At 44.7% G+C, this 108,435-nt stretch overlaps 3 protein-coding genes across 7 annotated transcripts; 2 read left to right on the top strand and 1 right to left on the bottom strand.

Annotated features, from left to right (window-relative positions):
• Positions 1–9,469: 9,469 nt before the first annotated feature.
• On the top strand, positions 9,470–26,785 carry LOC108918289 (putative fidgetin-like protein 2). Its single transcript, XM_018725410.2, has 3 exons — positions 9,470–9,511; positions 10,960–11,104; positions 24,765–26,785. The coding sequence occupies exons 2-3, from the start codon at positions 11,080–11,082 to the stop codon at positions 26,783–26,785; spliced, it is 2,046 nt and encodes a 681-aa protein (XP_018580926.2). The 5' UTR covers positions 9,470–9,511; positions 10,960–11,079.
• A 17,216-nt stretch (positions 26,786–44,001) lies between these two features.
• slc4a8 (solute carrier family 4 member 8) lies at positions 44,002–75,458 on the bottom strand. Of its 2 annotated transcripts, XM_018725874.2 has the most exons (25): positions 75,189–75,458; positions 63,281–63,362; positions 60,616–60,765; positions 59,549–59,684; positions 59,213–59,373; positions 57,855–58,043; positions 57,264–57,352; positions 55,737–55,894; positions 53,636–53,723; positions 53,339–53,485; positions 53,154–53,254; positions 52,726–52,900; positions 52,039–52,172; positions 51,636–51,881; positions 51,052–51,157; positions 50,528–50,689; positions 49,821–49,934; positions 49,498–49,659; positions 48,758–49,009; positions 48,373–48,441; positions 47,723–47,896; positions 47,048–47,179; positions 46,444–46,562; positions 45,556–45,661; positions 44,002–44,551 (listed from the first exon to the last, which is right to left on the bottom strand). In XM_018725874.2, the coding sequence occupies exons 1-25, from the start codon at positions 75,231–75,233 to the stop codon at positions 44,546–44,548; spliced, it is 3,303 nt and encodes a 1,100-aa protein (XP_018581390.1). In that variant the 5' UTR covers positions 75,234–75,458; the 3' UTR covers positions 44,002–44,545. The 2 variants fall into 2 exon arrangements, with proteins under 2 accessions (XP_018581390.1, XP_018581388.1); XM_018725872.2 differs by lacking the exon at positions 45,556–45,661.
• A 3,828-nt stretch (positions 75,459–79,286) lies between these two features.
• Positions 79,287–108,218, top strand: LOC108918572 (signal transducer and activator of transcription 6-like). Of its 4 annotated transcripts, XM_029247900.1 has the most exons (22): positions 79,287–79,341; positions 79,535–79,648; positions 90,900–91,031; positions 91,387–91,531; positions 92,051–92,134; positions 95,207–95,426; positions 96,036–96,142; positions 96,937–97,085; positions 98,088–98,222; positions 100,197–100,373; positions 100,513–100,600; positions 100,878–101,000; positions 101,575–101,667; positions 102,856–103,059; positions 103,309–103,403; positions 105,698–105,831; positions 106,180–106,329; positions 106,647–106,710; positions 106,905–107,015; positions 107,106–107,153; positions 107,410–107,511; positions 107,723–108,218. In XM_029247900.1, the coding sequence occupies exons 3-22, from the start codon at positions 90,913–90,915 to the stop codon at positions 107,808–107,810; spliced, it is 2,436 nt and encodes an 811-aa protein (XP_029103733.1). In that variant the 5' UTR covers positions 79,287–79,341; positions 79,535–79,648; positions 90,900–90,912; the 3' UTR covers positions 107,811–108,218. The 4 variants fall into 4 exon arrangements, with proteins under 4 accessions (XP_029103733.1, XP_029103732.1, XP_029103731.1 ...); XM_029247899.1 differs by lacking the exon at positions 79,287–79,341 and having other exon boundaries at positions 79,348–79,648; XM_029247898.1 differs by lacking the exons at positions 79,287–79,341; positions 79,535–79,648 and adding an exon at positions 79,710–79,828.
• Positions 108,219–108,435: the final 217 nt, after the last annotated feature.

The following is a 108,435-nucleotide window of genomic DNA, read 5'->3' as shown; positions in this document are numbered from 1 at the left end:
CTGGCACATAATTAATCATTGTCATAAAACAGTCACCAGGAGAGAAAGAGGATTGGCGAATATATATTTGTCAGCAATTACTCTAACCCCCATCAATAGGGCCGGGCGATTGTGCTCTACTCACTGCGGAATAATGAGGCAGTCAAACGGCAACGCCTTAGGGTGGAGCTTGCTTCTCTATTGTCCCCGAAAAACAAAAACATCATTGGGTGTGTGTCTAGCCCCTTCGCCCACTCCCCACACAACGTGCAACTGGTCTCTCGTTGAGTTTCAGGGATGGAAGGAGGGAAAAGGGCTAACGAGGAGGATGAAGCCCAAGCTTCACTTATTTGTTTGCTTTTACATTCATTCATTTAGACACTGTTCTCCAAAGCGATGTACAACTCCAAGAACGATACAGAAAGTGCGTTACGCCAACAGGAGAGATTTCGATAAAATGTCAGTTTGTCACATGCCACCATGTAAATAAACTAGTATACGTTACATGAGGAGCTGCATATAGGGTTTCTTGTTTAATTGTTAAACAGATAACATACTACACATTTATCAGGCACATAGGACTTGAGGGGAGAAGTGAGTCCGAAAGAGGTGAGTTTCGAGACCCTTCAATAGAGACTGAGATTCAGTAGATCTTAGCAAGTGATCTGGTCTTGTAGGTTTCTGGGAACTAAACAACAGGTCAAGCACAACTTGTCCAGCAGCATTCTGAATCAATCGGAGAGGTCTGATGGCGGAGAGGAGAGAGTTGCAGTAGTCCAGGCAAGATATCGCCGTGGCCTTGCTTGTTGTGAGACACAACATGCAGCACATGAGTTTCTTTTTGGGTTAGTGTTGGTTGATGGTGTAAAATACCACAGTCGGTTGAACTATGTATTTATCTCAAAATCTACTTCCTCCCATTCTTTATTTTTGTTACATTTACACTTACATTTAAATGTAATCATTTAGCAGACGCTGTTCCCCAAAGCGACGTACATCTCGTAGAAAATACAACGTGTACAGCTGTGACTTAAGAGGGACTTGAGTGGTGGATGTTGCTGAATTACACACTCGCGTGTTAAACCTGTTCGGTGTCACCAACAGGCATGGGGTGTACAACTGGAAATCATTTAGAGAGCTGTGCAATTTACCCTCAGACGCCCACAACCGGCAACACTAACTGACGGCTTGAGATACACCAGCGACTGAAAAGAGAAAGAGCGTGTGTGTGTTCGTTCTTCAGAGAGATGCGTGTACCGTGTGTCTCGTTAACATATATTAATATCGTCAATTTGCACATCTTTGCTGAGACCCTCTGCCTGTGTGAGAAGAGCTGTGTGTTTTCTTAGATCATGAGTGTCTGCGGCTCAGTCTATGTAAAGGCCCCGCGTCCGTGTCTTTGCTCGGACTCCGTGCTCTTGCGTGGATGTCCGCGACTCTCTGAGACGGTCTGTGAACTGCCGCTGCTGTGCCACATCCCTATAGACGGGATGGATTATTAATGGCTGATGGGAGCACTTAAACTCGATTACAGGGGGATTATTTGGGATGCGGAGACGTGGACACATGTCAGGACAATTGAGTTAGAGCTTGAGGCCAAAGGAAAGCGTCCTTCACGGGAGGCTGTGCTGGGCCATTCATGATGAGCGGCTGCTGCCTTTCTTGGGAATAAATAAGTCCGAAGTTGTCCACACTGTTCGCCGGGACAGTACGTTTTATTTTGTAAATATTCCTCTCCCCAACTGGGGGAGCTATATCCCCTTTTGAGAATTTGCGCTTATTTGTCCCACTTCACAGGGGGCGTGGTGGTGCAGTGGGCTGGATCGGGTCCTGCTCTCCAGTGGGTCTGGGGTTCGAGTCCCGCTTGGGATGCCTTGCAATGGACTGGCATCCCATCCTGGGTGTGTCCCCTCCCCCTCCGGCCTCATGCCCTGTGTTTCTGGGTAGGCTCCGGTTCCCCGCGACCCCGTATGGGACAAGCAGTTCAGAAAGTGTGTGTGTGTCCCAGTTCACATCAGACCAGTGTGGTGCAGGAACTGAGCTTTTATTAGAAGAAATAATGTCAAATGTGAATCAATCAACAGATAAACACAGAGAAACTGACACCTGTTATGCCGTATGAGCTAAAGTTTTTTCTTTTTTTGCTCTCAGATGTTCTTTTGGTGGCTTTAACAGATGATGTCTTCATGCAAACTTATCTTTCCGGCAATGCTCTTTGTGTTTGTTCATGAAGTTCCAAGAACCAGAAAAGAGAACCTCCTGCTGCTCTCTAAGTAAACATACTACACTTTAAAATGTTCACAGACTGTTTTCTGGACATCTGATCTTCTCCTACTCACTTGTAATACGTGACTCAATCAGCACATTTGCAACAAAAAGCTTTAAAACTATGCACTAAGGGTGAAAGCTCATTTACATTTATTCATTTAGCAGAAGTTCTTCTCCAAAGCTACTTCCAATGAACTCTATGTAGTGTTATCAGCCCACATACCTTATTCACCGTGGTGACTTACACTGCTAGATACACTACTTACACTGGGTCACTCATCCATACATCAGTGGAACACACTCTCTCTGTGTCACTCACACACTGGGTGAACCTGAATTGCATGTCTTTCGACTGTGGGAGGAAACCAGAGCACCTGGAAGACTTACACTGCTAGATACACTACTTACGCTGGGTCACTCATCCATACATCAGTGAAACACACTCTCTCTGGGTGAATCTGAACAGCATGTCTTTGGAGTGTGGGAGGAAACCAGAGCACCCAGAGGAAACCCATGCAGACATGGGGAGAACATGCAAATTCCACTATCGATTACCCAGGTGCTGCAAGACAGCAGCGCTACTCACTACACCACCATGCCGCCTAGCTGAGGGGGGGAAAGCCCTTTAATGTGATGAGATATGGGCTCATCAGCAATGTGAGTAGCAGCCTGGTGGACTAGCTGTTTGTTCATTTTTGTCTCTTGTTGACTAACAGGGGGGTGCGGTGGCGCAGTGGGTTGGACCACAGTCCTGCTCTCCGGTGGGTCTGGGGTTCAAGTCCTGCTTGGGGTGCCTTGTGGCGGACTGGCATCCTGTCCTGGGTGTGTCCCCTCCTCCTCCGGCCTTACGCCCTGTGTTGCCGGGTAGGCTCCGGTTCCCCGTGACCCCGTACGGGACAAGCGGTTCTGAAAATGTGTGTGTGTGTGTGTGTGTGTGTGTGTGTGTGTGTGTGTGTGTGTGTGTGTGTGTGTTGACTAACAGAGTCTACAGAGTCCACATTGAGTATAACATACTGTTGGTTGCATAGTAAAAAATCACGCTGAAAGCGATTAATGCAGGGCCAAAATGTTGTTATGTAGAAAATGTATTATGAATATGTACATCATAAAAGGATTCATTCGTTCCTTTCCACTTTATGCACCGATGTTCATCGCTCGAGTGGATGCATAAAACTCAGGATAGACGAATCCTGATAACCTTCCTAAAATTTAATTTTTTAAATTGTTTTTATTTTTAAAAAGGTACACAAACATTTACATGCAATATAAGAGTAGCGGCTGTGTAAAGGGTTATCCGGGCATGATCATAAAGTCACGGTGCGTGAACATTTGCACCATACATGGGCTTCAGAGTTAAAATCACTGATTTTATTTTGTATAAAATGGTACAGCGATGGACTAACATACTTTTGAGTTGCAGACAGGAGCCATTTCAAAGCTCGCTGTCCTTAAATGTAAGACTAACATCCACCTCCTGTACTTACCAGGGCAGCACTTTAAAAGTTCTTTAATAAAGCCACTGTAAAGGACAACACTAAGGTGGTACCTGTCAGATTATATTCATAACGTAAAAGAATTAAGAATTGCCATCTACCAAGGAATAATTCCATTTATTATGGTAGACTATGTCCTCTGTATGCTGTCCATGCATTTTATTCTAATCAAAATTTTCAATGTATAAAGTCACATGGTGAATGGAATTTCCTTATACTCCTTCCCCAAACTAAGGATGACACACACGCACGCACAGAGGCAGCACACACACACGTGGGTGTCAGTGCAGTAGAGCAAAGCTGCTCTGGGAGGAGTCCGCTGTGAGCGCCCAGTGCGAGGGCCATGCCTCCGTGACCCCCACTGGGCCCCCACCGCATGAGTGGATTAGTTCACCTCTGTCTTTAATTAGCCTTTTAAAGCGCTGTCATCTGACTCTTGTTCTGATCCTGAAGAGGAGGGCAGGGAAACAAAGGAAAGCCTTCGATCAGTGGACTGAGCAGCGAGTGCGTGCCTCGGGTCCTCGGACAAAGAGCACAGTGACACACGTATGGCTTGAGCGCAAAGGGAAACCCTGTGAATATCATTTGGGCATTTAGCTTTTTCTGATCTCAGTGTTTGCACTAAACAGTTGAACATCCCATGACGTCAGTTAATAAGCACTCATTTTAAAAAATTAGTTTTCGAGATAAATAATAACATAAAATGAAAAAAAAAGCCTTAACGGTGTTTCGTCTGAAGATCTGCGCAAAAGCATGACCTCCACAACTTCCTTCCCCCGCCAAAGAGCCTTAGTTGTTTCCTTCCATGCAGGTGCCTCGTTCCGTCCTGTTCCCAGGCTGCTCCCTTCCGTCCGCATGCTCTACCAGGGGCTATTTCCTCGTTCCCCCATTTTCAGCTGTTAGAGACAGAACGGGAATAATGAACAGCTGACTGTCCTGGAAAGGCACCATGTGACTCTGTGTGTCACTGCAGAGCACCTGGGCTGTGGGTGGAGTTTCGAGTTCTCTACGCAAAAGTCCAGGCACACTGTACTGTACCCCAGACGAGCGGCAGCACGGTGACACAGCGAGTAGCACTGCTGTCTCACAAGGCATCGGTGGTGTGAGAGGACGTGGGTTCAACCCCTGCTCAGTCTGTGTGGAGTTTGCATGTTCTCCCTGTGTCTGTTTCCTCTGGGTGCTCTGGTTTCCTCCCAGACTCCAAAGATATGCTGTTCAGGTTCACCCATAGTGTGTGAGTGACAGAGAGAGTGTGTGTCTTCCACTGATGTATGGACAAGTGACCCAGTGTAAGTAGTGTATCTAGCAGTGTAAGTCACCACGGTGAATAAGATGTGTGGGCTGATAACACTGCATAGAGTTCATTGGAAGTCGCTTTGGAGAAAAGCATCTGAATAAATGTAAATGCAATCATGATGCACCAAAAGCCTAGTTGTAGTAAAAACTGGCTTTCAGAGATGCTTGGCTTACCCCTTGCGCTGTAAAGAGGTAAAATTCCAACATTTTATACTATCATATTCATAGAGCGAAGTGATGTCCTTTTGTTACCCATACAAGTGTTATTACACTGCATATCCGTGCTTACTGATAGGAGAGTGTTTCTGAGTGTGAATGTCATTGTTCATATTCATATTTGGTTTTCAGTCTATATTCTCTAATATGATCTACACACACACACACACACTGGCTGAACCCACTTGTCCCATGCGGGATCTCAGGGAGCCAGAGCCTAAGCTACCTAAGCAAGCAACACAGGGCACAAGGCTCGAGGTAGAGGGGACACACCCAGGACGGGATGCCAGTCCATCACAAGGCACCCCAAACAGGACTCGAACCCCAGACCCACTGGAGAGCAGGACCTGGTCAAGCCAACCATCCCACTGCACCCCCCTCGGTTAATATAATTGTCACTAATTAATATATAATTCCAGTGCTATGAATTATGAATCTTAAGGTACCACACACACACACACACACACACACACACACACACACACACACACACACACACACACACACACATTTTCAGAACCGCTTGTCCCATACGGGGTCACGGGGAACCGGAGCCAACCCAGCAACACAGGGCGCAAGGCCGGAGGGGGAGGGGACACACCCAGGACGGGACGCCAGTCCACCGCAAGGCACCCCAAGCGGGACTGGAACCCCAGACCCACCGGAGAGCAGGACTGCGGTCCAACCCACTGCGCCACCGCACCCCCTTCTTAAGGTACCATTTTACTATATTTATGTTTTCCACTGTGAGTAACAGAAACTCAATATTTTAACACTGACTTTTCTCGCAAGTTAACTTTCCATGAGAAAGTTCGCTTTCTATAAAATATCTTCATCAGCCCAGTAATGGCTGTACTTAAAATATGTAAACTGATAGAAACACAGTGCTGCACCAACCTGTTTTTCCTTTTCACAACACAGGGTTGTCTGCAATCTGTTGCTCCAGTCTGACTGGTTACGTTCTGCTGGCAATGCCGCCTTGAAGACTTAATGACATGGAATGGAATGTGGTTCAGAACATAAATGAAGCCAAGTGGTACAGCAAAAAATAAAAAGCCTTTTCTTCTATTTACCTTCAGAGTAATCACAGGTAGCTGCAGGTCAGCATTTTTTGATTTTTTTTGTAAAAGTATCTTGGATGTGCTTAAGTTAGCAGCAGTTTTATTTATTTAGTATGTAAATAATTGTCTTGCAATGATTGCTGTTCACTGTGTAATTACTCTGTTTTAACTTTTGGATGTGGGGGTGCTTATTTCACGATGAAGATATGTGTTCTCTGAGATGTACGTCGCTTTGGCGAAAAGCATCTGCTAAATGAATACATGTGAATGTAAACGTATTCTTTGACCAAGATTTTCAGTTTATTCATGTATGACCTTCTTAAATGCTGTTTTTGGGGAGGTTATTGGAAATTCCTACATAATTCCTCCAGTGATCCCATGACCAGTTCCTTATTTTTAGCAGTGCGCTGAAAAGAAGCGTGGTATGACTGCCGTCATGCAACCTCTGCCGTTCTCTTTCATGTTGTACATCTGCTGTCCCTGAATCCAGAAGATCCCCATCCACAGACACAACTTGAGATTTTTAATAGACCTGTACGTTGCAAACGTCAGTCGCACGCAATCTGGAGAAACTTCAGGAGGCATGTTGAGTAAAGGTGATAAGCTGTGGCCAGTTGCTCTAGTCTAGTGTTTCTGAGACCAAGGAGCTCTCAGATGCCAGAGCCTTATCAAAAGCTTTTCTGGAACTTCACGCTTTAACACAGTCTGGTTACGAAGATTTCTCGCCACAAGCACACTGCGGTTGTCTTTAGTTCATCATTATACCGCCTTAGATTGAAAAGTTTCCCTTGTCCAAGCCAACGAGAGACTTCAGGGTGTTTGTCTTTTGTCCTTTTTCAGTTTCCTTGGTCATTGTATTGGCACCAAAGACCAGATTCAGACATATATTCAACAGAAACCCAGCAGAATTAATGTCAGTAAGCCAAACAACTGCCAAAAGGATGCGGTGTGAACATAGAGCACTCTGCCTAGCACCATCAGGAGGGTTTCTTGCAAGCGTTTATTCAGCTGACTCAACGGGTTCTAAGCAGATAGTATGTTTGGACTTGGAGCTTGAGAAGTGTGTTTCTTTCATGATACAGACTAGCATGGTTTGAAGGATGACTTCTGAGGGACTTGAGGATTTGGAGATAATGCTTCTGGCACAGCTGGCTTGTTTAACCCAGACTGCCAGAGAGCAGGTCACTAGCTGCTGTGTGCATTCAAAGCTAAGACCAGATCCCTGGGAAAGCGTATATGGTTTCTTCTGCTTTGACTTCAGTGCTCCATGAGCTGGAATATCGCTGCCTGCCTCATGAGTGCGCGACCCAGCAAGTTTATGGCACTCATAATAAGAGAAGTGAAATGCCATCCATAAGTTTATTATCTCTTCATTCGGCAAAAAGCCTGCAAAGCCTGCAAAGCCTGCAGAGTCCGACAGCACACAGGACATCAAAACATCCACTTGCACTTTTTTCCACCTGAAGCGTTTTCTTAAATTGAGATTAATCATGTTATAATCAGATTTCGTTAAATAATTGGGCAAATTTTAGAGAGGCGATTCTGCATGCGTTCCTGTTGCAGCCGTAATGGTCGATTCGTTCTTCTGTTGATGGTCTGAACAGGCGCTCTTCGCATGGCACGGTCTCAATATTTACTTATTGTCTAGGATTGTGCAACGCGGGCTGAGTGGAGTCATAGTCTCTGGACTTCAGACAAGAAGCTGCTATAAATGGTTTTAAGGTTAATGACAGAAGCACGGCAATAATGGGTTTCCGTTCCGAAAAGGACGTTTGCTTTTCATGCTGATGCAGCAAGGTAACCGAGGAAAGTGTGTGTACCATAGTCATGTTGCTGTAGTGGGGGACTCTTTTCACCACGCTGGCCCGCAAACGGAGAACATTCGACGAATATGTCGCTCCTCCAGGCAAAATGCAGAAGCAGCGGCGTAAGCACGGTCTCAAATGTCAGACTGCAGCCTGCGTTTAAGCATGCCGTAGGTCAGGCTGCCCGAGCCATGACTGTGTGTGGACTGTGTGCAGTGTAGGCGCGTGTGTGTGTGTGTGTGTGTGTGTGCGTGCGTGCGTGTGGGCTGGAAATGAATACGTGCACATGGATGGCGATGGCAGTGTTTACTGCTTGGGTGACAGCAGGAGACCAGTAAGACATCCTGCTCACGGCGCCGGTCTAAAAACAGACCCCCAGCTACGTCAAGCCGCGTAAATGCAGCGGGGTGGAGGGCCCAGGGTGTGGAAGACGAGGAGGTCAGGAAGCGCTGCCACACAATGTCAGGGGTAGGAGCTGCACGCTATGGAAAGCATATTAAAGAAGAGCAAAGGTGACCAGGCGGTTTCGGTTTTTAAACTTTCATAACTGAAGCCGGCAACACTTCACAGGCCAAAGCAACAACGGCAAAAGTCTAAACCGTGCTGCGCGTTTGTTTGCGTGTGTCGAAACGTTGCGGGCGGTTGCAGCAAAGGCTCGAGATTCGGTTTCTGAGGCTATTGGCAAATTGCGTCGCCGCGCGCAAACGAGATAGAGCTTCGCTCGGGCCCGCGTTCGAGTCGATCGGATTGACGGGGAACAACTGGGAAGCGCACTTCCCGAGCAGTACGTCCCACATGATTCCGCGTCTGTGTCCAGCTACGCTCTCTCTATCAACGGAATATTGTCCGCGCACATGTGTATGTCAGGGCTTTGGAAGGCAACTTTTCTTCTAGCGTTGTTCAAGGGGTGCTCGCATCTTGAGCCAACCTCTCCATACGTATTAATGAAGGCATGCAGGTCGGTGCCCTTCGCAATCTGTCAAGAAAGGCCCGTTCCCTTCGTCGCACTTGTTTCTTTCGCTCCCTTTTTCTCCATCCGGCGAGACGATGCAGGCCCTCTTTCAGCGCACAGTCGGTCACTTTTTCTCTCTCGTCCGCTCCTTCGCTCCCTCTGCTTAAATAGTTTAAACAAAAAGAGAGGGAGACGGAGGGGGATGGGAGGTGTGGGGGAGGGGATTTGCGTGCTTCTGTTGTCACTAGGAGAGAGAGCGAGGGAGATCGAGAGAGAGAGAGAGAGAGAGAGAGAGAGAGAGAGAGAGAGAGAGAGGGGGGAGCGGAGGGAGGGAAAGGTCCCATATGTGGGAAAAGCCAAGCAGCGCACACTGGAGCCCGCTTGCTCTGGGGATTATCTTACTGCTTCCACATCTGATACAGCGAACACTGGAATGAGCAGGTAAGACAGCACAGCCTCTCCTCTCCACTGCGCTGCGCTCAGGGCTGCTGTGCCAAAAGGCTACGGTTTATTTTTCTTTTTTTGTTGTTGATGCTTTCTTTGACGCCGCAGCCGAAACGACGGGAGAATGGTCCGCCGGACACCGTGCGCTCCGCTTACCTGTTTGTCGCGCGCCTTCCGCTTTGGCCTCGCACGCGAGCTGCCGGGTGCCTCGGCCTGCTGTCAGCGAGAGCGCTCCTGCTGACAGAGCAAAGTGCAAAGTTCTGCTTGCTCTCAACACGGAGCAGTGAGTTAAGCCATGCGTGTGCAGGAGACCTCCGCGTGGTTCAAGAACGGCTTGTGGTCGGCGGCCAGAACGTTGGCTTTGTTTTCTTTCTTCTTTTTTTTTTGACCAAGCCGCCTTCCTCGGATTCGTGCAAAATTTGAGCGACGTGCACGTTTTTCTACATCACCGCCCCGCATGTGCGTCCGCAGGCAGCGGGAGCGTTTCTGTCAAAAAGGCATTCCTTGCACGTACCTTCATACGAAATGGGATTCAATATGTTGGTTTGTTCTTCAGTTTAGCGCCGTTAAAACCGTCAATGTGCCGAAACTGATAGTTTATGCGCACAAACCGCACACTGACTCGCTGAGTTTGGGCAATGGTTCCTTGCTGAGCTTGTATAATCATTCAGTTTTGCTCAACCAGAACATGATATTATTCTGATATATGTACAGTGTATATTGGAGGACATAAGTGCTTAAACAGGAATGCAGAGCGAAATGATTTCAGGTCAGCTGTTCTTTGTGAACACAATCTTGTAGTGATGTAAATGAGGGTAATGTTTTAGTAGGCAGAAAATATGGGTTAACTCTTAATTCCTCTCCATTAGATTTAGTAGCTCACAGACCAGTTTATCTTAATTACTGATTTCACACTGTTCTTTAAATGCAAATTCGGATGAAATTCCCTGTTTCGAATCTCCCACATTTACTCGCACGGGTAAATTGGCGTAGGTGATCTGCTGAAAAAAAGTCACCCAAAGTGCATCACGATAAATGAACTTACTGGAACCTCCACCGCATCTCTTTGTGTCGTTTCGCCATTTGGAAAAGTGTCTAATTGATCCCCCCCGCCGTAGCGAGTCTTCCGTTTCATTGCTGCAACAAGATGGGACTGCGCTGGCACACTGCAGCACTTGTTGTACGTTCGCAGTTAAACTACTGTAGTTACGTTTCTCCTCTCTCCTTAAATCTCCCTCTACTATGCTGGGAGCGTGAACGTGTGTCCCAGCTGTGCCCCCGACTCCTGCTTTCCGCGGATACTTGAGAACACCTGTCTGTTTCATAAGTTTATACGTTTTACAGCCATAGAAATGTGCATCCATGTGCGTAGATGTTCATTTCGAGACTGAGATTGCACGTGTTTCGGGGGGCACTACTAAGCAGTGACTGTGCTCTGCATCCAGGGCTGAGTGTTGTGGGGCCCCTCCGAAAGCTCCGGGCAGCCATGGAGTCCTGGCTGACAGACGCTGACCTGGGCTTCGCTGCCAAGAAGTTGCCGTCTTAACGGAGAGCAAGTCCGCAGAATGCTGAGTCCTATTGTTTCCTACAGTAAGTACGACTCCTTCCACTGAAAAAAAGAAAAAAGTGAACAACAGTGAAACAATCATATTTATATCACCTATATTGAAGCTAAGTGGTCTCTTTGGACCCACATTTTTTCTCTCATGCACTTACTCAAAAAACATTATACCAATAAAGAAAATATTCTGTGCATGGACCACCAACATTTGTGAATTAATGATGACTCACTGTACTTTCTTAGAATTCGCTGAGTCGAAAGAGGCGCGAATGCATTCTAATTCCTGTCTTGAGATGGGGAAAAGCACAGGAGTGACTCAGGGAACGTGAGCCATGTATCTCGAGCTCGACACAGAGCTTGCTAATTCCGGCTAGACGCAGAGCGCAGAGCCCATGATTTGCTCTCCAGCAAAAGGCTGATGGTAGGAGGTGATGGCTTTCACAGCTGACACTTCCCGTAGCCTTTCTGCAGTAGCCAGCAAGATTTTAAACGGCTGGTCAAACTGAAAAATGACCACTCATACTGATAAATGAAGGTCTGATTCTCCGCGCAAAATAATTTCAATAACAGCTCAAAAAGCACGCAGGAAGCCAGGCTTGTGTTCCAGCTGACAAAACAAACCTCTGTAACATTGGAAGTGACTAGATGTTGCTCTCACAAAATTGCTTCAGTGTCATGGTGTATTATTTACATTTTCAGTGTCCCATTAAGACCTTTTCCTTTAACAACATGGAACATACCTGGGCACCGTGTAGCATGATGTGATTTATTTACATTGTCTCTTAACGGCTGTGAAGTGTGGTGGTGCCTGGAAGAAATCAAAAGACGCTGCTATTTTTGTTGACCTGGTTCCCTGCTCACCCTTGTGGTTTTCACGGGTGTGCAAAGAAACACATTTATTTTTGCTTGAGAGTTGTAAAATTGTTACCGCCTTGTAAATAACACAGTATACATCAACACTAATTACATAGTCATGACCAAACCAATCTGACCTGGTAGCTCATCGTTGGAAAAACACGCCTTCTTGCAGAGGTGTATGGCTGCTTTGTCTCGGGACCTTGTAATTAGCTTTATAATGCAAGATACATTCTTGTCATTTAGTTCATAACGTGGATATTTCAGCTGAACTGCCATTTAGAGCATTAACTGGCAGTACCATTGGTAAAAAAGCCTTGCTATGTCATTGGATGGTTTTTTTTTTTAAAAAAATTATCTATGTACAAACAAATTTGCGCGTGTGATAATTTGCCAGCCGTCAAAAAATAAATAAAAAAGACACGTCTCGGTATACCAAAGTCCATCTATAGAAGCTCGTAGAGACCGTGGCTCTCACAGTGGAATTTTACCAACTGCACTCACCCCGAGCGTTGCACGAGCTCTGCGTATGCTCTGCTGCCTTCTGGCCCTCTCTTCTCCTCCCTTTCAGTGCTCAATTGATAAGTGACGAGTGGGGTCTCCAGCCCCCCACCAGGCTAGCTGGAGTCCAGCACTCTGCTCGGAGCTTCTGCAAAAACTGCATTGTTGGCAAGACAGCATGGGGCACTTTTTTTCTGAGTCTTCCCAGACAGCCAGTGATATCTCCAAAGAATTCTTGGGAGAAAGCTGGAGATTGCTAACTGTCTTTATTCACCCCATTTATCTACTTCCACCCAATGCAAATGGTGCGAGACTCTGATGTCACGGCTGGCATTCTTTTAATGGCAGAGCGATAATGTTACATAATTGGCTGATAAATTCGGCTGCCCGAATCCTGTGTCGGCGCCCAGCGCTGTTGCCGCACGCGTTGCCGTGGGGTAAAGGCGCAGGGCAGCCTCTGTTTGTGTGTCAATATTTAAACCTGCTTCAGAAGCAGACTGACTTGAAATGTTTAACGTTGTAATTTAGTGCCTTTGAGGAGATGGAGCGGAGGAACATTTCAGCCGTGTGCTGTCGGTCTTTTTTTGGCGTCTCTCCTCCGGCGGGGGAGCGGACGAGCGTTTCTCGGAAAGTCTCATCCCATTACCGGATCCCATTCAGTTGGAGTGTGGCCGCCCCTGGCCCTCTGCTGCGTTATTTCTCCCACAGGTTGTACTGCACTGCTGCCATATGTACAGTAGGTGCGTCCTCATGATGTCCATGCTTTATACTTCGCGAAGGCCTGTGCGACCCACCGCACGAGCGTAAAAATACTTCAGAAAACGCTACGTTTAGTCAAGTACCGATAATTAGGTGTATTGAGCTGTGAATTCCTACATTCAGTTCAAAAGAATTTCTTGCAAACTCTAGAGAGGAATCTGTGATTCCCTCAGGTCCCTCGTCTAAAACAGGGTTTTAAAATGGGTTATTGAAATGTGTAACGTCACAGTAGAATATTTTTACCTGGGTTTCACACAGTTGAAGAGGCTACCTGCTTGCTCTTTTTTGCCGGGATTTTATATTTTTCGTAGTTGTTGCCGTTCATTGTACACATTTCCAAGCTTCTTCCTTTGGAAAAATGCTCACATTTATGCTGGAATTTTTGGAGTAACGAAGCTTTCCACGCACACTGCTGAGATACTTGATGGGTTGGAGTCTCGGCTCAAAGGACGAAATAAAAACACAAGCGGTATCTCTTACTTGCACTGTTGCAGTAAGCAATTTGACACATTCTACAACAACAGTGGTTGCACCCCTGGCTTGGGAAACATAAACTGTGCAAAGGGCAGGGTTGGATCACAAGGAAATTTGAGTGAAATTCCAGGTGCCACAGATACTCCTGCAGGGATTTTGTCAGAAAACCACGCTCTTTATTCTCATGGAGTCCTAAATCAGTCCCAGGCCGGCACCACCGGAGTGCCCGAGCTCTTAGTGCTTGGGGGCGCCATCAATAGAAAGGTCCAGTCTTTTAAACTGATCTAATTTGGTGATGCTCTTTCTTAGACTGCCTCAATGCTGCAGTTTTTACACATCTCCACTGATCGACCACGCCAACCGAATAGCTGGGAGCCTGTGGTTCGCCGTGACTCCACGGACAGTCTAACTGCTTGAGCGAAGCCTTTAACGGTATGGACAGGAAAGCCAAGCAACACACTGCGGCACCGAAGGGAACAAAGGTTTAATCGCAGCAGCACTGGTACTGTCTTGAGGGCAGCAGTATGAGGGCTGTTTGGAATTGGTGCGACGGGCTCTCGAGTAAACACACACCCCACTCAAGTGTTTCCATGAATGACAACCGAGTCGTTAGTGAGGGCGTTCAATGGGCTTTAATTAGCCGTCCTGGTCCGAGAGGCAGGGCAGTGCTGTGGGTGGGATTTCGAGGGGTGCCACAGGACTGGGAAGGGAAAGCACGGCGGCCTTATGGCTTTGCGACCACTAATCGGTTTGACGTTGTTTACAAAAAAGTGGGGGGGCGGGGGGGGGGGGGGGGGGGGCTTGCTCAGCAAACCACCATTCCAGCGCTGTTCGAGTGCAAAAAAAGCCACGAAGGTGAACCTGAAGAAATGTTCTGGGGTATCTGTGTGGGAAAATAGGTCTTCGTCAAGCTAGCGGAGTACCAGTAAGGTGAAAGTGTTTGGGTTCACGATACCAGACGGGTCGCTTTGCTTGCAGCGTCTTATTTGATACAAATGCGTTTCTGGAAACGAGCACATGTCGGGGGGTGGACACGGCGTCCCTCAGGTCTTTTGGCCATGCGCACAGAAGATGAACCGGCCCAAGCAAGGCGATGCTCCGAGGTCGTGAGAGGACATGTGAAATTGGGAGCAGGGAATACGCAATGCTCGGTGGGACTGTAGCTCTAGGAGAGCGAAAAGTAGCGAGTGCGCCAGAGAAAGAGAAGGGGACAGATGGACGGGGGAGTGATCGGTCACCACGGAGCCTTGGGACAGCTGGTTGTTGATATATTAGGGGCCACAAAGACCTAAGCCCAGTCTCCACCGCACAAAATAGAGACCCTACTTTTTCCCCCCCAGAGGGAGGGGAGGAGCCAGTTGTGACCATTTGTGAAACCACAAGAATGAGCAGAGAGGGGGGAGGGGAGCTTGTTTTTTTTAAATCCTCACTATGGGGACCCACACAAAATAGTACAACTAGACATAATAACAGGGAACGGTAGGGACGGTGTTGCAGCAGGTAGTCCTGGTACTTCACAGTTCCTGGGCTATGGGTTCACATGTTCATATGATCTTCGCTCAAGCTGTGTACAGTTTGCACGTTCTCACCATGTTTCACTGGGTTGTCTGCAGGTGTTCTGGTTTCTTCCCTTAGCTCAAAGATATGTTTCGGGTGAATAGATGACTAAATTGCCAACTCTGTGTGTGTGTGTGTGTGTGTGTGTGTGTGTGTGTGTGTGTGTGTGTGTGTGTGTGTGTGTGTGTGTGTGTGTGTGTGTGCACGTGCACGTGCACGTGTGTTACAGTGTTCTACGTTATAGGTGAGTCAATGACTGTAGGGAACTGAGTCTATCTACAATTGTAACCTTGCTACTTGGGATAAAGGCATCATGTAATCACTGCGTGGTACCGCACATCACTTTGAAGAAAAGTGTTTCCTCAATGAACAAATGTGAAATAATTCACAATTAAGTTGTCATTTTGACCTAGCCATGTTACATGCTAATTGGGGTTTTAATTCCAGCTGTTATTTGTACGATTAAATTAGCTAAAAATACGAACAAACTTTTACACTCCTGCTGCTGGATTCCTTTAAAAAAATGGATGGAAAAATGCGTTATTTTCCTCTTCTATAAAGATAAAAATACCGAGACATGACAAACTCTTGGTATCTCTTAGTTTTGGTAACACTATTAAGAGATGCTTTACAGTGTGTTTTGCAGCAAGTCGATGTCGCCTTGACCCTGCTCCTCCAGCGTGCGGTCTTAGCTGTGGGCATTCACAATGGTTATATATGGTTATTTTATTCCCACCGAATGTTTTAGCGTTGAAGAGTCACACTATCCAGCAGCACAATTTGAGCAGATGTGAGAGCTTTTTACTGTTCCTGCTATAACAGGGAGAAATCAGGGAGAACATAGAGACATTCCCTGCCTTTCGGCTGCTGCTATGCTGAATAGGATTCATCATAACTTCTCCTGCAAAGCCTCACAGTGAACACCTTATTGATAAATTATCAATGCTATTTTACATGTATTCATTTAGTAGACACTTTTCTCCAAAGAAGCTTCCAGTGAACATAATGTAGTGTTATCAGTCCACACCTCATTCTCTAAGGTGACTTACACTGCTAAATACACTACTTACACCGGGTCACTCATCCATACATCAGCGGAACACACTTTCTTTCTGCACCTCACACACATACTGTGGGCGACCCTTAGAGTCACCAGTCCACCTGAACAGCATGTCTTTGGACTGTGGGAGGAAACCAGGGCACCCAGAGGAAACCCACGCAGACACGGGGGGGGACATGCAAACTCTTTATACACTGAACAGGGATCAAACCTACATCCTCTTGCGCCACCCAGGCGCTATGAGAGAGCAACACTACTTGCTGTGCTACCACTAGCTAATTGGTCCATCAAAGGCTCCCAAAGAAAGACAGTAGTGTTGATAAGATTAAGTGACCTGTTCTGTTATGAATTTGGCTGCAAAGTTCTTCCTTCTTCAGTTAAGCGACTCAACAGGAATCACACATCACACACACACCATCTGAAACCACTTGTTCCATACAGGGTCACGGGGAGCCAGAGTCTAACCTGGCAACACAGGGCAAAGGGCTGAAGGGGGAGGGGATACACCCAGGATGCGACACCATTCCATCACAAGGCACCCTAAACAGGACTCAAACCCCAGACCCACTGGAGAGCAGAACCCAGTCCAGCCCACTGCGCCACCACACCTCCCCCACTCAACAGAAATCCCTAAACAATTTTAATTTTGATGCAATGGCACAACTGCAGCCACTCAGGGTTATCAACCAAAATGTCCTGTGTTGCACAGCTTTCTGTTCATTAAGGATATGTTCCTTTTTACATATCCATACCACATTTTTGCAGTAATATATTGCAATGTATCTTAAAACACCTAGAGACTGAGCCATGGTATTCTGTTGTTTTGTGTATTTGTGATGGAACAAAATGTTTAAATTCAACTGCCTAAGTTTGTTGGAACTGAATTTCAGAAGAATAGTTGTTTCTTTACAAAATGATAGTCATAAAGTCACAGTTCCGGAATGTATAGCAGGCATGATTCATTTTGACAGCAAAATACTCTTTATTTCAAACTTCAGCATGTATATTGTTAGATCGTACAGTCACAACCTAAGATACACCCATTTGAGTTGCAGGAACTTAACTTTGAGGAGTTTCATTTATACTCCTGCTTCCACACTATAATATGGTACATTGTGACATTAAAACTACCCCACGTATAAAACACACACAAATGCTTGTCCTGAGCAGAGTTGTGGCAAGCTGGAGCCAGACCAGGCAATACAGGGTGCAGGGCTGGAAGGGGAGACAACACAGCCCAGACAGGACACCAGTCCACCACAAATCACCCCCAGTAGGACTTGAACCCTAGACCCACCACGCAGTAAGGCCTGGCCAAACACAGTGCGCCACTACACCTCCCATCCATGTATAACAGATATAGACAATAAGCATTATGAATATGTGACCAGTGGTTGTGTGTAAAAGCAAATAATGGCCTGAATGCAAAATGAAAACTTGAAATTGTTTGAATCACTTGGCGTATTTCAAAATGTACTTCATTCATTCAGCAGACACTTCTCTCCACAGTGGTACACACTGGTTGCTATGTAGTACGGTGGATCCCCAGCTAACAATCACGCTGTCTAACATCCTTTTGGTCAACATCTCATCCACCGCCTTATGTTCTCTTAGCGTCCTGCTGGCCTGATGGTCCCTCGTGGTCCGGGAGTTCCCTCAGGGCTCAATCAGTGTGCAGCCGCCCTAACCCTGAGCCAGTTAGCTTTATGTAACATAAACCGTGCAATCGAAATGGCACCGAAAGCAGAAATGTGACCTGCTCAACTTCAAGGTAAGACTTTGGGGTAAGAATTCCGAATATAAGTTTACAAACTTAAAATATTTAGTCACTATTTCAATTTTTCTATAAGTTAATTATAAATAGAATGCATTTGCGGCATTTTAAACAATGGTAAACGATTTGAAAAGTTAGGGGGAGTTCAAAATTCAGTTGAGGTGGGTCTTTTCTATGGATTCCGCCATTTCGAGGGCAAAATGCAATTTGGCGATTGTCTAAATCACTTAACGTCAATTTTTTTTTGCAACAAATTAGAGGATTTAGCCGGGGTGCTACTATATTTAGCTGACCTCTTTATGAAAGGTGACTTACAATTCTATATATATCCACAGTAAACTCTCTACAGTCGCTCACCCATCTATGCAGGAGAGCAATATAACACACACACATTGTGATTGTATAAGTGACATGTTTTTTTTAGCAAACAATTGCAATATAGTTTTGTAAACATCCTTAATATTTTATTTTTGTGTAAGTGCAAGTTTATTATACCATATACCATTTATGTTTACGTGGCGACAAGCTTAGTCACTGTTTTTGGCTTTGCAATGTCAGCTTTGCAAACACACACACACATTCACGCACTACAAGCATGAGCAGTCAGCGATTCACCTGAAACATGTATTTGGACCGTGGGAGGAAACCAGAGCACCTAGAGGATACCCACACTTTAAGTATGCAGTAATAGCTACAAAGGAGCTGAATGGGCAGAGGTCCTTACAGTGTTACAGAGTAATTAATGAGGGGAAACTGCCTTGTTATGTTGTGTTATGGCAATGTTAACAATCAAAATAATTGTGTCCATTTCAATGGGACTGGGTGATACAGTATTTTAGGGCAACAGAAAAGGGCATTCCAATTTCCTTAGATATTAGATTTTAGTGACACTGTTGGGGCTCAGAAACACATAAAAATGTTTACCATTGAAACTAACGGTAGTGACATTTTTATGGGAATTCATTGTACAAAGGGTTTTTCAGGAACACACTGCCTTTGTAAGGTGGGGGGCGGGGGTGCAGTATATCACAAGGGCAAATTTCTTAAAGCAAAGCCTGCTGGCTGCGTTTACAGAAGTGCTCCAAAACTCAGCAAGCCCGCATGTTTATGTCAGAGCCTCCATCCCCTGAAAATTGATCCCGTTTGTTTAATGAATACAAATTGGCCAACAATTTGAGCACAAGCTACCTTATCAGCATCGTATGGCAGTGATTAATTAGAGTGCAAATGAAGGAGCTTCCTTCATTAGCTTTTTGGATATTAGCTTCTGCTTGGATTATTATACCTCACCATTGGCATCACAGGCATCTTCATAGCACAATGCTATCAGAAGTGAAGGACTGACACTTCATAAATTGAACCCGTACTTAAATTCTTGTTTGCCAAAACGTTCCGTAAGGATTGGGATTCGCTCTACCCGGCTGCCTCGTTTGGACTCTCTTGCTGCAAAACTTTGTGCAGAAGCGCAAAGGTGATTATTACAAATGACACGATCCAACGTCGACCGCTGTTGTAGCCTCACTTGGTGGATGTGTCCCGCAGGCATTTAAAACCTGGTTTATAGGAACGTCAGTAAAAATGATGTAGGACCAGTGTAAAACACGTTCGCGTTTTCATTTCAAACCAATCCTCTTCAGCCCTTTGGTTCTCAGTGCCAACCCTTCCTGAGCTCACTGCCATTGCTTTATCTACCTAATGGGTCCTTAATTACTTCAGTGACCCTGCTGCTGACGACCATTGGAAGAAATTAGCTGAAACGGCAAAGGTGACGAAAACACAAACATAAATTTCAAGTAAAAACAAAATTGTTCATCATCTGCTTTATTTAGTTGCTTATTTCATTTCACAGTGCTGACTTGTAACATTCGAATGTTTGCAACAAAACTTGTAAAGTAGGGAAATGCATCATCCTCCACTGTTTTGTAGGCACATCTTGCTTCTTGGCGACTTTCGAAATGATGCTTGTGGTCAGTTCATTAAAGTGAGATTGAAATCAACACATGCCTGAGTAAATGTTAAAAAAAAAAAAAGACTTCTGTGCCTGCTTGCATAATTAATACCTGTCTACCTAAACAAAGCACTTTTATGGGTTGTACATGTTCCAACAGTAGATGTGGGGTCATAGCTTAGGAAGCAGAAGCTGTGGGACAGGATGGCCATGCAAAGGCCTTCCCTAAGCATGCTTACTTCACAGAGCGCATCTCCTGATTGGATTGATCCAGCTCTTGTTTATAAGTGACCTCTTGACAATCTGCTCTGCTGAACACTCAGCCATTCCAAAAAGCATCTTTTGAGACAGCTGATCCTCAGGCCAGGAGAACAAAATTGTGCAAGTGGAAGTACAGAAACCAGGACCTCTAAGGGTGCAGGAGAACAGGGGTGCCTCTAGTGAGTTTCCTGTAGATCTCAGATTTCAGGAGTCCTCCCATCCTGCCATTCTTGACTTCTGAAGACCACCACATTACCCCTATCTTGCCTTTCTTGTAGGCCTCTTGCATGACTTGGACTCTTTTTTTTCTTTTTCCTGACAGACACAGAACAGGAGACACTTAATGGTACTGAGTTTGAATACCACACCCACCTTAAAAACATACACAGAAGAAAATAAGATGACAGTACTACGATACAAATCCGAAAACTTCTTAAAAAATCATTGCCGTGCAGGAAATTGAAGTGCTAATGTTGCTGGGCCTTAGCATTGAGTTCCTTTGACTTTTTAAAAAAGCTTTTACTCAACATTATAGGTACATGGAAAAAAATTATACTCCTGAGCCATCAGAATATTCAGACTTTCTATCAATGGCACTGAATGGAGTACAGCAGCAGGAATATGTATGAAGAATTGCTCATTTGTGTTCACAGGCACATACATTTACTATGCCCATACAGCACACATGTAACACAAGAACACAAAATCCTTCCACAAGCTCAGGCCAGGATGAAAGCTCTAAGAGGAATGCTGCTGAATAGATTAACAAGATTTCCATAATTAGGCAGCCTCTCAACAATGGGATCCTTCCAGCTTTGTCTCAGAACTGCTGAGGACAATAGCAGCGTAGAGACGGCTGCCGGACAATCATTTCTCACAGTCGCTTGTGGAGAAGGCTTCTTGGGGGGAATACATCTGTCTGTGCACTGACTTGAAACTGCACATATGCAGCCATGCCCAAAAAATGTTTACTTTCCCAGAACACATTCTGCAGCCTCCCAGTCAACCTGATCTCATATTCCCCTCCTAGCCACGGCAAACACCGAAAGATTTCGGGGAGAACAAAATTTTTTTTTTTTTTTTTTTTAAAAAAAGAGTATCTCTGGTTTTCAGGTGTCATCAGTCTTTATAAGTTACATCATATTTGGTAGAGTTTCAATGGAGTTGGCTGTCATCAGTCTTGTGTGGGCACTGGACAACTGGAGGTAAGCGGTTTAAAGGATTAGGAAAGGCTGACTCCAGACCTCCATGTTGGACCACTTCTCTGCTATTTTCACTTCTAATGGCTCATAATATTCCTTCAAGCAGAGGAATTTCCCCTTGGGTTGTACTGGCAGGCAAGACAATAAATCTTATGGAAATGTTGGCTGAGCCCTGCATCTCAACCTTGAGCGTAGCATGCCGAGGTTAAAATGCAATTATTAGATCAGAGATCTTGTAATGATTTTAGAGCAAGTGTTTAAAATTTCCTTGTATGGAATGTTTTGCTACACATGGTCTTAAAGTACTTTCTGAGTTCTAACCAAGAAAGGCATTTACCATGGCAAAGAATGACTTCAGGAGTAACTATGGTTTAAGTTCGTGAACAAACAACAGAATCCTGTAAGGAATAAGCATAGTTTGGTCCTGCAGAGCTTTTGTAACTTTTAAGATAAGAAAAAGCAGCATCATTCTGAATGAAAAGGCTTCTTTTTAGTTTAAACACTTAGGTCATGGCTTCAGAACTGAACTGAGTAAAACCGTATATTCATTGACGTGAGTCGCTGTCTTGGTGAAGAAAAGGGTAAAATACACACACACACACACATTTTCAGAACCGCTTGTCCCGTACGGGGTCACGGGGAACCGGAGCCTACCCGGCAACACAGGGCGTAAGGCCGGAGGGGGAAGGGGACACACCCAGGACGGGACGCCAGTCCGCCGCAAGGCACCCCAAGCGGGACTCGAACCCCAGACTCACCGGAGAGCAGGACTGTGGTTCAACCCACTGCGCCACCGCACCCCCAAAGGGTAAAATAGCCGTTCTCATTTCTGAACAGTCTAAAGTCAGTCTTCAGACTAGGCGTCCTCTGAAAGCAAGGCTACGATTAGAGTAAGCCATGCCTGAGAGGATGCAGCGGATGGTTGTGTTTGATTGGTATTAGGAGTGTAGCCCGCAGCGCCGCTTGGCTGACTTCCCCTATTGCCTGCTGCTTGTGCGGGGGACTGCGCTCCTGCTGTGCACTCAGTTTTTATGTCCTTTCCCTCAGCTGCCATCCATCTCTGTCACGTGCTGATCCCTCTTGCCAGGCCTTTTGGAACAGGTCCATGGCTATGTATGGCTTTCAAGAAGTGTATGTGTAAACTACAGCCCTGACCAAAGCCTCACGTAGAAACAATGACAGCCTGCTGTGATGGCATGCTCAAGAATTACCGTGTTTGTTTTGTTCTGCCGAGGAAAGGTGCACGGCCCCGCGAGCACTCTGGGGCTCTGGGAACAGGGACAGCTGGATTTGAATATGAAGGGGGAAGAGCTAATTTAGTGGCCATCTGGGAGCCCAGCCTTACCGAAGGAGTAGCAGGCGTAATCCAAAGGCACACAGAAGTAGATTTCCTTGACAGAGGGGCAGACAATAAAGATATAAATTATATATAGGCTATGATGCAGAACTTGGGTCCCATCTTTAAATAGCCGCTAGCAACGTGACATTGGTACGCTGTGCCGTGCTGTGCAAAGCCACACTTCTACGCAGGAGGGGGGACAGGACCGATACTGGAGCGCTCGTCTTATTCTGGCTTTTCGGGTGGTGTAACCCTCTCCCTCGGCTGAATTGTGACAGTTTAATAATACCCTGCTATGCCTGGAATGTCAAGCTAATGCCTCAGCAAAGAGCAGTCAGAAAATCCCCATGAAATGGCTGTTTTCAGTGGCGGAGTGGGGTGTGGGCACGCACATTCGTGACTCAGGAAGTTGAGAGCCGTTTCATTTTTGGTAAGGCAGAAGTGAAGTTCTCATGGAGTGTAAAAAAAAAAGAGAAATGACAAAACTAGCAAAAAAATTTCACTGCAGACTACATTATGCACTTTGAAACACTGGACAGCATATAGTCACCGCAGGAAAAACCGTCCCAATAAATAGTTTACCATGACATAGTTCAAAACACAGAAGACCTACTGAAGCGTATCTTCCGAAAGAGTTATGGTGAGCATACACATTTTGTGCATAAGGTACCTATGAAGGAAAGACGTGGATATTTGTAATTGGCATTAAAGCTTTAAAATTTCTTCCAAGCAGTGTCTTAAAAGGAAGGAATGGCGAAACCTGTTTATTAGCATACCTTTCCAAGAGCGACGCAGGAATAATCAGTGAGGCTGCCGTGTGGGAGATGACCAGTAGAAAAGGCCATCCAATCTCCTAATGTTCTTGAAGCTACAAATGAATGGCACACACTATTCTATCTCCCCAACCCCCCTCCTTCCACTGTGCATCCCATCCCCCCTCCTCTCTATTCCTTCCCTTGTCCAGCAAGCCCCTGAGGTTTTTGGAGAATGAGATTTCAGGGGGCAGGAGATGTGTTGGGTGTGGAGTGTTGGGGGCTAGTGTTGCTAGGGATGGGGTTTCGGTAGAACATGTGGAGCGTGACAACAATAGATCCTCAGGGAGAGACGACTATGCTGGCAATGGACCGGTTATGGCTCTCTTACCATCACTATCATCGATGTACTGTCCATCCAGTGGTGCCTGCTGGGATATGTTTCAGCAGTGAACCAAACAGACTCATTTTTGGATCATTTTGTTTGATAAATGGCACGGCTGCTGTTTCCGACATGCCATTTTCTCCCAATCAACACTACAAAGGCATACATAAAATATGTATGCAAAAATATTTGGAAAATTGTATCTGTCAAATTTACATAGTGTAAAACAATTTTCAGTAATATAGGTCGGAATTATCACTAAAAAGTAAACTAATGAGCCATTTGTATTTCAAAACAAAAGGGAAGATAACTAGCTGACCATTGGGCTATCATACAGTAAAACCAAGTGTGGTGTATTTTTGTGCTTTTTTTGTCCCATCTATTTGCCCACTCAAAAAGGGGGACATGGGGTGCAGTAGCACAGTGGGTTTATCTTGTGCCTGCTCTCTAGTGGGTCTGGGGTTTGAGTCCCACTTGGGATGCCTTGTGACAGACTGGCATCCTGTCCTGGGTGCATCCCTCCCCCTCCAGCCCTATTCCCTGTTTTGCCGGGTTAGGCTCCGGTTCGTTCCAACCCCATTCAGGACAAGTGGTTTCAGTCAGTGTGTGTGTGTGTCTTTGCCCACTCTCTCTGAATTCAGATGTTCACTTCTCAGTTCATATGGTTTCATTTGACCAGACATTATTATACATATAAATGTTGCTTTTCAGCATTAATGGAGAAAGGTGTCTTCATTAGTACCTGATATATAGGGGTGTGACAATGTGACCCTTGTAGTCGTGTGTGCGCTCAAAGTTCAGCCCTGTGTATCCTTCCTGCAGGCCTGTTGAAGATGCACTGGACGCCGGAGCATGCCCAGCCCCTCAGCCAATGGCCCGAGCAGCACCTTGATGTTTCCTCCACTACCTCCTCCCCGGCACACAAGTCTGACCTCTACCCCAACGGGCGCCGCAGCTACAGCTACGCCTGGGCTAATGATGACATCTCTGCACTCACAGCTTCTAATCTCCTAAAACGCTATGCGGAGAAGTACTCGAATGTTCTGGACTCACCCTATGACCGCCCCGCGGTGGGAGCTTATCCTGAACCTGGAGCCTTCGGAGGCCTGAGCGGGCCAAAAAGTGAACTGGAGCCCTGGCCCCTGACACACGGCACTGAGAGCTACCCTGGACCAGAGAGCTTGACGGGGGCCAAGGTCACAGCCTCATCAGCTGGATTAAATGGAGCAGGCAATGGGTCAATGGTGAACAGCAGCATCTCTGACCCAAGCTACAGTGGGGGAAGCTCCTGTGGGGGTCCCCCTGCCTACAATGGAACCTACCTTTCCTCTGGCTATTGCCCCCAGCCTGGCTCAGCACTTCCTTCAGCGCCTTTGCATGCACTACAGCCTGCTCCCACCCTAGTGTCCAGCTACACCCCTACTGGTCCCGTGTACAACTACTCGTCTCATCAGTCTGCCATGGCCCCAGGATATCCTCATCCCTCTGGGTCTTACCTCCCCTCAGGACTGGCTGCTCCTACTCCTTTGCCCCCACGTCCTACTGTAGTGGGTGCCAGCTATGGCTACCAGAGTCATAACCTGGAAAATACAGCGCCTGGAGGGTCACTGAAAAGAAAGGCCTTTGAGATGACAGCAGAGGAAGACGAGGCAGACAGTTCACGTTACAGAAAGTATGGGTATGACCACGCAAAATCCGGTGGCACCTCCCCGTACAGTGTTGGGGAAAAGGGTGAGTGCAGAGGCAACAGCTTCAGCGCAGGCAGCACGGACCCCCAGGCCTACAAGCCTGGAAAGATGTCTTCGCAGGCAGGCCTGGGGCCAGATGACGTGGGAAAATTCACTGGACTGAAGCCAATGGTGTCACCAGCATATAGTGGAGCAGAAGAATACAGCCCCCCAGCCACGATGAATGGTGAAAATGGGGGAGGGGAGCACGGGCTCTCTCAACACAGCCTGCCCCTCAAAGTGCCTACACCGTGTGTATCGTCAGGTGATCCACTGAAGGGTGCAGACCCACGGCTGTTGGAGCTTGTTACCGGGGAGCTGCAAGACAGCAGCCCTGCGCTGCCCTGGGGAGAACTGATTGGCCATGCGCATAACAAGGCTGCACTAGAGGAGGACCTACTGTGGCCCGTTCTGCGGTCCAGTGGCACCAGCCCCCCACCCCGTGCCATCCTACTCTTTGGCCCACGTGGTGGAGGTAAGAGCACATTAGCCCATTGTTTAGCCTCTCAGATGGGAGCCACCTTTTTCCACCTGAACGGGGCCATGCTGGCCTCCAAGTGGAAAGGCGAAGCCGAGAAGATCCTGCACACACTTTTCCTGGTGGCAGGTGCACGGCAGCCCAGTGTGGTGCTCATCAGCGAGGTGGAGCTGCTGGCAGAGGAGGGCTTACGTCAGCAGTTCCTGTCTTACCTGGAGACAGTGCAGCTCGGTGCCACAGGGCTGATGATAGTAGTGTGCGCTACCAACAGACCAGACCTGTTGGATGAGGCCGTGCACCGGCTCCTCTCAAAGCGCTATTATGTGCCTCTGCCAGACACAGGGACACGCAGGCAGGTGATTCTCCAGTCACTGGCATCCCAGGGCTGCTGCTTGAGTGAACGAGAGTTAGGTGGACTGCTGCAGCGAACCGAGGGCTTCTCCTTCTGTGAGCTTCTACAGCTTTGCCAGCAGGCCATCTCTTCTGCCACACCTCCTCGATCCCTGCATGGCCTGTCCACACCTCTCACACCACCCACCTTCAAGGACTTTGAGAACGCCTTCCATAAAGTGCGGCCCCACGCCACCTCCAAAGAACTGGACACTTGCATGGAGTGGAGCAAGATGTCCAGCCGCTGAAAGGAGTTATGGAATTGCTTAGTTTGTAACACTCTTTGGATGATGTCTTAAAAGTACTTATCTTGCATCCAAAGAGATGGAAAAAGCGAGAAGTGGAGTGACAGCGTCAGAGTTAGTATTACTGATATGGAACATCTGGGTTTTTTCATATGTAAATACAAGTTTTTCTCCAAAGAACCAAAATAAATTTTTCAGGGGCTGCGTTTGGGGTGTGGGGAATTGATAGTATGAATGACTTGTAGACTGCTACTCTCAGGATCCTATTTATTACTGGCCTGCTTCAGCAGCACAGCAAATTTATTATGTTTTAGATGTAACCAGTGGTTTAGTATTTAAATGACCTTGGAATGTAAGGTAAATGGCCATAGGAATCATGTCGCTTCAGACCAAAAAAAAAAAAAAAAAATTGCATCAATGCTATCGTTTTCACAGTGAAACTGCAACATGAACCTACGATTAGTTCTCTGTTAACTGAGTGATGCCGATGTCATCACTCCTGCTAGATTGATTTGGCTCTGACAAAACCATGTTAAAGTACCTTGCCCAAAGTCAAAAACAAAAAAAAAGAAAGGAAATCATTCTCCATACTGCTCTGCTTACTGAATTAAAATCTCCCACATGGAAATATGCAGTCACCACAAAAGCCAGTAGTTTATTGAAAAGCTTCTTAAAACACTAAAACATCTGCTACTGTCTTTGGGTGTCAGATGTTTTGTTTTTTTTATTTTTTGCTTTTAACATATGTAGTGTTGTTTCATATACTCAGGAAGAATGTCTTTACCTCTGAATGAAAAAAAGAATGTATGTAACTTTAGGGTCTTAGTAGTGGGCTCTTAGAAGAGCAAAGTGAGGCTATGAATGGTCACAAAGCCCATGTGACACACTTCAGCTCTGCTTTTGTTACCATGGAGAAAAATCTGAACTTGCTGCAAAGACTAACATTGAATGTAATTCAGGTATTTTTCAAGATGATTTTCAATGCCATAAATACATGTTTTAAATTGTTCTCAATACATTTTCCCCATGTCCTCTTTATTTTAAATGTTGATTTTAGTTGAGGATTGTCTTCATTGTATTACACAAGAAAAATATTTTTGTTGGACAAACTGAAAAATTCAGAAAAAATGAATACACGCATGCATGAGAAGAAATGAACAAAACCCTGCCTACACAGCATTTTTATATCAAAGACCTGTCTACTTTATTTTAGCGCTACAACTTTTTCAGACATTGTCTGATACATTTAAACTGAATATGCCATTTACCTTTTAACTGCTAGACTATTTTTTTCTTTAACTTTAAGGATACAAACTTCCAGAGCTGACATTCTCTTTTTTTTCCATTTCTTCTATAAAGCTCAGGCTTTGATGCATCTGACCTGCACAGTCTAAGTATTTGTGGTCATGCAAATGGGAAATTGTCACACTGAAGAACAAAAAAATTAAACCAATCTAATCAGCAACAGTAGTTAGCGTACAACTCAGTTCAATAGATCATCTTTATGGAAACTGTTTTCCTTAAATTTTAGTAACCGTAACCCTACCTGTTACAGAACCTCCCCTTATACTAATTTAGTTGACACTTTTCTCCACAGTAACTTTCAGTGTAGCCACTTACCATGATTTACCTATTTATAGAAGTGGGTAATTTTAGTGGGGCAATTTAGGGCAAGTACCTTGCTCAAAGGGCACTACAACAGTAGGTCGGATTTGAACCTACAACCTTCAGACCAGAAGGTTGCAGTTCTCATGCTGCCTTCTTCCACCTTTGAATTATTTCCAAGAATTTTATTCAGGTGCTTCATCTTTGCGTTTTTGCTGTTATTTATGCAAAAGGGACTAGTAGACACACCCACACATCCCACCCCCCCAGCTTCCCACAGTCATGGTTTGCACCTTGCTGTGCCACCCCCCTTCCCACCCCCAGCCACACTCCACACACAGCCTCACTGAATGCTGCTGCCCTGATGTCCAGTAACCCTATATTACCATTCAGCCCCTCCAATCCAGCTGGTGGCTTCAGTCACGCCATTCGGCCGGTCAATCAGTATGACCTCTGCGCACGTATCGATCACCTTACAACCAGCCCAGCCCACTGCTCAATATCAAGACAAATAGCAGAAAAACAACGTGAGGAACAAGGCCCTGGAGAGTGACAGTTTGAAAACCCACAAGTGAAAGAATTAATCTTACTCTGTGTATTAAATAGTCATTTTTAATCAAAGCCAGATGTTGGTTACATTTTACATTCAGTTTTTACAGTAAAAGTGCAGTTCCTGATCGACCTAAAATTAATTATATCAATGCCAGGCAGTGAGAGGGGGGGAAAAAGTCAATTCACAGTACCTGAATTGTATCTAGCTTGTCTGTCCAGTCCAACCTGACTCCAGTTAATGTAAAACTAAAATATTTTAAAACCTTGCATACAGCATCCTGCTTGTTGTTGTAAATTTAATTCCTCAGATATGCTGACATATGGAATTGTCTATATCAAAATTATTAACACAACCTCAGTTTAATGATATAACTACATTTCTTTTCTGGGTTACCTGGGTTTTAATTTTTCATTTGTTTCTCAGAATAAAAATGTGACCATCGAAAATGAAGAAAACTGTAACAGATGTACAAACTGATTCTAAGAAGTTTAAAATACTAGTAAATGTATGACAGAATAGTAACATGAGAAGTTGTAATCTACATATGGCACCTCAACTGTACAGATGTTAATATTTCATCTTTTGTGATAAAATAACTCATGCTTTACATTCCCTTTTCACTTTATCATTCATATTCAACAAATCAAACTTACTCAGTTCAAGTTTGTCCAACAAAAGTGGATTTAAACTGCTGTTTTGTTTTCAGTGACTCTTCCTTTAATTTGTACATTTTCTGTAACCATTTCTACCTCATTTTGTGACATTGTACATGAAAGTATTTATTTCATGTCACTTTTTCAATGTCTTTTAAAATGATAATGTTCTTTAACTGTGATATTCTACCTCAGAAAGGACTATTTTATGAAAAAGTATTGCTCAGTATTAAAGAGATTATGTCAACATCTCAGACTTTAAAACCTTTGGTGTGACAACGAAGCAAAGTCCAGTTTCAGAGAATAGCGAGTGGACTGTAACAATGAGTAACACCCCTAGTCCTCTGTCACGCTCTACTCAGCTGACCTTTAATTATTAAAGGTCTCTGATGGTGTCAGTGACAAAGTTACTTAGGGTCAATTAACTAATTGAGGCAGCGATGAGTCAAGTTCTGCTGTCCAACAGGCAGTTAAAGCCCAAACGATGAATTTCAGTGAGAGGTTTCTCTGAGATCATCTGAAACCGTCTTTGGGCTCCTGTTGGCCCAAAGGGTACTTGAGAACATGAAATGGCTTTTCTAAATGACACCAAAGCTCCATCACTGCTATGGGGTTCAATCAAGAGAGGTGTTTTCAAGGACTCACCGAGGCTCTAGCGACAGTCCCTTATCTGAAACAAGAGGAGCTGCAAGCCTCATATAACCAGGAAGAATGGTACACTTAAAGTTTGATCTTTTCACAGATATAGAACACTAAGCTTTGAACTTTAACTAACCATTAGAATTAGCTCCATGGAAGTTTGTAACACTAGAGTAGATCTTCATGCACATGCTTGCAAACTCGATTGTGTTCGAGATGACCAAATCTATCACTCAACTCATTAAATCTTGCCGCAGTGGCTAGTTAATTGGAATGCTAATGGAGATGTATGTGCGCATTAGAGTGAGCTTCGTCCTTCAGCTGCCGACAAAAGGGCATCTGAAATAGAACTGAATTCCCTCAGTCACAAGCGTTCCTATAACCCGAACTTGACCTTGGGAAGACAGCAGATTACCACTGGAGTGCTGAGACATTTCTGTGCATAAATGGGGTATAGAAACATCCAAAATTCATTTTTCAGACTTCTTGAAACAGGAGTAGAGCCTGATCTCAGATATTTCTCAAATGATTTCAATTAAAAAATACTATTTAATATACAGAATAAGTTTTGCAAGTGACTAAAGACCTGACTTAAGTGTGCAAAGCTAGTGAGCAAATCCTATTGTCTTGGTTAGATAGGGCAGTGAGATAAATGGCCTACATTCACGAACCTAATGCTGACTTTCAGAAGCTGCCTAAGAGAGAATGGGCTATGTGACGAGAAGTCAAACAGGCAGCTCAAGCATGCTGGAAGAACGGAAGTGTATGATACAACCACAGACTGCTGGGAAGACAAAACCATGTGGCACTACTATGGTAGAAGGTATGTGGTATATAGAATTCTGTTGCCAGTATCAGCCTCAGAGAAGTATCACTGTGAGTATTGCAGCCATATGTGCTTAGTTCCAAAGTAAACCGTCCAGAAGAATCATGATTGAGAATAAACCCAGTGGAACCACCAGCATTTTGATTCAGGTTTTTACACCAGAAGTAGTCTGAAGGTTTGGGGTCAGGAGGTGATGCCTGCTAACTGGCCTATACAACCACGGTAGTTCTTAGTATTTTGCCATAGTTGTACAATTCAGACCAATAATGAATATAAAATCTTAAACAGTACAAAAGGAGCATCAGCCCATTGCCATTAAGGGAATAACAGAATTTGTACTGCTTTATGGGGGGGTGTGGGGCGCAGCGGATTTGACCGGTGCCTGCTGTGGGGTGGGTCCGGGGTTTGAGTCCTACTTTGGGTGCCTAGCAATGGACTGGCGTCCAGTCCAGGGTGCATCCCCTACCCCCTCGGCCTTTCATCCATTGTTGCCAGGTAGGCTGTGGCTCACCATGACCCCGCTTCGTACAAATAGCTGTTGACATTGCTCGGTATTTCTTCATTTTGTGTGTTGAGATTAGATTTTGCTGATTCCGCAGATATTTGTTGTAAGAGTTGAATGCCAAATCTTTGGAGGGAAAAACTGTTGTGAAGTTGAAGCATCTCATTGAAATCTGCTTTCCCAAGTCTCGATCATCAGAACTATTTCTTCAAGTATATCTCTAAGATGTACTGGGGCTACATGTGGTCGAAGGATTAGTAAAAAAACAGATGCCCACCTGGATAAATGAGTAAAACCATTTCAAGTCACTTTAGAAAACGACATTAGCTAAAAGAATGAATAACCCTAACCCTAGCTCCAGCCTTAACCCTACCTCCAGCCATAGGCCAGGCTTCAGCCTTAAACCTAACTCCAGCACGAACCCTAGCTCCCAGCTGAACTCCGGCTGCTGCGCAAACCACAGGGCCGGGCCCGCAACACGCTGAAACCCTTAGCCCAGCTCCAGAACTTACCCTAGCCCGAACCCTAACCCCAGCTCCAGCCTTAACCCTACCTCCAGCCATAGGCCAGGCTTCAGCCTTAAACCTAACTCCAGTACGAACCCTAGCTCCCAGCTGAACTCCGGCTGCTGCGCAAACCACAGCGCCGGCCCCGCAACAAGCTGAAACCCTTAGCCTGCCTCCAGAACTTATCCGATGCCGAACCCTAACCCTAGCTCCAACCTGAACCCTACCTCCAACCAAAGGCAAGGCTCCAGCCTTAACCCTATCTCCAGCCCTAACCCTAGCTCCCAGCTGAACTCCGGCTGCTGCGCAAACCACAACGCCGGCCCCGCAGAAAGCTGAAACCCTTAGCCTGGCTCCAGCACTTACCCAAACCCGAACCCTAACCCTACCTCCAGCCATAGGCCAGGCTCCAGCTCTAACCCTATCTCCAGCCCTAACCCTAGCTCCCAGCTGAACTCCGGCTGCTGCGCAAAGCACTGCGCCGGCCCCGCAAAAAGCTGAAACCCTTAGCCTGCCTCCAGAACTTACCCTAACCCGAACCCTAACCCTACCTCCAGCCATAACCCTACCTCCAGCCTTAACCCTACCTCCAGCCTTAACCCTACCTCCAGCCTTAACCCCAGCTCCCAGCTGAACTCCGGCTGCTGCGCAAACCACAGCGCCGGCCCCACAATAAGCTGAAACCCTTAGCCTGGCTCCAGAACTTACCGTAGCCCGAATCCTAACCCTAGTTCCTGCCATAACCCTACCTCCAGCCATAGGCAAGGCTCCAGCCTTAACCCTACCTCCAGCCTTAACCCTTTCTCCAGCCCGAACCCTAGCTCCCAGCTGAACTCCGGCTGCTGCGCAAACCACAGCGTCGGGCCAGCTAAAACCTGAAACCCTTAGCCTGGCTCCAGCACTTACCCTAGCCCGAAACCGAACCCTAGCTCCAGCCAAAGGGTAGGGTTCATCCTTAACCCTACCTCCAGCCCTAACCCTGGCTCCTAGCTGAACTCCGGCTGCTGCGCAAACCACAGCGCCGGGCCAGCAAAAAGCTGAAACCCTTAGCCTGGCTCCAGATCTTACCCTAGCCCGAACCCTAACCCTAGCTCCTGCCTAAACCCTACCTCCAGCCATAGGCCAGGCTCCAGCTCTAACCCTATCTCCAGCCCTAACCCTAGCTCCCAGCTGAACTCCGGCTGCTGCGCAAACCACAGCGCCGGGCCAGCAAAAAGCTGAAACCCTTAGCCTGGCTCCAGATCTTACCCTAGCCCGAACCCTAACCCTAGCTCCGGCCAAAACCCTACCTCCAGCCATAGGCCAGGCTCCAGCCTTAACCCTATCTCCAGCCCTAACCCTAGCTCCCAGCTGAACTCCGGCTGCTGCGCAAACCACAGCGCCGGGCCAGCAAAAAGCTGAAACCCTTAGCCTGGCTCCAGAACTTACCCTCGCCCGAACCCTAACCCTACCTCCAGCCATAGGCCAGGCTCCAGCCTGAACCCTACCTCCAGCCTTAACCCTACCTCCAGCCCGAACCCAAGCATCCTGCTGAACTCCGTCTGCTGTGCAAGCCACAGCGCCGGCCCTGCAGAAAGCTGAAACCCTTAGCCTGCCTCCAGCACTTACCCAAGCCCGAACCCTAACCCTACCTCCAGCCTTAACCCTACCTCCAGCCTTAACCCTATCTCCAGCCCAAACCCTAGCTCCCAGCTGAACTCCGGCTGCTGCGCAAACCACAGCGCTGGCCCCGGAGAAAGTTGAAACCCTTAGCCCGGCTCCAGAACTTACCCTAGCCCGAACCCTAACCCTAGCTCCAGCCAAAGGCCAGGCTCCAGACCGAACCCTACCTCCAGCCCGAAACTTAGCTCCCAGCTGAACTCCGGCTGCTGCGCAAACCACTGCGCCAGCCCCGCAACAAGCTGAAACCCTTAGCCTGGCTCCAGCACTTTCCCTAACCCGAACCCTAACCCTAGCTCCAGCCTTAACCCTACCTCCAGCCATAGGCAAGGCTCCAGACTTAACCCTATCTCCAGCCCGAACCCTAGCTCCCAGCTGAACTCCGGCTGCTGCGCAAACCACAGCGCCGGGCCGGCAAAAAGCTGAAACCCTTAGCCTGGCTCCAGATCTTACCCTAGCCCGAACCATAACCCTTGTTCCTGCGTTAACCCTACCTCCAGCCATAGGCAAGGCTCCAGCTCTAACCCTAACTCCAGCCCTAACCCTAGCTCCCAACTGAACTGCGGCTGTTGCGCAAACCACTGCGCCAGCCCCGCAACAAGCAGAAACCCTTAGCCCGGCTCCAGAACTTACCCTGCCTCGAACCCTAACCCTAGCTCCAGCCTTAACCCTACCTCCAGCCAATGGCCAGGCTCCAGCCTTAACCTTATCTCCAGCCCTAACCCTGGCTCCCAGCTGAACTCCGGCTGCTGCTCAAACCACAGCGCCGGCCCCGCAGAAAGTTGAAAACCTTAGCCCGGCTCCAGATCTTACCCAAGCCCGAACCATAACCCTTGTTCCTGCGTTAACCCTACCTCCAGCCATAGGCAAGGCTCCAGCTCTAACCCTAACTCCAGCCCTAACCCTAGCTCCCAACTGAACTCCGGCTGCTGCGCAAACCACTGCGCCGGCCCTGCAAAAAGCTGAAACCCTTAGCCTGGCTCCAGCACTTACCCTAGCCCGAACCCGAACCCTAGCTCCAGCCAAAGGCCAGGCTCCAGACTTAACCCTTTCTCCAGCCCTAACCCTAGCTCCCAGCTGAACTCCGGCTGCTGCGCAAACCACTGCGCCAGCCCCGCAACAAGCTGAAACCCTTAGCCTGGCTCCAGATCTTACCCTAGCCCGAACCCTAACCCTAGCTCCTGCCTAAACCCTACCTCCAGCCATAGGCAAGGCTCCAGCTCTAACCCTATCTCCAGCCCTAACCCTAGCTCCCAGCTGAACTCCGGCTGCTGCGCAAACCACAGCGCCGGGCCAGCAAAAAGCTGAAACCCTTAGCCTGGCTCCAGAACTTACCCTCGCCCGAACCCTAACCCTACCTCCAGCCAAAGGCCAGGCTCCAGCCTGAACCCTACCTCCAGCCTTAACCCTACCTCCAGCCCGAACCCAAGCATCCTGCTGAACTCCGTCTGCTGTGCAAGCCACAGCGCCGGCCCTGCAGAAAACTGAAACCCTTAGCCTGCCTCCAGCACTTACCCAAGCCCGAACCCTAACCCTACCTCCAGCCTTAACCCTACCTCCAGCCTTAACCCTATCTCCAGCCCAAACCCTAGCTCCCAGCTGAACTCCGGCTGCTGCGCAAACCACAGCGCTGGCCCCGGAGAAAGTTGAAACCCTTAGCCCGGCTCCAGAACTTACCCTAGCCCGAACCCTAACCCTAGCTCCAGCCAAAGGCCAGGCTCCAGACCGAACCCTACCTCCAGCCCGAAACTTAGCTCCCAGCTGAACTCCGGCTGCTGCGCAAACCACTGCGCCAGCCCCGCAACAAGCTGAAACCCTTAGCCTGGCTCCAGCACTTTCCCTAACCCGAACCCTAACCCTAGCTCCAGCCTTAACCCTACCTCCAGCCATAGGCAAGGCTCCAGACTTAACCCTATCTCCAGCCCTAACCCTAGCTCCCAGCTGAACTCCGGCTGCTGCGCAAACCACAGCGCCGGGCCAGCAAAAAGCTGAAACCCTTAGCCTGGCTCCAGATCTTACCCTAGCCCGAACCCTAACCCTAGCTCCGGCCAAAACCCTACCTCCAGCCATAGGCCAGGCTCCAGCCTTAACCCTATCTCCAGCCCTAACCCTAGCTCCCAGCTGAACTCCGGCTGCTGCGCAAACCACAGCGCCGGGCCAGCAAAAAGCTGAAACCCTTAGCCTGGCTCCAGAACTTACCCTCGCCCGAACCCTAACCCTACCTCCAGCCATAGGCCAGGCTCCAGCCTGAACCCTACCTCCAGCCTTAACCCTACCTCCAGCCCGAACCCAAGCATCCTGCTGAACTCCGTCTGCTGTGCAAGCCACAGCGCCGGCCCTGCAGAAAGCTGAAACCCTTAGCCTGCCTCCAGCACTTACCCAAGCCCGAACCCTAACCCTACCTCCAGCCTTAACCCTACCTCCAGCCTTAACCCTATCTCCAGCCCAAACCCTAGCTCCCAGCTGAACTCCGGCTGCTGCGCAAACCACAGCGCTGGCCCCGGAGAAAGTTGAAACCCTTAGCCCGGCTCCAGAACTTACCCTAGCCCGAACCCTAACCCTAGCTCCAGCCAAAGGCCAGGCTCCAGACCGAACCCTACCTCCAGCCCGAAACTTAGCTCCCAGCTGAACTCCGGCTGCTGCGCAAACCACTGCGCCAGCCCCGCAACAAGCTGAAACCCTTAGCCTGGCTCCAGCACTTTCCCTAACCCGAACCCTAACCCTAGCTCCAGCCTTAACCCTACCTCCAGCCATAGGCAAGGCTCCAGACTTAACCCTATCTCCAGCCCGAACCCTAGCTCCCAGCTGAACTCCGGCTGCTGCGCAAACCACAGCGCCGGGCCGGCAAAAAGCTGAAACCCTTAGCCTGGCTCCAGATCTTACCCTAGCCCGAACCATAACCCTTGTTCCTGCGTTAACCCTACCTCCAGCCATAGGCAAGGCTCCAGCTCTAACCCTAACTCCAGCCCTAACCCTAGCTCCCAACTGAACTGCGGCTGTTGCGCAAACCACTGCGCCAGCCCCGCAACAAGCAGAAACCCTTAGCCCGGCTCCAGAACTTACCCTGCCTCGAACCCTAACCCTAGCTCCAGCCTTAACCCTACCTCCAGCCAATGGCCAGGCTCCAGCCTTAACCTTATCTCCAGCCCTAACCCTGGCTCCCAGCTGAACTCCGGCTGCTGCTCAAACCACAGCGCCGGCCCCGCAGAAAGTTGAAAACCTTAGCCCGGCTCCAGATCTTACCCAAGCCCGAACCATAACCCTTGTTCCTGCGTTAACCCTACCTCCAGCCATAGGCAAGGCTCCAGCTCTAACCCTAACTCCAGCCCTAACCCTAGCTCCCAACTGAACTCCGGCTGCTGCGCAAACCACTGCGCCGGCCCTGCAAAAAGCTGAAACCCTTAGCCTGGCTCCAGCACTTACCCTAGCCCGAACCCGAACCCTAGCTCCAGCCAAAGGCCAGGCTCCAGACTTAACCCTTTCTCCAGCCCTAACCCTAGCTCCCAGCTGAACTCCGGCTGCTGCGCAAACCACTGCGCCAGCCCGGCAACAAGCTGAAACCCTTAGCCTGCCTCCAGAACTTACTCTCGCCCGAACCCTAACCGTAGCTCCTGCCTCAACCCTACCTCCAGCCATAAGCAAGGCTCCAGCCCGAACCCTACCTCCAGCCCGAAACTTAGCTCCCAGCTGAACTCCGGCTGCTGCGCAAACCACTGCGCCAGCCCCGCAACAAGCTGAAACCCTTAGCCCGGCTCCAGAACTTACCCTAGCTCGAACCATAACCCTAGCTCCAGCCTTAACTCTGCCTCCAGCCATAGGCAAGGCTCCAGCCTTAACTCTACCTCCAGCCCGAACCCTAGCTCCCAGCTGAACTCCGGCTGCTGCGCAAACCACTGCGCCGGCCCTACAGAAAGCTGAAACCCTTAGCCCGGCTCCAGAACTTACCCTAGCTCGAACCCAAACCCTTGCTCCAGCCTCAACCCTTCCTCCAGCCATAGGCCAGGCTCCAGCCTTAACTCTACTTCCAGCCCGAACCCTAGCTCCCAGCTGAACTCCGGCTTCTGTGCAAACCACTGCGCCGGCCCTACGGAAAGCTGAAACGCTTAGCCTGGCTCCAGCACTTACCCTAGCCCGAACCCTAACCCTACCTCCAGCCTTAACGCTATCTCCAGCCCGAACCCTAGCTTCCAGCTGAACTGCAGCTGCTGCGCAAACCACAGCGCCGGGCCAGTAAAAAGCTGAAACCCTTAGCCCGGCTCCAGAACTTACCCTCGCCCGAACCCTAACCCTAGCTCCAGCCTCAACCCTTCCTCCAGCCATAGGCCAGGCTCCAGCCTGAACCCTTTCTCCAGCCCGAACCCTAGCTCCCAGCTGAACTCCGGCTGCTGCGCAAACCACAGGGCCGGGTCCACATCAAGCTGAAACCCTTAGCCCAGCTCCAGAACTTACCCTCGCCCGAACCCTAACCCTAGCTCCAGCCAAAGGCCAGGCTCCAGCCTTAACCCTACCTCCAGCCCTAACCCTAGCTCCCAGCTGAACTCCGGCTGCTGCGCAAACCACTGCGCCGGCCCCGCAACAAGCTGAAACCCTTAGCCTGGCTCCAGAACTTACCCTCGCCCGAACCGTAACTCTAGCTCCAGCCTTAACCCTACCTCCAGCCATAGGCAAGGCTCCAGCTAGAACCCGACCTCCAGCCCGAACCCGAGCTTCCAGCTGAACTCCAGCTGCTGCGCAAACCACAGCGCCGGCCCAGCAAAAAGCTGAAACCCTTAGCCTGGCTCCAGCACTTACCCTAGCCCGAACCCTAACCCTAGCTCCAGCCTTAACCCTACCTCCAGCCATAGGCAAGGCTCCAGCCTTAACCCTACCTCCAGCCCTATCCCAAAACTTCCAGCTGAACTCCGGCTGCTGCGCAAACCACAGCGCCGGGCCCGCAACAAGCTGAAACCCTTAGCCTGCCTCCAAAACTTACCCTAGCCCGAACCCTAACCCTAGCTCCTGCCTTAACCCTTCCTCCAGCCATAGGCAAGGCTCTAGCTAGAACCAGACCTCCAGGCCGAATCCTAGCTACCAGCTGAACTCTGGATGATGCGCAAACCACTGCGCCGGCCCTACAGAAAGCTGAAACCCTTAGCCTGGCTCCAGCACTTACCCAAGCCCGAACCCTAACCCTAGCTCCAGCCTTAACCCTACCTCCAGCCATAGGCCAGGCTCCAGACTTAACCCTACCTCAGGCCCGAACCCTAGCTCCCAGCTGAACTCTGGCTGCTGCGCAAACCACAGCGCCGGCCCTGCAGAAAGCTGAAACCCTTAGCCTGGCTCCAGCACTTACCCTAGCCCGAACCCTAACCCTATCACCAGCCCTAACCCAAGCATCCAGCTGAACTCTGGCTGCTGCGCAAACCACTGCGCCGGCCCTGCAGAAAGCTGAAACCCTTAGCCTGGCTCCAGCACTTACCCTAGCTCGAACCCTAACCCTAGCTCCTGCCTTATCCCGACCTCCAGCCATAGGCCAGGCTCCAGCCCTAACCCTAGCTCCCAGCTGAACTCCGGCTGCTGCGCAAACCATTGCGCCGGGCCCGCTAAATGTAAAGGCTGAATCCTGTACCCAAATGTTATAGCGCTCTTGTCTCGTACAGCATGACGGCTAGTATGAGGGTCAGCACAGTTCTTAAAAGGCTTTTGAAGCTCAGGCAAAGTAATGCTGAAAAGATGAGAATTAATCTTGTGTCTTGTTCAATTTTTAGTCTGCCCTATCAGACAAAGACTTCTAACCTAAGTTACAAAGGAACTTCGTCCCTCTTAGGTTATGCACCAGATTTTACTTGATGCAAAAGTAAAACACATATTACGAAGACAGGATGAGTAGAAAAATTTCTTTTTATTAAATTGCACAAGGCAACAAGGTACGACGCAAGCTGAGCTGAGCTCTCCTCCTGCCCTTCTGTTGTTCTAGTCGGGCCTGACACACATACAGCCGACATCAGAAGCGAGCCCTGATACGGGGTGAGTTAGGGTTGCCAGCTGCTAGCAATCACGGCTATTTTGCAGCCAGGGACACATGCGCCCTCGGGCCAAAGCAGCAGCAAGCACAACCGCAGGCCCCACCAACCCAACTACTACCACCTCATTTTGCACAGCTGGATTAGATCCAGATGCTGGTGATGCAGAAAGAGCCTTCACCTGAAGCGACCCATGGCATGAGTTAGAACACCACTTGCTTATGCTTAGAGATACATGTCTTAAGACAGGAAATTGGGCACTGAATTAAGCGTGGATGGTTCCCACACAGCTCCACCAGCACTCAAGTTTTAGGGCCATTACCACATTCATATTCTTGCTGCTTTGTGCCATGGATAGTGTCGGGGGGGGGGGTACTCACGCCCTTCAGGCGCAGTACAACCATGTGAAAGCCACACTTGCGTTCATCTACGCAGCACTGGCCATTTGCGAATTACTCGCAACATGCAAGATAGAAGCCGAAAACAGCCCCCAGCCCACGCCGCTCGGACCCTGTGCCCGAGGAAGATGTCCCTGCGTAGCAGCCGCTCTGCTACTTTACCTGCTTCCGGTCACAGGGACTGACGCCAATGAACAGTCACCACTGAGTTTTGTAGGAGAACACAGGTTTGGGAGGACTACTCCAATACCCGGTCACACGCAAGGCACCACGCCGCGGCTGTATGTTCGCAGTTTGACAAAGAAAACAAGAAACCAAAGTTTAATGGCATGCCAAAATCCATTGGAGGGATGGGCCTCACTTGTCAGAACCGGAATCTGGTCGGCACAGTCAGAAAGGCCTAATGGGACCCAGGCTTGCACTTGCAGGTTTCCTGCCTCAGCGCTAATGGGAAGTGAAAAGTGGAATGCCTCCATATGGAAATGGGCTCGGGCCTAAACATGACCTGTGTGACCATAGATGGCCCACAAACTCGATTCATAAAGTAGTCACCACTTCTTTTCAGCGGAACATGCAGAGTAAAGGGCCGCCTTGAGGAAACTAGGTTGAGCATCCGAGCCGCAGGTGACCCAAGTGAACCGCTAAAATAACCCGCGTGCCCGCGCTTCGCAAGCTGGCCCTTGTCAAGATCCCAGTCCGTGCCACGTAAACTTTCTCGCCCAACACTCGCACGGAAAGCGTTAGGTAGCGGCCTTACGTCTGCGTTCAGTGTGTTTGAGAGGAGCTTTAAAAGAAGACACTTATTACCCAAGAACAAATTTTCTACACGAATGCAGGTGTTCTTCCTCGACAGGTTTTTCCCGCCTCCCACAGAAGATGGTCACGGGGGCCACCTAGTGGTGACAGTGAGGCCTCCCTTTACTTATTGATATCATGTCCCTTTGCTCGATGTTGAATACAGTCAAGATCTGTAAATAATAAGGCTTCTAAAGTTAAAAGCAAGTTTCAAAACGTGTAGTTTTGTCAAGGTTTTACAGTCAGAACTCCTTCTTTCCAAAAACCATGCTTTGTTTTATTTCATGTTTATTACACTTAATGCACAGCTGTTGCCAAAACTGCTTACTTTATTATAACTCATACAGTATCTCACCTTCTCTGCTTGGTAGTGAATGAAATCAATGACAACTGATTTGAGACTTTTATTTTCAGTTTTACTATACTAAAATAAAACATTAAAAATATGTATACATATAAAACAAGTATTAGCCGCCTTGTTCGGTATTTAAAGAGACAAGTCATCCTCTCATCCAGCATCTATTTGTGATAAGTTTGCCTTGAATAATCCACTTTAGAGGCACATTTACTCATTCAGCTGTTGCTATTCTCCAAAGTGACTTACAATGTTAAGATACTTAGTTATGCACCCATTTATACAGCTGGGTAATGTTACTGGAGCAATTTAGGGTAAGTACCTTGCTCAAGGGTACTACAGCTGGAGGTGGGGATCAAACCACTATGCTACCAGTTCTCCCGCTGAAGGTCTGGTGCTCAGAGTCAATCAAAAGATGACGTTGCCACATTGGTCTTTGGTGACTTGATATTTCTCCCTTTCTCTGTACTGTATGTGCTTTATTACCCTTATAATTAATGACGTTGTCTCTTTAAATTATTTGTAGATGCAGGGCTGACTTGAGTTTCCAGGATGAAGTTTCTATTACTGTATACATACAATCAGCATGAGCTACCCATTATACGGCCTAGTCTGAATCCTGCTGAACATGTGACAATTTTTAGAATGGGAAAGAAAAGGAAAAACCGCTTTGCAAGCTTCTTCCATACTTGAAGTTATTAAAAAAAAAAAAAAAAAAATCTAAAGAGGTCAAACTGTAGGGTTACTTTGAGGATTATGTTTACTTATTTCACATTCTAGTTTCTAGCTCTGACACTTTGATATAAATCATGCATATTATGCTCAAAATCACAATTACATAATGTCTTGTTTAATATGTTATAGATACTGTATATAATGAATATTTTTATTTAGAGCAGGTGTTGCAACTTTCTCTCTAAGGCCAAAATGACCTACTTTCATTAAATAATAGTTTGTTTAAATCAGAGGCTGGGATAGGTAATAAAATACAATCTTGCATGACATTCTGAAAAAATCTGGGGGGGGAAAAAAAAAAAAAAAAAACCTCTCCGTAAACATTCTCATTTAACATCACCACAGCATTCCCTAGCAAGATGCGAGCGATGTAGGAATGCAGCACATGAGAAGGTAGCCTCAGCGCTCCAGCATCCTTTTACCTCTGGCTGCACAACTTTTGCTGATGTGCTATGACAACACTGACTGCACCACATGGAACAAAGTGACAGACGGTAGCACTGTAAAGACAGCAAGTCACACACATTGATACATCAAAAATAAACATTTTAAAAATACAGAACAAAACAGTCATCTAGAATAGTACTTTTCCAAAATCTTTGAAGACTCCTTCAAAATCTGAGCATTTGAGGCTCTGCCTTGCAGCACACTGACACCCCTCTGTCAAATGCAGTTAATGCAGGAACAGAAAGAGGATGTTTCCCTTTGCATCAGTGAAAGGTCTGCTGTAGACTGCCTACGTAGCTGTACTGGTTCCTCTTAATGTGAATTACGAAAATCAAGCACACAACCAACAATGCACTTCCAGAAATACAAAGCAGAACGGGACACGTTAACATAATCATATTGTCTGAATAGCCGAGTCTTTAATCCTTTTCCCCATTTGGATGTGAGTGGGATAATTAGGTTTAAAAATTACTCAGAATCATGGCTTGTTTTCTGAAAAGGCATCCCTGTCCTGTAGTGGATACCGAACGCTGGATTCTCAACAGTATCCAGATCTTGTACAGCTTCAGTTCTCATTAACTTTCATTTCACTGTTTACAGGCTTGTTTCATTTTCTTTATGTGCTGAAGAATCCAACCACCAAAACAGTCTTATTGCAGAATAAAGTACTGTGTTACATAAACTCTTATTCTTGCTAAAATAAAAATAATTTATTCTTTATCTACATAAAGTGCTACTACAAAGTAAAGTTCGGAAATAAAATGTACCTGTTGCAAAGTTTGTTGAGGTACAACAGTTTTTACCTTAAAGGTCACAATGCAGAGCAGTAGGGCAGAACTCATCGGTGGATCTCCAGAACCAAGTCTGATCACCAATTGGGTTTAGATTAAAACCGTTCCAGATTTATCCCTTTACATGTTAAATTTCAGGAAATATTAGTGTAATATGGGCAGCAGTAAAATATCCTTGTAGTTGCAGGCCAGAAACGACTGTAGATAAATCTTGCAATATATTGCTGTGGTTCATAGGCTCAGAGAGGGATAAGAAAACACCCTGCACTTTACCTAGGCTTTGAGTTGATACATTTATTGCTTATTTCCCCACTGGTGAGTTCTGATCCTGCTACATGCATCCAGTGTATGGTTGTGCAATCTGAACCAAAAATAGGAAGAGTGTCCTGCACTGAGCATACAGGTAACGTGTCTGATGGTTTCACTATTTCTTCTCTCTAAAGAATTATTAGGGCATGCCACCCTGCCACCATTCAAAGTCACGCTTCCTCTAATAGTTTTCACTTCTGTTCATAAATATATATTTCTACTCTTTCTATTGTGTTGAATAATCTATTTGTTGATCACATTTAAACTTGGTACAGTTTAGGATATACTATGATTTCTCATTGCACAAAACAGACACCGATAGAAGCCAAAAGGTAGATGTAGATTGTAAAATAGCTCCACACGACTCAATCGTTTTTGCACAGGTATGGGGGAAAAAAAATTTTAAACAGACAGCATCACCATACATAATAAAAATACTCACCATACAATAAAAACAATATATGAAACATGTTCAAATAAATTAATAAATACACATTATAAAAAACCTTGAGTGGGCTTGGCAAAATTTTGCCCTGCCATACCTCAGCAGGACAAAGTTGTACCATTTTGGCTGGCAGCAGGCTTGCACACGGGTTGGTTGGCAAAGTTTGAGCTAGGCAGCAGTGTGGTCTTGCTGTCTTCCTGTTCTTTTGGGCAGGATGTGGCTTAAATGGTGAAAATGTGTTGGAGTCTATGATGTCGGGAAAAGGGACGGGCTAGTAAAATTCAACATGGTGTGCAGGAACAGTAAGGAGAGATATGAGAGGTTTCCAGGATGGACAAAGGGTAAAAATGCTGAGCTTGCACACTGGGTGGAAGGCAGAGCTTCTCTGGGTGTTTTTCAGAAGTTATGTGCTGTGAATCTGGGAGACGGGGTCTCCACTGCAGATGCAAACCCCATCAGCAGTTTGCTGGCCAGCGGACCGGTGGCAGTGCCATCCCCCGATTCTCTGTCTGCTGGGACTCCGCTGTCCTTGGTTACTCGCTGTTATTCCTGCAGAGGCAGCAGACAGAAGACACACACACAGACGTACTCATAACTAACGTACCACTATCTACCCAAAAAAGGAAACCTGCCTGATGCCATTTTATTGCTTTGCTCCAATTCATTCTTAAAATGAGTAATCATAATGGTTTTATGAATAACTTTAATGTGAATTTAATTGTTCCTTTTATTTACTACTGGCATAATTATAGCCCTAAAATAAAAAAAAAAAACCCAGGGTTGGAACAAAGCCCTGCAACGATTGAGACTGAACAAATGTCGCCTATCCAGATACAGACATGTATGGAAGTAGAAGGAGGCAATGATTTAATTCTTTACTCAGGTACTGAGTAATCATTCATTCCAGGAGCATCCACCATGTTTTCAGTCTTACAGAAGCTGCGATTCTTTGATTTTCTGTCAAACAGGCCATGTTGGCAACATATGGTTTAGGAACAGCGATGGTCTCGGAGGAGGTGCACACTACATGCTCCTGGAAAGAGTGTTGGACTTATTACTGAACGATATAATGTAGAACGTACACAAGTTTAATCTCTCATCTTGTCCACGACTTTGTGTGGTGGGGACTGCGGAGTATAAGGGAACTGTCACAGTGGCAGCGGTCAAACTAAACCCCTTTACACCAATGAGCAGTCTAAAATGAGGCCATGACCAATGGAATTTGCAGGTATCGTGGCCAGAGGACACTTAAGACTTTGTGTACATTCCCTGCAGAACAAACTGGTAGTAGATGGGGGACTGCAGGGCCATACTGTATTCATACTTTTCCTGCCTGATGCCTAGAAAGCTCCACGATCACCAGTCATGTCTTTTCAAACAGAGAGAAAACAGAAAGAGTAGGAAATCCAAAGAAAGCAGCAATGATCACATTTAACAAAAGAGAGTAAAAGAATGAAGCGAAAGGGGAGACGGGACTGTGAATCCAAAAAGGAAACTTGTCAGCCTCTAGTGTTTATTTTACAACAGGGAGAATGCAGTATTGATACCCTTGCCTTTTTAGTAGAAATTGGTTGGTTGTCCTTGTGATTTGAGCTGAGTGATTTCCACACTGTAGTTTTAGACATTTCGTCAGAGATATTAATGTCAGATGGGTCACACCTAGAACAGAACATGACAATTTAACAGCGGAGCAGGGCATGCAAGGGTGGGTACGGGGATACGCCAGGAGTGAAGAAGCCAGATGGGTGCAAGGTGTTTAGGAGATGACCCAGCGATGCAAGCAAACCACCATAACAAACACAAACAACACAAGTCTTACCTGTACATCTACTGTCTGTCAAATGCAGTCTCCCGTCACACTGTGTCTTTCATTGTGAACATATCGATATTGCTCGAAATCTACCGGTCAAACATCTGCATTTTGTTTGTATACACCTGTTTCCTTCATCGTCACAAAGTGACAGATAAGTATCCTTGACAATACTTTTTAAAAAAAAAAAAAAAAAAAAAAAAAAAAAGAATATAATATTCTGTATTATGTATCTGTTCTGTAATATATTCCTTTGGAATGGTTTACCCCTTTATAAATCAGGGTAATTTTCAGTGAAACTATTCGGAATTTGAGCCTGCATCCTTTGGGTGCATGGTGCCAGCTCTCAGCACTACACCACCTGCTGCCTCTTGTATTTTTAAGATTCCGGGGCTCTTTTGTGATTATTAAAATAAGAGAATAACTACAGCAGTATTTTTTAGAACGTTTCTCAAATTTTTTCCTGTTCTTACAACTGGAGTTAACTGTAGGATCCCAGAGTACATCACTACTTATCTTTCTCCTTAATGTGATAATCATACTGTACAATGATACTGAAATGGCACTAATAGTACCAGTAGTGCTTGTGCACGTCTCTGTACGGCAAAGTTTGTGCACACAAGTCCCTCACCTGGAATCAGTATTTTTGGGCGTCTGTATGGGCTTGCTGCTTTCCATCTGGATCCGAACTGGGGACTTATGCCCAGCCCTGTCCTTCTCCCTGCCAACTCCCAGCATGCTCTCTGATTCCTGTGTCACAGAGGGGACGAAAAAATTCCTCTGAAAAATGGCTCAACAGAAAATTTCTGCTTTATATTTTATAAACAGGGGTGCGGTGGTGCAGTGGGTTTGGCCTGTGCCTGCTCTCTGGTGGGTCTGGGGTTCAAGTCCCACTTGGGGTGCCCTGCGACGGACTGGCATCCCATCCTGGGTGTGTCCCCCTCCAGCCCTGCACCCTGTGTTGCTGGGTTAGGCTCTGGCTCTCCACAACCCCGCTTGGGACAAGTGGTTTCAGGTGGTGTGTGTGTGTGTGTGTGTGTGTGTGTATTTTATAAACCATAAGAAGGGTGATCTTGAATAGGTTGTAGGAAAAGTTTCGAATAATCATAATCACAAAAGTGATGCTTGCCAAGTTTCACCTTTAGGGTGCAATACTCCACGCGACCCTTAGATGGTAGGATAAGCACGAGTTTATCAGTGAAGAAGTACACAAATAGGCTGTTGAAGACTAGTACCTCCTCAGCCTTCTTAGAGGCATCATCCAACTTCTTCTTCTTGCTTTCAGGCATGATATCATCGAGGTAGCTTAACTCTCTCTTGGAGAAACAAAAGTCGAGGAGCTTGCGGATGAACACCAGGGCAAGTACCTAGGAAGGCACAGGAGATCTCTGGAGCTTTAAGGTGTCTCTACAATGCTTCACTGCTTTGTTGGTTTGATGTTTAAGTTACAAACTTAGTGAGAACTTCCTACTGACTGCTGCTCAGTCAGTTGGCATTTTAAATAACTTTGTGTTAGTCTGCTGCTGTTTACATTTATTTATTTGACAGTTTTCTCCAAAGCAACTTAAAACATTACACTACTGACACTAATTTATCCATTTATGCAGCTGGGTAATTTAACTGGAACAATTTAATGTAAGTACTTTATTCAAGGGTACTACAGCAGTAGCTGAGATTTGAATCTACAACTTTTTGGCTCTAAAGGCAGCAGCTCAAACAACTATGCTACCAGCTGTTTAAAAAAATCTATTTGAGTAGGTACTTTAGTTTCCAGTGTCATCCATGTAAAGCGTGTCAGTACTTTGTTTTAGTGTGCTTCACTCTAGCAGCCAGTTTTCAGTCTGTAGAGATGCTGTCAATCTGTCCCTTCACCCCTAGCAGGCCTTCCTCTTGTCATAGTGCCATCATACCATCATGGGGAAGATGATGGCGGCTGGTGAGGTCTTGATGACCCAGAGCAGCACCAGGCAGGTGAGTTGCGTCAGAGTGAAGAGGTGCACTTTGCGCAGGGGTACATGGCGGAGGTATATGAAGTCGGGTTGGTGCTTGGCTGGCATGCCAAAGAGCTTTAGCCGGTCAAAAAACTGAGAGGAGGCGAAGAGAAGAGAGATCAATTAAACTCATGCTTCCTCTATTCCTGTTAAATGGAACAGTGTGCTTTAAACCCAACAGAGGACTGAGAACTGAAGACCATTTCAACAAATATCATGTTTTCAAAATGGAAAGTGTTGTGTAATCTCCATCCTTCTGCATCTGCTTTAAATTGTAAATATAATAACTCTCAGTCTGATTAAGAATAGCCTAGAATGAATATGTGTAAGAAAGGAGACCAATAAATGTAGAATGTAGTAATATATCAATAAAGCCCAGTCTCTGGAGTTATTATAGAGGGAATGTACACACATTTATAACAGTAAGAGTGCAGTGCTTATTCACTAAACATATAACCATTTGCAGTAAAGAGACCTCAGGGTGAGACTAACGACTCACAGAACAGATTTGTATTCAGTACACAAAAAGGCATCAAGGAGAATAATCTGCCAGTAAAGCATCCGTTTACCTGGATTCCTTTCAGAGAAGAGACCCCCATGTAGAGGAATACTCCATAGAGAACAGGCATGGGAATGAACTATAAAACACACACAAACACACACACGCACACACAGAGGGCCCCAGCAGGCTTAGTTACACTGTTATAACTTGAGCAGGAGTGTCTTCTGTCACCGTTTTCTAAATAAAATAATGTGCATGCATACTTCGTGAAGCATCATTACACTGACTGTATTGTACGCTACTGCTGTCCTTGCTGGCAAATTTATTTCCATTTGTTTTGTTTACGCCCCTTTCAAGTCCTGCAAGTACCCATGTTTCTGTAACCATACAGCAGGTGCATGAGCAGCAGTGTGGGCTGTGAAGGCCTGTGGAGCTTGACACTTGCAACCGACCTGCAGAGCCCCAGTCATGAAGACGGAGCAGCCCATGAGCAGGAAGATGAGCAGGCCGGTGAGGCGCTGCTCACGGATGCCAAGGAAGCGAGGCTGCTCCCCGGGCGCTGAGCTCTCCGACTCCAGCTTCAGGCTGTTAACATGGGAGATGGAGAGCACGGTGGCTGCCACGAACCATGGCAGTCCCATCACCGAGCACACAGCCAACATCACGCCCACCATCAGCAGGTCCAGGTGGTACCCACAGCGTTTCTGTAAGGGGAGGGGGGTCTGTCAGTGACATACTGTATATCCATGCAGCCAGTATTAGTGTCAGTAGTGGAATCCAAACTGTTGATATGAATCGTTGAATGTGTGCGATTGTTGCGTAAGAAATCTTTGTTTAATGTCTGTTAAGATATTACAGCAAAAAGTTTGTTGGCTGTGTGTCAAGACGTTTAATAGTTGTAAAGTCTGGTATTTGATGTATGATTTTTGGATGAAATACAGTTTAGGAAAGTGCTTTTAAATTCATCATGGTTTATTTTATGGAAGTGATGAGGATCAGCTGTTATGTGTTAGTATTGTGATGATTATTTATAGAGAACTCTGAAGTGTTTTTAATTGGATTAAATTCAATAAACGGGGAAAAAAAATCTGCAAAATGTCCATTTCCTTGCTCATTATACACAGCAGTCTGTTTCATGTACAGCTGGGAGTACAGTTCAAGTGCTCACTAGAACACTAGCAAGATCTCTCACCAGCAATTTATGCTCCTTGCGATTGATGATGACAGCAGTGATCTGCTGATCCATGAAGATAAGGATGGTGCAGAGCAGTGCCGGGACAGAAGCAGCAAGGACTGTCCACCAGGGGTTCCGCCCAATAGGGTTGATGACCCAGCCTCGGTCATCCCGCGTTGGCTACGGGCAAGGGGTTACAAAGATTAGGGAAGTACATGTTTGTAAACCATTGAAAACTACTTACAGTGCTCCTGAATAAATAATTGATATTTCACATCTCAGGCTCATGTGCTCCTGCCTTCACCAATCACACAGCACATACACTGTTCCCCTGCTCTTACCTTGAACTTACTGGGCACCTGAAGCTTCTGGGAGGGTATGCCAATGGCATAATCAAGGATCACCATACAGACGATGGTAAGGAAGACTGCAAAGTCACTGATTGTGGACCGCACCTGAACCACATTAGTTTCCATCAGTGTTATAGAGACACAAAAAAGTGCATTTCTGTACTGCTCTGTATAAATATTTGTAGCACATAATCTGACTTGGCTTCAGGGGGCACTTGAACATACTAAGGGGCACAGTATGGGCTTTAATTCTGTGTGACTTCACAGATCAGAATTAATTCTTCGTGAAATTAAAAATGAACAAATTTTGCTGGGGAGGGGGGCGTGGTGGTGCAGCGGGTTTGGACTGTAAATGTTCTCTGGTGGGTCTGGGGTTCGAGTACCATTTGAGGTGCCTTGCAATGGACTGGCTCCCGTCCTGGTTTTGTCGTTCCCCTCCAGCCTTATGCTCTGTGCTGCCAGGTTAGACTCCGGTTCACCGCGACCCCACTCAGGACAAGCAGTTTCAGACAGTGTGTGTGTGTGATTTTGCAGGGATGTCATTATCATCATTACCTGCCACAATACTGACTTGAACATTTACACTTTTGTATATGTATCTCTTCTAGTTTTGATATGTGCATTACCAATAGCAGGTGTGTGTATGCACACATGTAAGTATAGGCTAAATCTGACTATGTTTCAGAAACAGTTCATACCTTAGTGGGGAAGTAGCGGCTAGTCTTGAACTGCTTCAGAAAGCTAGACATGGCAAAGGTGGAAAAGAAAAGAATGGCTGACCAGAAGAGCACATCAGGGGTGTAGGGTCCATGGTGACTACATGCTGTCCCCACAAACTGTCCCTGCAGCTCCAAACACTCCTATAGACCAGGGAATAAGGGACGGTACTAAGCATTAACATGTACAGAAACATCTAGAAGAAATAAATCCCCTTTGCAGCTGACTTCTATAAATAAACCATCCTGACAATCAGAAAACATGCAGAAGCCAGTTATAGTTAGGGGAAACAAGCATAGATCAAATCACACACACACACACACACACACACACACACACACACACACACACACACACTACAATAGGGTACTTGTGGCTGGCATAAATGCCACAAAAATATGCTTCAAAGAGCTTATAACAGTGAAGTCAGCAGTATAAATGGTCAAAGAAACTAATTCTATTCCATCGACTAAATGTTTTTCTAAAATAAAGAGCAGCAGATGACCTTGACCGTGAGGTTAGTCCAGGGCACTGCAGAGGCAGTAACGTTCCTCTGGCTCCATAACTTCAGCGTCTGATTGCTGGGGTGGTCTGGTTTAGTACACCTGCAGCTAGGGGTTGGCCACAGGACAGCAAGAAAGAGAAAGAAAAATGATGGGCACTTATTTTCTCTTCAAGTGCCAAAAAATGTACAAAATAAGAGTTATTTTTGAGACAACAAGCACAACTTTTTTTAGCACTTCTGTAAAATAATGAAAAACCCTCCTCTAAGATCATAAACCAGAAGTCCAGTATGCAGAAACAGGCAGGGGCATGATTCCTCATTTTTCTAAAATATGAGATATGTTCCTCTTTATCCCATTTATTCTGCCTTATTCTAGATCCCTGGAAACCTGCCACAAGCTGAATAACATCCAGCAAGAGCTCCAGTGTGCAATTTACAATTTGCAATGTAAAGTAATTGCATTAGCAGTAAACCCCCGACCCCGCCCCAAATACCCAAGTACCAAGAACATTGAACAGTTTTCCTGGTTACAGCAAGCTCTGTAATGAACACAAGAGTCTGTGAGCTGAGAGAATCCCCCTCACTAGTAGAGTGTGAGGTGGTCCAGGTTGGTGTGAGTGTTGATGGGATAGATCTCGCCCAAGTGCACAAGCTTCTCCAGCGCTTCATAGATGAAGATGAGGCAGATGAGGGCAGCAAAAGCCTCCTCGGTAAAGCGGGTGATGTAACAAACCAGTGAGCTGGCATCAGTGGCCACCAGCACCAGGCACAGGAAGGCTGTCCAAAGGCCAATGCAGGCACGCAGGGACAGGTAGGATAAGTCGTAGTCTCTGTGCGAGCCATCGTGGGTGGGGTTTGGAGAAGGGGAGAGAGCAGACACAGACAGATGGAAAACAAATGTGTGGTTCAAATGTGGTTCAAAGCAAATTATTTTCCCTGTGTCTGAACTCAGCTATTCTGGAAATGACAGAATGAGAGAACACTTACTTGCAGAATTTGAAGAGGATCTTCTCAAAGACCAAAACAGGCCCCGTACTGCCCAAAATGGTGAGGGGCTGGCCCGCAAACAGGGAGTAGGCTATGCCTGTCATGGACGCTCCAAGGAGAGACTCAATAGCACTCTGTTTTAGGAGGGGCACAAATTACGTCACACTTTTGACACATAGAACTGCACTGGAAATGTTTTCCTGAACTGGAAATACTTGAAATTTATTATCTAATTGACTAAGCCAGAGGGATGATTTCCATCACAAAGTGAAACGTTTGATTTCACTTACTGAAATAAATGAACCTACTGTTCTGTTTCTCTTGCAGTATAAGGTCAACCCAAAAAATCTGCTGGACCCAGCCCTCCAGCACTGGGAGTTGAATGACCCTGGACTAAATCCACACAAATGTTCAGATAAACAACAGAAAGTACAGTCTCTGATGACCAGTTACTGTAGTCAGCATGCAAAGGTTGCGTTGGGAAGCATTCCTCTAGCTTTGAGGAAAAGCATGTTGGGTGAGAGGTGGTACTTGGCAGTCTAAGGTGTGCGTGTGTGCATGCGTGTGATGGTACATGCATGTGCTTGTCTGTATCTGGATCTGAGTGCAGTGTCTGTGCCTTGGTGGGTGCATGTCTGTGTGTTTTTCTAGATCCCCTCCCATGAGCACATGCGTATGCATGCTTACAATGCGGCCGCCCGTGGCCTCCCCTAGCAGCCCGCCGAAGGTGATGACAGGAGACATGCAGGCACAGTAGAGGAAGAGGAAGGAGGCCACGCACTGCAGGTTCAGCCCATCCCGGAAGTCACTCAGGTAGAAGGGGGCCTTCCGTTTCACATCCAAGATCAGGCCACCAAACAGCCTGAAAGCAGATGAATATGTCATGCGACTGTATAAAATGGGGATGATGACAATTTACTGTTACTACAGCAAATGCAGAAAAAGCAGCCCAGATGTGCAAAGGGGTTTCATGTCATGTACAATGAATGTAAAGGCAAAAATGATGTCACTGCTTAGTTTGTTCAATTAGATTTAATACACAGAACCAGGAGTGAGAAGTTAAATGAGCTGTAAAGTCAATATCAGCGATAAAGAAATGGACAGCGGTCACCCACCTGCCTGTCCTCTGTAGCTCTGGACCGTGATGTTCTCCATGGGGCTCCACCTCCACCTGGCAGACTGTTCCATTCGGAACGCCTGGAGTTTTCCTCTTCTCCTGTACAACAACACATCTGTTACAGGCTCCGCTCGTGAATGAACCCCCCAAATTTCTGCAGTCTCAATGGCAGTCGGAGCGCACCTGGGAAGGGACGTTCTTAGGAGGTTCAATGCGGATGGAGGGGTCCCATTCGCCAGGGGGCAGCACAGTTACCTGATCCAGGAACTCGTCAATTCCTGCCAGGAGGTCACTACGGTCTTTGGCCTTGTAGGCCACATCATGAAAGATCTGATGTGGACAGACAGGGGAGGCTTCAATATTTCCTTTATGTATTTTGAGAACCTACGGAATGCCACCTCCGTGCCAGACTAGGCTCTTAAGATGCAAAAAATAGCAAAATCCCACCAAAAAAGAAACACAGACTACATACTGGGTTACCTCATCTGTCATGATGGTTGCCATGGAGCGACCAATTTCATGGTACTGCTGGGCTTTTCCATCAGGACCCAGGAGGATGAACAGGAACCTACAGCAGCATGTTTAAAACTAATAAATACTAGAATATTGCGCAGGTTGTTTAAATGTTTTCCTTTTTTCCCCACCTGGAGATAATATTGTTTACATTTAATTACTGTGTTCTTGATTTAGTCAGGTCTTCCATTAAACCAATTACATAATGAAGTTTTAGATGAAGCCCAGAGACATAAATTTCACCCAGGGCTCCAAAGTAAAGGAGAGTTTGCCCCTTCAATCTGTTACTGCTCCTGCTACATTCTAAAGCTGAAACACTTCCAAGAAAAATGTGGAAGAATAAAGTTCTTTCGCAGACCCACAGAACAAAATGACAGCTTCTATCGTTTGCATAAGAGGCCTACAGTCACATATGTGGAGCAAAACGACAGAATTTGCACGCCTGCTACCTTCCTTGGATGTGGTAGCTGTTTCTCAGGCTCCCTCTCCAGAATCAAAACCTGATTCTCTGTTACCCGTGGACAACATAGTAGGTTTCTGCTAAATTTAGTACAAGTTTATGGTTATAATAAAGGTTTTCAGTACTGGTCTGTCAAGAAACAACAGCAGGAGAAAGCTTTAAAAGGATGATGTTGGTGTGAAAGACAAAGAAGGAACTATGTGATTTTGCCTGCATTATAATTTAGACTAGGTAAAGCAACATGGGACAAAAAAATATACTTTAAGCAAGCAGGTAACAGCTCTGCGGACAGCTGGTAGCATAGTGGTTAGCACTTAACATTAACCTTAACATTGTAAGTCGCTTTGGAGAAAAGCGTCAGCTAAATGAATAAATGTAAGTTATAGATTCATGTTTTCATACTTGCTTTTTAAAATATTTACCTTTGGTAGAGTTACATTTTCTTATTTTATGCCATTTGCCTAAACAAATCCATTGTTTGCTGTACCAATAAGTGAGGTTCACTTGAAACTAGGACAGCAGGCAGTCTGTTGGTTAAGGTGACATTCTTGTAAAGTGAAAGGTTGCGATGTGAATTCCAATGTAGGCCTTTGAGCTATATTTCCTACAAAATACACAGCCTAGACTGATCCAACACTTCCCTGTCTATAGGGGAAGCAATTTTGACTTAATTTCAGTAAATGCCTTGCCTATATAATAATAAAGTAAACCTTATGAATGACATGTACCCATATTCAGTAATGTATAGAAATAATTTCACACATTAAAGAGGAAGTGGCACATATGGGTGAGTCAATACATGGGTGGTAAAGGAACATCAACAAGCTGTTTCTGGAAGAATGAGTACTTGGTCAGTATGAGCACCTCAGTAGGAATCAGTACCAGGTAGGTAGGTAGGTATGAAGAACTCAAAGAGCTAATATGTGGTTGATTATGGTAGCTCAGGAACAGTGTCCACTTTACATTGTACACATTAGAACAATTCAGACTGAGTCATTAGCTGGCAGGTATGAAGAACTCTGAAATATTAGATATCTGGTTTAAATAATACAGCAGGAAGACTCAGTAGTATAGCAATATAATAATATAATTATAATATTGCTATGGTACATATATTGCTATGCTCCTCACCAGAAGCTCTTTCAACAAATATGGGGTTGACTCAAGTGTCTAACTTTTGTCCACTATAAACATTTGACCAGCCTCTAATTTGAATGAATTCTGTAACATCTCTTCCCCCTTTTGGAAGCTTTTAGACAATGCTACATGACCCCTGGTAAGTATTGTAACCTTTTGCCCTTTCTCATGTATCTGGAGGCATTTGCAGTTTCTCAATACACAGTTTCTGCCTCCATGTTGCTGTGACTCAGATCTGTTTGGTTGTTAAATGATAAAAGAAGAAAGGAGGAGTCAGTACATGACTTATATGAAGACATCTGAAAGAGCATGCCAGTACATTGAAGCTATGGGTACCTCAGAAAGAGTGAGTCAGTGTCTACCAGGTATGGGCAACTCAGATAGCGTATCCCTGAGCAGTTCCTGGTCACTTCAGAAGAAGCAAGTCGATAAGTGGCAAGTATGGGCAAGTCAGAGAGAGCATGACAGTACCTGGTTGGTATGGGCACCTCAGTCAGGCCAGTCAGCAGCACAGCTGGGGAGAGGCGAACAAAAGCCACCACAGGCCTCTCCAGGAAGTCCAGCTCCCCCACTAGCACATTGGAAGCCTCAGCCCCTGTGGGAATCTTCTTCATAAAGTGCATATCGACCTAAAGGGGAAAGAAAGGTGAACACTTCCATGTCACTGGGCCTAAAAGAACAATGAGAATATGACCTGGAAGCCCATAAACAAATGTTAGAAACAACTATGCAGGTTTAAAAAGTGTATAGAATTAAAATTAAAGTTGTTGGAACAGAGGTTGTGGACTTTCCTCCTTTTTTAAAAAATGTTCAGTCCTTACATAACAGGGTTCCAAAAACAGTACTTATGGTAACGGCCCAAATGGCAGTGAAACCTTTGTAATTTTGATAGCACAGCTGAAACTCATTATTTTGTTCGAGAAAATGGGTAAATGGTCTTTCCTTGGGTTACAAGGTAATGGTATTCCAAAAATTCATTTCTGGGTTAAAAAATGCCCAAAAAAACAGATTTCTCAAGGAACATGTCAGTCTCATGTTGTTTTGCAAAGTGAAGGTTATTCCATGTGTCAGATTGTATGAAATCTTCAGTTTCTTGGCAAAGGTGTCCACTACTGTCTTGAGAGAAAAAACACACACTGGATCTAATCAGAATAGACAAAGAAGCAGAAGGCCCAGATGCCCAACTTTAAAACAGGATAAGTACATCAGAGTCTGTAGTTTGAGAAACAGACACCAAAGTCCTATTTATAAATGGGCATCTTTATCTGGCAGCACATACTTGAGTAATACCACCAAGGGTAGAGATAGTGATAAGAAAAGACATTCACAAATGTATCTGACATTTTTAATTTTGGCCATAACGAGCATTTTTTCACAATAACGCCTTCCTATAATAGTATGTCATGCCTGCTGAACATTATGTAGTAATAATACTGAGTATATTTTATTGGTCGTCTGATATCCTTCAAAGGATTAGGATTAAATTCAAACAATGAACTGTCTTTTTATTATTATAATACATAACCAATATCTTTGAATTTCCATGAAGGTACAATGAGTACTAGCGCTCGCTCTCTCTCTCTCGGTAGTGGAAGCTTTTTATTCCAGGCAAAGAACCTCTATTACAGCTATGAGTCATTGCTCTGTTCTTCTATGCCACACTGCCATTATACTGTCAGTAATACAAAACACACAAAGAGATATGCATCATGCATACAAACACAGGCAAACACACACCCACACCAAGTATATAAACATGCTTTTTTCATGCAGTAACCATGACAACCACCACACAAAACAATTCAATATTCAGTCGGTCAAAATCTTTGGCAGAAAAAAGTCCAGAATTTTAAAAGGATAAATATTTTGAATATCACAGAAACTGCAGCAAAAACACAGTAAACATAACCATTGCAATCTGTACTAGAACAAATAAAATGTTCCTGTGCTTTTAGTTTGAGGCTGTTGGTATGGGTATGGAATAAGTGTGGACAGTACCTTGCTGAGGTCAACTTGGCTGTTGTCCTGGCTGACCCCGTTTTTCACCTCCAGGGTGGACTGGGGTGGTTGAGGAGACACAGCATGACCTGGTATGTGTCAGGTTAGCAGAGGCAGGAAAAGAGTACAGGAATGGGTTTTCCCTTGTTTATTTTCCAGTGTGTAAAAAGTCAGACATGAATAATCAGGGATTAAAAAAAAAAAAAAAAAAAAAAAAAAGTGATTGTTTGACAAGGGCGCGGTGGCGCAGTGGGTTGGGCCGGGTCCTGCTTTCTGGTGGGTCTGGGGTTCGAGTCCCGCTTGGGGTGCCTTGCGGCGGACTGGCGTCCCGTCCTGGGTGTGTCCCCTCCCCTTCTGGCCATACGCCCTGTGTTACCGGGTAGGCTCTGGTTCCCCGCGACCCCGTATGGGACAAGCGGTTCCGAAATGTGTGCGATTGTTTGACAACTATCTTTTGTGCACAGAATAATACCTTGGCAATACCAAGAAGCTTTAAACCTTATTTTATAGAATATTTTTACAGAAATTTGAATGTGTCTCTTATTAATTCACATCTGATTCAGCATTACCTTCCTTCCTCCCCAACCTTACCGCTTTTGTCCATGGAGTGGGGCTCCGATTGCCGGCGGCCTGCCTCGGCAAAGGAGCGCACCATAGGGATAAGGTTGCCTCTCTTCTTCTCATTCTGGTGGTGGTGCCTTTTGAGCAAGGCTTCACGCACCTTCACCCGCACACTCTCATCTAGTTCCTGTGCCGCCTCCTGCTGGTCCAGCACCATGTCTAGAAGAGAGGGGGGTTGGGGAACATACCAGACACTCAGTCTCTATCTGACTGGGGCATGCAGTCAGGACAGAGACAGTTCATAGGCTGAAAAAAGAAATGTGAACATGCTTCGCTCTATATAGGGACACTGTTGCCAACTGTTAGACTCTCATGAACAGTGTTGCTTGAAAAGGGTTAACTGCAACCCTCAATTTCTCACTACACGTTCTTGACTTACATTTATTCATTTAACTAACGCTTTTCTCAAAAGGGACTTACAATGTTAAGTTGCTTACAATTATTTATTCATTTACAGAACTAAGTAAATATTCACCAGAGTAATTACCTTACTCAAAAGAGTATTTCAGCTGGAGGTAAGAGTCAAACCCCACAACCTTTGGGTCCAAAGGCAGCAGTTCTAACCACTGCACTACCAGGTGTAAGTCTCAAATCCTCATACTATATTATATGAACCATAAGGATAAAGAATGAACATGCATGAATGCTACTTTGTATAAAAGGGTTTCCGCCCCCCCCACAAATTTCACATCTTATTCATGGAAAAAAATAATACAAATTGACCTTCAGCAACATAACCCCCAGTGTTCGTGACGGTATCTACCCACGTAAATGCATAAACTCTTCAAAGATTTAATTAATCTGAGTCACTGTGCAGCTACACAAGGAAAATAGAAGCCTCCTTTATATTTATATCTGACAGAATGCAATATCATGCCCATGTGTGATTTTTTTCTGTCCTTGTAGCCCCTGGAGATACTGACATCTACTGAGAAGCATCAACAGCACCTGTTGTCTCCCCACCCACAAAGCCAATCTGACTGTGTTGTATTGTAATGTGCATCACAGCATCCGGCTGTGATACTTGAGAACATGCAGCACACATCCCCAGCATCGTTTTCAGCTTCATCACCTGTGCAAGGCGAGGGCTGACCTCTGTGTGAAATATGACTGAGACGAAGGGGGCCATTCAGGCAAGGATGATGAGTATGGGCACAGGTGTGAGAGACAGGAGGCTCGCTGTGTGTAGGAACATCATCAACCAGCGAGCTTCCAACCATCTACAGGCATTTTCGTGTGATTTCAGCAAGAACACCACTATGACAGTGATAAGCAGGTTTTGCTGTTGTTCTCTTCATTTGACACTGCACTGAGTGGCACCCTCTAACCTGCAATCTCCTCAATGCAACTGGCCCGCATGTCCAGCAGCACACTGCCATTGATGATGTAGCTGCGCAATTCAAATAAGCTGTGCAGAGACAGCGTAGCCACGTAGGGTTTGCTCCAGCGCTCGCCGCCGTCCTCCACATCCTCCTCAAACTTCAGCCACCTGTGGAGAGAGAAAGCACCAATCAGTCCCCAGGAAACAAGCGCAAACCGCAGTCACGGCACAGATCAGCAATTTTTCCACAAAATTAAAACGCTAACAAAGATATCTACAGTTCAGTAGGGTCTTATAAGAACAGCTCTGTTCACACACTGGGGTCCTCAGCCCTTGCTCTCACCTGGCTGTCTCCTTCCACTCTGCATCCTTGCCATCCTTCACGCAGATCTCGTCCAGCTCGGTAAAGAGGTCATGGGGCACATGCTCCTCATCATCTTCAGTACCCAGGATGAACTGCACACGCTGGGAGGGGGTATCTGAGCATAACAGTCCAACGTCAAAGAGCAAGCCAATCAGCAGGATGTGGACAACATGGACACAAGTTGGTGAGATTCAGTGGAAAGGAAAGGACAATTCAACAAAGCGCTACCTGGGTAACCAGAAAGCATTGGTTCCAATGAAAAAACAAATCAGTGAGTATACAGTGCAGACTACAGTGATATCCTTTCTTATCCTCTTTTCAAGAATCCATCTATGACAATTACCAATATATACAAATTAATAATCTTGACATGCCATTTTGGCCCCCCAATCAGGCATTGCAGAAGTTTGTTCCTGCTCCAGGAACGTACTGTAATAAGCAGATGGGTCAATTTCTGCTTGAGGGCTCCAGTATTGACCATCACTGTGTGCCCACTGTTTTTCCCTTTGGAAGACAGAGAGCACAGTCTTCACTGCAGATCCTGCATTAAAAATAATGGTCAAAGCAAAGCTCTGCTGACAAAACTAAAACTCAACAGAGCAATCGCATGTAGTACTACACTACCAGCACCACTAATGGGACATGCATTCACTGAAACCAATATTCATTAAACCGTTAACTCATTTAAAAGTATGTACATAAGAACAAATTGTTACCTGTGCCTTTACAGCCCTGAGTAGGAAACCAATTAAAAAAAAAAACAATGCCTATTCTAATATCAATCAGTATAACAGTATTTCAGTTTATATTTGCTCTTCCTTGTTGACTAATTCAGGTTGCTCATATGACATTCAATTAGTGTCTGCCTCTTTTAAAATGTTTTCTGGCCTGCTCCAATGCCTCTCCATTTTTCTCTCTGATGCCGGCACCATCACTTTCAGTGTCAATCAATCCAACAAACAGCCAATCGGGTTTAATTTAGTTCACTGCAATTTCACCATCAGTGCTGTACCAGAGTTAACGGGTCGCGAAGGCAATTGACTCACCACGGGAAGCTGCCGCCGCCTCCTCTTCCTCAGGGGCTGCGCCGCCCCTCATCCTGTCCCTCTTGCGGTGCCGCGAACCGTGTGGCCGGTGGTGGCGGTGGGACTGTCTGTCCAAGGGCATGCGCACGCCCACAAACAGGGTCCTGTGCCCTGGAGCAAGGGGAAAAAAGAGGGCTATCACTCAAGGCCCCCAATACCCTTTGTACCGCTTCTAAAAATCACACTGCCTCATGGGAGCACACATGTCAATCTCAGTTTCTGCTAGGAAGTATCTTCCTCTCCATTGTCATTCCATAATTGTAAAACTGGTGGTAACAATTTAATATTTTTTTTTAAATCATAAAATACCAAAATATGCAGGTAATGTGAGTTTCTACAAAAATTGTGGCTCCTAATAATACTTTGGGGAATATGAACAGGGTGGACAAACAAATAATTCCAACATGGGAATGTATTAGTATGTATACTTGCAGATACACCTTTGCAGTTGAAAGCCTACTCTGCAGGACAAATTATGTGAAATCTCACAGTGAGAAAGTTTGCTGCCACCCTCTGGATGGTGCGTTTTGCTTGCCGATGTAGGGCACGGTGCTGATGACACACACATGCCACACTGAAGGCGAGAGCGGCTGACAAGCACACAGACAACATCTGCTCAGTGAGCCATGGAGGACAGAGCTCCCTGGAGTTTGCATTATTGATGGCCATGCACTCATTCATCTCTCTAATTCCCCCCCAGTCGCCAGACACACACACACACACACACACACACACACACACACACACACACACACAGAGGCCAGCTTTGTTCTAACCCACCATGCTTCTCGAAGCTCCATTAATATTGCATTGGTATCCAAAATTCACCCTATCCGACTTTAGGTTCCGCTAATTTACAGGCTATCTGGAAGAAGGGCTTTACATTATTTATTCTAGCTAAAGCAGCATTTTTTATAGCATGCTGAAAACATTATTTGTGAATTAATATCTCTGTCACTCTGAAAAGTTTCATTTTATGCTTGGTACTATTTTTATGTTTGTACTATGTTAAATAATTCAGACAACAGAAACCAATATGTATTTGAAAAAGTGGGCTTTGGATATAGTATGGGAATGAGGGGTCAGCTGGCCATAACTATGGTTGGAGCTGCTACCTAGCACGTGAAGGACTTTGCGCCCCTAGTATAGCTGTAGTAGCCTTGAGTAAAGTACTAACCCTAAACTGCTTCTGTTAAAATTATCCAGCTTCATAAAAGGGTAAACCATTGTAAGTAATTTGATATTTACATTGCTTTAGATGAAAAATGTCAACTAAATATATACATATAAATGTTTGTGATTGCCCTGTAATAAGACTGGCATCCCATCCAGGATATACTTTGCCTTACATTGGGCCCTGTGTTTCCAGGACAGGCTCTGCACCACAGAGCTTGAATCAATCAAGAAGCACATGAGCTCCTTTTAAACACTTTTTAAACTTTTAATCATATCATGTCAAAAATGATTGTATAATCATCTTGTAAACTTGAACATATCAGAGACAACTGGAGAATATGAAAAGTCGCTCCAAAAAAAAAAAAAAAAAAAAAATATTTTGATTTACAGAAAACTAGTATTTTTTGCAAATCTCATCCATTTGGAAAGTGCAAACATCTGCAGTACCTCCCCACTGAAGCTTCATCAACAAAACTAGCAGTTATGTTTCAGGTTATGCACTAATTTGCATACTAGCATATGCTTCTCTATACTAATCTGAAATTAATTTTCAATGTTTTATTTAGCACACGTGTGTGTGTGCGCGCGCGTTTTATTTAGCAATGGGGGTGCGGTGGCGCAGTGGGTTGGACCGCAGTCCTGCTCTCCGGTGGGTCTGGGGTTCGAGTCCTGCTTGGGGTGCCTTGCGACGGACTGGCGTCCTGTCCTGTCCTGTCCTGGGTGTGTCCCCTCCCCCCTCTGGCCTTACGCCCTGTGTTAGCGGGTAGGCTCCGGTTCCCCGCAACCCCATATGGGACAAGCGGCTCTGAAAGTGTGTGTGTGTATTTAGCAATGGTAAAATAAAGTAGATGAAGAGTACAGCTCTTATTTCACCACCTGTACAACTACAGACAAACTGACATTGGTCATAAACATATTCTAGAGGAAGTGTCAAAACCAACCATTTCTACCAATGCCATTTCCTCCCACAATCCAAACACATGGCAACTCTTTGTGTGTGTGTGTGGACTCCAGACTGCCATGATTATGACTTAGACACTATAGTGAATGAGAGAGATTTTTGTCATTTTGCATATTTGGAATATTGACACAAAGGCACTCTGGGCTTCAGCTATCACCAGCTGAATGAGTAAACAACCTGCACTTGTAAGTGAATATGAGTCCCTGCTCCGAAGGGTTCAAGTGAAAGTGAGCCACATGTTGGGGAGATCTGCAATAGAATGTTACCGTTTTAGAGAAATTTTCTGGTTTTATTGTCTGTGTCTTAAATTTTGAGAAAGATGGTGCATTTGCAAAAGAGATGCATTTTTTAAAATCTAAGCCAGTCCAGGTACTGAGATTTACCGGTGTTGACCTTGCACCATTCTGCCGCATTGGTGGAGAACATCTGTGATACTAAGAAATGACAGCATCAAGGCAGAAACGAAACCCCCGCCCAGCTTTGACCCACCCTCTAGCTCCTCCTTTTCATAATGGATGTTGAGGATTGAGCTGGTTCCTCCTTGGTCCACCACCACCTCCTCATCTGGCCTCTACAGAGCAGAGAGAAAAGAATGTTACAGAGAAGTTTTTACCACACCACATGGCATGAGTCTGACTCATGGAACTTCCACAAAGAAAACATACTCAGCTCTTGTCTCCATTTGGTATAAAATCTAAGGAACTGATAAAATAAGTATGAAGTCCCTCAGAGTGAAACATATTGCAAGGATTTTAAAAATGTGTATAACATACTGCTGTCATTTGTCTTACATACTGTATATATGTTTACATTTATATTATTAATCTGAGTATCGCTGCAGCCAAAACAGAAGGCAAAAAATAAAACCTCTTACATGAGAACCACAGAAATAAACAGGACTTTAGTTGGGCTATGTTCAAACTATGGTGCCCTGGCAGAATTCAACATATCCAGGTCAGTAGGTGAAGAGAAAAGAGTGGGCAGAGTTCCATAGCGCAGAGCAAATGCAGTGGGAAAACACTGCTGTCAGCTTCATTTACGCTGGAGAGACTTTGAAGTCAACTCACGATACCTGGATGTGAACACCACACTCCCATTCAGTCTGTGCTGGAAAAAGGGAACCCTTCGGTACTTCTCCTTCAATCTGATGCACTGGGACCTTACAGCAAAACAGTGTAATGGGCACCTGACACCAGTTTACAAGTGATGGTATAATCGTTACAGTAGAGCCTTGGTCAGTAGGGCTTCAGTGTCACCCCTGCCCTTTATGGTTCCTTGTACACCATCACTTTGGTGAAAGTTCTCTCACCAAGATTTATGTATGAGTAGGTTTGTGTGTGTACACAGAGGATGAGAAGGGATTAAAATTCAATGTGGACAGTAAAATATGCACAACAGACACCCACAAACATTCACAGCTCTGGTAATTCAACAGTACCAGTGTCAAATTAAACTGAATTGAATAGAGCTGATTTGAACTGAAAATATTTATCCTAAAAGGAATTGCACATCCATCAGAGTAGTGACACAAGGCAAAGGCACAGGCGTATGTGTAGACAGCAAATATGCTGCCCAAAAAAAAAATAAATAAATAAAAGAAAAGTATCAATAAGAGGTCAACTGCACAAACTGGTGCATGCACTATCTTGTAGATATTGTGGCTATTTGTAGATATTTTGATGAAAATCAAAAAGGACTTATGGTAAGAGTGTTTTTGTTTGCTCAACATGGATACAATGTGCAACTTGGCACGTGTTAAAACACATTTAAACTGTCTCAATGATGGCACAATTACAAAGGCAAGTGGGCATAAGAAAAGCATTTCCATGTTTCCTAGGCTTTGTTACTGCAAAAGACTCATATCAGCCTAGAGCTTATAGGTCATGCGTCACTGAACCAGTGCACTTCTCCCCTTCTAAAGAAATGCAAAATTAATCAGGTAGAGCAGACCTAATTCAGTACACAGATTTCATTACCGCTCGAGGAATGTTTGTGGTAAGATACTGGCAGAAAAGCCTACCTATAAAGCTTTCAAAGGTCTGGATAGAGCATCTTTCTACCTTGGCCCTTTAGGACTGCAGTTTCTCAAGTTTTAGACAGAACATTTTCATTAGCACTCAATTTACACTCACAAAACAGCAGGTGAAGCTATTTGATATGCAATAAGTACTTAAATTAAAGTTAAGGGAAAAACATCCTAGGTCCTATGAAGATCAATCACCCTGGCTGAGACAACCACACAGAAGCTACTAGAAGATGTTTGTTTAGTTTAAGTCCACACCTGTTCAATGAATCCACTCTCTTGCAATGGTTTGTAACTCAGAGTGGTAGAGCAGGACTTGACTGAGCTGTCCCATGTGAGCCTATCTTCTACAGAATATTACTACAGTATATGAAAGTCACTGTTCACAGCTTATTGGATATAGATATACACAGTACCACTCCTAGTGAGGACCAATAGATGAGCAACGTTGTTTATCCTTGAGGGAGATGTAGGGTGAAATTTATATAGCATCAAAACCTCAAAATCACAAGTGCAACATAATGCCTTGAAAAGAATGACCTTTATTCGTGTTGACTTGCAAAATCCTCCATTAACACATATTTTTCCCCACTGAAGAAGCAACTGGGTTTTGCATGTTGATCAGTTTAAAAATCCCATTGAGACTAAAATTCTACATTAAACCAGATCTAAAATACCATTTAATTGAGTTGTGGTCTGAAATCTGTGAGATGTTTTGGTTGATATTAAGTAGCAGAGAAGCTACATACAAATACCTGACACCTGTCTCTGTGAATGTACCTCCCATCCCCCCCAGAGTCAAATGAAGACACCACCTCTCACCTTGTAGATATATCAGAGCTGCATCCAGCGTTGTACACAACCTTGGTACACAACCATGCTCCTGTTCACAAAACCAGGTGTCTGCTTGAAATGCAATTTGAAATTCCACTTATTACAATCGTGCCGCCCCCCGGGGATTCATTAAACAGTTGTCATGGTGCATTGCCAGTACATTCATGCCTCTTGCTGTCTCCTTCGTCCTTTCTCCCAGGGATGTGGTATGTTCTTTCCATTACCCTGCATCCCCCCCTAGACACCAGCCACGCCATTTGCTTTAGCCCCCCATTTGTTTACAAACCTGCAAAACACCCTTGCATCGCATTATCCAACAACACCAAGAACTTGTAATCAAATAAACCTCAAGACTCCTCAGTGGCAGTAGGAATGAGCTACATAAATTAAAATTTCCAAGATTTCTTTTAAAACTACATTGCTGTATTCCTAACTCAGGCACCAGGGTACACCAAGTACAATGTGATTTTTTTGTAAAAAACTAATATAGAAAAACAAAATTATATTCTTTGTCATTGTTCTCAGGATTCTTAGTTGAAAATCTGTATTTAAATTGAGCTTTCCAAGTAAATGCTTGAATTTTAATGTCCTCTAAACATGGGGTACTTCATTTGGCTAAGAGTCTCATACAGTGTAGTATATACGCGTATCAAGGGTAACTGCATATACTGTAATTCAAGAAATGGGTTTTCCAGAATATGTTGTATAAACTTTACTACATTTATTACATTGGAACTTCTTTGTCTAATAGGTTATAATACATTCTTTCAGAAATACACTTTTTACAAAAAGTGTGTGTACAAGTGTTTCAGCAATTTCTGCAGCCTGTGTCTCGTGGCTCACGGACAGGAAGGTTAACATTTACTAGGACTTTGACCTGAAGGAGCATATATACACATTGTAAAACCACATCTGTTCTGGTTGTGCTGAAATGAAGCAGTGCTGATAGTCGGGTCCTGCTGTGTTTTTAGTGCCTGGAGAGGTGGTTGATACAGCAGCCCTAACACAAAGCCTCCTTCATCAGCTGTCTCCGTACTTGGGTTCCCAGAGCACCCTTCAAAAATTTCATTGTTCCCAAGGAAAGAAAAAAAAAAAAAAAAAAAGCTAGCTTTGGCACTCAGGTGCTTATTCTCGATCATAGTTGGTAGGTTCAGAAAGAAGTATTAGGGAGGTTTAGATGGTTCTTTTCTTCTCCTGGGTTGTTGTCTTACTGAATGTTAACTGATGATAGTTTGTCCTCCGAGATTAAGACATTATTCATTATTTTAACAGGAATTCTTACATGGCTTTACCATGAAAAACACTTCATCTGATGACTCAACAATGATCTTGTGAATCCAGGGGGTATACTTTCTCACCAGGCTACACAGCCGTACACCAGCTACACGGCAAGGTCCTTACCCTAAATTGCTCCAGAGAAATTACCCAGCTGTATAAGTGGATAAATAATTGTTAGTACCTTAACATTGTTGCTTTGGGGAAAAGCATCAACTAAATGAATAAATGTAAATTTCCCCTGATTGAAACCCTCCACCACACCAGCAAGTCATAAAAACACCACAAAGATAAAAGCCATTTAGTTACAACATTCAGAACACAACATACATTACATTTATTAATTTAGCCAACACTTTTCTCAAAAAAATGTAACTGCAACTTTTCTCTCAAAGCAACTTACAACGTTAGTCCATTTAATAACCCATTTATGCAGCTGGTTAATTTTACTGGAGCAATTTAGGGTTAGTACCTTGCTCAAGGGTACTAAAGCAAGAGATGAGATTCAAAGCTGCAACTTTTGGGTGCAAAGGCAACAACTCCAACTACTACGCTATGAGCTGTCCCTCTATAATAGAGGTTTGGTGAAGTCCGTAGCATAAATCAAGAAATCATCATACTATATATAATATATATATTATTATATAGTAGATACACAAATAATTTTGCTGAGAAGCATAGTATTAACATATTCAACATTTAAAATGAACAGAGTCATGGTGTAAAGAGAAAGATGCATAGTAAAAATAAACACCACCACACAGGTGCCACATATTCTGTTTTTCCTGTGCCTTAAATTGCAAAAACAGAGACAAGGTATAATATAAAAAAAAAAAACACAATCAATTCAAACATAAGTGAACTACAAGGTGGGTTCTTTTGTGGGCCTCACCTTTCAAACACCATGTTTTGCACGTTGCACCAACATTTACCTAGAGACTAGACAAAGAATTTTTGCCATATTTCTGTCCCTGCTTGGAGCCCAAAACAGTGCCAAAAGATGGCAGAGTTGACAAATAAAACTAATTCCACAAGCAAACAATGGGTTATGTCACTATGACGGATGACTACGATACTCAAACAAGTTGTTTCCATAATTTACATGTGACCTCAATTTTCACTACCATAAACATATACATTTATTCATTTGGCAAATGCTTTTCTCCAAAGTGACATAACTCAGAAAAAAACCCATTTAACCAACAGACGGAGTGATATAGATGCAGACTGGGACACTGAGTCAGAATGAACCATTTTCAAAACCTCAGTTGTGGACAGAGCTGCTAAAAGCTTGGTTTAAAGGCACCTAGTGCCTCCCGTGATGGCAACTCTAAGACTGGCGTAACCACAGTCCCAACACACGAGACCTGGACTGCAGATATACGTGGTGGAAACACAGGGGAAGTGACCAAAGACATGTAGCTGCAACATCAAATGGTGGCTAGAAAAAGCCTTTGGAGGTTAAAATACTTTGTACACTCCCAACATTAATCACTGTGAAAGAACAAATGAAGAGCGCAAACTCTATCCATTTCCCCATTTTTCTCAAAACTGCATCAGTCATCCTGGATATAGTTAAAAAAAATACTTTGGTTACATTTTGTTCCCTGCTGAAGGTGATGATTAAAAATGACACATCAGTGCATGTGTGAAGTATGAAAGACCCAGGTACCCATCCTACACTGTCATGATGTAATCTTAGCTTGTCAATATCAGTGACTGAGCATCTCAGGTTAGACCGCTGCAGCACGACAGGTGAAAAAGTCTGAAGGTTTCTGAAGGAAGCACTTGCTCAACACCACTGAAAATTAGAACTGCGCAGCAAATTTTCTCCAGAGACATGTTCGGTTCTTAAATTACACTGCCTGCTCGAGCAAAGAGCACACACATTTAATCATTGTGTGTACCTGAAAAACACCATCTAGGCTCCTTCTAATTCTAATCATGAACAGGGGCGAAATGTGTCAAACAGTCATGACTATACCACAAATAGCTGGTATTTTCCTTAGTGATATCAAAATGAAAATCCTTATAAAACCTTAATTCCAATTACTGGCTAAAATGGCACTTTATCATTAATTAGTTAATTATTTAATTAAAATATAGGGTGCCTTTTACTTAGAACATTCCAAGCACTTAAAGTAAAGCACTTCAGATTGACGTTACCTGTACTGTTAATAAAATTAATTTTTGAAAAATCGCCGTAAGCTCAAATGACTGCCAAATTACTTTCTGGAAGGGTACTCCAGGAAGCTTGCCACTGAGATTAATTTTGGGGTTTTTCCCTCCCCCTCTTAAGATGATTTTTAAAAAAAAAAAAAAAAAAAAAAAAAAAAATGAAGGCCAATATCCACTTTTGTGGTCTGAAAAGCAGTGGTGAGAGACAGCTGAGCCACCACAGAAGTGTACAAAAGAATGGTGCAACGTTTTAAAAGCTGGTTGAGGATGAGGATGTCAGGTCCGAGTTTGTCCTGGAAAATTGTCCGCAAAAGCATTTTTTTAACTGCTAAAGAAGTCAGTTCAAATATCTATGTTCTGTTTTTGTTGTCTGACATGGCTCCCTTTGTTTTACATTTATTCATTTAGCAGACACTTTTCTCCAAAACATACACCTCACAGAAAATGAGATGCAAACATTTTTATGCTGATATTTTAAATTTCCATTCAATATATCACTTCTTCACAGGTGAAATGACATCTTTACTTCAATCTGTTGCTAACATGTTAATTCCGCAGTGGACCTCCATCCTGTACGGGATGTACCCAGCCAAGCCTGGCTCCCAATGCCCCTGGGATACTGAGTGAGTCAATGTTCACTGATGTATGTTTTCCCTTTTAACGAAACAGATAAAAGTAAAAACCTCACATATAAGAACGGCTGAAAATTAATGTGCGGAAACTTTATCGTCGACTGTTTTTAAAACAGAAGCATTTTCATCAGTACATTTAAACACACTACAGGAGGGTAGAGTATGAGCTACTGGGCAGCAACTCTGTGTAACGGATGTGACATTAACAGTGCAGCACTTCACACTGAGCTGAGAAATATTACCTTGGTCTTCTGGTGAAGCTCTTTCATTACATGAAATACAGTCTGAGCCAGCTTCCTCGCGACTGCCCCTGGTGCTCCTGCTCCAGATCCCAATATATCTCCCTGACAGCAGTCTTCTAGAAGTGGGTTCTGCTGCCGAGTGCTGAACTTCCCAAAAATCCGTACCTACTAACCTGTGTTTTCCAACCGGTGCTTCCTCTACATTTTTCATTGTAAAGAACTACCAGCTTCGTGGACACAACGCCCCAGATGTGCAAGGGGAATTAAATGTGATGAAGAAAACAGTGAGACTGCAGAGCAGGCAGGGTTTGGCCTATCATTGATCTGTCTTAATCAATAAGAGAAGCACACAAACACAATGCACAGGAGCATGCAGAAAGGCACATGCTCACAAATGCGCTGTCAAAGATATGTACCGCGTCTATCACACACACAACCACACAAGCTCTAAACTCAACTAAGAGTGGGGAGAATGAGAGCGAAATTTCAGTCACAGGCGACGTGTCACTCATTCTTTCTCTCCCTCCCTCTTGCTTCAGCCCTCATTATTTCTTTGACTTCAGTCTGGAACATTTTGGCCTTGCTTCATTGGTCAGGAGAAAGAGATGGGATGCAGAGGAAGGAACAACACAATAATATTACATGCACACATGCAGGGTGATCTGTGATGCAGTGTATCGAAGCATTTCTCACAGAAGCCATCCCAAGGCCAAAATCTGATGTCAATAAATGTATGCAAAGTTAACCCATGCAATGTAAATATTATTTACATTATCTAGATTACACAGACACTGCTGACATATCTATATTATGTAAATATATGCACAATTAAATCCACACTGACTAGCATCCTGTCCAAGGTGTACCCACCCTGTTTTGTGCCCAGTGATTCTGAGATAGGCTCTGAGCCCCCATGACCCTGCACAGCACAAGAAGTTAATGAAAATGGATGAATGCAGAAGAAATCCACAACTGTATCTGTAAAAAAACAAACCTCAAAATCTAATTTACAAGGGTTTTCATACAAAAAGTCAAGCACTTTTTTGTAGCTTGAGAAGATCTCTGCAACTGAAACAACTGCCTAGGTTGTGTTACAATAAATAGTATCACTTGTTCACACAAATGATCACACATACTTATAACTGTAGGGGTTTAAACTATAACTGATAAACTGCTGAAGAGAATATTCACCGCTTGAACAAGTACAACTGCAAAGGAGGGCAGGTACAAACGTGGTGAACAGAATGACGATGACAACACTCAGTGCTTATAAAAATGTGTGGCCTGGCAGAAGAGAGAGACTAAATGGCCCATGTGCTTTCACGCTCTATCTTTGCTGCGGTACATTTTAAATCTCCTACACCAAGACAGTGATCCAAAACATGAAAGCAAGTCTGCATCTGAATGGCTTAAAGAGAGGGGGGGAAATTAAAGCAATGAAATGGCCTTTTCAACCTAGCAGTAATGGACTTTTTGCCATTTCGAATTCTAGAGAAATATTTAGATTTGCTCATTTAGCTGATGCTTTTCTCCAAAGTGACTTACAATGTTAAGGTTGCAGCTACAAGCTTATAATTATTTAAGCATTTATACAGCTGGGTAGTTTTTCTGGAGCAATTTTAGGGTAAGTACGTTGCTCAAGGGTACTACACCTGGAAGTAGGGATCGAACCTGCGACCTTTGGAGCTGGAAGCTCTAACCACTACGCTACCAGCTGTCCCTGACTATTTAGTGTCTATTTTTTCACTGAGAGCTAGCAAACCACTATGAACTGCACTCCAAAGTGCTCACGAATACACACACAGATAGCAATTGCAAACAGTGAACGCTGCCTGAAAGTTTTACAAGAAAATGGAGAAGGTGGAAAGGTAAAAAACAGCAGGTAAACAAGCTACAGGTGATCCTATGCATTCTGAATTTACTGGTTTTGAGCCCATTAGCAAAGCACCACCTCTCCATTAATGCTTATCCATGCTATTCCATGTAGTTCCTCCGGCTCCAAGTTAACGTCCTGTTGTCGTCTGCTCTTCAAGCTACACAACTTACCAGTTACATTGTTTTTCAAATTTCTTACAATTACATTTTATTTATTACTATGCTTGTATTTGGTATTAGTGAAACGCTTGTGATGCGTAGAGTAAAAAGGGATCCTAGAGCCAGATGAGCACAAATGCCCTGGTCTACCTCTGAGCATGGTTCTTTATTATGCTTTCTTATCTACAAGATGTTATAAACACAGCACCAGAGTACTGAAAATGCCCAGGCACATGCATGAGCAGCCAAGGCTCACCGGGGGGGCGCTAGGAAAGAGAAAGAGAGCCAATCTGCTGCACCGCTCCGGTCGCATCCGGAAAGCCTTGCTGTTGAAACCAGCCCTGTGGAGCTGTCCAGTTTGCTGACATTTACATCTGCATTTATTCTTTAGTAGATGCTTTTCTCCAAAGTGACCTACACCTCAGAAGAAGCAAAAGTGCATTGCACCACCATCCCTGATCACCACTCCCTGCTTGGACTTCTAGGAAAGGTTCTGTGTGCCTGGTTTCACAATAAGTCCTTATTATAAGGGCAGAGCATTAACAAACCATCTATACTGAGTGTTGCTCTTGCCTTCTTTAGGGACTACGTGGTTCAAAAAACTTGTTTGTGTTGCTCATGTTTGCCCAATCCATGTGTCTGAGTTCTGCTGTCAAGATTCACCAGCGTGTCTATAAATGAAACCTCTGCACTTAGATCCATTAGCCTGCTCTTGTCAGAAAGTCACCAGTTCAAAACACATAATTGCACCAACAGTTTCCTCACACTAAAAAGATGACAGACCAAAGCTTTTCTGAAGGCAAAGGGTGATCTTTCTTCCATGTAAAAACCATTTTTTTTTAGAATTCTTTCCTTACAATTTAGACATTTTTATTTGACCATAAGTACAATTATTCCATTTTATCCCCATTCAATATTGTATGATATGTAAAAAACTGTGCAAGTTTTACAGTTTCTCAACAAAAAGAATCCTAAAAATAACTCCATCCATCTTCATCCATATCCATGGTTTCAACATCAATATCAGTCAGGGTCCGAACAATCTGGACACTTTCCTGAATACCAAAGGCCATATCGTAAAACTCGGGGTAACCCTAACTGGATCTCAGTCCACCACAGTATTCGTTATACTATATTACATGTTCCAGATTAAAGTATTAAATAAGCAACCTTGCAACTGCAGCTTTAATTAGTGATATCTATCTCACTTTTATAAAATAAAAAATAAAAAAAAATAAACCATTGGCATGAACAGGACTGCTCATTTGTGAGTCCTAGAACACATCTGCCTAACCGCACACTAAGACTGCTTTTGTCTGTAGCACTTGAAGATAGCTGGGGGGGGTTACTACTTGCTTAATGCAACATTTATTGTGGGATAATCAACCTGAAAATCATGTACACATTCATACAGCCCTGTATTCTTACTGCATCAAACCAGGGTAATTTACCCTTGGTACCCTGATCAAGGATACTACAGCAGCAATCTTCCTCTTACAAAGGAGCAGCCCTAAGCAGGACCCCACTATTGACATCCTGCCACACTGTCCAAATGATTGATTTTCATTATTAATAGGGCAGCTGGTAGTGTAGTGGTTTGAGCTGCTGCCTTTGGATGCAAAGGTCGCAGGTTTCAATTCCACCTCCAGCTGTAGTACCCTTGAGCAAGGTATTGACCTTAAATTACTCCAGTAAAACTTCCCATGTGTATAAATGGGTAAATATTGGTAAGCCACTTTGGGGAAAAAGCCTCAGCTAAATGAATAAAAGTAATTATTTCCAATACCGCATGACTGGGAAATTCTGTACATCCATGAAGATGCTGAATTTCGCATTTGCTCATGGCTTCACAAAATGACACGACAGAGATGTGTGTGATGTGTCATATGTATTCGTTTTATGCACGTGCCTGTTGTGATGTCTCCATACAGGAATATACCATATATAATATATATGGAAAAGGAATTCGTTCATGATTTGGTCACAGTCATCATTGACTTGTCCCTGTTTGATCCATCACAAGAGCACATACTGTCCGTGTAAAACCAGCTACTTATCTAATAAGTGCCGGTGTCCCCGACCCCCAGTTACATTTTACCGCTGTGAACCTGAACATGTAATTAGCCCTTGATGTCGTCATCGCTTCCGATGACCTACAATGAGCGGCGGTAAGGATGACTTCAAGGTCACGAGAAACCGCAGCCACCACACAGAGTCAAGATATAAGCTTTCAAAATGACAAGACATTATTAGCGCTTGTTGCACGGCGGAAGAAGAACAAATGTGCTCAGATTTGATGCTCAGAACAAATCACGTGGAGCACGCTCCGCTTTGAAGTGTCAGTGTTTTTTTTTTTTTTTTTAATGTCAGACGGCAGACCACTTGTTTTGCTTACGATCGACCTAACAACTCGTGTTCGGTGCGCCTTCGTTTAACACAAAATCAGCGTTAGTTTCATTCAAAACGGCCTAGGCGATCTGCCCCTACTAGCTGTACCGTGTACGGTTAGATTAAAGATACACGGACGGAGACGTTCCGCGGTACAGCGAGATACAATGAAACAATGACAATGTGAGCCACTGTGAATGTGATGCCATACGACTTGTTTTGGCGATCATTCAGGTGCACGTGCGGGCGCGCGCGCGCGCGCGCGCAACTGAACTGTGGGGGGGGGGAGAGAAGAGAAACACCGCCCGCGAGGCGCGTCCGCGAAAGACATCGCCACGAGAAGCCTTCGCTTCAGCCCGTTTTCGAACACGTACATAAACATAAACCGATAATTCCTACTGAATGTAACTCACATTAATATTTAAAAAAAAAAGCACACACAAAATACGGTGACGCGACATGATACATCATGAAAATTAATAAGCATACGGCAAAGAGTGGAAGAAGGAGACGTCTGTGTGTGTAAACGTCGGTGAGTGTCCAACACACAGCTCGCCAATCAATCCAGACAACCTCAGGGGCGTAAAATAGAAGTTGAAGAAGGTAAAGTTGCGAGTAAACAGTGCAGTATTACTTTATATAGACATTCTCTGTGTTTTTGGCCATACGAGCTATTTATAATTAAAGATAAGCCGGGTCATGATTAGGCCGGTGGTGGGAACAGTCGTGCATCATGAAAAAGCAGCGCAGTAGTACAATTGAAAGACAAGGCTTCAGGACGCACACTTTACCTGGTAGCTTAACACGGAGTCGGGGTCGTTGTTTCCCGCAGGCATTTTCCGTCAGTGCTGCCGGTCAGTGCAACCGGCTTCACACTTGACTTGTCACTTTTGTCTGATCGAGCAGCCTGGTGATCCGATCTGGATACTGCTGTGCTGCAAAATATCTTATGTACGAAGGCTGTGTCACACGCGCTGCGGACAAATTCTACCTGATATATGACGGGCTCGTCGCTGGCCCACGAGCAATGCTCTGTTTTCCTGACTTGTCTTTAGGGAGCGTGTCCGTTTCCCCCCCCCCAGTGCACCAGCGCTCTCTCTCTCGTTCTCGCTCTCGCTCTCAAGCAGCATCACTGCTAGTCCAGCCAATGGGAGCCCGCCGGACGGCCACGCGCTGCCATCGCTAAAGTGATTATCGATTGGTTGTCGTTCCGGCTGCCGGATTCGGATCTGGTGGTAAATGTGAGGAACAGCAACGAAGTTACTGGGAAAATCCTAGAGGGTACTTGGTATTTATCATTTTTAAACGAAAGCACTCCCAATCGTGGTGTGAAAGATACTCGGTAATAATTTAGACCCAACTTTCCAACAAACAGCTGACTGACTTTTGTAAATATTCTGTATTGCTCAACATCAGATGAAGAGGCAATCGTTTAACTGCACGCGCTTACTTGTCTGCCCATGACGAGCATGATTGTTTCTTTCTACGTACCGTGTTATGACAGCCGTTACGGTTACCACGTTAAGCTGGGTGAATGGAACAGTGAACTTAAAACAAAAAAAAAAATTGAAATAGACTAAATAAAGAAGCAAAAAAACTTAGGAAAAAAAATCACAGTCATGAACATTGGATTTTATGTTAGCTGGGTATTGAAACGGGTCACCTAACTAATAAATCCAGCCCAAAACCGTAATAAATGAACCCTAGATAATAAGCAGTGTCTTATACTTGACGATTTCGAACGTTTTTCATGACAACGCCAAGTGATGAACGCCACGGAAATAGAACGGCGTACCGATCATTTCCACTTTATTATATATCGCCTACTTGTGGTGGTGTACAGTACTGCAGTACTCGTGTTTTACCCCTTTCCTCTCTCACGGGTCACGCGTTCAGCTGATGAACATGACTGCATCCCTCCAGCTGTCACATATTTGCGAAAATATCACTTACATTTACATGTATTCATTTAGCAGACGCTTTTCCCCAAAGCGACGTACATCTCATAAAAAATACAATGTGTTCATTACATGAGCAGGAAGAGACACTTAGATGCAGATGCGTGATTCTAAGCTACAGTTTCTTTCTTTCCATCAAATGAAACAATCAATGTACATCACACGAGTAGCTGCATAAAACTATATCCGAATATCGACAATTCCTAATCACATTCCTAGTAATATTTCTTTTTTAAATATATAAACATTTATGTTACATTTCTATCTGGTAATTAGGTTACACCAGGGGACCACATACTGTACATGATAAACACCTCATTAAAACACTCCTTAAAAGACTATTCCTACTACGAGTACAATTTATTGCACTGGGCCAATATTTCTATTTAGTTAGAAAAACAACAAAACGTAATGAACAAGGTGTACTCTATAAACTAAACACTGGAACATCGCATAATGTTTTCCACAAATATACTAATAAATATAAGACTTGAACAGTTTCAGAATGTGTCTAATGTCTGACACTTTCTAATGTGGGAATGTAAAGGCCTAATTACTTTTGTAGTGAAAACCACAAGTAACACAGTATTTAAAATGAAAAAAGTATTCAATAAATTATCCAAATGCAGAAAAGGAATCCTGAAACCGTGATGCCTTAAAAGGAAAACTAACAACACTTAGCAATGAAAATCTGGAGCACGTTTAATCTTTTCAAGAAGTGAAAAACTGTACAGAGGAAAATGAGCAACAAAAACTACTATGGCAGTTCTTATGCATGTCAGTAGAGAGTTGTTCCTGTATGTTAAAATAGTTTCCTACCAGCTTGTTTAAATTTGCTGAAGGTTCTTTGATCTGGTGCCAGTGTGATGGAAGATGGAATGATCTGCCTCTCTCTCAGAACTGCTGAATCCCTCTCAACGCTCACAAAGGGTCTGGCAAAACACTATTCGGCATCAGCAAATTCAGTTGAACTGCATGCTTTTGGACTGTGGGAGGAAACCAGATAACTGAAGAAACCCAGAGGAATGAGTAAAACACGCAAACTCCGCACAGACTGACCTGGATACGAACCTAAACCTGAACAGCCCAGGTATTGTGAGGCAGCAATCTCATTATTTTGCAGATTTTTTTTTAAAAAAAACCAAAGCAACACTCAATTTTACATATTTAGCTGGAATTTTTACTGAAGCCATACACATCATATGCCTTGCTTAAGACTAAATGAAATCTGCCATTAGGTGTTATACGTATTTTGATTTTTTTGATAGTACATACTGTACTTGTCAGGGACGAGGGCAGGAAACTGAGGAATTGGTGTGGACCCAATCGCAGGTTTCTTAATTGTGGTAACAAACACGGAGCGAGTGAAGATCTAAGTTGGGGACAGGTGGGGGTCATTCAAGGCGCAGACGTTGTTCTTGGGACAACATGGGAATCCAACTCGATCAGGCAAAGCAAGAGATCAGGAAGGCAGAAAACAGGGAACAAAGGGACTGGAAGCCCAAGGAGGTAAGTGGGTTTCTTTCACGTCACAGGAGAAGCAGGTTGACTCAGCAAGGTTCCACAACCAGTTGAGCCGGCATGGCTTCTTTTATGTCCTGCTGCTGTGATTCAGGGCAAGTGCAGTCGCGTGGCTTGAGGGTGTGTGCATGACAGTACTCTACAGTTAAAAGAACCATGTTTGGAGAGCTACTGTAAAGTTTCAGAAAGTCTGATCTTAACATTATATGGTTAACGTGACCCTGTTGCCAACAATGAGCGAAAAGGAGATTCACAATGTTTTTAGACCTAATGGTTAAATTTAAATAATTTATTTCTGTAATAAAACAGTCCAATGTTGAAGTGAACCCAGGTGCAAAGTTTGTTTACAAAGTAATAAGTGCAAGTGCCAGATGGTGAACCTGAGGATCACTAATGAAGGCACGATGGTTTGGAGACAAGGAGACACCAGGACTTGGGACAGGAATGTGGAGAACGTGGACATGTCATTTTCTAAGAAGGTTCTTGGACACAGGACAGTATACGTGTTGTCCCTTTTGGGATTCCACAGTGTCTCTTTGTCCTATGTTCCTTTTATCGTGGATAAACCGATGGTGAGCAGGTACAGGTGATGAGGTGCTGGGCTCGGAGGTGTACCAGGTGTGCCTGTAGGGTGCATGACAATTTCGACTTGAAACATGCAAGCAACAACTATCCTGCTTTTTTTCTTTTGGGGTCCAGGTTACCAGATAACAAAATATTTTATACTACAGGTAGTCCTTCATTCGGGCCACAGCAAGTCATGAAAGGTTGCAGGCCTTTTTAAGTGTAGACAGTGAGTTTCCTTCCACTTTTCCTGCTGTGAGTCACAGTCCTTCTTCCCTGTAGTTTCACACACACACACACACACACACACACACACATTGACTGAAACCGGCTGTCCTGAGTAGGGTGTGGCAAACCGGAGCCTAACCCGGCAACACAGGGCGCAGGGCTGGAGGGGGAGGGGACACACCCAGGACGGGATGCCAGTCCACTGCAAGGCACCCCAAGCGGGACTCAAACCCCAGTGAACAATAAATGCATCCCATAAACTATTGAATATTATATGATACATAACAAGTCGGCCACAAACAGCTTTATTGCTGTCATTAATCCCATAAAACTGGATAACGGAAGCTGATTTCTGAAGTCAAAAGCAACCCTTCAGCACCCCATAGACAAATGAATCTTTAATTGATCTTTTTACACAGGAGAGACACTGGGTATTACATATTTAGTTCTCTCTCCAGTGACACATAATAAAATATGGCTAATATAGCAGATAAACGTGCTTCAATATTTGGAAAGTTTGTGAAAGCAAGAAATTGTGCTAATATTATTATGGAGGAAGTTTGAGTGCCAATCGAAAGAATAGACAGGAAATGTTTTTTTTTTTTTTTTCTTTTGCAGAGGGAGAGGGAGGGAGGGTGAGAGCGGAGGATGATAAATGCACTGTCACTTCTTGGTAAGGCGAGTCGGAGGAAGGTGGAGAGGCGCAGAAGCTACTTTCATTTGCGGCCGCTGTTTATTGATTCCTGTCCGATTCGCGGTTATTATATGATCTGTGCTCGTTCATGTGTGGCCAACATCGATCGGACGAAACAGAGCACTTCAGGACCACTGACGACGTGACGTGCACCTTCTTCTTTTCCCTTCAGACGAAACTTGAAGTACTCAGTCGTGGAAGAGTGTAGCTCCGAAGAGCCACCGGGAATAAGTCAAATGAGGCGGTAGAAGCAGTGAGCAGAACTTCGCTCCATCATCTCCGCACGGTAAGGAGGTGCCGAGGCTCGCGACTCTGTCTGTGTGTCTGTGCTCGCGGGAGAGCGAGACATGTTCGTGACGTACTATCGTATTCCGTTTTTGTCGTCGTTTTTTTTGTGCTTTCGAAGGCCCGGAGGACGACTCTCGTCTGCCGTATCGCGCGAGCTCCGTGAAAGCGGATCGTGTGTGTAAGTGTGACAATTTGCTGTCATTTGACAGAAAAAAAAGTCTCGTCGCCTGGTTCTGCGCCCCAGGAGCCCCCGCGGTCGCGAGCGAGTTTGTTCCTCCTCGCGAGCGCGGACCAGGCAGGTTCAAAGCTCCGCCGTTGCACGCGCCCGAGCACGCGAAAAGTGAAAGTTACACAGCCGAACAGCTGCGTCCGTGTCCCGCTTGTACCCCTGGCTTTACTCGCACGATAGTTTTTCGACACTTTTTTCGTCTTATGCTCAAATATGTATCATCACCTCGGTGCCCCGGTGCTTCTGAAGACCTTGCGTGTGTGTGTACACTACAGTAGTAGTTAGGAGGATTTTTTTTTTCCTCGAACGCGCCAGGATGTGATTGGCGCCGTATTGCGAACAGAAATGCCGCCGCGCAACACGCAGACATTTGTTTTACCGTGAAAGAGTAAAACACTCCCGAGCGCACAGAGCGAAGCAAACCTTCGCTTCGTACGCATCGCACGAAATGAGGGATAGGATAGGACTAAAAGCAATGCTAATTTCCGTCAGGAGGATGGAAGCAGCATTCTACACAACTGCGTTATGCAACAGGGACCTTTCAGGGACGAGATAACGTTACATCCATCCATCCGTCCATCCATTCCAGTGTCAACAACTGCTTGTTCCGAGCGGGGTCGCGGCGAGTCGGATCCTTACCCGGCAACATAATTATTATCATTATTATTATTATTGTTGTTGTTGTTGTTAGCGATTATCATGACATTGACCACCACAATTGAATCATCATCATTATTCCAGTTGTTGTTATTATTCATAATAATCATGATCATCATTGTTTTTAGCTTTGTTAAAAAAAAAAAAATCAAAAAAAGCAGCTCAAGTTTAGCCCATGGCATGTTTTCCATCACTGGAAAGGATGAAATGAACTCTACTTTTATTTCACTGCCAAACAGCATTCAGGCTCTGTTTCCAATTAGATTTTTTTACACAAATCTGCAGTGATTGTTGTCCTCCGGGTTCCTTTGGTGTGTGGTAATCAAGCTCTACTTGCTTTGGGTTAATTAGCTGGTAAAAAACATTTGGAACAGATAGTTTTGGGTCTATAAAAGCAGGTAAAAAAAAATGCAGCCATGTGTTGGTTGGTAACTTTTGTGCTGGAAATGAAGCTTTCTGTTCCCCTGCAGAGATTGTGTGGCGCATGACCACAGAAGGAGTTCTACATGAATTGTGTGACTTAAGTTTGTGTGAGGGCTTCATTCCAAAGAGCTCTTTTTTGGCGGTTAAATATGACTCCAAATACATATAATATACACATTTTCTGAACCGCTTGTCCCATACGGGGTCGCGGGGAACCGGAGCCTACCCCGGCAACTCAGGGCGTAAGGCCGGAGGGGGAGGGGACACACCCAGGATGGGACGCCAGTCCGTCACAAGGCACCCCAAACGGGGACTCGAACCCCAGACTGACCAGAGAGCAGGACCCAGTCCAACCCGCTGCGCCACCGCACCCCCCTGCACATATAATATAGACTATCATAAATTAGTAATATAAAATAGCAATCAGCTGCAGAGCAATAACATTTTAAAGCAGAGAAAATGTTACTTTCTGTTTAGTTAGCCCATCTGTATTGTAACGACCCATATTACCTGGGAGTTTGAGCAGGAAAATGTAAACTGTTGAATTGTGGGTAAAATGGAATTGTGTTCAACCGCTGTGTGAACTCACGGGGAATGTAAGGGGTAAGTGTGTTGGCCGGTGAAAGAAGAAAGCCTGAGGGGTGCTAAGTAGGCTGGGAAAGCTGGCTTGAGGTGTGGTTCCGTGAGGAAATGGGCCCATTGGACTGAAAGCATTATATCCTGGAGTTCACGTCTATACCTCGCTGTGTGTCAGTGTTCCAGTAAACATTCGTAATGAACGCTATCAGTGCATCCTTCTTTGTCCTGTCTGAACCCAGGGCTCAGTGCTCTACAACACTGCATTTGCAGCAGCCTCATGTCTTTTTACACTAAACGCAATCCAGGGGATGGTGAGGTGCAAACTGGACCAGATCCAGTTCTGTGTTCGTAGCTGCAGTTATTCTTGATCAGTTTAGTGGGTCCATGAAAAAGTACCTTAATCGTGAAAGGCCTTCTGTGTGGCACATTTTCAGGTAGGCAACTCCTTTGCTTCAGCTATAGTAATTTCCACAACAAATGTTTAGTCAAGTTATCTTAATGCAACTTTAACAGAAGATCTTGCTGTTTTGAGTTGTGTTTGCAAGCAGTCTGGAACGTGTTCAGCATCAGCCGCTGAATCGAAAGCGCAAAGTTAGCAAAATAAAGAAAACATTCAGATTGATGGAAAAGGTCTACTTTTGTCCTCTAAATGAGAGGGTAAAGAATGGAATGCACTTTTCTTTGACCCTCACAGGGCCAAATTAGTACTAGCAATAGGAAGAATGTGTACCAGCTCATACTAATTTTCAGCATCTGCCTGGAAAGGGTTAAAAAGATGATGATTTTGAATAATTGTAAAAGATACTGTCCATTGCTAATAGCTTGCCAAATTGGCTAAGACATAACCTACTTCCTCTTTGCTGATATTACTGCAGGTAGAAGTACGTACATTTCAACCAAAAGATGGTTTTAATGTTTCATATGTAATACTGTATAAATTTCATACTGTGTACCATCATATTGCATTTTTTTGTAAGATTATCAGTCAAATCTGTGTAAAGATACAATTAAACGTATTCCGATAAGTATTGATCAGCACTGGAAGGAAAAAGAGTGAAAAGGAGAATCATGAAGGTGAAGTTTGCGTTGAGCGTATTTGGTGTTAATAGTCAATCTCATCCAGTTACATTTCCAAGGGAAACCTTTAGAGGGAGATGTGGGTAGATCACGAGACAGCAGAAAAGTGCCAAAAGAACATAGAATACTCACTGTAGGGCAGGGATAATTGCACATAGTTGCTACTAAACGATCCAAAAAAAAAAAACAAATGCATTCATATCTCTTCAAGCCTCACTCACACTGTTTATGTAGACACATTTCATCCGTACAGCAACAATGCCGCCATTACCTGTAAACTGACTTAGAAGTCTTATTTAATGTAGAATGCCCAGGAGGGGTGGGCCACCACTCGCACTTGGACCCCCCCTATAATGACCAGGATGCATTACACAAGTAGCCTCATATACAATTGAGTCCAAACCAGTAGCTATATTAAGTAATCCCTTTACATTCTTTTGCTTAATATTTTTTACTGAAATAATGCGAAACGCATAGTTTTATTATAAATGATAAAATAGTTTCTAAATATATTTTGCTGAGAACATTTTATAAGTAGAATCAAATCATAATTTCAGACATATCGTGGGTTTTACGGAACATTTGTGCCAATGTGTCCTATGATCTATATTTTCAACAGCATATATGTCAAAGTGCGGCAGTACGCAAGTCTTTAAAATGACGATGGGAGAAACGGTCAATTCTGACTGTCAGGAAATTTTGGAAATTCTCAAAACATCAAATTTTCAAGTAAAGACTGTTATTCTTAAAAATGAGCAATATGCCTTTGTCGAAGTGCTGGATCTGGCAACACTTGAAGTTCGGCAGTGTTTTCTGTAACCGAAAATGGGGTCCAGTCGGCACTGGTGCTGAGCAAGTCTTGTACAGCGATTTACTCCTTGTTGCAGTGGTTGGCCGGCTTCCTGGAACTGCATTGCTGCTCCTCCCTGTGAGTCATGGCTCTGTGGCTATGTGTGCTTCATTCCTCTTCTTATATTCATTTCAGTACAAGTTTCAGTTTCTGATTTCCACTGAAGAAAAAAGCAATTAAAATAACTGCTCCTTATTGAATTACAGTGACTCTGATCCTCAAATTTATGTGATGTATCACAGCGTAATTCCCATTCACAATTCATTCATGCATTTTTGCTAACCGCCCATCCCGGCGGAAGTCACAGCGGTCTAGATAATATCCTGGAATCACTGAGCGTGTTACACCTCTGGAGGGGATGTCAGTCCATCGCAGGTTTGGCACACACACTACGGGCAATCTGGTGTAACCAGTTCACCTGAACTGCATTTCTTTGTAATGTGAGAGGAAACCCATACAGATATGGGGAGTGTATGTGAACCCCCACGGACTGGGGCAGATTTAAACCTTCACCAAAACAGTTCAGGCAGTTCGGCAGCAGTGTTTTTAACAAGGATGCCTAAATGGTTAAATGCAGAAAATATGAACGTATCTTTTTTCATACCTACATCCTTAAATGTTGTTTTCCAACCTAATATGTATTAATATACACTGCTCAATAAAAATTAAAGGAACACTTTTTAATCAGAGTATAGCATCAAGTCAGTTAAACTCCTGGGATATTGATCTGGTCAGTTAAGTAGCAGAGGGGGTTGTTAATCAGTTTCAGTTACTTTGGTGTTAATGAAATTAACAACAGGTGCACTAGAGGGGCGACAATGAGATGACCCCCAAAACAGGAATGGTTTTGCAGGTGGAGGCCACTGACATTTTTTCCCCTCCTCATCTTTGCTGACTGTTTTTTACTAGTTTTGCATTTGGCTAGGGTAAGTGTCACTACTGGTAGCATAAGGCGATACCTGGACCCTACAGAGGTTGCACAGGAAGTCCAACTCCTCCAGGATGGCACATCAATACGTGCCATTGCCAGAAGGTTTGCTGTGTCTCTCAGCACAGTCTCAAGAGCATGGAGGAGATTCCAGGAGACAGGCAGTTACTCTAGGAGAGCCGAACAGGGCCGTAGAAGGTGCTTAACCCATCAGCAGGACCGGTATCTGCTCCTTTGTGCAAGGAGGAACAGGATGAGCACTGCCAGAGCCCTACAAAATGACCTCCAGCAGGCCACTGGTATGAATGTCTCTGACCAAACAATCAGAAACAGACTTCATGAGGGTGGCCTGAGGGCCCGACGTCCTCTAGTGGGCCCTGTGCTCACTGCCCAGCACCGTGGAGCTCGACTGGCATTTGCCATGGAACACCAGAATTGGCAGGTCCGCCACTGGCGCCCTGTGCTTTTCACAGATGAGAGAAGGTTCACCCTGAGCACATGTGACAGATGTGAAAGGGTCCGGAGAAGCCGTGGAGAACATTATGCTGCCTGTAACATCGTTCAGCATGACCGGTTTGGTGGTGGGTCAGTGATGGTCTGGGGAGGCATATCCATGGAGGGACGCACAGACCTCTACAGGCTGGACAATGGCACCCTGACTGCCATTAGGTATCGGGACGAAATCCTTGGACCCATTGTCAGACCCTACGCTGGTGCAGTGGGTCCTGGGTTCCCCCTGATGCACGACAATGCCCGGCCTCATGTGGCGAGAGTATGCAGGCAGTTCCTGGAGGATGAATGAATTCATACCATTGAATGGCCCCCACGCTCACCTGACCTAAATGCAATAGAACATCTCTGGGACATTATGTTTCGGTCCATCCGACGCCGCCAAGTCGCACCTCAGACTGTCCAGGAGCTCAGTGATGCCCTGGTCCAGATCTGGGAGGGAATGCCCCAGGACACCATCCGTCGTCTCATTAGGAGCATGCCCCGACGTTGTCAGGCATGCGTACAAGCACGTGGGGGCCATAAAAACTACTGAGTACCATTTTGAGTTGCTGCAGTGAAATTTCAGCAAAATGGACTAGCCTGCCGCATCATTTTTTCACTTTGATTTTCGGGGTGTCCTTGAATTCAGCCCTCTGTAGGTTGATAATTTTCATTTCCATCAAACGATGTGGCATCCTTTCGTTCCTAACACATTACCCAGTCCATATCAGTATAGATATCCAGCATGATTTTTTTCCCCATTGAGATCTGATGTGTTTTCAAAGTGTTCCTTTAATTTTTTCAATCTAAAGAGTAAAATCCTTTTGTTTGTTGAGAGTCAAATACCTGTTTATCGTACACTGATATTTACTCAGCAGATAGTCAAAGGTAAAAAAACAATGATGCTTGAAACACTCTAAGCAAGGCTGCAACATATTTAATGCTACACAGATGGCATCGTGGAATTTCAGTAAGTTAGAGACATTTAGTGAGGCTGTGTTTCGGCTGATGCGTGATGAGCTGAGACAGGACGGACTTTGTAGAGAGGGGAAAACGTTGCTCCACGTCAGACCCCATCAGCTGAGCAACTTTACTGTTATATGTAGTCCCAGTGCTTTACTCCATTGCTCATGTGCTGCACATGCGCTCAATAATGTGAAAAAGATGCAACACTGAGAGAGTCAAAAAATTTCTAAAAATGTGTGCAAATATCCTTAGTGTGACAGGAGTGGTTTTATATAACCTTTGCTTTACAGTAGTCCACCAGAGATACGCTGAAATTCAGTTGTCACGTTCTGACCTTGATGGTTCTATTACAGATAGAAACAGTGGGAATGCTTATCTGCAATAGGTGTTTTATTTCAGATCACTCAAGTCTAGACAGGTCATGGCTACCAGACATACCTGACTGAACAAACACACTCCAACAATCAGTCTTTCGTCAGGCTTTGCAAACTTAAAATGCCCTACACTTAAACATAGGAATGGAGTAATATTGCTTATGTCTGAAACTTGGATAACAAGAAAAAGACAAGGAATTGGTTTCATAATGTAATCACAGCAGTGACTCAGTGAAACAAATTTAGAGCACAAATTGAATAAGTCACAAGGCATTATGTGTAGAAAACACCGATATGGTATAATGAAACATGCAAAAATATACTTGGAGAATTCATTTTTTTTTGTTGTCAATAACCTCTTGTTCTAATGTACAGTCACTATTACAGAGTCTATCCTGGAAGCACAGGGTGCAAGGTAGTGCACAGCCTGGGTGGGGCTCCAGCACGTGGCAGGGCAGTCACGCACAGGGTCACCCACTTTGGGCAATTTTGAGTCTCCAGTTCACCGGAAATGCGTGTCTTTGGGTCGTATGAAGAAACTGGAGCAGCCAGAGGAACCCCTCACAAACACAGAGAACATTGTTATCAATAGGCCAGGCACCGTGAGGCTCCGGGACTAACCGCTGCACCATCATGCTATACCCTGTTGGGGAAAACGGGGGGGAAACTTATTCTGCAGCCAACCCTGGCAGCAGACCACTGCCTCTTGAAGGGTGAGCAGCTACACATGGTGTGACGCCTATATTCACTTTGGGTGGCCCCTCTGCTGGCTCTGCCTGGACAGTGCTACAGCAGACTAGTCCCAGACTACCTCCTTGGAAAGGATGGCCATTCATGCTCGGCCAGCGCTGGTGAGCTCCCGCCAGCATGCTCACGTTGTGCAGCTGGTGCAGGTGCAGCTAGTCAAACACGGTTCTGTGTGATGGGAGCTTTCCTACAGTAAGCCCACCCGCATCTGAGATTTTGGTCCGTGAATTACTGGAAACGAAGTGCATCATGTGACAATGTGCTGATCCTCCAGAATAGCCCCTCACCGACACACCGGACACATCCTACTGAGTGCATCGGTGTAATAATGGCGTGACGTTGCTGATACTGTGAGGAGAGAGTTTGCTTTTCCAACCATGGCACTGACCACCCTTCAGTTTTGGACTCTGTCAGGGATTTAACCTCAGATGATGTGGCTCTTTGTGAAATGTGTGACACGGTTCTCTCTGCTCCAAGCCTACATACATCTTCGCCCAGTTAAGTTGCTCTCCTCAAAGAATGCACTTTTACGTAGTATTTTACGTGAAAATAACAGAGACGTGGCTTCTTCTGAGCTTCTGCAGGTGGTTTTCACTCTTGCCGGGTGGAAAAACTGCGGAGAGTAGGTAGACTGCAGGCCTACACTGTCATGGCACTATTCAATGGATGCAAGTTAAGAGGGGATAAAGGAATATAACCTTTTAATATTGTATAATCGTATAAAACAGCGTGATGTTTTCGACAGTATTTTTATTTTTGTTTTGTTTCAGCTCGTTCTGTGTTACATTTCGAACTCCAGAAAACTTCTCTGAATTAGAGTTTCAGTGGTTCTCGACCGTTGAGCCAAGTACTGAGTCATGTACTGCGTACATTCTGTGCATGTAGGCAGGCCACACCATTTAGTTTGAGATTTCATGCCATCCAAGTGTTATTCCCACCGCTTGGATGGTTTGACTTTGATATTAGAGTGTTTCGCACTTGATACATGTATGTCGCTGTGCAGTACAAAATGTGTTACACTCTTTTCCCGTATTATCATTCACATTCAGAGTTTTACCATTGTAGTGTGACCAGGTCAGGAGTGACCAGGAGTGGGAATTCTGAGTTTGCAAAGTCAACGATTTTCCTTGACTGGCATTCAGTAATGCTTGTTGAGTTCCAGTGTTTTTGCATTTTTCTCACAATTATCGTGTTTCATTTGATCCATTTCCGAAGCAGTGACCGCTGTATTTGGTCCCTGTTCGTTCACCTTTGATTTGGACCCGTGGGAAGGTATTAGCGTTGTTCACCCAGGGCAGGGATGTTAAAAACTGGTCTTTCAAAAAATGCACAGTTATCACTTTTAAATAAAACTGATTTTGCCTAGTTTAATTGTGCAAGAATGTCTGAAAACCCAACACCAAAATCTTTGCTCAACAAAAAGTAGCAAACCCTCTTGAAGGATGTAGGTTTGAATCTTTCCTCCTGCTACTCAAGCAAGGTTTTTGCCCTGAATTACTCCAGTAAAAAAATTACCCTGCTGGATAAATGGGTAAATTCCTGTAAGATGCTTAACACTGCTAGTTGCTTTGGAGAAAAATATCAGCTACATAAATACACACACACACTTTCAGAACCGCTTGTCCCTTACGGGGTCATGGGGAACCGGAGCCTACCCGGCAACACAGGGCGTAAGGCCGGAGGGGGAGGGGACACACCCAGGACAGGACGCCAGTCCACCACAAGGCACCCCAAGCAGGACTCGAACCCCTGACCCACCGGAGAGCAGGACTGCGGTCCAATCCACTGCGCCACCGCACCCCACTACATAAATAAATAATAATAAATTATAAATAATTTATTAAAAAATAATAAAGAAACAAAAACTCTTGTATTCAGAGTGGAGGCAGGGAATAGGGAGAAAGACACAGAAAATCCTTTTTTTTTTTTTTTTATAGTTAATTAACTGTCACTGTGCTGTTTGCAAACTGTACAAGTGGAAAATATCTCACACAAGCAACTGGTAGTATAGTGGTTTGATCTGCTGCTTTTGGACCCAAAGAAGCTGGGTTCAAATTCCACCCCCAACTGTAGTACCCGTGAGCAAGGTACTTACCCTGAATTTCTCCAGTAAAATTTCCCAGCTGAAGAAATGGGTAAATAATGGTAGTTAACATTGTAAGCTGCTTTGGAGAAAAATGTTGGGTAAATGTAATGTAAAGACAAGCAAGTTAAGAGAGGATAAAGGAATATAAGCAGTTAGTCCACACAGCTTTTACTGCCAGATGGCGAGCCAGTCCGCCGCCATGGTGTAGCAGAATTGTACCATGTATAGTCAAGTCTTCCCATGTTCATTTCTGGGTTACACCCACTGAGGCATTCCTCTTGCCCACTAGCTCATGTTGGAACCTGCATTGTGTGCTGCACAATGTTAATTTTTTATGCTGCAATAAAGAGGTATTTGATTGTTGCATTAAAAAAAAAAGGTTTAAATGCAATGAAAATTTGTGCCTTGCATACTGCTAACAGACAGTCAAGGGATGCGTTTGTATCAATCCTTGCTTGATAACCCAAGGCAAGAAACCGTTTTATTCTTAACAGACAGAATCATACATAGCTGTCTCTACTTGTGCCTTCTTTTAAGCATTTTAAGCATTCCTTCATCATTGTGTCCTCAGCCTTCTTAATCAATGAAGTCTGAAGATTAGCACCAAATAAGGCCTTCTCGTTTGCCCAGTAATTTTTTACTGTACGTTTTCCAGTCTGAGAAGAGTCCTAAAACTTTTATGTCCTTCGAAGAGCTCATGCAGACTTTGTTTGGATCAATAAAAATGTACTGGTAATAAAGCAGTATTTCAGATGATAAATGTACAACGTACGTTGGTATAGGTTCAGCAGTATTTGCACGGGAAAAATGTCGTGCCATGTCACTAACAGAACCACTTCTCACGGGGAGCCAGAGCTCTTACCTGGCAACACAGGGTGCAGGGCCAAAGGGGGAGGGGAAGTATCCAGGATAGGATGCCAGTCCATTACAAGGCACCCCAAGCAGGACTCGAACCTCAGACTCGCCACACAGTGGGCACCAGCCAAACCCGCCACGCCACAACAACCCCTGTGTGCTGGAAAAACACATTAGCTAAAAGATTAAAAAAAAAAAAAAAACCACATCACTGCATCATTGACTGATGTGTTATTAAATAACTTGGAATGACGACTGGATAGATGTGACTCATAAAATGAAAGCGCTCCACCCACAAACCTTAGACATTTTACCTGTGATGTGTGTTACCTTGGTCCACAGCCCAGAACTCCAGCGGTGTCCCGTGCTATATTAAAGCAGTGGCCCCGCTGTGTACACCCCTCTGCCCGGCCTCACCGTAAACCTCCCCGGTAATTTGTGCATGAAATCAAGATGACGCAGGAAGCTCGACTGTGTGCGCCGTACACTGCCGAGAACAGGAAGCAGAACACAACATTGCGAAAGCAGAAACGGAGGCCAGGGGGCTACTGGTGACTATGGCTCTATGTTACAGGCTGATCCAGGAAGCTTCACCTACGTGTAATTGCTCACATTGTAATGGGGATCTTTTAAAATATTTTAACCATTACGTTTACCTGGTACCCTGCTTTAAAGCTCACTGTTAAACAGCTAATTGCAAAATACATATTTGAAGCCTGTTCTGCGGTTTTCACATTCTAACCACAACAGCAAAGCTATTTCCTTCTGCCAGGAAGATACATGTCACGCATGTCAATCACTACTGACAAGTGTAGAAAATTAGAGCGGTGAAAAAGCAGCTTTATGTGTACTGAGTTGTGAGTTCGACTGTGTCTGCTTCATTCAGCTGCTAGTCTGCAATGATTGGACAGCTGGTTGGATTGTAACACACACGTGTTTGGTCTGATGGTCATCAACATGCCCGTGTTTGTGTGTATCTCCTGTAGATCCTGTTTCACCATGGCTCAGTGGGACAAGGTGAAGTGCCTCCCCACACAGGTGCTGAGTGAGCTCTACCCATCACAGTTCCCCATGGAGGTCAGATACTACCTGGCCAGCTGGATTGAGGAGCAGCACTGGTATGACCTCCCAGAGTTGGGTCCAGCTTGGTACATCTGGAGGAAAATTATTGTTACTATATAACTTTGCTGACACTTCTCCATGTACGGTTTTTATTGGCTGTACATCTTATTGGAAACATTTAAGTTGGACACATTTTTTTACATCCCAAGCATGCAACAGTAGGAGCCCACCGGGGACTTGTGCGGGACACCTTCAGACTTCAGGTCCATCACCTCAACCCACTATACTTGCTGCTTATGGGCAGGACAGGCGTTGCCATATCAACAAGAATGCAGAATCACAGTCATATTGCACTCCTTCTGTTTTTGCTTCTTTCTCACTGGATTGCGGCTCTGTGCTCTCACTGTCTAGGGAGGATTTCAACGTAGATGATACCGCCCAAGAGTCCCAAGCTTTGCAGCTCCTGGAGCAGATTGTGTCCTTCTTGCAAGATATGTCACAGCAGAACTCCAATGTTGTGGAGAGACTGAGGCTCCAGCACATCGCTGTGAACATGGTATGTGACTCACAGACCTCACAGGGCCCGATCCATGCCAACACACCTTGCATGAGCAAGCCATAGGATCACAGTGAAAGTCCATAATAGATTTGGAAGTTTTTCTGTCTCAGACAGTTATGATGCATTTTTACTGTGCTATACAGATACCCAAAATCTTTTGTTTTAAAGACTCTTAAAATGTTTACATGTTCTGTGCCAAGTGAATGGTTAAAACAACCGTTTTACATTCAGATAAATGCGCACGCATACATGGTTCATCACTCGGTGCAGAATCAGTTGACAATTCTGGAAAAGGATCAGAAATAAAGAGGCAGCACCCATTTTACTGCTTTTGCGATATTTTTTTCCCTTGCTCATTTGTGAGAGGGAACCGTTTATGTTTACCAAGTGTTCTTGATTCAGAAATGAGAGTGGTTGGCTGACCACAAAATCTGAGGAACAGAACCACTCGCACAAATTCACGCACTCGGCTGACTGGGCGACCGGTTTTTTTTTCTTTTTTCTTTTTTCCCCCAGGGTGCGTTCCGTACCCAGCCGCTCCTGCTCGTGAAGATTGTGCAGGAGATCCTGAGGCAGGAGAGAGAGCTGCTCATTCAGATGGTACTTGGATCACCTCAGCCTTCTTTCTTCTCTTCACCACCCTTACTCTTCTTACTGCTGCTCATTTGTATGTATCGCTATTTTTAAAGTATTTAAACTTGTGCTTCTCTTTTGAAATTGAGGAAGGGATCCAAACTCATGACGACTCGCACAATGGGGCAGTGTTCTTCCCAACTGACCTGTCACGTTTCTAGTGAATGATGTGCTTCACGTGTGACCGAACCGAGACATCCCAACACATCAAAACCACATGATAGCAACCATGTTGAAAGTAGTAAATTCATAGATAAAGAGTGTGGAGAACGATGATCGGAGAACAATAGCTCATCAGACATGTAGAGTTTGGAGGGGGAAATCCGAGTGTAGCGTTTTAAGAGTCAGGAAGCATAACAAGTAAAAATTTCTGTCAGAGTGGTGGGACTCTCGTCACACTGACCTTGACATCCTCAAAACCGTTTACTAGTTCAGTTTAAGAGAAAAAGGTGATGACATAATGTAAATGGCATAATTTAATTATTTGGATGTTTTCTAACTGTTGTCATGGAGGTATAAAGCTTGCATACAGTTTCAAAGTTTTCTATGGAAAATTTATTCCAGCTGTGCAAGACAACTAATAAATTCTCTTGCACAAATCAAAACCGAGAGACAAACAAATGACAAAAATCAATTATGAAAAATGGCATAAAAATGGGGGGGGTGGCGCAGTGGGTTGGACCACAGTCCTGCTCTCCGGTGGGTCTGGGGAAAGAGTCCCGCTTGGGGTGCCTTGCGACGGACTGGCGTCCCATCCTGGGTGTGTCCCCTCCCCCTCCGGCCTTACGCCCTGTGTTGCCGGGTTAGGCTCTGGTTCCCCGTGACCCCGTATGGGACAAGCGGTTCTGAAAGTGTGTGTGTGTGTGTGTGTGTGTGTGTGTGTGTGTGTGTGTGTGTGCATAAAAATGTGAAAAATAGGGAGACTTTGGGAGCAGACTGCAAGTCTCACCAAAATTTCCAAAAGGCTGCTGCAGTTTAAAATTGTTAAGATAAAAAAGGTTTAAAGCAACAGTTTGAAATATCCTGTGGCACTGATTTATTTCCTTTCCCATTTATACAGCAGGGTAATTCTACTGGGTACCTAAGTATCTTGTTAAAGAGTACTATAGCGAGAGGTGGGAATCAAACCTGCAACCTTTGGATCCAAAGGCAATAGCTCTAACCAATATGCTACCAGCTGTCCCATTTCTTTTTATCCACATTACACTGGGAAAGTATTTATTGTAATTGGGATGCCATCTCAATGTTATAATGAGCTGTTCTTCAAGTGACTTCAAAACAATGTTGCTTCTACACCAGAATGTAATTGTGTTGATTTAAGTGAATTCCTTCATTTGAGAACTTTGGAGTGCCTCATCTAGCCGTTGTAGGACGTTATACATACTTAAGCTGTGATGAGATGCCTTTCAAATGAGTATAACAGTGACTGCCCTGCAACCAACTGAACCAGCTGTGTGGAAGGTGCTGTCCTGTAGCCCTGGGCTGAGAAGCATCACTCACATTTCCTTCCCTTTCAGCAGGGTTGGGGCACGTTCCTTTCACTCACCCTAATACCTGTTTGACATGACAAGACCCAGGTATCTCCAGGAACCACAGGACCTGTCTCAAGTGCCATGGTGCTGTTGCCACATTCTTTATTCAGAGCTATTTCTGCTGTCGAGTACCTGGTATGAGGAGAGGAAGCTTCCACTGTTAAAACGGTTACATGGAATCCTGGATACATTGTTAAAGCATTTAATGAAGGGGAGCATGGTGGCACAGCGAGTAGCACTGCTGTCTCACAGCACCTGGGTGGTGCAAGAGGATGTGGGTTTGATCTCTGCTCGGTCTGTGTGGAGTTTGCATGTTCGCCTGGGTTTCCTCTGGGTGCCCTGGTTTCCTCTGGGTGCCCTGGTTTCCTCCGGGTGCCCTGGTTTCCTCCCACAGTCCAAAGACATGTTGTTCAGGTTCACCCATAGTGTGTAAGTGACAAGAGAGTGTGTGTTTCACTGATGTATGGATGAGTGACCCAGTGTAAGTAGTGTATCTAGCAGTATAAGTCACCACGGTGAATAAGGTGTGTGGGCTCATAATACTATGTAGTATCCATTGGGAGTTGCTTTGGAGATAGTATCTGCTAAATGTGTAAACATAAACCTGAGCACCTTGAAGCAACCCATTATTAAGTGTATGGCACAAAAGAGCTGAAGGAGCACAGGCAGAAAACCGTACAGTGTTATAGGGTAATTAATGAAGGGAAACTGTGCTGTTATGATAACTAATGTTACCTATTGAAGTAATCATGTCCATTTTGGTGGTTTTTGGTACTATTTAACATAAATGGGTGTCACTTTTGGGGTTCACACACATTTTCGGAACCGCTTGTCCCATACGGGGTCACGGGGAACCGGAGCCAACCCGGTAACACAGGGCGTAAGGCCAGAGGGGCAGGGGATACACCCAGGACAGGACACCAGTCCGTCGCAAGGCACCCCAAGCAGGACTCGAACCCCAGACCCACTGAAGAACAGGACTGTGGTCCAACCCACTGCGCCACCACACCCCCTTACTTTTGGGGTTCAGAAATGCATAAAAATTTTTACCATTGAACTAATTGTAATTATCACTTTAATTATGGAGAAGCCGGGGCACGGGGGCGCAGCGGGCTTGGCTGGGTCCTGCGCTCTGGTGGGTCTGGGGTTTGAGTCCCGCTTGGGGTGCCTTGTGACGGACACAAGTGTGTGTAGTGTGTGTGTGTGTGTGTGTGTGTGTGTGAGATTTTTGAGAATTTACCTTGTGAAGGGTTTCTCAGGAACACACTTCCTTTGTAAGAGGAAGACCTTTTTAAACAAGACCTATTGTAATACATCCGTGAATGGCTAAGTTCAGTAGCCTTTATGACTCAATATATTCTCTTAACTAACTCCTTTCCTGAAGTCTTACTGTACTTGTTGGTCCATAGACAAATATTGAGCAGTACTAATATAATCTATCCAGCATGAGGAAACAGGTTGCTTGCCAGTCTTTTTAACAGCTCTAATTTTTGTAATTTATTTTCAGGGAGCTCCTGTCACTTCCTTTCCGGATTCCCCAACCCCACAACCCCCGTGCCCCCCAGCTCACTCACCCCTTCCTGCCACTGGAACCATGAGAGATGAAGGGCTTCACAGTGTGGACCTGTTAGTCTTCAAAGTGCTGGAGCTTCAGAGCTGCCGGGAGCAGATTCACAGGATGCAGAAGGAGCTACAGAGTGAGAGGCAGAGCTTCGAGTCCATGCTGGGTGAGGAAACATCTGTTTGTAGTTGTGCGAGTACATGGAGGTTCAGCTCATGTCACCAGAAGAGTCATTAACTGCAGCAGGTATACCTAACAAATGTACCAACCACCTAAATAAATATACACTCACACTCACACACTTTCCTTAACAGCTTGTCCAAGTGAGGGTTATGGCAGTCTGGAGCCCATCCCAGAAGACCTGGGTGCAAGGCTATGTAGGGTACACCTCTGACAGGATGCCAGTTTATCAGAGGCAGCCACACACACACAGTTGCTCACACATACAGGTGCTTTGGTCAAGGAGGAGATGGAGAGACCGCACTCGGACTGAGTTGGACTAGAACCTGCACACGCCACACCCTGTGAGGCACAGCGCTACCCACTGCGCCACCCTTAAATAGATGGCAAATGTGAAAAACAAAAGTAACAGTCGGTTCGTGATACTGTTGCTGGACCCATCATTTTTTCAGATCCATGACCGTAGTTGGAGAAGACGACGTTGGCCTTCTGGGATTGTTACTTTCTATGACTCTGCGTGCAGCGATGTTTGCGTGTCTGTATGTGAGTGTGACAACTGAAGCTGATTCACTCTTGCCTTATTTCATGGCCACAGTCCAGCAGAGACAGTGCAATGGTGTGGACCCAGAAGTGCCAGAGCAAGTCCAGAAGCTGCGGACAAACGTCCAGCAAATGGAATTTAACGTGCAAGCCCTTTCTATGGTACCGATATCGTACATGTCCTGATTTATTATTAATGATAGTGCATTGCCCTCTTACCACGAAACACTTGGATCTTTATTGTACAGGTGGTCCTTGGCTTAAATCAGGGTTAAATTAGGGTTCCCTTAGTAAGTCGACTTCATCATCAGTCGGAAATAGCCTTATTTTATTTGAACCATAAGGATATCTAAACAATTAACATGCATGGATGCTATATTGTATAAAATAGGGCCTTGTGATTTTTTTTACTACTTTGGCACATCGTTCATGTTAAAATAATGTTAATGTTTCATCTGCTCCCTTACACTTTCTTTTCACCACCACTAGAACACTTGCTTGCTAGTCATTTTCAATAAAAATAAGTTGAAGCAATTGCTGTTATACACTCAACACTGATTGAGACCCAGACAAACACAAATATGGATGCCTTGTGGCACGGTGGCCAGCCACGTTGTCACGCAGTAGGTCATCGTCAGACGTCACAACCAGGCACTGGGACTTGAAAATAATATAAGGTTAATGGGATGGCCATCGTAAGTCTGGGTGCTCATAAGTCACGTGCGCTGTAAGTCAAGGACAACCTGCACATCAGGTCTTCTGAAAGCAAGAAAAAGTAGTTAATGTGTTTTCCACTTGCATGTCTCTGGATTACAATATAATTTCTAACTTAATTTAAGCATGTCTCAAGATACGTATCATCTGTATCGTGTTTGTATTTATTTTGTACTGTTTTCATTTAATGTAAATCTTATGATGTCTTCCATGGATATGTGTCAGTAATGGCTATTTTGCAGAAGCGTGCCCAGCTCCTGGAGGAGGCAGCGCTCTGTCTGGATCAGTGCCTGTCCCACCTGATCCACAGGATACGGACCTGGAGAAGGGAACAGCACCTGGCCACCATAGGGGCTCCGTTCAATGAGGACCTGAGCCCCCTTCAGACATGGTGAGGGCTCCCATGTGCCGCTTGCTTTAAATGCACAAGACAGCATGGCTTCAGACTGGAGACAGAGAGCCTCCAGCTACAGGACTTAGTAATCGGCTTCTTAGGAATATACGCAGACTCTACAGTTAAGTTGTATTATAGACCACGTTTTCTGTAACTTGCATTTTAGCGGGCTGTGGGTCATACACAAGCCAATAACCACATGGCCATTAAGGAAGCGGACGGTGGTAAAAGCAATGTTTTTTTTTTTTTTTTTTTTTTCCTATAAAATACATTGAACCTCCAAAAAAGTTTAGCTCAAGCATTAAGAAAAGTCAAAACTGGCCTGAACAAAGAATACAGCCAGAAGGACAAACAGTCCAAACCACCTAGTTTGTGAGCTATGTGGGCATGCTATCTCCTCCTTCCTTCACTTTATTTGTCTCTCTCTTTCTCCTTCTTCCCCTGCCAGATGACTCAGCCTGTCCTCTGCCCTTATGGGAGGTGACCTGGTGAAAGTGGCAGGTTACTTTCCCTGCCATTACTGTCATTCAGCTTTTCTTCAATCTTCGACACTGTAACCTGACCTTAATTTTTCCCACACACTTTAATTTCCTTGTTTGTGTCACCCATACAAACAAATGGGACTCATCTGTTAAAGGGAAGCCATGACAATGTGTAAATGCATAATTAGGGGTATATCTAAGATAACTTCATTCCCTGCCATTTCTTCTGAAACTTTACATGATAAAACTGCTGCCTTGACTCTAATGTGGGTTTTATAAATGTAATAAGATCAGTGTGAGTATTACCACTGAAACCACAAATGGAATGTAAATCTATGACTGTGTTCAAAGTACAGTTCTAAGGTTAACTGTTCCTTCTGGAATGCAGAGTTGCATTCGGTCTTTTGTTCTCGTTAAACTTTGCAGTAGTCAAGTGAAATTCTGCACGGATAATTCAACGGTGCCTTATTTGCATCTTCAGTGCATTTCTCTGCAACTGACTCACACTTTTCTACAGGTGCGAACAGTTATTAGGAGTGAATGTGAAGATCAGAGAAGAAGTCGTCTTGGCAGCACAGGAGTGTGGGGGGGCCGAACCAGTCCGGAAGTTACAGGAGAGACTGGAGAGACTGTTTCAGACATTGATTCAAAGGTACAAGGCAATAGGAGACTTATTAATGTTCTGCTAAAACTAATATTTAATAATTGGGTACACTGTAATTTTTACACCTATAAGATACTCAGTGCTTATGAACCCAGGACAAATTTTTAAATGTGGTTTTTCAGCAGATACCGTTGCATAAAATTACCCTTTTCTTCTTTTGTTTGTTTGTAAGAGGTCAAAACATCACAACCAACAATGTCAGTGATGCTTGATGGGCTCTTATATTAAATCATGATGTGCCATGCTGGTCCAAAGGTGACCAGGCGGCACACAGTACAATTAGAGTTGTATTATAATGAAAAGCAGCCAGTGCGAAGACAGCAACTTCAATGAAAAAGAACATTTGATCATTCCAGAAAACCATAAAACTTTAAACAACACCACTTAGCCCTTTGCGGTTTTGTAGTCCACGCCACTACTTCTGTTCCATAGTCCACTCCGTAAGTATGTTGAGACTTCACGGGGAGCACTTTGTGGTTGTCTCCTTCCTCGATGCAGCCAGTCATCCAGGAGCTGGAATTCCTTCATGCCATACATGATAACGTAGTTAAAAATAAATTTGACCCTTAATCATTAAAATGAAACATAGTCATACATGGTCTGACTCCACATAAATTACCATCACCTACCCTTTCAGTTGGCGTGACACTTTAACATAAAGAACTTGTAACAGAGTACACGCACACCGCTTGTCCCATACGGGGTCACGGGGAGCCGGAGCCTAACACGGCAACACAGGGCAAAGGGCAGAGTAACATAAAGTAAATAAACATTTTTAACTAAGTTCCGTGAATCTCCATAATTGTAGACAATTTACAGCTGACTAGAAGACCTCAGTGGCAATCCTACAAAACGGTAACCACAAGACAGTACAAATGTACAATATTCTAAGGAGACCATGATGCTGTATCTCCTCAACTCTTCTAGCTTTGTCCCGTATGCATTTACGTCACATGTACATTTATTCGTTTAGCAAATACTTCTCCCAAAAGTGATGCTCATCTGACAGAAAATACAATGTGTTCATTTCATGAGCAGGAAGAGACACTTAGATGCAGACGTGTGATTCTAAAGTAGTTTGTTTTTTTCCACATAAACATCATGAGTAGCTCCATAAAACTTTATCCAAATATCGACAATTCCTGATCACATTCCTAGTAATAATTTTTTTAATAAACATTTACATTACATCACACAAGTAGCTGCGTAAAGGTTTATCCGTTGTTCAACAATTATGCTCTCAAGGTTATAGAGCGTTAACATTTACACATTACAGGAACTTAATAGGTCATGGGTTATGTGAGTCTGGAAGAGGTGAGTTTTAAGGCCATTCTGAAATGTGGAGGGAGATTCAGCAGTTCTGAGTGAGAGGGGGAGGTCATTCCACCACATCAGAGCCAGCGCTGAGAACCTTTGTGCTTTTGCTTTTGGACCTTTTGCGCGTGGAGCCACCAAGCAGGCAGAGGTGGAAGAACGTAGCAGTCTGGTTGGGTGTAGTGAATGATCAGGTCTTCTAGATAGCAGTTCCATTGATGCATTTGTAGGCCACAGTCAGAGTCTTGAATTTGATCCGGCCGGCGATAGGAAGCCAGTGCAGAGAGACAAGGGGAGTTGTTACTGAGCCCCCTCTTCTAAAACATTCTGAAACCACATTCTTTTAAAATAAGAAAGAGTTGTTCAGGTTAGCCCCACGGCTCAAAAACTGAATCAAAGAACAATATGTTTCATTCAGGTCATGGCTGATGGTGGGCAAAGTCACTGCTATAAGTGTAGTAAAATGGACAATGAGCACAAAACAAAATCATAAGTTGTGGAAAAAACAGAAATGATCAAATTTCAGTTGTGTTTCTTTATGTAATTATTTACACAAAACTAAAAAAATTATTATAAACCTTGTTCATTTGCTGGAATCAAAATCCAGCAACCTTGGTTGAAGGTGTTTTCCATTCCTGCCCATTCCAGCTCTCTAATAGTGGATAAACAGCCACCGCAGATCATCAAAACGCAGTCCAAGTTCTCCACATCTGTGCGGTTCCTGTTGGGAGAGAAGGTGGCTCCTGGGAGGCCAGCTCTGCTCAAAGCCCAAATAGTCACAGAAGCACAGGCCAGGAACTTGGTCCAGTTGGTAGCCATTCCCACGTAAGGTTCACGCTCTCTAGCATGGATCCATCACACTCAGCAACACTCCTAAATCAGACTCATACAAACACCGACACTGCCAATTTGAGAAGAAATTTGATTCTTGATCATTGACATGAAATGGCCTTCTCTATTAAAGGGACAATGTGGGGGAACTGGTCTCCCATACAGCTCTCCTGGACTACAACTCATCCAACAAGACCACATGTGCCACCTTCAAGAATATGGTGCGTGGCACAGTTATATTTCATTTCCCAGAGCCAGCATCTTGAGTGATCTTTATATAAATTAAGTAGTTTTAAATTTAAATAAAAACAGATGCCTGTGTTTCATAAGATTAGGAAGAAATGGTCAAGGATATTTTCATGATCTTCTAAGTTGCTCAGCTATATATCAACACTTTTGTCTTTAGTATTCTTCCATTTGTGCAATGAATCTGCTATAGTGATCCTACTAGTTCCAGTGGAAGCTCGCCTGTATCTCCTATGTCCTTAATCTCCACAGTGCATTAAGAAGATCAAGAGGGCTGACAGGAGGGGGTCAGAGTCCGTGACAGAGGAGAAGTTTGCAATCCACTTTTCAGGAGAAATCAGTCTTGTGGGCTTTGACAGTCCCTGCAGAGTGCAGGTTTTTGCCCTTTTTCTCCTCCTACTCACTCATCCACCAAACCATCTCTAGTAATTATTGCCTTTTCAACACTGGACTTACTTTACTTAAAATACAGAAAAGTACTCTGTGGGAAAGTTTTATGCATTTTGTTTTTCATGGACAAATGTCAGATTTCTAGAAACTTGACAAAACAAAATCTCAAAAAAATGAAAAGTTAAAAAAAAGTATTGTTCTGCTTAGAGGGGGGGTGCGGCGGCGCAATGGGTTGGACCAGGGTCCTGCTCTCTGGTGGGTCTGGGGTTCAAGTCCCGCTTGGGGTGCCTTGCAACGGACTGGCGTCCCATCCTGGGTGTGTCCCCTCCCCCTCCGGCCTTACGTCGTGTGTTGCCGGGTTAGGCTCCGGTTCCCCGTGACCCTGTATGGGACAAGCGGTTCTGAAAATGTGCGTGTGTGTGTGTGTGTGTGTGTTCTGCTTAGTGTGTTAGTATTTGAAATTTTTGCTGACCAGATCTGTACTCCTACTCAAATGTGTAAGTAATTACATGCATGGCAGGAAAAAATGTTTCTGATGGTGGGTTGTATTGTTTTCTAGGCACTTTCCGTTCCCATTGTGGTGATTGTCCATGGGAGTCAAGATATCAATGCAATGGCGACCATTATTTGGGACTGTGCCTTCTCTGATCCAGTGAGTCTACCTTGCTTTGCTCTTCTAGCAATATCCCTCTGTGATCCTCTGTTAAACCAGAACACTCCAGCTTAGACCTTAAATGTACATCTCAACAGTCCTCATTTTGCAGCATTGCCTTTGGTGTATTCATCTTCTTTTTAATGTTTATGTAACTGATACCCAATGTGATTTACACTGTTAGGTTTAGGATAACCATCATATAGTAGCAGTTCAGGATGAGATACTGCACTGCAGCTAAGACACGATTGTCTGAGAACTAGACACAGTTGATGGGACTAAACAAGCCAAAATAAGCAATGTTACAGTATTCTTGGGAATTCCGCTGTCTTTGGGCTCTTGCAGAAGAAAACCTCTGTCCCATAGAATGAAGGAGAGATTGAGAAAGACGTAGGGACCAGAGTCAGATGAATAAAGATTGCAGGGAGAGGAACAGAAAGCGGTACAGGCAACCATGAGGATTTTGAAATCAACTTGAAACCTTCCAGAAGGCCAGTGCAGGGATACTCAGACTGGTTGGATTTGGTTTCTTTCATGGGATTGTTTGGGATTCTAGCTGTTGAATGGTGAATGTGTTGAGTTTTTTAAAGGTTGATTCTGAGGCCCCAGCAAGAAGAGTGATACAGTATGTTCTCCACATGTCTCATTAGGTTTCCTCCTACAGTGCAAAGGCTGTAGCAGTATGAGTGGGGGCATAAATGTGGAGTTAAGTTAAATTGGAGACTCTAAATTGGCCATAATGTATGACTGTGTGTGACTACCCTGTGATGGACTGGCATCCCATCTAGAGTGTACCCCGCATACGCTTGAACTCTGTGATAGGATCTGGACTGCTGTGAAAGTTAAGTGAAATTATTCAAACAATATTCAAAATTTAAAGATCGGATCCACACTTAAAGTCATGATTAACAGTGTCAACAGCAGTTTTCTGAAACCAGATTGGAAGGTAGGTAAAACCATTTCCTTAGACCTTTGGATTTATGTGGTCTTCTGTTAAGCTTGTACCCTCTTGTCTGTTCCTTCTCTGCAAAAGGAAATAAATGAATAGACCCTTAAGTGGACAGTGCTTTGATGGCAGTAACATCTAACCCTAACCACTCTAAAATCAACTAAGAAAGCAAAACTGCCTCGGCCTAAAATGCACATCCGTCAAAAGTCAAAATCAGCCGATGTCTGTCCCTGTGGTAGGATCGAGTGCCGTTTGTGGTGCCAGACCGCGTTCCCTGGAAGCAGATGTGCATGACGTTGGAAAGCAAGTTCATGTCAGAGGTGAAGACACAGCGAGGCCTGGATATCTACAACCAACATTTCCTTGCTCAGAAGATCTTCAACAAACCTGACTACTCAGGGGACTTCAGCAACATGCTGGTCACTTGGTCGCAGTTCAACAAGGTAATTCGTTGGGCAACTTTATTGGAAGAACACTGCAACATACCACTGTGCTGTAATGATTATTTCGTAACAACGTGATTGAAGAGTGAGAAGCTAAGATCTGAGCTTTCAGATATTTAAAATCCAGTGCTGAAGACTGGAAATGTCTGCTTCAGCCTTGAAACTACTGAGATGTTTCTGTATTAAACTGTCAGTTCTGCACTACATGTCTATTCTGTGATGGTCCTCTCTCTGTGGGACACACGACAGGAAATGCTGCCTGGCCGAGCCTTCACTTTCTGGCAGTGGTTTGAAGGAGTGTTGGAGCTCACCAAGAAGCACCTCCAAAACTACTGGAGTGATAAGTACGCAATTTCATTGTTTGTTGTTGTACCATGTCAGCCTGGCTGTGACTTTCACCCTCAGACCATACAGCAACATAACCAGGGGATAAACTCCAGTACTGTTGTGTGGGACAGTTCAAATTAATTACTAGTGCTTGATGTTTGATTCCTCCTGCACTCTATTCAGGTGAATATACAACTCCTAAATTGTCTTTTTTTAAAAAGTTCAAATCGGAGATCTTCAGAAATACGGGTGAGTTTTAATCTACAATTTGCGTTTGCCTCTTTAGTTGTGTACAGACCATGTGTCACTGATCTGAAGTTATCAGATGCTCTGCTCCATTTTTCCTGGCAGTGAACTCACCTAAAATTATACCTTGCTGCTATGTGAGGGGTTATCAATAAAGGCAGCACTAAGCCTTTGACTGTGTCAGCCATGTTGAAAGTGTACTGTACTCAGAAATATTGGTGTACAAAAGCACCTTATTATCCCAGTGAAGAATTTGTACTCCGAACGGGAGGTCACAGCTAAAACAACATGGAGAAACATGTCCGGTTGGCAAAGGTGTAAGACAAGCCTTCTTTCTTTCTGCTTATAATTTAACTTCTGTACCAAACGAACTGAGAGAAGCCAAACCATGTGGAGTCGAGATTGTCAAAGGGCCATCGGTAATCTTAAATATGCGGATGATCCACACTAAGGACAGGGGATGAAGACTTATCGAAAACAGGTCAAAATGAAGAATGAAAAAAATGGGACTGAGATTAGTATCAGAGTTTGATCACACTTACTGGAACGCAACTCCTTCCATGAGGTACTCAGTGAAGAAGTTTCGTCAGGAAATCACCCAGCATTTCCCAGACATGTTGATCACTTATGGTTTTTTTTTTTATAACTTTTCTGTCCAGTTTGTTCAATACAAACATTGTTCAGGCCGCACTGATGTGGTCAAACTTTGGAATGGTGCTGTAAATATGGGGAAAACAAAATATGTAATACGTAACGACTAACGCAGAAGGACGCTTCAGAGTTGATGGGGAAAGTCCAAGTGGTGCTTCTGCCTGCCAGGGTCCGTACTCGGCAACAAGGAATCCAACGGTAAGGAGATATGCCGAGGACTAACACTTGGCTGTGCAGCAAAGCCAGATGTGGGAAAAGGTCCTCAGATGTACCGATGTATCCACAGGAACAAAGACTAGACTGAGAAACAATGGTGCGTTTGATAACATTGTGTGGATGTGAAAGTTGGACACTGAAGAATAGGAAAAGGATAGGAAAACATAGACTTCTTTGAACTGTAGTGCTAGAGGAGATGCTCAATGATACCATGGACAGCCAGAATAACAAAGAGATGGATTTTGGATCAGATCAAACCTGAAGTCTCGTTGTAGCCGCACAGTGGTGCAGCAGACCGCACTGTTGTCTTGGAAAACATGGGCTTGATCACAATTCAGTCAATGCGGTGCATCAGCTTCCTCCCACTGTCCAGAGACATGTTTCAGGTGAACTGGTATCCATCGTATGTGTGGGTGTGTTACATTGCTCTGGATAGGTAGGTGAATGACTATAGGCGGTTTCACTTTGTGTATCGTGTTGGAGGTCACCTTGGTGTCAGATAAATGCTGCATCATAATAACTCTTTGTTGTTTTTGAGGAAAGTGACTAGTCAATGAATAAATGTAAATGTTTTCGTTTAAGTCGTTTTATAAGCTTCTGCTGAATCCTGTATTCTCAGGGAGGGAGAGTAATGCTTGGAAAAGTTGGAGGAAATAAGGATGACCTGAAATCAGATGGATACACTCAATCACATCCACACCGGACATACCCCTTCCTGAAATAAAAAGGAAAAAAATACACAAAAATTATATTGATCAAACATTTAGTGCTTTTCCTACCAAAAAAGTTTGTATTGTTTATCCCTGCAGTAGTGCGGTACACACAGCTGAAAAGTAGCCATGAAAACGTATGTTATATAACTTGAGTTATGTGCAACATCAAATGAAACTTTGTTTTATATTAGTTCAAGTTTCAGTTTTTTCCTGCATTTTAATGGCAAATGTAAAAAGTGTACAAGTGGGAGGATAAGACCCTCCTCACTGACAGAAGGTCTGCTCTCTGCTTTGTGGGATTAAGTCCATAATGAAATAACCACTCATTAACGAGAAATTAACGAAAATATGAAGTAGCACAGTTTTACTGAAGTTGCCTAGAATGCATCCAACGATATTTTTAGTCACTTTATATTTACCGGTGTACAAGTCTGTTAATAGTTTTTCCACATGCAAGGAAAATAGGCTCCCCTTCTCTTTTCCAGTTTGATCTTTGGCTTCATTGGCAAGCAGCATCTGCATCTGATTCTGCAAGACCGTCCCAACGGAACCTTCCTGCTGCGATTCAGCGACTCTGAGATTGGGGGCATCACCATTGCCTACATTGCTCCCTCTGAGAGTGAGTCCCAGCTGTCCATGTGGCTTGGCCGCGAGCCTGAGAGAACTCACTGTGCTGAGTTGAACATCCTGTCTGTGTCTCACTGGCCTTTCAGCTGGTCTTACTGAGTGGTAGTGTCCTCTCAATGGGATTTTTTTTTTCTTTTTAATATATATGCTTTTGATTATGAAGAAAGAGCAAAAATACTTTTTACAGTTTCACGTCTTCATGCCATTTTAGTTTGGCCCGTCTCCGTGTATTTGTGTGACTGACTACATGCTCAGCATCAGTCTACAGGCTTCCTTTGTTTGGAAATCTTTTCCTCATTGTGGTGCAGTGTGTTTACTTCCAATGACACCTTGTCTCCAGATGGGGGCAGGAAAATTCAGAATATCCAGCCTTTCACCAAGAAGGATCTGGAGATCCGGTCCCTGGGCGATCGCATTCGAGACATTGCGTCGATCACGCATATGTACCCCGAATTTCAGAAAAACGACGTGTTCAAAAAGTACTACACGGGTACGTAAAGTAGTGATGCGTGTGTTTCAAATCAGTTGTTTCCCAACTGTTCTATTACATAAGGGGCAGCTGGTTAGTGTAGCAGTTAGGGCTATTGCCTTTGGACCCAAAGTTCACAGGTTCAGATTCAATCTCCAGCTGTAAAAGTATTTACCCTAAATTGTTCCAGTAAAAAATGTCCCAGCTGTATAAATAGGTATTTAATTGTCAATACCTTAACGTTGTAAGTTGCTTTGGACAAAAGTGCCGAATAAATGTACATAATCTTAAGAATAGTCTCACAGGCTGAGGTCACCACTATTTTTCTTATTTTTAAGCAGACGAGCCGCGGTCCGGGAGCAGCGGATACCTCGGGGTCTCCATTCATACCAAAGTGGCGGAGTGAGTTGCACCGTGAGCACAAGAACAATGTGATCAGCAGTGTCAGCCTCAGGGCGAGTCGGTGGCTTAAACACAGCGTGTTCCCGGAGTTCCTCGTGCGCCGCTACTCTCCAACCGTGTGTCGTTTCTGCCAGCTGAAACATGGTGAATAAATTTGCAGTCCCTAAGTGTCTGTTTCACTCGCTCTGCTTTAGTGAGGGATGTACCGCAGGGACCAGTGCGTCTGCAGTGTCGCCTAACGAGGCAGTCCGGGATGTGTCCCTGTCCCCCAGCCTGCCCTCCTACCCTTCAAACTCTGTCTACAGGTGAGTCACATGTCATTCAAAGTCTCCCCATACCAAACACACAGACACACACACACATGCATGTGCAGTAATTAAGCTTTCTTCTCCCAGGCCCGAAGCCTCCCCTCATCACCACGAACAGCATGCGTTCTACCCAGGGTTAGTGCATTTCATTATTTCATTTCACCTGTGTCAATGGGAAGGGACAAAGAGTGCCGAGTATCCCGATTCCTTACACCACCATCGGGGGTAGTGCAGTAGTCTCTCGAGTCGCTACAACGCTGATAGAATGTGTTTGTGCACAAGACAGTGACTGATATTCCATCGTACAGAGCACAGCGCCGTGCCCTTGGCTTTTCCCACAATTTGTCGAGGTTTACAGTATGCATGGGCGCAATGCCTTTCCTCTCCGCAGTACACCGACAACGTACCAGAATGAGCCCAGCGTAGATGACATGTCCTTCCTTGGGATCATTCCTGAGCAGCCCTCCATCAGCCTCTTCTCTCCAGCAAACACGTGAGTAACACCACTTTCTCAAGGTCACATTTACTGTTGAGCTCTAGGATGTAAAGTTCTAACCTGAATGTAACAGAGGTACAAATGAAGATTTGGCTTTTCGAAAAAGCGAATATATGCTGTAGAAAATTAATAACATATTAATTATAAACGTTTAATAATTATTTAAAGAAAGTTTTACTAAACACATATGGCTTTCACTTTTCCCCAGGGCACAGAGTCCTGGATCACCCCTCTCTCGCAGTATGGAATTTGAACCTAATTTTCTTGAAACAGACATTTATGACGTACCACATTAACGTGCGAGTTTCGTGCGGGGCAGTCCGGGCGTCTTTGATGAACCAAATAAAGATGAATTACAGTTTTGACTCGTGAGTGACCGTCTCAAACACTCCTGAACATGAAATATTTTTTGATGTAAAATCTGCAGACTATTAAGGGATGCCAAAAGCAGTTCATTGTAATGTAAAAGTAATATTTTAGTTTTAGAAATAACATTAGGAGGAAGGATACGTTCACAGGATGTGATCTTGTGAGAACTAGTGTGTAGAACAGCACCTGGTATGGTACACTAAGGATTTGGAGCATTCACCACCTTCTTCAGAACCCTTCGCATAATCCACAAAGTAATAGAAAAGGGATGGAAATAAGGTCCCAGTGAGGGGCGAAAGTGATGAGAGGTGCGGAAACCCAACAAATGACATAAACAAACAGAGTGCACAAACAAAGTTTGTATCTCCTGTTTGTATTTAAGCAGAAATTTAGTAGGACTTGCGTTACAAATCACACATCAGTCGTTACTCTTGAAAGTTTAACTCTATATTAACTCCTATTAATCTGTTCATCCACCTTTTAGCCTCTTCTATTATTTGCCAGTTGTATTATGACATATTAGCTTTGTAAATTAATAAGGATAAGACTTTT

Source organism: Scleropages formosus, chromosome 22, assembly GCF_900964775.1.
Source record: "Scleropages formosus chromosome 22, fSclFor1.1, whole genome shotgun sequence".
NCBI lineage: Eukaryota > Metazoa > Chordata > Actinopteri > Osteoglossiformes > Osteoglossidae > Scleropages > Scleropages formosus.
Note: the sequence above shows the minus strand (reverse complement) of the source record. Positions and strands in the feature narration are given on the sequence as shown.

Bases quoted from the DNA above. Each gene is read 5' to 3' on its own strand.
- LOC108918572 (XM_029247898.1), top strand. From the start codon at position 79,710: ATGTTCGTGACGTACTATCGTATTCCGTTTTTGTCGTCGTTTTTTTTG. The intron at 97,086-98,087 runs GTGAGGGCTCCC...ACTTTTCTACAG, and splicing joins CTGAGCCCCCTTCAGACATG to GTGCGAACAGTTATTAGGAG. The intron at 103,404-105,697 runs GTACGCAATTTC...TCTCTTTTCCAG, and splicing joins CAAAACTACTGGAGTGATAA to TTTGATCTTTGGCTTCATTG.
- LOC108918289 (XM_018725410.2), top strand. From the start codon at position 11,080: ATGCTGAGTCCTATTGTTTCCTACA. The intron at 11,105-24,764 runs GTAAGTACGACT...TCCTTCCTGCAG, and splicing joins GAGTCCTATTGTTTCCTACA to GCCTGTTGAAGATGCACTGG.
- slc4a8 (XM_018725874.2), bottom strand. From the start codon at position 75,233: ATGCCTGCGGGAAACAACGACCCCGACTCCGTGTTAAGCTACCAG. The intron at 49,660-49,820 runs GTAAGAGCAGGG...CCTTGCCCGTAG, and splicing joins AGGTGCCCAGTAAGTTCAAG to CCAACGCGGGATGACCGAGG. The intron at 45,662-46,443 runs GTGAGGGACTTG...GTTCTGTTCTAG, and splicing joins CCCAAAAATACTGATTCCAG to GTGTGACCCATCTGACATTA.